At 36.6% G+C, this 144,179-nt stretch overlaps 1 pseudogene; it reads left to right on the top strand.

The window, feature by feature from the left end:
• The first annotated feature begins 111,563 nt into the window (after positions 1-111,563).
• Positions 111,564-113,383, top strand: LOC132493882 (protein phosphatase 1D-like; annotated as a pseudogene).
• Positions 113,384-144,179: the final 30,796 nt, after the last annotated feature.

The raw sequence follows: 144,179 nt of genomic DNA, 5'->3' as shown, positions 1-144,179 counted from the left end.
TTTAATTTTAATAATTGTTTAAAAAATTATGCCACAGAGAACAGGATAGCCATGGGAAGTAGTGAGCCCCACTATCCACAGAACCAATTTTCAGACTCTGAATAAAGTTGGAATGTTATTAGTTATATATAATAATAGTTGGAATTATTGAAAAAGGGTAGCATAATTTATCACTTGCACACACTGGCACTGAGTAACCATAATGATGAATTTTATAACACCTCCTTGGAGGAGTCTTACTCTTTGTCAGTTCGAAATTATTCTTCCTTTAAAGTCCCTTTCCCTATAGAGAATCCCTAGGAGCATACATAGAGAATCACAACTGTTCCCATAGAAAGAATAATAACATTTTATTCTTTCCAGTAAGATGAAATCCAATTATTTTTAATTGCAGGAAGATGATACATTTTGGATACATCTCTGCCATCCTTGCAATTAATGTTGCCACAGTCCATTATTGCTTTGAGATACCTTTGAGCACTATGTCCCTCTCTGGCTTAAAAATTCACTAAACCGTTTTTATTATGGGATAGAATTTCTCTGCATTTTGGCACTTGCCCACCTCTTGCAATACAATACCCTTGCTCATAGCCATCTTTGTCATGTATTTATCCTCTACCTATTCTCAAAAACAAAACAAGACCAAAAAAACAAACAAAACAAAACAAAACAAAACTATTTGTTCACATATCTCCAAAAATGTTGCATTGGTCCTAGGGCTTGGAACACTCTTCACACACACTTTTGACCTTGTGAATTTCTCCATCAAAAGCAAGGTCAATAGTTGCAACTTTTGTGCAACCTTCTTCCAGCAGAATGGATACTTACTGCCATAGTACTGCCATAGTATCTTAGTTAGTTCTAAGACCCGCCATACTTTTTCCAAGTATTTTGTCACTTGTTCAAGCTCCTAAGTTTAGGAACCATGCTGTAGTCTTCTCTATAGCCCTAGCATCCCTTGCAGGATTGGAAAACACATGTCTATGTCATGTGCTCTACAGAATAAAGAATTATATGAAACACAATGGGAAATAAGAAAACACAAAACTCTGGAAGTTATGAGATGTTTTTTAAATTATTGAGATGAAAACAGAAGAAAATTATCTTAACACTTAGAAAGTACTTACTATGTGTCAAGCACCACTCTAAGTGCTTTATATACCCATGTGGACCCATTTAATCTGGAAGACACTATTGTCCCATTTTTACAAATCAGTAAACTGACCCACACACAGAGGTTAGGTAACTTAATTAAGATCACCCAGTTGGAACATAGAAACATGATATGAACCACGTTTTTGAAATCAAACACCACACTCTACTACCTCTCATGGGCCCTAGGAAAAAAAGTCTAGGGGTAGTTTAGAAGTATGCATTCACTTAGCTGCACTTGCTATAGTATGAGCTAAAAAATTGTGTGCTGGGGACAGATCAAAGGATAAAGGAAAATCTAGATTCTGGTCCTAAATATCTCATCAATTATCAATGAAGCTAAGGTATCCTGGTTAGAATTTCTGTGACCTTTTCACAACTTCCCAGGGTCTCAATTTCCTCACCTCTGAGAGGCAAATAATCATAGACCTCATCTCCTGGGATTGGTTTGAAGATGAAAATAGACAACACTCATGAAATGCTAAACACAGAACCCACCATAAAAAGGTAAAGTTGAAACCAAACAACCAAAAACACCGGCCCTCCCTCTGTTGATTTCTGCCTGCACTGACACATTTGACTGGTCAGGAGTTCACATGGCAAACCATGGTGACAGAGGAGAGATGCAGTGAACTGGAAAGAAAATGGAAGGTGAGGCATTGTGCTCTTTATTCTTACAGAAATTTTTAAAAGAAAAAGTAACTTGAGTATCAAGATTGTGTGAGGCAGTCTTACGTGTTCCTTGTAGACTCTCTACATTACCTCTCTCGAGGCTGTCTTTCAGATGTCATATTAGCTCAGTGCTTCACATCTTGTGACTCAGGATGTGTGTGAGCACTTTATTCTGACCATCTGTAATACATCTGAATTCTGACCCTGATCTCAATTTCTTCTCAATTTCTTCCTGCAGGGAAGACAATTCAGGTACTGAGCTCTGAATCACAATCTTAGTTTCATTCTCTAAACTTCGGTTTTGCTTTTTTTTTTTTTAAAACTCTATTTAATGTTTTTTTCTCTACAAAAGCTTAGCCAAGCAAGAGCTTTAAATTACGCACAACCTAGAGACATGAAAATGAAAGAAAGTGAAAGACATTTCCCTGACACACTCACCCTCTGCTCCTATGAAACAGGCCTTATGTTGGAATCATGCAGACCATTTGTGCCTTTTCTCTTTGCCTTCCCTAAATAAAGGCTCCTAACTAGGATTCTCTTATAAGATTAAGGGAAACAAATATGTCTGTGGCCACCAAAGTCAGGGTATCAATGGCCTTTCAACATTCCCTAAAGAGTGTATTTAATATAAGCCAAAGTTATCATACCCTTCCCACAGTTTATGAAAACATGTTAAGCTGATGGTTTTACTATGTTGCTTTGAGTTGCATTTTCCAAGAAGAAAACCCTGATACTAGGAGACAGATTTAGAGAAAACTGTTTTTACACAGGCAAAATAATATTCAAGCTCTTAGTCTATGTAACAGTTACTCATACTCCCTTGATCCCTCCCTACTACATTCTGAGTCTTCCCTCCATATAGCAAACTGAAAGTACAACTGAAAACAAATCAAATATTTATCAACCTAAAAAAGATTTCCTCACCTGTCCCCAAGGAATAGCCACAGGGAGAAATGAAATAATATAATTTTTAGAAACTACTCAATCTACTGGTATTGACCATAAAATTCACCTGCTGTATGTAATTTTTATATTTCTGGAATCCTGTAATTCATAACTAGTGTTCCTTGGCTGCTCTTTTTTAAACAAATCTAAATACCAGCTACCTCTCACTCAGATGATTTTACTTAAAAAAAAAAACTCACAAAAATGTAATTTTTTCCTATTGGCAATATATTGTGATTTTTATTTTTTTGTGAACGATTATGATTTCACCTTTTAACACTTGTTTTTCTGACTAATTCTGATTATGTCTCAAGATGTCTTTGTAAATGCACTCCCGAATGCAAAATGTCAGAGGCAAAAAGGAGTTAAGTTTTGAACTTACGCTCTAAGAGTGTTATAATGTCCCCAAATTTGCATAAAATAATATTACATTCATCAAACATAGTATTCATATCAAGGCTTCTTAAAGCTATTTATTCCTTGGTCTTGACTGTCAGAGCAAATGCTTGAAGAATTTATGATATGGCATAAGTCCAGGTTTTTAGCACTCATGCAGATCTAGGGATTAAAAGAACATTTAAATAGATAAAATTACCTACATAAATTTTTTCATCAAGGCTAAAATCTAGACTGCACTGAAATCTCTAAAAAGCTAAAAATAAATTTTTAAAAGCTACTTTAGGCATGTTTATAATATAAACAAGTATATAGAAGGATGAGTTAACTTCCTTTGGCCAATGATGTAATTTTCAATAAAAACTGACAAAAACCAAATTACCCGACACATTTTTGATTTCAAGGAAAAAGAAAGTATCCATTCATACTATAAACAGTAACACAATTGTAGTCCAGCCTGGATATAAACCAGCAGTCCCAAACCTTTTTGGCACCAGGGAATGGTTTCGTGGAAGACAATTTTTCCACAGACAGTGGGGGGGGGATGGTTCAGGGGGTAATGCGGGCAATGGTTCAGGAGGTGATGCCAGTGATGGGGAGCGATGGGGAGCAGCAGGTGAAGCTCTGCTTGCTCGTCCACCACTCACCTCCTTCTGTGTGGCCTGGTTCCTAACAGGCCGCGGACCCCTACTGGTCTGTGGCCTGGGGGTTGGGGACCCCTGATAAACACCAATAAGATGTAGAGATGTAGTTACAGAACACATATTAAGCATGGTGCTCATCAGATGTGACAATAAAACCCTCTTGGTAATTATTCAAAAATCTCAGAGAACAAGAGAGTTTCCTGAAGACTGATGATGAGGAGAAGTGAAATTGTAAGTTTATCACCAACCCTACAAAAAAATTCTATAATGGATTATTATGCAGAGTTTGTAAAGATTCCAAAAAAGAAGTAGTGAGCATTAGAAGCCTACATGGGTTTATAAGAAATTGTGTGAACAAAATTTTTTTTTCAGATCACCTTACTTAGGAGTTATTTTAAGAGATAGTAATTTCAGTAATGATTTGATAAAGTCTCAATTGACACAGATCCTTACTAACAGAATGAATGCATGTAGAATAGAGGATGCATTGTTAGATAGCTTTGTAGTTTAAGCACTGACAACAATTAACATGAATTATTGCTTCACTGCCAAACTAGAGGGAGACTCCCAGCAGGCTGTTGAATTCCACCCTGTTCAACATCATAGATAAAAATGCAGATGACATAGAAGACTCACTTATTAAATTCACTGCTGACACAGGGCAGAGTGGCTGAACTAATTAGTTTGGATCACTGATTCAAGGTTTAAAAAGATATCATCAGGAAAGGTCTAATAAGGTATAATTTAGTTAATTTTTTACAGTGCCTACTATGTGCAAGGCACAGTGGAACACACAAAAGCCTCTCTCAATGTTTGCCAATCTTTCATGATTGTGATTATACAAATTATTAGATAAAAATACTAATTCTGGTACACCATTCTGAAACCCTAAATGAGAAAAATTTAAATGGGCAGTTACTGGAAAGCTACTATTTTTTAAAAGTATGTCAGGTAATTTTTATCATTGTAAAGATTTTTGGTAACACTGATCTATGTGAAACAGCTGTTAACCTCAAGAAATTTGCAGAAGGGAAGAGACATAACCTATAGAACACTTGTGACAGTTTTGTATGCATTAAATGGCTATACACAGGAGAATGTTATTCTTATTCTTCTCTAAATTATAAGGCAGAAAATATAGAAAGGATTCTAAATGTTGAAAAGTGATTTTTCTCAGGGATGTTAACAAAGGCAAAATTGCAATTGCTACTTATATCTTTGTAGTTTGTTTGTTTTACCTCCATATCTATTTTAAAGGTAAATGAGAGTGGTTGATGTACCACTTTAGGTGGGAGAGTGTGTTCTTTTAATCTTCATCTCAGTAGTTTTTTTGTTTGTTTGTTTGTTTGTTTGTTTTGCCTAAATCTGTGGTTGAAGGATACACTCATTTGTTGAACAAAAACCAAAAGAAAGGGTAGTCCAGAAGATCTGAGACACGTCAGTCACACATTTACTACAAATGTGAAATCCGTGGTGAGCATAAGAAAATCTGGATAAGGAGCCCAAGTGGTCAATGAGATCAGATAGAATGATGTGAAATTCTCATCCCTGTGCACAAGATAACTCTCTTCTGGAGTCTTAAAATAGAGACACACCCAAACTGGTGGGTCTGTAAACTGGTATAGCATTTCCTGTTCTCCTTGGCTGATTAACTTTATTTCTCAAGACCCGAGCTAAAGGCTTGGTACTTCCTTAGGTACCCTATATTGTCCATGAATCAAGGATGATATCAGTTTACCATTTAGCAGGCGTGACTGAGCTTGCTAAGAGAGCTGTTAACACAAAATCCCCTACCCCTGGAGTCAAGACTGTTATTTGGATTTACCAAGCAACTATTTTCTACCTAATCCCTGTAAACCAAAAGCCCAAGAATGTGAAGTAGCATTGGGCATATTATTTTCAATTTTATATTGGAAATATTGTTTTTACATTGTTGATACATTCAAAGAGAATGACAAGGGACGCAGAAAATAGTGATAATGGTGGAGGACCAAATTTTTAAAAGTAGTCATTATGAGGAACAAAATGGATTGGAAATTTTTCGGCCTAAAATTAAGGAAAACCATGAGTTTAGGATATAGTCACTGTTGCTGGGTATTTGAAAAGAAAATAGGAAAAATGATCTGACAGTCTTTTTAACCACAGTTATAAGACAGTTGAGTTGTCCTAAATGACAGACTTTATTTAGAATTATTAAGCACTTTCTTATTACTTGAGTTTTCAGTAAGACAATTTACAGTCACTTTAAGAATGCTGCATACGCATTTAAGAATACATTTTGGATCACTGAATAGATAGAAGAGTGGGATGGTTTTCTAAATTATTGTTACTAATTAAATAATAATGATACTAGTAAATATTATTATAAAAGCAAATACATAAACCTATTCATAAATAAACATTACCTTGGAAAACCAGCCTAGAGAAGAAGAGAGTTTACATTGCCACACCTGCTCATTCACAGCTTCAACTGACACAGTAGGAATATAATAAATTTCCTTTAAAGTCAGGAGTAAACAGAACAATATGTTCTCTGAAGTGTGCAGGCCGCCTGCCCCTGAGGGCATATACTGGAGGGCAGCAGCACTGAGACGTCCTCAGTCTCTGAAGCAAATGAGGAAGGTCCAAAAATAGCTTACTGCTAAAACAGGTTGATTTTTTTAACCTGGTGTGATTTATGCAGAGAATCTGTAAAATATTCCATTTCATCAAAAGTCTAATTTACATACGTTTAAAGGACATTGTGGAAAATAATTAACCAAATGCATCACAATGTAGAGAGTGAATGTTGACTGAGGATTTTTAGATCTTTAAATGGAAAACTAGGAGGTTAAATAAGTATATTGGATTGGTAGGAGAAAATAGAAAAAAGGAAAGAAGAAAGGAGGGAGGTATGGGAGGAAAATGGGAGGGAGCAAGAGAGACAGAAAGAGAGAGTGTTGGGATGGGGGGTGAGGGGAGTTGCTTTCATTGCAATGCTTCATATCCTAAAGTCATGTGAAATAAAGGATTCTTTATTCCTTTTTTCCCTATGTTTTATGCGTGAATACTCGTGATGCTTACTATCCATCATCTTGAAATATATTAAAATGATTACAGTACTGTCTGCATGTAGTAACACACATCACCGAGTTCTAGTTTAGAGACAAGGAGAGGAATGTTGGGCTGAGAAAAATCACACAAATTCCCATCAAGATTGCACTTCCCACCACTGATGCACACGGGAAAAACCTCAAGTGAAAAGTCACAGATAAATCATAAACTTTTAAGTAATTTTCAGGAACACCTAACTTAGTGGAAATTTTCTAAAGGTTGGAATATTCAAGGTTATTACCTGTTATATTGAAACTATTTTAATGTGCTCTTTATATTTCCTCACAATGACTTAGGAGTTGGCCCCTGATGAATAGAACAATTTTATTCTACCTGATTCTACTTTAAGAACAATAAATCGAATAAGATATATGAATTTAAGTCTCAAACAAGTGGAGCATTACATAACTTCTTGAAATTAAATCAGGAATCATTAATTTATGTTTGTATTCTTATTTCAAGCTATAGATAACTTCCTTGGAAGGAAAACTTTCACAACGATGTCTTTCTGCTATTTGTGTTAAAAGAATGCACACAGAGACTTATTAGTTTTTTTTGGCTGAGTGCCCCAATAAATGAGTGAGTTGAAGAACAGCATGGATAAGACGGGGGCTGCCTAGGAGACTGGATTTAAGACCTAGAAAGCAAATTGACACCCTTGATCGTAGTCAGGATGTTCTCTAAATAGCGCCATTGCTAAATTGTGATTGAAAGATTTAACCCAATTACCTGCCATTGGACTTCTTAAATTTGTTTTTCTTTTTGCTCAGAGTAAAATGCAATTAGAACAAATTCTGGTTTAACAAGATCTCCTCCGCCACCTACTCCCAATTCTTCTAAACTGAAAATAATCACCTAGAATAATCATGTTATTTATTTGCACAGTACTTCACACTTCTGTATGTATTTGGAGAATTCCATTTCACAAAGGCATACCCTCAGTCACAACCTTTCCAAAGAGTTGTTTCCATCCAACATATAAGTCTCCTATACTAATGCAAGTCCTGATCTGAAGTACAGAGAGAGCTAATCTGAAAAGGAATAAGGAAATAAGGCATGGGCTGTTGTAGACTTGACAACCGATTAGCTAGGTCAGTCTTAAGAAGTAGAAAATGAAACCTAATAACCTTATTTTGATATAAAACAAAGGCATACATTGATGTGTGTATATATACATTTTTCCCTTATCCTCTTCATATATTTATTTTCAAAGATATAAGAATATTTTCTCAAGCATAAACATGTAGATATATTAACCTATTTTTATATACTAGCTATTCAAAATGCAGTGTAAATACCCTGGGGAAACATGTCATTTTACTGCTTTCTTTATAAAGTATTTTCTTTATTGAAGTATCTTGATACTTTAATATGTATAACATATGTATAAAATATGTATTATTAAAGACATGAAAAATAACAAACTTTTTTTAAAATATATGCATATAAGAAGTAAAAATTTGAGGTAAAAGAGATAGGTCATATCAGGTTATGAAGCATAAAGTGAAGAACTTTGTATTGTAACCAAACAATTGATTTGAAAGCAGAAAATACCATTAAAGGAAGCTTTCACAAAACCAACACGCTTTTGCAGTATAACAGAATTAGCCATGCCCTGTCCATCAACTTGGAAGGCTCCGCTAAGAATATCAGAATTACTTTTCATCACCACTAGGTGGCTCACTCTCTATATTTATGCCTGAGTAGAGATGTCTCCGTGGTCCCAGAGATTGGAGGCAATGAGATTCTCACCAGAGAGAACAGAAAGGGGAAAAAAGGATTCCTTCAAAGCAAAATTAAAGTCTTGACAAGGTAATAACTGTGCTAGTCCCCATCAACTCTCATGAGAATTGTCTTTACAGAGACAGGGTAATTAGAAGAGTTGTCCTTAGACTAGAGACATTTAGAAAGCCAGATGGAAACTTAATAACTATTCTACATCCATGTCCAAACATCCTCATATACTTTTCAAATACACTCATAATATGAGAAAGATACCCAGCGGGAAAAAGAAGTGAGAGAGAGAAAGGAAAGTACCACTTTAAAATTAAAAAAACAATCACAGTATTTTTTATTGTATTTGGAATTTGAGCAGAAGAAAAGTTAAGAATTAGGGAAATAAAAATAAGCCATCAAAGATGGGAACTTTTAAATGGAGAGGAAATTCACTTTCCTAGGTTTGCAAGATGGCTCTTTGCAATCAATTTCTCCACCAAACTGCATTTTAGCAGAGAGAATATAATAGAACAGTAGCCACAGAAGCTTGTAACACCATCCAATGTATTGCTATAAAAAGCTTTACCATCTGGATCCTAATTCTCTTCAATATTGAAACTGTAGAGCATTTTCTTCTCTTCATTCTAATTTACAGCTATCACTCAGTGCGGCCCTGAAGGGTGCATACAATATGCCATTGTTAGAGCTAGTGTATAATCCAAGGTAATTTGGGGAAAATCAACTTGTGAGTATAACTACATGGCTTTCTCTCTATTCAGCATCTGTTTGCATTTCATGAAAGTTTATAAGTTTTGCTTGTACTTTTTTCCTTCTCTTCCTTTTACCTTGGTCAGCATAGGTCTGCAAAGTCATCATGCATGTTTAGAAATGCCTGTGGACAGCACCACCAACCTTACCCCATTGACTGCTGAGAATTGAAATGTATGGGATATAACAGTCCTGAACATTAACCCACTTCTTTGAATTAATCTCTACTGTTCATCTGGGCTTTACTTTTTAAAATTCCCCAAGACACTAATTCACCAAGCTATCCAGGAAAGGCTGTCAGATATAGAGGAGGAAAAAAAAAGTGTTTTAAAATTAAGAAGGCTGGTGACCAGGAGCCAACAGTGACAGAGAATCATCACCTCTGGCTTCAAATAAAATGAAATTGATTCCCTCTCAGCAAAGACAGCTCTGAATGGTGATCCATAATGTGCAAGCAACTGGCTAACCCTTTACCTGATTCACAATCTACATGAGAAAAAAGGTGGACTGAGGGAAACCAAGAATGAAAAAAATAGCTCAACAACTGAAGTAAATTACCTTTCACCTCCTCAGAAGGCCTGGCTAAGATCACATCTTTGGATCTCTCACGTTGCTTGCTGAATTGGGCATCACTGGCAAAAGAAAAACAAAAAGAGAGTGTTCTCTCCCCAACTCCAAGATTCCATTCCAAGTACACACCACCCACCAGACATGAAAAAGAAAAAAAGAATTATGTGCCCTTAGCCCCCTTGCTGCTTCTGATCTCCTGACTTTACTAGGAATAATATCAATACCTTGGGTTGAGCCATCAGCTGTCACAAGCAACATGGAAAAAGTAATATGAGCAGGTTTATCCCAAGTTTGAATATGAATCCAAGTGTGAAGTAGCAAAAAGTAAAGTTGTGCTTTCTTGGTGTGTTTGTTGCTAGATAGCAGACGTAGAATCTATTTTGCCAAATAACTTTAAGAGTAGCCAGTGTAAAAACCATAGATATGGGAGCCAAAAGCAATGACAGGAAATATATGTTAAATATTTGTCAAGGACTGAAAATCTCTATTGAGCACTTCAGAGGGATCAGTTGCATTAAACATTAATGACAAGTGAAGGAGGCCACTCTTCTTTCTTTCCTCTACCTTCCAAAGAGGCAGCAGATAGCTTCACACACGTTTTTTTGGTATGTGTGTGTTTTGTTTGGTTGCTTTTTGTGTGTGTGTGATTTTTTTTTCTCAAAGGGTCCTTAGAGTTATCAGAGGAGACAGTATCTGGCTGTCCAAGCTTGAAAATTCCTGAGCCCATGGATTATCTTTACTTTCAAGCATAACCCTAGATCTGCCTAAAATCGTGCCATGCTCCCACATAAGAAGCGAGGTCATCCACATCAAGACAGACATGACATCAAGACATGCGGTAGCTTAGAGGCACTTCCCAGAAGGGTAATGAAAAAAAGACACTAACTTTTACAAGTGCAGCAGAATGCAAAGCTGGCCTGTAAAAACAGTCACAAAAACCCACATCCTCTGATTAATTTGCTGCTTATACACAAACTCCTTTAAAACCTCACTTTTGAACTCAATGAAAATTCAGAGGTACTGTGAGCCTGACATATAGGATGCCTGTCTCCTAAAAAACATTTTCCTTATGATTATTTCAACTCAGATGCCTAAATGATAGCTATTATTCTCTCAAAACTTCCTGTGGGATGATATGCATGAAACGGTTACAATAAATATTAAGGGATGGAGGTGATAAAATGTTGAAAATTTTTCTCTATTAAATTTTTTTATTTAGAATTTTGGCTAACAAAACAAGTCAAGAAATGTTAGGGGCAATAACATGCAGATTAACATCACTAAGGCAAGGATACTCAAATCAAGAAACCATACTTTTGTTTGGAGTTTTATGATGATAGATCTGTTAGCTAAGAATGCGATCCTAGAACCTAGCTCATTTTAGAAGAAATCCCCTCCAGCGAATTCTTTACCTTGTCAAATAATTAATTTACCCACCTTATCACAACAGACAGACTTATCTCACTGCAAAACTTCCCCGCTTCAAAGCCACATTATACTGATATGTATAAGAGCTCAGAAAGATGAAAAGATATTTGCTTCCTGGCTTTCTCTCACAAATACAGCAATTTGCATGAATATTAAACTTCTGTGATTCAGCAACTTTCACTCCTGTCTACATCACTGAATGTTAAATGCTGAGGAAGAGTTTGAATCACTTGTTTTTTATTTTTGAAGACAAGTATGTTTTTCACCGCTGGAGAAGAAAATATTTAAAGGTCTTTAAATTACACACCCAGAGTTGCATAACAATTGTCAACCAACTCAAAAGCTGAGAAATGCACACGTTGCTCAATGTAGAAGCCGAGTTCCATATTTGCACAAGATTTGTAAAGGTGAGGAGAGAGTAGAGTTCCCATCTGCATCTAAACTTTAATCAGAAAAATCATTCCTTAATTATCAAGACCTTATTGTGCTGCTTCCCATAGTGAAAAAGTCTTTGTTAAAGTAAATGCTGTGATTGAGAAGGTTTTCCCTTACCTAAAACAAGAAATTGCAAGCGCCTACCTGAAAGCGGATGGTGAGGTCGCAGGCACCACGTTAGGAGAGAGCGACTAGGAAGCGCTCTCAGCACGGAGCAGCTTCTTCTTCGGGCTGCCTGGCTTTTGAAAAGAGGGTGCCCTCTTGCCAGGGGCTAGGGAAGCAGCGGGGAAGAAGTAGCTGTCTGCGTCTGCCACTAGCTGTGACAGCAGCGTGTCACTGGGTCCCTCAGAAACTGGGCTCCAGCGCTCCTCCAACAAATCAGCCAGTGGCCGCTGGTCGTTCAGCCTAGGATTCTGGGACTGCAGTTACTAACGCTGCCGCCTCACTTGAGGGGAAAGCGCTGCGCTGTGTGTGTGTGTTTGTGTGTGTGTGTGTGTGTGTGCGCGCGCGCGCGCGCTTGCGCGCGTATATGTGTGTGTGTGTGTGTACGCACTAACTGCCAGCTTCAGCCTGAGCTGATGTGTTCTGCATACTTGAAGTGCTCATGCAGGAAGGAGGCTCTTCTACCGGGACCCCATCCTCCCCGCTGAAGAATCAGTCCACTGACCTTGTTGCTGGGGATGCTGGCTGAACAACCCACTCATCAATAGTATTAACAATCAATCAAATAAAGGAGATGGGATCAAGCCTGAGATAGTGACAAGTGCTTTCCTCATAAGCACTGAAATTAATAAACCACAACAAAAAAAAGATATCTCTACTCAACATTTTATATTTAGAATTGATGTTTTCCCTTTAAGCTCCCATGTCTTGAGCATAAAGTCTAACGGATGAGTCCCTAAGTTAAAAAACTTTTTTAAAAAAAAGCAAAAAAAAAAAAAAAAAACCCAAACCAAAACAAACAAACAAACAAAAAACTTTCCACATTATTTTCCTAAGCAGGGTAGGCTCTTAACATTTATCCCATAGAAATCTATCAGATGCAGACTTGGATTTATAACAATCAAATTATGATGGTTTAAACTAATGAAGTACTTTCAAAATCAGGGATTCCATGTCACAGGTGTAAATGTTTGGGACTAGAGGCAGAATCCAACTCAGGTTTTTATTAATCATTAATCCAATGCCAAGTATGAGGAAAGCCCTGTGCTATGAGTGAATTATTAAAGTGCACATGAAAATGCTTTGTAAGCTATGAAGGGTTAACCATAAATTACGGATTTAAAAAATACTGCCAAAAAATTGTGCAAGGTTCTATGAGACACAAAGGAGCCTTTTCAGGGTCTGTACCTTAAATGATATTAGCAAGTTGCATTGCTGAACTTGGAGCTTTTCCCTTTTGTTTCAGATTCTAGAACCAACACATCTGTACAGCCAGAGCAGAAGTTGTCCTTGAACATATATTGCTTACCATGTCCTATATCTGCCAAAAGGAATTAAAGGCTGGAATTATGTTCCTTCAAATCAGGGTTTGCCACTAGCAATATTAGACCAAACTCAAATCAAGAAATGTCACACAGTAGAAAAGAGCAGAATGAGAATCAAGGTACTAGGTGTCAGTCTGATCTCTTGATCCCTAAGCTTTGGTTTCTAACAATGATAATGGTACTAACCATCACTACCACCACCACCACCACAGCAAGCACACAATGAAAGCTAGTATTTATTGAGTGCTTACTACCTACCAGGCACTTTCTAAGCATCTTTTGCATTTATTAATATTTTTAACCTTCACAACATCATGAGGTGGATAATAATATTATCCCCATTTTTCAGATTAGGACAGCAAGAGAGAGAACAGGAAAGTCAATGGCTAACAATTTTTCAGGGCTCAGTTTTATTAATTTATGCAACTATGGAAAGTATTTAATTGAAAAAAACTTTTTTAAATTTGGGAATAACTTCAAACATGCAGGAAAGTCACAAGAAAAAGGATAACACAAAATACCTGTATGTCCTCTGCTTAGATTTATTTATCATTAACATTTAGTCTATCTGCTTTATAATTTGTTCTACAGACAGAAAGAGAGAGACAGAGAAAGACAGAAGCCATTTGAGGATAATATAGATATATCATGTCCCTTTAGTGGTTATTTCACTATACATTTTATGAGTAGTGATATTTCTCTGTATAATCAAGTACTTTTATCAACCTCAGTAAATTTAACACTAATATAGGCTTAATCTAATATATTATCCATTTTCCAATTTGCCACTTGAACTAAGCATGTTCTTTATAGCATTTCTCCCTCTAGGAGAGTATCCAACCTAGGGTCAGCTGTTGCATTTGACTGTCAAATATTTTTGGTTTCCTTTTATCTGGAAATTCCATAGCTGTTCTTTGGCTTTTATGACAATTTTGAAGAATTCACTTCTCTCTTTTTTCTTAATAAACCAATTTCCAATTTTGGAAAAATTTCCAATTTTGCATTTGCCTTATGTTTCCTAATGATTAGGTTCATGTTATATCTTATTGGATTGACCTTTTATGTAATGCCCTTTTTGTCTTTTGTTGCAGTCTTCATTTTAAAGTATGCTTTCTGATATAGGTATAGCTACCCCAGCTTTCTTCTGATTTCTTTTTGCATGCACTTTTTTCCATTCCTTCACTTTCAGTCTGTGTGTATCCTTATAACTGAAGTCTCCTATAGGCAGCATACAGATGGGTTTTGTTTTTTAATCCATTCAGCTACTTTATATTTTTTGATTGAATCATTAAGTTCATTTTCATTTAAAGTAATTATAGATAAGTATATACTTACTGTCATTTTGTTAACTGTTTTCTGGCTGTTTTGTAGTTATTCTCTCTTCCTTTCTCCTCTTGCTTTCTTTCCTTGTGGTTTGATGACTTTCTTTAGTGTTATAGTTAGATTCCAGTCTCATTATTTTTGTGTATTTACTATAGATTTTTGCTTTGTGGTTACCATCAGGCTTACTTATATCAGCCTTATACATAAAAAGGTCTATTTTAAGTTGATAGCAAGTTAAGTTTGAACACATTCCAGAACTATACAATTTTACTCCCCTTCTCCCACATTTTATGCTTTGATGTCACATTTTATATCTTTTTTTATTTTGTGTATACCTTTATTAATTGTTGTAGTTATAGTTACTTTTAGCCACTTTTGTCTTTAACCTTCATATTAGCTTTGTAAGTGATTAATAGCTACCATATGACACAGTTATTGAACTCCCAGATATCCCAGAAAAACAAAGACTTGTGTACACAGAAAGGCCTGTACATGAGTGCTTACAGAAGCTTGATTTATAATAATCAAAAGTTGAAACACCTCTGATGTATATTAATAGAAGCATAGTTAAATCGTGGCCTGTTAGTGTATTACTCAGCAATAGAAATGAATAAAATTGATATATGAAATATTTTAATGGAATACCCATAGAATTATGATTTGTTTGAAGCTTACATTTGGGTATAGTGTGAGAAATGGATCTAATTGTATTTTTTTCCAAATGGCTATTCAGTTGTCCTAACAACGATTAAAATTATATTTTTACCCAGTGATCGAGATATCAGATTTGTCACGTACTATATTTCTAAATATGGTTGTATCTATTTCTGGACTTGCCATTTTATTCCATTAGTCTGACTGTCTAATCAAGTACCCATACTATATAACTTACTTACAAAGGCATTGTAATATGTTTTAATAACTTACACTTTCTTTTTACCCAAGAATTGTTCAGAAGAATGATTTTAATTTCCAGGTGGGCTCATTTTTTTACATTTTTTAAACATTTTTATAGCCATAATGATTTATAATTCACTTTTAATAAATTACATTTAAAGTATAAAATCTGAAAAAAATTGACATCACCAGTGGAAACCATCACCTCAACCAAGAAGATAAATGTATCACACACCCCTCCCTGCAAAGTTTCTTGTGTCCCTTTGTATTTCCTGCAACCTGCTTTCCTCTGTCCACCATTTCTTCCATCACCAGGCAAACAGTAATCTGTTTTCTTTCACTATAGATGAGTTTGTATTTTCCAGAATTTTATATAAATAACTTCATATAGCATGTATTCATTTTTCTGACTTCTTTTACTGACCTAAATGATTTTGAGACTTAAGCACATTATTGCATGTATCAACGGTTCATTTATTTTTATTGCTAAGTAGCTTTGTATTATATGAATATACCATAAATTATGTTTCTATTCACTTGTTGATGAACATTTGGGTTGTTTTGGTTCTCTCTCATCCTTTCTATTTAACATAATATGGAGGGGACAGAAAACAGAAAAAATAATAAAAGTATATAGATGAGAAAGGATGTGTTAAAACAATCCTTAATCTCAGACATGATTGTTTATGTAGAAAGTCCTAAAAATTAACAAAGAAATTCCTAAAATTAATAAGCAAATTTACAAAGTTCTGGAATAAAAGTTCGCTTTTAAAAGATCAATTGTATTCTAGATACCAGAAACAACAAACAGTTGGAAAATATTTTTAAAATTCCATTTAAGATAGCTTCAAAATGTTTAAAGTACAATGAAATAAATTTAACAAATATTGGGAAAATTATTACACTGAAAAATACAAAATATTGCTTAGTTAAATTAGACCCAAGTAAAAGGACAGAGATAAAATGTTCATGGAGCAGAAAGCAAAATATCGTTAATATGAAAAATCACACCTAATTAATCTATAGACTTGATGCAATCTCAATAATAATCACTGCTGGATTTTTAATAGGAATTGTTAATCTAAATCTAAAATGAATAGGGAAATGCAAATAACATAGAATTGACCAAAAAGGTGAAAAAGAATGATGAAGTTGTAGCACAAACACTAGTTGACTTCAGCCCTTTCTATAAAGCTACAGAAATCAACATAGTTTTGTATTTGTACAAGTAGAAAATAAAATTGGAACCAAATAGAGAACCCATAAATTAATCCACATTTATAATTTCCTCAAAGGCACCAATCAATTCAAATTGAAAGTAAAATATTTTTGGTAATTGATGCTAAACAATAGGTTATCAGTATGAAAAGAAAAAACAAAACTACATACTTTTCTCACAGGTATACAAAATTAATTTAAGATGGATCAGATATCTAAATGAAAATGCTAGAATTATAAAAATTTTAGTAGAAAACATAACAGAATATCTGCATAACCTGGAGCAAAGCAAAGATGTTCTAGGCAAACCACAGAAAGCAATAACAAACAGAAAGCAAATGGAGTTTTTGTAACTCTAAGAACAAATATCTTCCTTAAGATAGACTTTTAGAAGTGGAATATGGTTCAGAATATGATGCATATTTTAAATGAATATGCTATTTCAGTACCTTGGAAATTCTCCCCATAAATACCCAGGGGGTTAGGAACTTAGGAATTTGCCTTGCCTCATGACTATGAATGAGGGATTTAAAGAAGCAAAATTAATGACGATTATCCCTGGCCAGAGAGCTAGTAGGCATGGCAACAGTGAACAGTGGAATTGATTACAATTACCAAATTTATAATCAAAATATATTGATCAACTTACATTAAATAATAAAGTGGCACAGGATGGAAATGAGGTGTCTGTAGCATAAGAAAGAATAAGAGCTAAACTAGTGAGATACAAGACAAGTTGAATAGTAGGTGCTTGGGAAAAGAAATACTACAATAAAGGACACCAAAAAAAAAAAAAAAAAAAAAAAAAGGAAAGGGTTGTTGGCTGCGGGCATAAAGGAGAAGAGAAGAATATAAACTTAATAAGTACAGGGTAAAGGGATGTTCTTTGTTCTATTCATTGATGTATCTACAGAAATTAGCTAGACTCTATCACATAGTGGGCACTCAATAAACATTTGCTAAATAAAAAAGAAAATGAATGAATGGAAAGAAAACAAACAGACCTTGAGCACCTACTATGTTGAACTCTACTATGTATTTTCTAATTAAGAAACAATCATGCATATGTGTATATGTATAGTTAATTCACTTTGTTATAAAGCAGAACACATCATTGTAAAGCAATTATACTCCAATAAAAATGTTAAAAAAATCATGCAAATGGTTAAGAACAAGTCTTTTTGCTTCAAACCCGATAATATTATCATCAATGTGACCTTGATTAAGATAATTTCTGTGAGCTTCTATTTGTAATCTGGAAAACTGAAGACAATAGTTAACTACATGGTAGTGTTACTGCAATGGTTTAAAAGAGTATCTATATAAAGCATATAGCCCAGTTGTTATATAGAATAAGTGATGATAAATAAAACTGGTAACTATTAATATTATTAAAATATTCTACCTCACTTAATTAACCAGTTGGTATTTATTGAATATCTACTGTGTGCCAAACACTATGATACAGATGCGAGGAATGAAAAAGTAAGGCTCCCTCTTTAAGGATTTGACTCTAGATTAGTAAAATTAGACTCTCTAAGTCAGTGAATGTTTCCCTTTAAGACTTCTGTGTCATGAATATATTCTTTAATTGTTCAGTATCTGTAACATTTTACCTACCCAGCAAATATTTACTCTTAAAATACATATATAATAATTTGCTTTTATCTCCTAAGATGTGAACAACTCAAAGTCAACAGTTGTGTCTGATTCAGCACTGTTATTCTCAATGCCCAGTACAGTGCCTGCCACATGGAAAAACCTCAATGTCTGTGAAGGAAGCTGAAATCTCACACATACAAAAGTGTGACCTGGATACGTGACTTCCAGATGAGTTCAACAGAGATCAGAAAATAAAGTTGTCATAGGTGTCCAAGCCAAGGAGAGGTAAGATGTTTGAAGGAGATACAGTAACAGAGGAGTTAAATGTGTGACCTCTGAAGTCAGACTACGTGGGTTTGAACTACAGTTCTACCAGTAACACACTTTGTGACCTGGGTAAGACTCTATATTTTAGTCTTTCTACCTATAAAATGAAGATAATAACTGTATCTATATCATAGAGTTGCTGTAAAGATCAAATTAATTAACATAAATAATGTAGAAGAATGTCTCACACATACTGTATTATCATTATCATCATCAGCCTCCGCTTAAAAATAAGTTCTCCATACTCAGAACTTCGTATTGCTCCAGCATACAGGATCCTAAGTCAAGCATTAGATTGCTGTCTGATTTTCCTAAGCGCTACCTGCCTATAAATAAAAGATATAATCAAAACAGTATTTGAAGAAAATGTGCAATCAAATAAGGCAGGTAGAAATTACTAGGCAGAAAGAGAGAAATTAGACCAAAGTCAACAAGAAAACCAAACAAGAGGGAATTTTCACAGCGAAAGGTAGAGCCTAGAGAGATGAATTCCATGATCTCAAGGATGGTGTATATTTTCCAGTGTTATATTTTCAGAGTAGACATTCAAAGAACATTGTGAATGAATTAATTCCCTGCTTAGTAAAAGGGGGCTTCCAGAGAGGTGTGGGAACTTAGAAAGACGTTAGGGACAAGAAATGCAAAAAATAAAGGTGTAATCTGGTGCTTACAAAGTTTGATCTATTCAGAAAAGCTTTGACTCCATAATTCTAAAACTACAAATTTTATTACCACATTTGGACCCATGAGCTCTGCCCTTTTTCTTACATTATCTCGCACTTGGACTTTGTATCACTTGGTGAACTCTGGCCTAGTTTGATTCACCTGACCCCATTGTCTCCCTTGTTGGTACCAGAGGACTCTACCCTTCAACCCTCACCACTCAGGACTCAAGCACAATGAGGACCCTCAGCTTCCATCCAGCTGGATCAACCCTGGTGCTTTAAGAGGAGAAAGAAGGATTCAGATTGTTACCAAGTTACAAAGTCAGCTTCCAAATCCTGCTCTTCTAACACCAAATCAGTGTCATTTTCTTAAAGAAAATGCACTGCACACACAGATACACACAGAGTAACATGCAAAAACATATACATTTATATATTAAATGTTATATATATATAAGCATGTATATATTTGTATATATATAAATTAATGGACATATTTATAAAATACTATAAACCCATAAACATTATAAGCCACCAGCCATGGGAAAACCACTATAATTTAAATATATTTTTTTCTGTCATTTCCCCCTCTCTCATACAAACATACACACACAGACATATACAATCTCTTCCCACATAATTGGAATTTTTCAGTTCATGCAGGTTTGTAACCAGCATTTTCACATAATTTATTATGAATGTCTTTCCATGGCATTAAATATTAATGCATTGCATTTTTATTAGTAGTATTGTATTCTATTATATGGATGTGCCATAGTTAATCCGTCTTTTACTTTTATGTAATTGGGTCATGACCAATTTATTCTGTAATATAAATAAATGTGCAGTGAAAATCCTTACATTAAGTCATTCTCTTCAACCTGTTATTTCCTTAAGATGTGCTGCTGAAACTGAAATTACTAGCAAGAGCATAAACATGTTTAGACTCCACATACATGCTGCTAAATTGTTTTCCAAGAGATTACACCCATTTATGTTTTCAGGAGCATCATCTGCTACCACTTCCGATTCTCTTCCCACTGTAACACATCTGCCTCTAGGAGACCCGAAGAAGATAGCAAAGAGATTAGGCACATGGAAAAACTTCTGTCTCTTTCAATAGTAACAGTGTGTAATATAACTAAAAAATGGGAATTGCCAACAGATATTAGCATATTTTATTCAGCATAAAATATTTTTTTATTTCCTTCGGAAAGGCAGTAGATATAAGACTCACAGGAAATAATAAAGGCATAACAGAATCCTTGCATGAAGAATGAGATTTTTAACCTTGAACAAATTTTCTTCTTTGTCTCACAGATATGTTGTAGTGAATATACTTGCATGGTAATAAATGTGTCATAATCATTTTTCCTTATTTCCAATAAGATTTTCAAACTCTCCTACTGACCTTTTAAAATAAATATTTAAGCTCAGATATTATCTTACCTAGAAAAGAAGTAAAAATGTGTAAATTACAGTTCTATTATCAACATGACAATTACACAATGTCTTCTCTATCCTGCAGTGACTTCTGTGGTAATATGTATAGCCGACATTGTTAGTTCTATCCTACAGCTATTTTTTCCATCTTCTATTCTAGCACAGTTCAGATTTTGACTGAGTATCCATTCTTCCAAAGGACTAGCTCAAGCCAGTATTGATATTCTCATTCCCTTTCTCAGTGATCTGTTCTGAGCTTGGCATGAGATACAACTGCTGCCAATGAGCTGTGAAGAAAAGTGTGTTGGGTTGTTTCTGGGAAAGATATTATCACCATGCAAAAGGACTGGATTTTTTCAGGTAAGGAAAGAGGGAAAGACATTTTTAGAAATAAAATTACAATAAGCAGGTGTATAGATTGTGTATTCAGAGTAGTAAATTTGTAGATGAATTTGTAAAAGAAGAGACTCAATATATAAAGGTCTTATCTGCAATGCTAAAATAAGTTTGAATTTTCATTCTCTCAAATATATTTATTAAGCATCTGCTATATGCCAAGATTTTTCTGAGTTGGGGGCAAAAATAAAAATATAAGCAAACAATAAAATTTTCTATAGTTAAGTGCTATGAAGACACTAAAATAGGATAAAATATAAAAGATTGACAAGAGGATGATAGTTGTCACATACTGAGATTGGATGACCAAAGTGAGAAACTTTAAAGATATTTGAGTGAGATCTCATTAATAAAATGAAGTTGACCATGAGGAGTTATGAAGGATGGAAATTCAAGGAAGGAAAAAATTGCAAGCTCAAAGGCTTGGGGGCATAAGAGTTTTGTTACTAAAAAGTAGAGAGTAATGTGTATATGCACAGGCTGTAACATTGAGGGCATTAGAATTCATGATGAAAAGTTAATATTAATTCTAAGTGAAGTAAGAAATAAACAGAGAATTTTAAACAGGAGAGTAATACAGTCTAATTAATTTTTAAAAGCTCTCCCTCTGTTGAGTGGAGATTAAACTGTAGGATAGAATAGAAAGCTGGGAGACCAAGGTGGAATAATAGTGACATTGTCCAGATTAGAAATAATGGTATCATGGGCTGGGGGGTGTAGTGGATGAATAGGAATACTGAAATTACATTATGAAGAGCAATTGACAAAGCTTGCTCATGTTTTTAGTACAAGGTGAAGCACAGGGAAGAATAACTCAGGTTTTTCAGCTGAGTAATTGTGAGGGCTGTGATACCATATAGTGAGATATAAGAAGATTGGGGAAAGAACCATTGGAGATGGATAGTAAACCAGTAATTATTTGTTGGACATCCTACATTTGAGATATATTCTTCTTCCAGTTTCTGGTAGCTGCCAGCATCCCTTGGCTTATAGCTGAATCTCTCTACTCTGTCTCTGTGGTCACGTTGGCTTCTCCTATCCTGTCTCTGTGTCATCAACTCTCCATCTTCCTCTCTCTTACAAAAACACATCTGGTTGTATTTATGACACACTTGGATAACCCAAGATAATCTCCTCATCTCAATATCCTTTAGTCACTTACATCTGCAAAGACAAGTCCCAGGGATTAGGTGAATATCTTCTAGAAGGCCATTTTCCACCTACCATAAATAGGAATTGAAAAATTAGAGAGCCACAGAAAATAATAAACATTTAAAAGGGTTTTGTGGGTTTCTTTAGTGAAATATAATAGAAAAAAATAGAAGTAGTAGCTGAGAGGGAGGTGCAGGCATGTGGGTTATTTGTTTGTTTGTATGTTTACGTATTAAGACAACAGATGCTAGAAGGTGTTTTTGTGCTGATGGAAAGAGACATTGGAGAAAGAGAAATGGTAATGTAGGAGGAGAATTTGGCTTACACATGATGAGTCTGTTTTGAAGTTTTAAGCATGGCTATGATATGGACGTGTTAGTATTTTATACAGACTGCATTTGGAAGAGTGAGGACAGATCAAACATTGTATTGTTATCTATTTTTATTTTCCTTTATAATTTTTGATATAAAATTTTCAATTGGTACTGTGTTTCTAAAGAGTATATCTCAATAATTGTAGGATAGGATATAAGCCATTAAGATAGAATAACTGCTAAGCTCTCCAACTTTATAACCTACTATACTTCCAAAAAATTATGTTAAGTTGTTTAGAACTCCTAAACACATTCAGCTATTTCACACTGTATGATTTTGTACATGTTTTCTCACCTGTGAAAAAATTTGTCTTTTTACAACTTCCTTACTTTTCTGACAAATTAATGTTTAACTATCAAATCCCACTTCAAATATCATAAAATCTATAGTACCTACTTTGTGTAACCACATCTCATGTATTTATCTATTCTCTTTAGTGTATTAACTCTGAACCTTTTGCATAACTCCATTGTTGTATTTGTAAAAATATGATATGACTGATTTCCTTAAAGAATCATGAGCCCAACGAAGTCAAGTCCAATGTCTTGCCTTATACATACTCTATTGCCTTGTATGGAGCCATGCTCACAGTAGGTGCTCAATAAACATTCAAACATTTGTATGAATAAGCTGAATTTGTTTCAGTTTAAATATCCTATTTTACTAGGATGCAGAAAATCTTCACTATTCCATTAAATAATTATTTATTTACCCTCTTTCTTATCTATCTATCTAAATTGGGCAAGCTTATTTGGTATGCTGAATATCCTTAAATTTGTATAATTTTTATATTTTGGTAATTTCCCTCAGCCCTTCCTAGGCGAGATATTGCTGAAAATATTCTTCCCTGGAAGAAGGCATCAATTTTGGACAAGTACTGAAGATTTGTCTGGCCCAAGAGAAGGACTATTTGGGGGAAAAGGGAAACCAGCAGAGCTTTTGGTAATCACAAGGGCTAGCACTAAGTATTGGAATCTGGAGAATCCCCAAATATACAGCCAGATTTCTCCATGGGAAATATGCTGAGACTCGGAGCTTCATGTAGGAAATGGTGTGAGCGAAATCTCCTGAAGTCTCACAGTGTTTAGGAGATGATGCTCAGTGAGAAGAAGAGGACTTCTCTCAAACACAAGACCAGTTTTCCTCTGAAGACAGTTGACATATTTTGAGTCTCTATGGGATGAGACTAAAGAATGAAATGCTTATTATATATAGAATGGATAGACAACAAGGTCCTACTGTATAGCACAAGGAACTATATTCAATATCCTGTGATAAACCATAATGGAAAAGAATATAAAAAAGAATGTATATATATATATATGTATAACTGAATCACTTTGCTGTATAGCAGAAATTTACACAACATTGTAAAGCACCTATACTTCAATTTAAAAAAAATTAAATTTAAAAAAAGAATGAAATGCCAAAACATTGAAAGGGTAGATCTGAACCCCCACCCCCATCAGTCTTCTAGGTCTGAGAAGAGAAATACTGCTATGTTCTCAAACGAAAATTTGTGAGATCCTCATCTGAGGATTTAGAGCTATAATCACTCTTTACAAAATCGTAACCCAGCTTAGATGCAACAAAATCCTCTGTGGGAATCAGCCACTTACTTTAATTGATTGAAAAAGCAAAGTGGAATCCTTCCCTGGTGAAAAATAGCAACACAACAAACACCATAGTCCTGTCATACAAAATATCAGGTATATAATTCTTTCAAAATAAGCTGCACATAAAAGGGAAAGAAAATGTGACCAATTCCAAAGAGAAATACAAAAACAAAACAAGAAGCATAACACCAATTTGTCAGATAATGTAAACATTATGAAAGGACTTTAAACATTAAAACTGTAAAGTAAAAAAGTTTAAAATACAGAGCATTATGGATTAAAATGTATAAAAATAGAAAATGTCAAAAGAAAAACATAAAATAATCTAATGGAACATCGAGAACTGAAACATACAACATTTGAAATTAAGAACTCAATGGACAGAATTTTGCAGGACTGCATTAGAAAACTCAAAGACCATTATTAGTTTTCCAAAATGAACACAAAGAAAAATAGAATGAGAGAAAAGAAAAGACCCTGAGAAATATGTGCTACCCAGTCCAACAGCCTAACATAAAAGAAATGTCATTCCCAAAAGAAGTTAAAATTACATGATATTTTAAATCAATGAATGGCTGAAAATTTCTGAAACTGAAGAAAAATATCAACCACCAGATTCAAGAAACTCAAAAAACTACACAGATGCATCCTCCTTGCCTCTCAGGCCCGCCCTGTCTTTGCTCTGGCTAATCAGAACCAAAATCAAAGTTAATGCTGCAGTTCTCACAGTATCCTGAGGGCTTGGCTGACACAGAGGGGTCCTGCAGCAGCGAGCTTTCTGATTCTAAGAGGGTATCCTTAGTCCAGCTCCTCTCTGATGGTCTGGGAACAACCTGCTGCCTGCAGAGGCAACTGGCCTCCAAGGTTTCACCTGTGTCCCAGTTTCACCTCCGACCCTTGACTCTCCATTTCTCTTTACTGCCTTCTGGTGGGGTCAGAAATTTTAGACCAGGGGTGAGCCGTCTCAGAGAGCTCCTCTCCCTGCTCTCAGCCCAAACCACCCACCAACTAAACTGGGAAAGAGGCTCAGGGCCTGTCTGAGCACAGGCTCTCCCGCTGCCTCCGAGCAAGACCAGCCGATCTGGGGAGTCCTTACCAGTTAGAAAACCCCTGTGCTGTCCAGTCCACCCGGGAGCGCACGGAGCTTATCTTGTACCCCATATATGCGTGAATGTGTGGCACACACATGCACACACTCACACACACTATCCCATACACACATACTCTATCATGTACACACACATACACGCTCTTACACAAAGACCCACTCACAAACACACACAGTCATGCATATATACTCAAATATACTTACACACCACGCTATCACTCTTACATACACACACTCACTCACAAAAAAGAAAAAAAAGAAGGACAAGAGATAACAAGTGCTGGCAAAAATATGGAGAAAAGGGAACACTTGTGCGCTAAAAATCAGTACAGCCACTCTGGAAAATATTCCGGTGGTTCCTCAAAAAATTAAAAATAGAACTACTGTATGATCCAGCAATCCCACTTCTGGGTATATATTCAAAAGAAATGAAAACTGGATCTCAAAGAGATACCCACATTCCCATATTTATTGCAGCATTATTCACAATTGCCAAGCTGCGGAAACAACCTAAGTGTCTGTCAATGGATGAATGGATACAAGAAGATGTGTGTATATATATGTCTTGGAAATCAACAATGTGAATTTAAAGTTTATATGAGAATGCAAATGACTTGGAATGTTCTAGACTCTCATATCTTGAAAATAAATGAATTTGAAAAACTTGTTAACACCAAATTTTAAAATGTTCTATAAAGCTACAGTAATTAAGACAGTGAAGCAACAATTAAACCAAAAAGGAAATGCAGAAAACACCCATAATTAAACATCCAGTTGACTTATGGTGAAGATTTCACAGCAATTTAGTGAGGAAATGTAGAGTTTGTCTAATAAGTATGCTGGAAAACTGGATATATTTATGACAAATAGTGAACCATATTATCTACCTCATAAATTAAGTTGAAATAGATCATACATCTAAATGTGAAAGACAAAAGACCAAAACTTCTAGGAGAAAACATAAAAAATATTGTCTGACCTTTGAGTACACATCAATTTCAGAAAGAGAACACAAAATTTACTAAATATCAGAAAAGATTTATAAAGTGGCTTTTATTAAAAGTAAGAACATCTGTTTACCATATGGCACCAGTTAGTACATGAAAAATCAAGCCAAAGACTGGGAGAAGGTAGTATCAATGCAAATATCTGACAAAGGACTAAAATTGATAATATACAAAGAATTATTAAATATCACTAAAAAAGACCAACAACTTAATAAAAATATTGGGCACAATAGATGAAGGAAGTCCTTCCTAAAAGAGGATGTATAGGGACTACTGTATGAAAAAGTGTACAACATAATTAACCTTCATGGAAATGTAAAGTAAAGCCAAAATGATATGCAAATACACCACTTTAAGAATGGTTATAATTAAAAAGACTCACACTATCAAGTGTGGGCAAAGATATGAAGCAAAGGGAAGTATCATCCATTGAGTGTACATTGATACAACTATTTTTGAAATCAGTTTCATTCAAGCTTAACACATGCCTACTCTATGATTCCAATATTTAGGTCTATATTTTAGAAAAATGAGATTCTAAGTCCGCAGTCCACAAAAGACGTTCAGAGCAGATTCATTCATAAAAGTTCCCAAATGGAAACAACCTAAATTCCCATCAACAGTAGAATGGCTAAACAAAATGCATAGTTATACAATGGAATATTACGCATTAACAAAAAGAACCACTGAAATACTTAATAAAATTGATGAACCTCACAAACAAAATGTTAAGTGAATGAATCCAGACACAAAAGTATATATATTGTATGAATTTATGTGAATATATGCATGTGTGTATGTGTGTATATATATATATTTTTCAAAGAAGTTAGAACAATGGTTACCCCTGTGCAGATAAAGAGGGAGTATTGACTGGGAAGTGGCACCTGAGTGTTGTGTCTTGTACATGTTCCAAATCTTATTTTAGGTCGTGGTTAAATGTCAATAAACATATACAAAAATTCATGTCTTTACACTTAAGACTTATGCACTGTATGTACTGTCTGTATGTTATACATCAACACGAAGTTTACAAAAATAGAGAATTTTGAAATTTACAGAGGTTATGAAATCAGCTTAAATTCGCACTGTTCATAGTTGGCAGAGCTTGGCTGCCACACCTGGTTGGCCTGCCTCCAAAGCTCATGTTTTTTATATTTATTCTTCCTTTCATACAGACTCTTCCAGATCACTGACCTTCTCTTTTTTCCTTTTTCTCCTCTTAAAGCCTAAAGTAACTTAATTTGAGGCCCCAAATGAAAAGCATAGCCATTGAAATGATAGTGAATATGATTTATAGTTCTTAATAGCTTCTATTTTAACAGCTATTAACAGTTTTCCCTGAAGGGATTTCATGCATAGCCTTTCACCTGGAAATACCTAATGACACCAATCACACTGAGAATACTAACCTGGTTTTTAAAAAGTAGAAGCAGGGATCTTTTTGTCCTGATTATTTAATTTGGCCACCTCCATAAATAAAATCATCAACTTAAACATGTGACAGCTTTTTAAAATCAACCAGTTATCAGAAGCACAGTAAGTTTATGCTGCTAAACTTCAAACACACAAACATGCGCATCTTGTTTTTACAAAGAGGTTAGTTAGTAATAAGAAATATATATGAATGGATATAAATATAAAACACACACAGGAGTAGAAAATTGGTGTCCAATAGAGGTAAATGTTAACATGGGCCAACCATAAGGATCAACATAATTTCAGTGATGACCTTTATATTTGTTTTTGAGCTTCCTCATAGCCAAAGCAAAACAGTAAATGAATCAGAAGGAAAATATCTCCATTAGTCAAAGAAATAACACCTTTTATATGTCTGAATTCCAAAAGATTTCTTATCTATGACTTCATAGTGAGAATCTAACAGCTCTTAAAATAGAGCATTTATATTACTCATTTTGGTAGTGACTTTCAATAAAATCCAAGGGCATAATTTTAACATACAACTTAGTGAAGTAAACTACCTTAGTTTAAAAGTAAAACATCTTGAAAAATTAGAATGTTTGATAGATAAAATTCCTGGAAGAGCCACTGTACATATTTTTCCTTAAATATATATTTTGCCTAAATAGCACTCCTAAGGGCCATGCCCCTTATAAATGATTTCTCCAGTAGCCCAAGTCTCTGAATGAGAAGACACATGGAACAGAGATACAACCTTGAGTAAGTTGGATCCTGCAACAGAATCACCACTGACCAACCACCTAGATGTTAAATAAGAGATAAATAAGTCTTTGTTTATATAAGGCCTTAAAATTTAGGGGTTGTTTGCCCTTGAACAAAACTAACAAATACAGAAATCACATTGACAAAATGCTTTAGAAAAAAGAAGTGGACATTAGGGTTGGTATTTTATTAAAATTTAGAAACAAAATTATTTTTCTCATCCAGATGAAATACCAACTCATCTCCATAGAAAGATGAGGAACACAAATACTTAAAGAGGAAGAAGACTAGTTTGTTGCAGATTATATGCTACGGATTCTCCTAGACATTTTAAACATATTCTTTGGATTAAAGTGCTAAAGAAATCTCTGAAGGAGTTATCTCTTTTTACAGAAAAGGGATATAGGGAATTCCCTGGCAGTCCAGTGGTTAGGGCTCTGCACTTCCACTGCAGGGGGTATGCGCTTGATCCCTAGTCGGGGTCCCCTGGTCAGGGAACTAAGATCCTGCAGCCAACCAGTGCAGCAAAAAAAAAAAAAAAAAAGGGATACAGACAAAAGTTCATATAGTTCACACAGTGAAGTGGCAGATATGAAATGTGAACCCATTTCTCCCTGATTTAAAAAATTCAAGTTCTATTTATTATTTTGTGTCACTTCTTAAAGGCATGCCTTTTCTCAGTAAACAATATTAAGTTGATGTCAATACACAAACAAGTGATAAACTAAGTTTGAAGATTTCTACTTAAAAAACTTGGCCAAAATAATTTTACCAGAAAAGTGTCTACTACAAAAGATTTAATCACCTGCCATAAATTTACATTTTCTCATTGGACTCAACCTGGAATGACTGAAAAAAATCATGACAAGTATGTGCAAAGTAGATTTACCATGTTGGCATCCTTTTTTCTAATTTAGCCTACTTGTCTAACAGAAAATATAAAGTTACAGTGAGGACATGGAATTTTGTGTTCAGAATACTTGAGCAAAATTCCTCCAGTCTTGATCCTGTTTCTTTATCTCAGGAAACTTGGGCAAATCTCTTGACTTTCAAAACTTTCAGTTTTGTCTTCTCTTAATTAAAAATAATAACTACATGCCAGGTATGTTCTGAGCATTAAATATTTCATTTTAAAAAATAAAACCAAAAACCAAACAAGTTGCTCTCTTAATATGTTGCTAAATTAAGATTTTTATTAAAGTCTAATGTATTTGCTTTACCGTATTCCAGTATCTGAATTTCATATTAGAATATATAAGGTAAATTATAAGATTGGGCTTTCATGTTATTGAGAAAAATATTGCTCATTTTAGGTTGAAAATTTAAAGTTAATTTATAGGATGACATTCATTTCATAAATATACATATTTATGAAATGAATGTCATTCCATACAACACATTAATATTAAAAAATCATTCTGGTAAAATTTTAATGTTCTTAGTTGGGGATCATAAATTCCAGAAAATTGGGGTTCAACATTGTTTGCGGGTCAGAAAATCAGGGGCCAACCCTGGACAACATCACTGAAAGTTCCTACCTAATATCAGTGCCAGAAAAATTAGAGTTCAAACAGTTCAATTATATTTTGTCTGTTAAGATACTCCTCTTTTGCTGCTAAAAGGTCACTTGATAATTTTTTGTCTTTCCTTTTTTGCCCTTGCATTTGGCCTTTCTTGCCCTTTTCAAGTGATCTTAGTTTCCAAACTTGGCCTCAATACTTTCTAATCATTTTGGTTTAGCCTCAGCTCTCTAATTCATGCGTGTTTGTTTCAAGTAGTATATCTCCAATAGAGATCTAACTATCCTTATCCTTAACAATAGTAATAATAATTAATGAAAAAATAGTAATATTAGGTGTCTACTATGTGCCAGGAAGGAAATTAAACATATTATGCATATTATTTCATGTAAACTTCACACCCTGAAAGATAGGTGTGATTACCTTCACCACTATGCAAATGATAAAACTAAAATTTAAAATTTTAATAACCATGATCAAAGCATGTATAGTAAGTGGTAAAGCTGAGATTGGAAACCAGATACAATATCAAAACTCATTAGTTTTCCACTGAAAACATAGTTGCCTCTGGTCTTTGTATGGATAAGTCACTTAAATTCTGAGTTTTTACCTGGGTATAGAAAGAGAGAGTGAGAAGGATTATCTATGCACCCTACCCTTTGTAACAGCCTATGAAGTTTAGTTCTGGCATAGTTGAAGCCAAATAGTCACCCAACAGTAAACACCTATTTTCAAAAGTATGTGGATGGAAGTGGATGTTTATTGCCAAAGAGAAATCTGAGTCCTGTATAAAAAACTACCCTTACCCACAGGGTGATATCACCCACTCCTCCACTATACATAACTTGTCAGCCAGGGTCTTGAGCTTGTAGCTGTGTACCTGTGATGTAACAGAAGCTGGGAAAACCTACACTTTTTCACCTGGGTACATAGACACATTTCCATCAACTTACGTGAATGAGTTACATTCTATTTTTTTTAATTTTAGGGAACGATCTAATCCCAGTGTAATTAAATAATGATAAATTATCATAGAAACAATATACAATTTTTTTCTCAAAAATAAGCATAAATAAAAATTAAATTAATCAAGCATTCATTGTATCTATCGTTGGTAGTAATATATTTCAATCTTCTAATCAAGTCACTGTCCTAGAAAATAAACATGAATCATGTTTATTTACCTTCCCATTCAGCTGATGCGGACATCATCTACAAAGGAAGTAGGGTCAAAACCAGCTACTTTGACTTGCTTGAATTCCTGCATGATTTTCCTATTTGATCATTTTTGATGCAGTGTTGCCCCAGTTTAATCAATTCTCCACATCGAAGTCAAAGAAACTTTTTCAAATGTTTAAGTGCTTCATTTAAAATTCTTCAAATAACTCACTATTGTAATTATAGTAAAGCCAAAACATCTTAATATGCCATTTAAGAGCTGTCAAGATGTCCTCTGATTACTGTGGCATTCCCATCTATCACCAGTTCTCTCCATCATATTCTACACTTCATTCATGGTGAACAACCACCCCTGAAACATGTTAGTGGACATACCCAGGTCTGAGAAAATAACGTTCAGAAAAGTAACAATTTTTGTCAAATGTGAGCTCTCACCCAGTAGATAACCTTAACTTAGAGGCCAGTTACTGTTGATGGCCCACCTTTGTATATTGTTCACTGATAATTGAAGCAAATATCTCTCTAAAGGTTAAGTGACATATATCCTTCATGTCAATGAGCAGGCATAGAGCTTGGGAATAATAAAGAATGTGTGTGTGTATCTTGTGTACAAAGTATCTATGTAATTTAGAATCTTTGATGTCTTGCATTAGATAATAAAGATTTTAGCCATAGTCTATTTGAAATACAAAAAGTAAGAAAATGCCACTGGATAGTATTAGACATTCCTCATGCTTCATGGGTAATATTATTTAAAATCTTGCACTTCAAAAATTCATGGGCAGAATTCCAGTTTCAGCTCCAACATGTAAGAAATCATAAGTCCTATCTTTGCAACAAGAAAAAAGCTGAGAAAACTGAAAAGCAATGCTTTTTCTTGGGCCTATAAAAGAACACAGATTGCAGAGTACTGCTACCTTAGAACCTGGAGAGACAGGTGAATACAGAGAATCAAAGTCAAGATCTATTTACCTAGAACAGAAAGTGGTAATTTTGTTGAATTGTTAGAAACTAAGTGTGGAGCAGTGTGAAAATTAGAAACTCCTCTGGGCTTCAGTCTTGGGAACATTTTCATTAGTTTTTGCATTCAGGAACTCCATCAGGCTCTCACTGTGAAGATCTGAGAACCATCCCTCTGTGATTCAGGCAGGGGGCAGGAAACAGGAATCATTGTGAAATAAGCCCAGAATAAACTCCATAGCAAACACCTATTCTCCCTACCAAGGAAAAAGACTTTGCCAGAGTCTTATACAAACTGGCACAAGGACATTCTTCTTACTTCAGCCCCCACTAGCATTCCTGTTTCTAAAGGGAGAGAGACAGAAAGAAAGAGTAAAATACAACACTGGGTAAATACTTGGGAATGTCATAGTCCCAAGTCTCAAGGCCACTAAAAGAATGAGAGTTAATCATAAGGTTATAGAATTCTTCCCCTCCTCCAAACCTTCCCACCACACCAACAGAGCTCAAGTATAATAACATAAATCACACCTGAAAGAGCTAAGAGCTACATAGGGCAGATTCTATTTAAGGAGGAGTACATAGGGAAGTCCAAAGTGAACAGAGAAGAAAAAAGTCAGTGATATTAGGGGAATTTGAAACCTTTGATATCTACAGCTACAACAAGCATTAAATATAGCCCAGCCTAATCAAATTAACATAAATCTCAGTAAATGTTTATTTACCTCAGTTCCTAGTATCTAATACAACATGTATGGCTTTCAACAAAAGATTATTAACATGCCAAGAGACAAAAAAACAACATTGACAACAACAAAAAATCAGTCTAAAGGGACAAGGAAGCAAGAAGCAGCATAACCAGGCATATATAATGCAGATGTTGGAATTATCAGACAGGAAATTTCAAATAAATATTGATAAACTGAAATAGCATACTAATATATGTTAATAGCTTTAATGAAAAAAGAAGTTAAAAAAACACATAAGAATGAATGGATAATACCATCAGAGTGATGGGAACTCTAAGAAAGAATCAAAATAAAATGCTAGAAATAAAACAGCATTATAACAGAAAGGGAAAATGCCTTTATATGCGCATTGGCAGACTTGACACAGCCAAAGAAACAATCAGTAAACTTGTACATATCTCAACAGAAACTTCCAAAACAAAAGTACAAAAAAGAATAAAAGAAAAAAGAAAACATAGCATTTATAGACTGTAGAACAGTTTCAGAAGATATACGCATAATTGGAAAATTCCAAATAGAGAAAGAAAAAATGAAACAGAAGACATATTTGAAGAAATAATGGCTAATTCCCAAAATTAATAACAGATAACAAATGAAAGATTCAGGAACACAGAGAACAAGAAGGACAAATATAAAATATTTTTAAAATATTTATATTCACAGTAACTTTGATCTCTAAAAGTGAAGGAGATATAAAGACATTATCTTGCAAACAAAATTTGAAAGAATTCATTAATAGCAGACTTGCTCCACAAGAGATATATAGAGAAGTTTTTTCAAAGAGAAGGAAAATAATATAGGTCTGAAACTTCAGTCTACATAAAGGAAGGAAGAGTATAGGAGAAGCAATAAGTGAAGGTAAAATAAAATACTTTTATTTTTCTTATTCTAAAGTTACCTAAAAGATAACTTTATAAAGTAATAATAGTAACAAGTATTGATGATTACAACATAGATAGATGAAATAAATGAGAAAATTCATAGAGAGTGGAAAAGAAAAATTGAAAATACTCTGCTATACACATGAAAGTTGTGGTGTTATTTGAAGGTAGATTAATTAGTTAAAAGTGTTGGAAACTCTAATGTAACCACTAAAAATAAAGTATAATTAATACATGAGAGGGGATAAAATTTAATTGTATAAAATGTTCAGTAAAAACCAGAGATGTCAATAAAAGAAGGGAGGCAGACAAAGAAAAAGTACAATGACTAGAAAACAGTTATGCATAGAGTAGGTACTAATTCAACTTGATCAATAATCACTTTAGATGTGAATGGCTTAAATATACCAATTTAAAGACAGAGATTGTCATAGTGGAAAACAAATGAGTCCCAATACTTTAACTATTCAGATAAGTTTAAAGTAAAGGATTGGAGAAAGATATACAAAATGATACTAATAAAACAAAATCTGGAGTAGGTAAATTAATTTCAAGAAAAGCAGACTTCAAAATGATAAAGATTATTAATGAAAAAGAGGGGAATTACATAATGATAAAGTATTCAATTCTCCAAGAAGATACAACAACTCTAAACATATATGCACCTAGCAATAGAATATTATGAGTCAAACATATAAGAGGCAAAATTGATAGAATTTAAAAAAAAAAACAACAGACAAATCCACTTCTGTAAGTTAAAAAACCTCAACATTCCTCTTTCAATGATTAATCGATCATGTAGTCCCCCAAATCATTAAGGATATAGCTGACCTGAATACCATTATCAATCGGCTTGATCTAATTGACATTTATAGAATTTCCCATCTTACAATAGCAGAATGTATATTCCCTTCATGCTAATACAGAACATTCATCAAGATGGACCAAATTCTGGGCCATAACATGCCTCAACTAGTTTAAAAGAACAGAAATCCTTCAAGATATGTTTTCAGGTCAAAATTGAATTAAATTAGGAATCAATAACAAGATAAATAGATGGAAAATCACTGAATATTTGGAAACTAAACACCACACTTCCAGCTGACATGGTTCAAAAAAAGACTCAAGAATTGTAAAATGTTTTAAATCACAATAAAACCACAACTTATCAAAATCATTAGGATACAGCAAAAGCAGTAGTTAGAGGGAAATTTATAGGATAAAATTCATTTATTTAAAAAAGGAATGATCTAAAATCAATACCTGAATCTTTCTTGTTAGGAAACTAAAGAAACAAAGAGCAATTTAAGCCTAAAGCAAGCAGAATAAAATGAATAATGAAAATTAGAACAGAAACAAATGACACTGAAGAGAAAAACAGAGAAAGCAATAAAACCAAAAACTGGACTTTGAAAAGAGCACAGAAATTGATAAACCACTATGTAGTCTTACTAAGAAAAAAAAAAGAAGACATACTTTACAAATGATAGAAATGAAAGAGGAGTCATCAGTACTGACTAATGTATATCAAATGTTAATAAATGAATATCACAACCAAGTTTATGCCACACACTTGATAACTTAGATGAAATGGAATGACACTTTGAAATACACAATCTACCTAAATTTATGCAAGAAGAAATAGGTCATCATAATTGACCTGTATCTATCCTAAAAATTGAACTGATAATGAAAAGACCTTCTCACAGTGAAAGCACAATCCCAAATGGCAAAACTAGTAAATTACACCAAAAATTTACAGAATAAATGTACCATGTCTCCACAATCTCTTTCTGAATATGGAAACAGAAAATATTTCCTAATTCTTTGAGGCAAACATTACCCTAATATCAAAAGCAGATACACATAACCGGAACTGATTTAACAGACTAATATCTCTCATGAATAAAAATGAAACAACCAATAAGATATTAGCAAATCAAAACTGACAAAGAATAAAAATATTTCAGTTTCTTTGTTGATTTAAATTGAATAATGAGACGAGAATAATATGTATTAGGAGCAATGAGTAACCACGTCTTATTTACAAATATATTGGAGATGCTTCTATTATTTACTTAATGGTTCTGTTGTATGATTTGAGGTATGTGTTACACGCTCCTATATTCCTGTATACAAACACACATATACATGCATTTAATTAAGTTGAGAAATAAACCATGTATTCCTATTCTCATAAAGATTTTTATTCAGAAAATAAGTATATTATGGTAGCACATGTAAGGTTGTATGTTTTATAATATTGAATAGTTCTTGATTACTGGACTAAAACCTACTAATTTTTGCTTTATTTTTCTTTTGGCGAAACATTGTATTATACTTGTTGTAATTTTTAGGATTTTTTTCTGGTCATGCAAAATCCTTTTCTCAGTTCTTTTCTGCTCTCTCCATTACATGGTTCACATCTTTTCCTCAATAATATTTATTTATTCCTAGCCACAATCTTGAGAAATGCAGCCACTTCCAGCACGGAACTCCCTCTTTTATCCAGAGCAGCTATAAGGTGCGGTTTCTTACGTCTCTAACATCAAGTGTGAACTGTAATCCCTTATCTACAGAAGACACATTCCAAGCTCCCCAAGTGGTACCCTTGAGCCCTTTTGCTTAGGCTTGCAGTAAGGGAAAGCTTCTCCATGAGCCCACGTACATAGTAACAAGGTAAACTTCATTTACAGATACATGTAAATAATTCATATTTACATATAACAGAATAATTTTTAAAAGGCAAGAATCCAATGGAAAATGGATAACAAATAGAAATATAGAAAGCTGAAGGTAAAAAGTTGTTCATTATTGTACTGTCTATAATAGAGAAAAGTAGTATCTACATGCATCAATCAAAATTGTTTAATGAAATTGTGCCATATATCCATACAGAATCAACATTCATTTTGATAAAGCATTTGTTTACAAATGTTTCTTTACATCCTGTCCTTACAGTGATGTGCCTGGGTCACCTGTTTTGCTTTCTCCAATGATCTCTTTAGAGGCATAAAGCCTCTAAAGGCATGTGTAGTTAGGCAAACTCTTGCATTCCTGCTGTGCACATTGAGGACATTCCCCAAGGATTCTCCTTTCTTTCAGCCTAGGTCACAGAGTAGGAAACACAGAAGCTATCTGACCTCAAAATCAGTGGATCTGTAAACTCAAGGATGAGACCTAAGTAATTGAAATTATAAGCTACTGAATATATTTCTTGTTGTTCTGTGGCACTATCACATCAGTATTTGTTCTGATTGGTCAGACAGCCATTCTGATTGGACATGCTTGTACTGATTATTAACTATTTTTAATAAAAACCCTGCATGTCTACAATAAAATACAACTGAATATCATGGAGGAAGGAGGTTTACATGTACTTAATTAAATATTCTCAGCATTTATTTTTAGGTGATAAGATATATGTGTATGCCATTATTTATGATGTGAATTTGTATGTACATATATGAGTATGTGTCTTTGCAAAGAAAAATTCTGAAAATGTACATACAATAATGCTTACAACTACTTCTTCTGAAGTGTTTAACTTGAGTAATTGTTGAAAGAGATGTGTATTGTTTACTCTTTTTTAATACTTTTCAAAACATTTTAAACTTGTGCATATATTATTTCTTCAATAAAATATGTAATGTTTTAATGCTAAAAATAAAGATGCAAGAAATAATTATTTGGTCTAGCTAAGAACATTACAAAGTATGGTATAATTTTAATAAGATGATTAAAAATAATTTGTGACTATCTTAGCTATATGATCTAAATTTCAATTTATAAAATAACTTATTCTGAAAGAACTCAGCTGAGATCCTGCCCTGACTTTCCTTATTATGTAATCATAGTTGACATTTATTGAGTCATTAACATAAGCCAGGAAATTCGCAGAGTACTTAACGTGCATTATCTTATTTAATACAATACCTTTTGAAGTAGTTGTATGACTGGTTATGGTTTACAGATGATTTTTAATATCAAAGTATTTTTTTTCAGAAATGCTCATTAAACTTCAAGGCACCTACTTGCGTTCTGAATCAGAGATACTATGTCTTACCTTAGTGATTATAATAACTGCCATTGTGGTTTATTTTATTTTGAAACAATTTAAAATACACAGAAAGACACAAAAAACAGAGAAAAGAACACCTGTGTATCATTTGCCCAGCAAATGTTTTGCTCACTTTCCAAAAAAATCCTTTAGAGCAAAAGGATCCAATCATGCATTCCAGCCAGTTGTCAGGTATTTCTGTTTTCCTATGATTAGACAGAGGTCATGCATTTTGGTCCTGCATATCACAGAAGTGATGCCGAGTTCTTCACTGCATCTTGCTGAATGACACACATGTGGAAATGTCCCATTAATGGTGCTTTCATCATATTGATGAAATTTCATCATAATGATGCCTTCAAGATTCTCCAAGTAAATGTACATTTTTATCTCATTTGAAATAAATGCATATTTTGTGGAAGTATGCTTTGAGACTATGTAAAATCTTGTTCCTATTCCACATTCACACACAAGTTTTAGCATCATACCATTGCGTTGTTACTATGATGATTATCTAATAGGGATTTTTTTAATGAGAGTGAAATTTACATAACATAAAAAATAATTATTTGAAAGGAAACAATTTAGTGGCATTTAGAACATTCACAATGTTGTAAAAGCAATACCTCTGTCTAGTTCCAAAATATTTTCATCACCTCAATATCAAAACTCCACACCCATTAAACAGTTACTGTCCATATTCTGCTCCTCCCAGCCCTTGGCAACCACTGGTGTGTTTTCTGTCTCTGTGAATTTGCCTATTCTGGATATTTCACATAGATAGAATCATACAATATTTAACCTTTTGTGTCTGACTTCTTTCACTTAGTATGTTTTCAAGGTGTATTGACGTTGCAGCATTTACCAGTATTTCATTCATTTTTAATGCTGAATAATATTCCACTACATATATATTCCACATTTTTTTAATCCATTAATCTATTGATGCACATTTCTGTTTTTTTCCTCCTTTTGGCTATTGAGAATATTCCTGCTATGAGCATTCATGTAAAAATACCTGTTTTAGTCTATTTTCAACTCTTTTGGGTATTATCTTCTCACAGTTCTTGAAGATAAAGTCCAAGATTAAGGTGAAATGGAAGCTCCAGATACCAGGAAGAATTAGATGGATGCTGGAAGAAAGAACAATCTTCAACAAAGAAAGGAAAATAAGAGAGCGCATGGCACACTCAGGGAACTTTTAACAGTGTGGGATGTTTATGGTGGGATTATTAAAGGGTATGTATAGGAGTTGGAGGAGAAATATGTGATCTGGTGGGTATCAGTATTGGAAGACTGTATGACGAACAAAGTAATTTAGGTTTATCTTCAAGGCAGTGAAGAAACACTGAAAAACTTGAAGGAAAAGAGTGAAATCATCCAATTTACGTTTGGAAGATTGCTCACAGACAGTGTGGAGGATGAATTAGAGGACATGAGATTAAAGACAGAAGGTTAATGAAGTTCCACAGATATAATAGACTCACTCACAGTGATATCAGAGTGGCATATTTTTTAACCTTGTACAACATTTTATATAAATTCACAGTATGGGAAAATATAAGTTGTGCTTATAGAAAAAAGTGACATTTTTAACAAATAAATAGACTTACACATCCAAATAAATAGATCTTTCCATATAGTAATCTATACAAGCATGCACTTATTTTAACAACACTATCACCACTTAAAAAATATTTCTATCTCTTCTTTTAAACTTGCCTTCAAAGGTGGTTTATGTCATACTAAAAATATGTTTATTGCTTTATAAATTATTGTCTTAAAGTTGTTACCAGCAGATATTTGAAAAAATGCCATTGCCTTACCAAATCTGATATCTTGTTTACAAGTACCCTTGCCTATTCCCTAAGTTGAAGGGAAGCAATCTGGGTGCATTTAGAAGACAAAAGAAATATGTAGGGCTTAAAAAGTCACAATCCATTGTAGGTCCTTTGTAAAAGCTGCCTCTTTTATAAAGAACATATATTCTTTCTCTGATTCTGTATATTTTTACTACTCCCTCCTCCACTCATTCAATTTATTTGCCTGAACTGAAATCTTAAAGTATTTGATTTTCTTAGTAGTGCTACTTACAGACCTCAGTTTCTCTTCTGGCAAAAAGATAATGAAATCTATCTTTCAGATTTGCTGCGAGGATTCTTGTGAGATTAAAAACAAGGTATGCAGAGTACTCAGCTTTGTGTCATTTTAAATATCTTTTTTTTTTTTTCCGGTACATGGGCCTCTCACTGTTGTGGCCTCTCCCATTGTGGAGCACAGGCTCCGGATGCGCAGGCTCAGCGGCCATGGCTCACGGGCCCAGCCACTCCGTGGCATGTGGGATCTTCCCGGACCAGGGCACGAACCCATGTCCCCTGCATCGGCAAGCGGACTCTCAACCACTGCGCCACCAGGGAAGCCCTAAATATCATTTTTTAAAAGTAATTATTAACCCAAGTGGGAGAAATGAAAAATCTGATTTAATTACCCAGGTTCCTAGATGACCCAGGTTGCTAATGTAAAAAAAAAAATTGCACAGATGGATATTATAACATTAATACTATACCGGACAGAACTTTATATTTGGATGGTTTATTCATAACATAGTTTGGCAGGACCATTAGATCTTTATTATGGGCATAATCATTATTTTATTATGTTTTTGTTTATTTACTTGTTTGCTTGTTTAGGCTGCGTTGGGTCTTCGTTGCCGCTCATGGGCTTTCTCTAATTGCGGTGAGCGGGGGCTACTGTTTGTTGTGGTGCGCGGGCTTCTCATTGCAGTGGCTTCTCTTGTTGTGGATCATGGGCTCTAGGTTTGTGGGCTTCAGTAGCTGTGGCACGCGAGCTCTAGAGCGCAGGCTCAGTAGTCGTGGTGCACGGGCTTCGTTTTTCCACGGCATGTGGTATCTTCCCAGACCAGGGATTGAACCCATGTCCCCTGCACTGGCATGAGGATTCTTAACCACTGTGCCACCAGGGAAGCCCTATTTTATTATATTTCACTTTTGATGAGAAATGGAAGTACTAGTATGTGAGACAATGTATCTTTAGTTTGTATGTTTCTACTAAAGAAGAATTCTTTCCAAAAACTGTATAAAATACAAATTAAAGCAAGTTTTATTATCCCGGCTTGTTTAGGGCAAACCTTTTTTTAAATTTTACTTTCTACTTGAGAAAAGTCAGATTCATCTTCACAGTCTGTGTTAGAATTAACCAGTGAGTTGTGTTGAACAATTGTCTATCCTCATGACCTTCCCTGTTTTCCCATGCTTTTATCCTCTCCTTACAACTCTGAATCTACTATTTTTTTTCTTAACAGCTGTGGCTTATTCCACAGACATTTACATAATATGACTTTCAGAATGACTTTAACCCAAGAATACTCTTTCCCCTTCATTGTAGATACTTCATCAACTTACATCAGTATATTCAATTTACATCAATATATTCAATTTGTGAACTAGGGAAACTTCAAATTAAAAGAGGCTTACAGAATAGACATGAAATCCAACTGGTAGAAATATCAAGATATGAAGACTTCTCTATTTTATAAGAATGCCCTTTATACTTTTGTATACTTCAACTCTTAGAAATATTATTTATACTTAAATTTTTCTTCCCTGATTTCCAACTATTAATTTATTCAATTAATAATTCATCTCTTAAATCTTACTAGGCTCTGAAGAGACTGAAATATACTAGACAGGTTTATTCCTTATCTTCAAAGATTACACAAACTAGAAGGAAAGAAAATGAATAAGTTTATAAGGATAGTGGATATCATGAAGGAAATGAAATGAAGGGCTGTTGGAACACATACAATAATTAAGACTTAACCTAGTCTGAGTTAACAGAAAATATTTACTTAATATTTTGCCTCTTTCATTCATCTAAAGATTTTTTAAGAAGAGGGACTCTCTTATTCATGACTGCATTTTTGTATCAGGATAACATCTGACTCAGTTATATTTTTATTTTTATGTGTTGTTTCCACTGTTCCATTTTGTCTTCATCTTTTAACCATTTTTATCAAAAATCTCATTTAGTTTTGTATTATCTAGAAATGTATCAGAAATTTAAGCATAACAATATCACAAAATTCAAACAAAAATAATGAATGGTACCGATTCTACTCAAAAGTCAATTTTAATTCTTGGTGTGAGTCCATTGCTGAGCTAGGCTCTATGGAATATTTTTATTATATAATATTAGGCATTCCATGTATGTAATGCTATGCTTACTAAAAAAAGGGAATTTGATAGCTTGTGGCCACAGCTGGTAGCAGAAGTTTTAATATCTTGTTGCTAAAAGATAGTTTCTCATGAGGCACTTATTTGTTCTCAGGGGAGGAAGTCAATCACTTCAAGTATGATTTCCCTCACCTAGTTGGAGTCTAATTGGGTTTCCAAAATGAGCTAACTTACATGTGAAAATCTGGTAGATAACAGTTAAGAGACTGAACATTTTACATGTTCTAATCATGAAGACAACAACTCTAAACTTGCAGATCCATTTAGTACATATTTGAAGTATATGTTGCATGTGCAGGCACTGTACTCAACCCTGGAAATAGAAAGATTAAGAAAGGACTCCCATGCTTATATATTCTTCAAGGGTACACAGAATCACAAGTAGAAAAAGATACTGAAATGAGCTAAGTGCTATAGAAGTAGTCACAAAGATTTAAACACTGGGTTTAAATCTCAATTCTTCTGCTTATTAGCTGTGTTATATTGATCAATTTACTTAAACTATGAGAGAGTAATTTTGGAATACTGTTAATAAAATCTATATTTGGGAGACTTAAACTGGAAAATTGCATATGAAAACAGTCATACCAGCACATCATAAATATTCACAATAGTGTATATTTTTATGGACCTCTGCTTCTGTAGTCAAATGGTTAAGTGTTTGTGAAAAAAAGGTATAGATTATTTTTTGGTGATCCTACTCAAAGGTTAGGCTGCTCCATGGTATGATGATGTAAGCAACTCAAGTAAAAATTTATTGAAAATAGAATATACGCACTAGGAGTATTTAAAATTTCTCCTTTGTTCTCCAGAAACAGATTATTTGATTTCATATGAAAGGCTAGCAGCAGGATGCACAGTATAATAGATTCACAACTCTCAGTATTCTGATCAGATGCTATTTTTGAGGAATGCAGAACAGTCTCAATCATATCCCACAGCTTTGCCTCACCTCCCAACCAAATATCTTTACTGAAGTTGTGCAAACTATTTCATGTGGAAAACAAAAAGACTCAAAAAGTTCATTAATAAAAATTAATTAATTAAAAAAAGTTCATTCATTAATATTTGGGTTCATTAAAGCTTGTAGGTAATAATAGAAAACCTGAGCAAAGCAGCTTAAAGAAATATAGGTTTATTATCTCACAAAACAATAAGTCTGGATGTAGGCAGTACATCCAGTGGCTCACAGGTGCTATCTGGTACCCAAACTCTTAGCTGTTACTCTGCCAGTCTTAGCACTTAAGTCTATCCTTGAGTTAGTGAATTCTTAGTCCATAAGTGGTCTTTGAGTTTTATATCTGAGTTACACAGAATGGAAGGAAATGGTGAAGAAGAAAAAGTGAGACTGCATCTTCTAATTCATGTGATTTTGTCCTCATAGGTCAGAAGTCAATGAAATGACATCTTACAAATGCAAGGGAAAAGTGAAAACCAAGTATTTTGATTTTGAGCAGCTGTAGTGGAGGGGGTGGGCAAGGGAGATAAATATTGAGTCAACAGCTTTCACATCCTATTAAAGGTATCTAAGAAATGTTTCTTGCATATAGAAATACACTATTTTAACTTAACATTTGCTATATGATTTCTTCATGAAAGGATGTTATGTTGCTGTCTCTTAGCTTCAAACTCCTCTCTATTCTTCTCTCTGTAGTACTAGAGCTGAGATTCTGCACATCACATTTTCTTTTTGCCAGCTGGTTCCCTGTTTGGCTTTGTCAATGGGGCAGTACTAGAGGGAGAATGGGAGGTCAGCAGAGGGATTCCCTGCTTTCTGTTTTGTTTTCTATTATCATCAATCAGTTGTCCTTTACTCTGGCAGCAACACCTGGATCCATTCTGCAGAATTTTTTTTCTCCGTATTTTGGAACTAGCTTCATCACACTGCTGTAAGGATGCCAGCATCATCTGTCTGATGCCCAGCTTGGCAAGGGCTCTTGTACAAGATGCTGTGGCCCTAGCACAAGTAGGACAACAACCCTCCTCTAGATTGGAATCCCAGCTCTGCAGGAACCCTCCTGTAAATCTCTAATTCTAATAATCCTAGTCTTTTCCTTCCATTCCCTGATTCTGAAGACAAAACTGCTTTCTGCAGTTACCACTTCTGCGTTAACTTAATGTTCGCTTTTTGCTCTTCCAGTTCTCCAATCTTGGTAAACAATTATTTGTATTAAATTCTCTTTTGTATTAAATTTCTATCTCCTAACAGAAATACTAACTGATATAAAAATTGATACCAGGAGGGTCCCAGAACCCAGACAATAAATGATGGGCTTTTTGTGATTGGTTTGATTGTGTCCTTGGACTTAACAGGAATTGAGCTTTGTGAAAATGAGAAAGAGGATGAGAAGGATCTGTGTCATGCAATGGCATCATAATTAATTAAATTATCATCTCTGGTTGATGGTGATAATGTCCTTACTGAAACAAGTTTCTTGAGGGACCAAGAAGCTATTATGCTATTAACTACCTTGTAGACAGAAATGACTACAAGGACAGCAGAATGAGATATTCTCTTGACTGCACTAAAACTCTAAGGGAGAAAAATAAAGAGTAAGCTCAAGTCTTTAAACTCTTAAGTCTAGTCAGGAAGATAGAAAGTTTCCATGGTGGCCTTAAGAGGATCTCTTAGTTTGGGAGCTTTAAGGCTGATCTCATCAAAATTGTAATTGTGTGTGTTATATAAGTTGATTTCTTTGGTAGATGCTGTGATGTACCACCCAAATCTCCCTTGAGGAATGAAGAACTGAGTCTCCCAGCTGCTCTGAGTGCTTGAGGGACCTCAGCTGTAGCATCCTCTTAGAGAATACCCTGACTGAAGAAAAATGCCTTTCCTAAGGCCTTGCCTCATTCCAGAGACATTCTACATCTCCAGTGACTGATGCTGTTATATAAAGATCAGGTCCTCTGATTTCTACTTTGTATAATACTGAAGAGGTGTTTCAGCTTCAAAGCTTCTCATAGGTTAACTGTGTCCCAGTCTTGCTTCTTCCCACTACTTCCCACAAATGTTGATGCCAAAAGCATTCTCTAGTAACTACTGCATGGTGATCTCCATCTGAAACTCTGCTTCCCATGGAATCCAACATGTTACCAATTCACAGCCTCACAATCCCCTAATGTGAAAAACAGGCAAAAAGAATTGACTGGGAAAGTACTGAAACTATGATATTTTGAATAAGAACATCCAGATGAACTTAGATAAAATTGATAATCTTGAACTTCCAGGCCCTGAGACTCCCTTCTAAGTAGAACTGTACCACCCTCTTGGGTCTGAGTATATTAGTCTTCTCTTCCTTGGATACTGTGCAGTAACCCAACCTGGGGTGGTTATCTTGTAAGGAAGTGCCTATTCTCTTCAAGACTCAACACAATTAATTCCTGCCACTAGATTCTTATCTGGAGTCAGATTTAAGTATGTTCCAGGGGAAAAAAATATACAACGTCTGACTCTAGAAGAAGTAGTTTATACTCAAAAAATAATTAAAATATTTCTTCTAAGGTATATTGTCACAAAATATATGGTACAAAGCACATTGACTATATGTGGAGATAGAGACTAAGAGTCCAAGAAAAATACAATATTTACATATAATTTGACCAAATTTGCTCATGATTGCACTTAACCAGAGATTCTGGGTTTTGTGTGTTAGATTATAGAGATGGAAGTTTAAAAATGTATACAGTTGATTAACTGAAATTAGAGCTCGATAGTGACTGGCCTTCATTTAATGAAGTTGAGATGCTAGAACTCCCTGTCATAATGTAGAGGATAGAATATAACAGCTTTGTAAGATAGGAATATTTGAGTTCATTCATTGTAGATGAACTATATAGCCCCAACCCCCTGCCATTTACATGTTCCAAGAGGGTCTAGAGAATATTTCCTTCACTAAGGCATTGACAAATAACTAGCGAGGGAGCATCAATATCCCAGAAAAGGACATTGAGAGCTACCTCTGTAGGCTGGGTAGAACAGCAGGAGATGCCACCATAGAGAAGTTATCCTTGATGCCAATGGTGCTAGTGAGACTGTGAAACAGCAGAGATTGAGTGTCAATGAGTGCATCAGTACCATTGACACAGTTGTCACATTTATCATCATGGGCAGCAGAGACAAAGTGGTAATCAGAATGTCTCGACCCCTGAGATGTTTAGCAATAACTAACCAATTACAGAGTCCCTAGGAATGAACAATGGGCAGTATTTTTAAGTATTACTTGATGTATGTATTAATTTCTCACTGCTGCTTTAACAAATTATCACAAACTTAGTGACTTTAAGGAACACAAATGTATTACATTACAGTCAAGGAGGTGAGAAGTCCTAAAATCAGGGTTTGGCAGGGCTGCATTTCTTATAGGGGCTCTAGAGAAGAATCTGTTCCTTGGCTTTTCCAATTTCTACAGTCCACCTATAATGTGGCTCATGGCCCCTTTCTCCATCTTCAAGGCCAGTAGCATAGATTCTTTATCTCTCTCTCTTCCTTTCTCTCTACCTCTATTCTGACCTCTGCTTCCATCATCACATCTTATCTCTCTCTGCTTCCATGGTCACATGTCCTTCTCTGACTCTATTCCATCTCCTTTCCTTATAAGGACCCTATGATTACACTGGATTTGCCTGGATAATACAGAATAATTTGCCCATCTCCACAGTCTTAATCTAATCACATATACAAAGTCCCTTTTGCCATGTAAGGTAGCATATTCACAGGTTCAAGGGATTAGGACACAAAAATTTTGTAGGGAGGGTGTTATTTAGTTAACCAGAGTCAATACACAGACTATGTCTGTCCCACATGTCAAATACATTCATTCACCTCATCCCAATATTTCCACAAGTTTCAACTTCAAGCCTAACAGCATCAACTCAAAGTTCAAAATCTCATCTACATATCATTAACTCAGATGTCTCAAATTTCATCAACTAAATCATTAAAATCAGGTAAGGGTGAGACTGAGTATGCTCCAACCTCAGGCAAAATTCTTCTCCATCTGCAGAGCTGTAAAACTAGAAAATTTATCTGTTTCAAACAAAAAGGCTAGACAGACATAAGATAAAAATTATAAACATTTCTGTTAAAAAGGGGGAAAGTGGAAGGCCAAAAGTAGTCATCATTCTCAAGCAATTTTGAAATCCAGCTGGGCAAACTTCATTAGGTTTCAAGGTCTGAGAATAATCTTTTTTGGATCAGGGCTCCTCCATCTGAGTCTGTGGCTCCAATTTCAGAGTCGTCATTCCTATTTAATGAAGGATAGTACATGTCTGAAGCTGAGTAGTTTTATCAGCCTGTTTACTACCTGTAAAATTTTGTGAGTCTTGCATCCTTCCATTTTGTTTTCTCTTTATCCCTTTCAGTTTAAGCTGGCAGTGTTACTGATTAGATGATTCTTAAGAACTCTGCAAGTCTCCCATATATGTCATGGGATTCATTCCATTAGACACAAGGCTCCTCCACAGATCGTTCCTGGATAATTTTATCTCTATTCCTGACTTCTGCTGAGATAGCTTTAGGGATCCCTGAATCACATGCCTAATCTCTTTAAAAAGCCCTCTGTGATAGAATGCTTTGACCTATTGATTCTTCTGAGGCACTAGCAAGGGATTTTTCATCTACACACTTGGCTTTCTCTGTAGAATACACTTTTCTAACAGTGAATCTTTTAATTTTCATATCTTTGGCAATCTGTATAGGCTAAGAATTTCCCAAATCATCAAGTTCTGGTTCTTTATCACTTAACAGTTCTTCCCTCAATTTATCTCTTATTTTACTATAAGCAACAAGAATAATCCAGAACATTTCTTCAGCATTTTACATATAAATCTTCTTAGCTAAATATCCAAGGTAATCACTGGCATGTTTTGTTTTTCACATAACTGTAGGATGCAATTCTGCTAAGCTTCCTGCTACTATATAGCAAGAAACTTCATTCCTCCAGTTCTAATGACATGGTCTCCATTTACTGCTGAATTTCTATACTTCAACCAACAGTCTATTTATGATGATTTAAACCTACCACAGTGTATATAGCAGCAACTATCAGCCTGATGGCCAAAATGGAGATTTCTAGCTTTTAACTCAGATCACAGTCCACAATACCTAGCTTGAAGGTTGGATCCACTGAGAAAAGCTCCTCAAAAGTGTTGCAGCTTTGTACTTTAAATCTTCCCCCAATAATTATCCAAAGGGAACTGCAGCCATTTACTAAGGTGATGTGACAATGCACTGAAGAACTTAAACTGATACTAAATTGACAAATCCTTGCAAACCCAAGATGCCATGATGGTCCACTAGTCAACATGTAGTCTTCTGGCAGCCAGGTGATATAGTTTCATGCCTACATTTAAGTCACAGTGGGTCCACAGATTCATCCTGTAGTTATTTCCTCAGTTGCTAAATGCATAATTGAATTTTCATGTACCCTAGACTTTCCTCCCACTACAAGATGAAAATCTAGTAACAGGTCCCAGTTCTACTTGATATAATGAAGTCATAAGTCAGAGAGGTGTTCAACCGCAATAATAATGATAAAGAATTGATTTTTTCAACACTATCAGTAACTTAATTTGGATATGAAATGAGATAGCTCTTTAAAAAGCACAATGAAAGCCATAAATGCTGGTAGGAAGAAACAGAGCTTCTATATCAACGGCCTTTTCACCGACCTTCAGTAAAACAAAGAATATCACAGCAATAAAAGACTATAGAGAATCCTCAGGAAAACCTTTCAGTTTTCAACTGAGGCAACTGTTGCTGGGAGAGGAAAAGGAATTTGTCTAAGATAAAATACCATGTACACTGTAAAGCAGGGGTTAAAATATCATATTTTGATCTAACACATTATTGTCTCCCCAGCACTCAATTAGTCTGTGGAAGAAAGTAGTAAATTAGCTTGAATCAAGTATCCACATCTCAATTCTCTTCCATCATATTATATTGTCCTTTATCTTTATATTGGAATAATTATTCCTTTTTCTTCCCTTTTCCTTTCTTAACAATTCAGCCCCAAAACCATTAGGGGGGCTGAATAAGATAAGTGTTCAAACCAAGGTGGAGGTTGGAGAGCTATGGTTGTGCAGAGCAAAGTATTGGAACACGATCAAGTGTGGAGGGTATCCACAAGTAGAGATGAAGGCATGGGGCAAAGTACTGGTGAACAGGGCAGGTTGAGGAATGCTTTTGTGCAGGAGAAAAACCAGCATGGGATGTTAGAGAAAAAAATCTGATAAGAAGTAGGATACTTAGCTACTTTAGGAACTCTATCAAAAAATGCTTATTAATTACAAAAAGTAATTTTAAAGTGGAGAAGCCTGGCAGACAGCCCCTTCATCAAGTGATCAAAGTGAAAATCAACTGTAATGAGAAAAAACAAAATCATGTGCAATCTTACAGAATGTAATGAGAATATAGAACATTAGTTAAGAGGTCTTCCTCCAAAAGACAAATAAACTAAACCTTATGAGACAATATCAAACCTAAACTGATAAATTTTCTATAAAATAAGTGATCTGTAATCACTTAATCACAAAATAAGGAATGAGGAAGTGTCCTGTATTGAAGGAGATGAGGGAGGCATGACAACTCAATGCAAGGTTACTCAGAACTGGATTATTTTCCTATAAAGGACATAATTTGAACACTTGACAAAACTTTAATGGAGAGTTATTATGTATCCTACTGCATAATGTTCTAGTAAGGATTCAATGAGAAAATTAGCATTTAGGACAGAGACTAACCCTACTATCAGTGTAAAATACATGCAGTCTAGTTTTGTTCACTTGTTTATATGTGGTATACACTAAATATTTGTGCCCCCCAAATTCATATGTTGAAACATACTCTCCAGTGTGTTGGTATTTGGAGGCAGAGACTTTTGGAGGTAATTAGGTCATAAAGTGAAGCCTTCATGAATGAGATTAGTGCCCTTATACAAGAGACCCCAGAGAGTTTCCTTTCCCCTTCTACCATGTGAGGTAACAGCAAGAAGGAAACCATCTCTGAACAAGGAAGCAGGCTCTCACCAGACACTAAATATGTTGATGCCTTAATCTTGGACCCCTTAACCTTTAGAACTGTGAGAAATAAATTTATTTTGTTTATAAGACACCCAGGTTATGGTAATTTTGTTATAGCAACCTGAATACACTAAGTCAGTATGTGTTTTTTTTTTATTCTGGTTGTTTATTTTATTCAATAAAAAACCAAAAGATATTGAAGTTTCTGGAGCAGATCTGATCTCAGTAATCTTAGACTTTCTTATGAAGGCCTTTGAATTTGATGTGTTGTTGCAGATATCACTGTGCTTGGTGTTGGTATCCATGCAACTTTGTTCAATGACAACATACAAGCAAACCTTGTATGCTTTGTACTTGTATTACTTTGCTAGGGCTGCCAAAACAAAGTACCACAAACTGGGTGGCTTAAACAACATAAATTTATTGTCTCACATTTTTGCAGGTGAGAAATCTGAGGTCAACAGATTGATGAGGTTGGTTCCTCTTGAGGGCTGTGAGGAAGAATCTGTTCATTGCCTCTCCCCTAGCTTCTAGTGGGTTGCTGATAATCTTTATCATTCTTTGACCTGCAGAAGCATCACCTCAATCTCTGCCTTCATTTTTATATAGTGTTATACATGTTTGTGTGTGTCTGTATCCAAATTTCTTCTTTTTATAAGAACACCAGTCATATTGCATTAGGGGCCCATCCTACTCCTATATGACTTAATCTTACTTTAACTATTTACATCTGCAATAACCCTATTTCCTAATAAAGTCACATTCTGAGGCACTGGAGCTTAGGACCTCAACATATGAATTGGGGGGTACAACTCAACCCATAACAGCACTATTTTGTCAAGAATTAGAAGGTTAAGCAAATCCTGATCACAGCTAGATATGAGTCCAGACTGTGGCTTCACCCCAGAATGATAATAGATTTTATTCATGATCAAGAATGGGGTCCTTATTATAAATGAAAAGGATACTTTCCAGGGTTTAGGTAGGGAAAGTTATTAAATTACTACAAAGGCTAAAATTGATATTTTAATGATAGATTTTTTTAAAAGCTTGTGCCTGAAACATTATTTCAAGTAATGTGGTTTGCTCACATAGTCAGCTCAAAGAGAACCCAAATTGGTTTTGTAAAGTAGTTAATTATTTTTCAACCAGTAACAAAATAGTACTGGAATAAGGAAAATTAAAAGAAGAGAGTCCTTTCTCACCTTCTGAGATGGCCCACACTCTGTCTGTGGAATGTGTTTCTCTCTAAATAAATCCACTTCTTACCTATCACTTGGTCTCTCATTGAATTCTTTCTGCGATGAGACATCAAGAGCCTGAGCTTCATTAAGTCCTGAAACCAGGTAATGCACACAAGAAGGAGTCATCCACTGAGTTATTTCCCCTCATTCACCTCCCTTCATTGAAGCAGAGGAAAAGAGACAGCCACCTGGCAAAGTTCTAGTACAAGGTGCCTCTGAAATGTTCTGCTGAAGCACTTCTGGTTCCCCAGCATTCCTGTTACAAGATAAGCCGTCTCCAGCCGTGTGGATGAAAGGCTCTTGGTACTGCAGCCAGGAGTCAGTGCTGTGCCTCTGAGATGAGAGAGCCAACATCAGGATGCTGGTCCACAAGAGACCTCCCAGCTCCACATAATATCAAACAGCGAAAATCTCCCAGAGATCTCCAGCTCAACACCAACACCCAGCTTCACTCAACGACCAGCAAGGTACAGTGCTGGATACCCTACGCCAAACACTAGCAAGACAGGAACACAACCCCACACACTAGCAGAGAGGCTGCCTAAAATCATAATAAGGTCACAGACACCCCCAAACACACCACCAGATGTAGACGTGCCCACGAGAAAGACAAGATCCAGCCTCATCCACCAGAACACAGGCACTAGTCCCCTCCACCAGGAAGCCTACACAACCCACTGAACTAACTTTATCCACTGGGGACTGACACCAAAAACAACGGGAACTACGAACCTGCAGCCTGCAAAAAGGAGACCCCAAACACAGTAAGATAAGCAAAATGAGAATACAGAAAAACACACAGCAGATGAAGAAGCAAGATAAAAAGCCACCAGACCTAACAAATGAAGAGGAAATAGGCAGTCTACCTGAAAAAGAATTCAGAATAATGATAGTAAAGATGATCTAAAATCTTGGAAATAGAAAAGAGGAAATGCAAGAAACATTTAACAAGGACCTAGAAGAACTAAAGATGAAACACGCAACGATGAACAACACAATAAATGAAATTAAAAATACTCTAGAAGGGATCAATAGCAGAATAACTGAGGCAGAACGGATAAGTGACCTGGAAGATAAAACACTTGAAATAACTACTGCAGAGCAGAATAGAGAAAAAAGAATGAAAAGAACTGAGGACAGTCTCAGAGCCTCCTGGGACAACATTAAACACACCAATATTCGAATTATAGGGGTCCCAGAAGAAGAAGAGAAAAAGAAAAGGACTGAGAAACTATTTGAAGAGATTACAGTTGAAAACTTTCCTAATATGGGAAAGGAAATAATCAAGTCCAGAAATCAAAGACAGTCCCATACAGGATAAATCAATGGAGAAACATGCCAAGAAACATATTACTCAAATTATCAAAAATTTAATAAAAGGAAAAAATATTAAAAGCAACAAGGGAAAAACAACAAATAACATACAAGGGAATCCCCATAAGGTTAACAGCTGACTTTTCGGCAGAAACTCTGCAAGCCAGAAGGGAGTGGCAGGACATATTTAAAGTGATGAAGGAGAAAAACCTACAACCAAGATTACTCTACCCAGCAAGGATCTAATTCAGATTTCATGGAGAAATTAAAACCTTTACATAAAAGGAAAAGCTGAGAGAGGTCAGCACCACCAAACCAGCTTTACAACAAATGCTAAAGGAACTTCTCTAGGCAAGAAACACAAGAGAAGGAAAAGACCTACAATAACAAACCCAAAGCAATTAAGAATATGGGAGGAGGAACATACATATCGATAATTACCTTAAATATAAATGGATTAAAGGCTCCCACCAAAAGACACAGACTGGCTGAATGCATACAAAAACAAACCCATATATATGCTGTCTACAAGAGATCCACTTCAAACCAAGGGACACATACAGACTGAAAGTGAGTGGATGGAAACAGATATTCCATGCAAATGGAAATCAAAAGAAAGCTGGGGACTTCCATGGTGGTGCAGTGGTTGGGGGTCCACCGGCCGATGCAAGGGACACGGGTTCATGCCCTGGTGGAGGAAAATCTCACATGCCATGGAACGGCTAGGCCTGTGAGCCATGGCCACTAAGCCTGTGCGTCCAGAGCCTGTGCTCCGCAGTAGGAGAGGCCACAGCAGTGAGAGGCCGATGTACCGCAAAAAAAAAAAAAAAAAAAAAAAAAAAAAAAAACAAAACAGCTGGTGTAGCAATTCCCATATCAGACAAAATAGACTTTAAAATAAAGACTATTACAAGAAATAATGAAGGAAACTACATAATGATCAAGGGATCGATCCAAGAAGATATAACAATTGTAAATATTTATGCACCCAACATAGGAGCACTTCAATACATAAGGCAAATACTAACAGGCATAAAAGGGGAAATCGACAGTAACACACTCATAGTAGGGGACTTTACCACCCCACTTTCACCAATGGACAAATCATCCAAAATGAAAATAAATAAGGAAACACAAGCATTAAATGATGCATTAAACAAGATGGACTTCATTGATATTTATAGGACATTCCATCCAAAAACAACGGAATACACATTTTTCTCAAGTGCTCATGGAACATTCTCCAGGATAGATCATATCTTGGGTCACAAATCAAGCCTTGGTAAATTTAAGAAAATTGAAATCGTATCAAGTGTCTTTTCAGACCGCAACGCTATGAGATTAGATATCAATTACAGGAAAAGATCTGTAAAAAATACAAACACATGGAGGATAAACAATACACTACTTAATAATGTAGTGATCACTGAAGAAATCAAAGAAGAAATCAAAAAATACCTAGAAACAAATGACAATGGAGACACGACGACCCAAAACCTATGGGATGCAGCAAAAGCAGTTCTAAGAGGGAAGTTTATAGCAATACAATCCTACATTAAGAAACAACAAACATCTGGAATAAACAACCTAAACTTGCACCTAAAGCAATTAGAGACAGAAGAACAAAAAACCACAAAGTTAGCAGAAGGAAAGAAATCATAAATATCAGATCAGAAATAAATGAAAAAGAAATGAAGGAAATGATAGCAAACATCAATAAAACTAAAAGCTGGTTCTTTGAGAAGATACACAAAATTGATAAACCATTAGCGAGACTCATCAAGAAGAAAAGGGAGAAGACTCAAATCAATAGAATTAGAACTGAAAAAGGAGAAGTAACAACTGATACTGCAGAAATACAAAAGATCATGAGAGATTACTACAAGCAACTCTATGCCAATAAAATGGACAACCTGGAAGAAATGGACAAATTTTTAGAAATGCACAACCTGCCAAGACTGAATCAGGAAGAAATAGAAAATATGAACAGACCAATCACAAGCACTGAAATTGAAACTGTGATGAAAAATCTTCCAACAAACAAAAGCCCAGGACCAAATGGCTTCACAGGTGAATTCTATCAACCATTTCGAGAAGAGCTAACACCCAACCTTCTCAAACTCTTCCAAAATATGGCACAAGAAGGAACAATCCCAAACTCATTCTATGAGGCCACCATCACCCTGATACCAAAACCAGACAAAGATGTCACAAAGAAAGAACACTACAGGCCAATATCACTGATGAACGTAAATGCAAAAATCCTCAACGAAATACTAGCAAACAGAATCCAACAGCACATTAAAAGGATCATACACCATGATCAAGTGGGGTTTACTCCAGGAATGCAAGGATTCTTCAATATATGCAAATCAATCAGTGTGATACACCATATTAACAAGTTGAAGGAGAAAAACCATATGATCATCTCAATAGATGCAGAGAAAGCTTTTGACAAAATTCAACACCCATTTATGATAAAAACCCTGCAGAAAGTGGGCATAGAGGAACTTTCCTCAACAAAATAAAGGCCATAAATGACAAACCCACAGCCAACATCGTACTCAGTGGTGAAAAACTGAAACCATTTACAATAAGATCAGTAACAAGACAAGGTTGCCCACTCTCACCACTACTATTCAACATAGTTTTGGAAGTTTTAGCCACAGCAATCAGAGAAGAAAAGGAAATAAAAGGAATCCAAATCAGAAAAGAAGAAGTAAAGCTGTCACTGTTTGCAGATCACATGATACTACACATAGAGAATCCTAAAGATGCTACCAGAAAACTACAAGAGCTAATCAATGAATTTGGTGAAGTAGCAGGATACAAAATTAATGCACAGAAATCTCTGGCATTCCTATACACTAATGATGAAAAATCCGAAAGTGAAATCAAGAAAACACTCCCATGTACCATTGCAACAAAAAGAATAAAATATGTAGGAATAAACCTACCTAAGGAGACAAAAGACCTGTATGCAGAAAATTATAAGACACTGATGAAAGAAATTAAAGATGATACAAATAGATGGAGAGATATTCCATGTTCTTGGATTGGAAGAATAAACATTGTGAAAATGACTCTACTACTCAAAGCAATCTACAGATTCAATGCAATCCCTATCAAACTACCACTGGCAGTTTTCACAGAAATAGAACAAAAAATTTCACAGTTTGTATGGAAACACAAAAGACCCCGAATAGCCAAAGCAATATTGAAAATGAAAAACGGAGCTGGAGGAATCAGGCTCCCTCACTTCAGACTATACTACAAAGCTACAGTCATCAAGACAGCATGGTTCTGGCACAGAAACAGAAATATAGATCAATGAAACAGGATAGAAAGCCCAGAGATAAACCGATGCACAAATGGTCACCTTATCTTTGATAAAGGAGGCAGGAATGTACAGTGGAGAAGGGACAGCCTGTTCAGTAAGTGGTGCTGGGAAAACTGGACAGGTACATGTAAAAGTATGAGATTAGAACACTCCCTAACACCATACACAAAAATAAGCTCAAAATGGATTAAAGACCTAAATGTAAGGCCAGAAACTATCAAACTCTTAGAGGAAAACATAAGCAGAACACTCTATGACATAAATGACAGCAAGATCCTTTTTGACCCACCTCCTAGAGAAATGGAAATAAAAACAAAAATAAACAAATGGGACCTAATAAAACTTAAAAGCTTTTGCACAGCAAACGAAATGATAAACAAGGCCAAAAGACAACCATCAGAATAGGAGAAAATATTTGCAAATGAAGCAACTGACAAAGGATTAATCTCCAAAATTTACAAGCAGCTCATGCAGCTCAATAACAAAAAAACAAAGAACCCCATCCAAACATGGGCAGAAGACCTAAATAGACATTTCTGCAAAGAAGATATACAGATTGCCAACAAACACATGAAAGAATGCTCAACATCATTAATCATTAGAGAAATGCAAATCAAAACTACAATGAGATATCATCTCACACCGGTCAGAATGGCCATCATCAAAAATTCTAGAAACAATAAATGCTGGAGAGTGTGTGGAGAAAAGGAAGCACTCTTGCACTGCTGGTGGGAATGTGAATTGGTACAGCCCCTATGGAGAACAGTATGGAGATTCCTTAAAAAACTACAAATAGACCTACCATATGACCCAGCAATCCCACTACTGGGCATATACCCTGAGAAAACCATAATTCAAAAAAAGTCATGTACCACAATGTTCATTGCAGTTCTATTTACAATAGCCAGGAGATGGAAGCAACCCAAGTGTCTATCATCGGATGCATGGATAAAGAAGATATGGCACATATATGCAATGGAATATTACTCAGCCATAAAAAGACACGAAACTGAGTTATTTGTAGTGAGGTGGATGAACCTAGAATCTGTCATACAGAGTGAAGTAAGTCATAAAGAGAAAGACAAATACTGTACGCTAACACATATATATGGAATCTAAGAAAAAAAATGTCATGAAGAACCTAGGGGTAAGATGGGAATAAAGACACAGACCTACTAGAGAATGGACTTGAGGATATGGGGAGGGAGAAGGGTAAGCTGGGACAAAGTGAGAGGGTGGCATGGAGATATATACACTACCAAATGTAAAACAGATAGCTAGTGGGAAGCAGCCTCATAGCACAAGGAGATCAGCTCGGTGCTGACCACCTAGAGGGGTGGGATAGAGAGGGTGGGAAGGAGGGAGACACAAGAGGGAAGAGATATGGGAACGTATGTATATGTATAACTGATTCACTATGTTGTAAAGCAGAAACACACCATTGTAAAGCAATTATACTCCAATAAAGATGTTAAAAAAAAAGAGAAGAGCACAGGCCTTTTATAATTATTATTAGTTTAAAATTTCTACTATAACAGATAACCATTAAACTTGGTGGCTTAACCCAACACAAATTTATTATCTTACAGTTCTGTAGGCCAGAAGTCTCACTGGCTCTCAGTGGACAAAATTCATAGTTTCAAGGGAGTGTTATTTGTTCCTGGAAACTGTAGTGACATCCGTTTCCTTACTTTTTCCAGTTTCTTGAGAACAATCCACATTCCTTGGCTCATGGCCCCCTTCCTCCATCTCAACCCCAACAATGTTACATCTTTCTCACCATCCTTTCATCACATCTCTCTCTGACTATGTTCTTCTGCCATACTCTTCTACCTTTAGAGACCCTTGTGATTACATTGGGCCCACATGGATAATCCAGGATAATCTCTCCATTATAAAATATGCTGATAGGTAACCTTAATTTTATCTGTCATGTAGCATAACATATTACTGAGAGCTAGAACTTCAATGTCTTTCTAGACTCTAGCTCTATATTTATATCTATATAGCCTCCCTGTGTTCCATATATATATATATATATCCTATTGGTTCTGTTTCTCTGGATAATCCTGATGAACACAGGCTCCTCATGCTGTCTTGCTGGAAGTGGAACTCACAAGGGATCCTTGCCTCACCATCCTATTGGGAAGTGTGAAGGGTGCTGTTATTCAGGGGATCTGGCTAAGTGAGGCATCCCAGGATAGTTTAAAAAGTAGAAATTCATAATCACCCAGTAAGTGGGCATGTGGGGAAGTTAACCTAGGATTCTTGAGACTCTCAATTCCTATATGGTGGATACTTGTTTGAAAGTGTACGGCTTGCCAAAGCATTCTCTGGGGGGAGCAAGTAGAGTAAAACCAAAACAAATTTGGGATGATCTTCCAGGACCTAATCCAAGGAAGATACAAATGACACAGCAACAAGTACCTTTGAGAGAAGATCTTGGGCCAAAACAGCAAGGGAGGTGTCCTCAACCTTTGAACAAGAGTCATCTGACAGTACAGAAGTTTCAGATGTTAGCAGAATATACCAAAGGAATTTCAGGATGGGACCAGTCATATCTTAGCAATCACTACCCAGTGTGCACCCAAGGAACTGTGCAGGGCCAGGTATTCCATTTCATGTAATTTGTTACAGTTGATTAGTTTAAAAGAGTCATAGACTATATTATGACCAGGGTATTAGAAAAAACAAACAATTTACATACAAAGATTTTTTAAAGCATAAAACTGTGATTTAAAACTGAGAAATTTTGCTAGATTTTGAATTAGAGATTGATTATAAATGCTTATTTAAGAGTAATATGCTCCTGAGATTTTTCCATCTGCAAAAGTCAACTTATCTGAGTCAGTTCCATCTTTAGATTAACTTGCACAAGTCTCAAAAAGCAATAGCCTAGGGTATACTGAACCTGAATCCATAGATAGTAAATAGTTCCCTTTTATTCCATTGCATCTTTCATTTTTTCTTTGTAAAATTAATCACTTCTGTGTACAGGGAATTTGGGTAAACGTGAACCTGTAAGCTATAAGGGTTGCCCAGAAGTTGTTAGGAGGGAGATGGGTAATGTGGACTCAAGCCTCTCTTGCTTCTTACTCAGGACAGAAAAGTGGAAGAAGTGATATTTGACATAGCCACACCATGATCGTTGAAAAAACAGACCGTTGTGAAAATAATGTAAGGATTTATTATAGGAGGATTTTTCGATACTGTCTCTTTCTGACTCATTCTGTTCATACAATTTTGTTAAAGTTTTCAATGTTTCCCTATACCTACCACACATCAAGAAAGATTTAGTGTAGTGACCATCAAATTAATTGGTCATGAGGACTGGTTCTTGAGGTGTATGAAGACCCAAGGAGCATTCAGAACTCGAGATAGTGAGATTTTCCTGGTAAATAAATTGGCCAAGGACCCACCCCTTAGAAATTACGAGTCCTGAGTATAGCAGGTGATTTCCCATGGAGGAGCAGATGGCCAAAACCTTTTTTTTGTTTGTTTGTTTGTGGGGTTTTTTTTCATTTTTTTTTTCTTAGTGAATGCTGTTATTATCTTGACCTAACTTCTAAGAAAATTTCCGGTTTTGTTTTTTTTTTTAAAGTAACAGTGTAGGGATTGGAGCTTTGAGGGTAAAGAGTGAGGGTCTTCTTTATGGGCATTCCTTTCTTTTGGTGGTTTCGCAAATGAATCTGTTAGATGAAAATGCCTGAGGCCACCTCTTAGAGACAACATTCCCCTCAAAACTTTGTAGATGATGAAGTAGGGATCAAAGTAGTATTCAGTAAAGCCATGAGCATGACTACTTAAATCTATTTGGGGTATATATAGAAAGAACGTAACCACTCAAGGATTTTTAGCCTACTAGATAAAAAAGTCTATGTAACGGTGGAGACAAAAACCCTAATTGATAGTAGACTGGATAATAGCTCCTCAGTTGGTGCAAGAGTTAGGGCTTTGACATTCTAGCTAAATGTTCTTTAGCCAAAAATACACATTTAGCAGAAAGATGTAAGGGAATGCCCTGGAAATCAAGAGCAGTACCCTCAGTAGAACAAAATGCCAGACATATGTTCCTTTAGAGTCAGGTATTCCGTGAAATAAGAAAGTGCACATCTGAATCCACTGGATAGACTAAAAAGTTTTAAAATGCCTTCCAGTTACATTTGCCACTTTGGGAAAAGTAGTTTTGAGAGATTCTTTACAGTATATATAGAAAGGTTATGTGCCTTTTTTTAAAAAGGAACTCAAGGTTAAAAGGCAAAGGGGGTGGCCCCTACTTGCCTAGGAAACCCAGGATGTGCTTTTACAGGACCAGAGGTTGAGAAAGAACATTTATCATGGCTCTCAAATGTAAATGGCACATGTAGTATCTGCCTTATTTTATCACCTTCTCCACATTTATAGACAGCAAATGAGTCTTAGAGCATCACTGCAGCTTATTCACTGGCACATGGATGTACTACAGGAGGCCAAATTTAAATACTTGTACTCTATCCAATATTTCAAAGCTCTCCTCAGTCCTTCTAAATAAGAGATAGCTGAGAGAAACTAGCTCAATCTTAGACACTTGGCCCATTCCATTATTCCAGATCATCTAATTTCATAGATCATAAAGAGTGCATGGAAAACCTCAACCCAACTGCATTTATGATGCCTCATCTCAGGATATTTGCTGTTTATAAAGTAGCCTATTTATTACCTTATAAGAAGAGTATAGTGAGTAGCAGGGGCTATCAATTTATGACCACTCATTAAAGAATCTCTGATTTTGAGGTCTTGAATCAAAGTCTTTTGCAGTTCCAGTTTCTTGGATGAACACACAGGTGGCCCTGGGGCACTAGGACATACTCCAGGGTTATCTGTGTGACTTTTCTGCCTAAAGTCAGAATTTATTTTTTTAAAAAAATCTACACTAAAACAAAAAACAGAGAGAGGTTGGAAGGTGTTGGCCATGTTGGGAACCGCTATTCAGTATGGCTGGAATGAATCTTCTTCACAAGAGGATTAGAGGAAGATAGGATGGATAAGATCATTTGGGGTAGCACTTAAGAGTTTGGAAGATTGGAAATTAAAATTGGAGTGCTTCTCCATGAAGATACAGAGCTGTTATTCCTAATCTTTTCTTCATCATCACACTGTCTACATTCACAATTTGTATATGGGGCTGTGTGACTGTAGGGAAGAATGCAAAGAGAGCATTTTCCAAATAAACATTAATAGAGCAGAATATGAGCCAGTACCCTTCTCTAGAGTGTATAGGTGATATACTCAAACTTGCTAAAATCTTCAAGTAATAAAATATAGCAATTTTGGAAGCTTCGTAAGCATCAGTTATACAGAAGGAAGGTTAAATTATAGCCCAGAAGCTACATCAGAGAAGCCAAGATAAATGTACAATGGCCTCAAGATGAATGGGATTTTAAAAGCAGCTTACACATTAAGAGACTATTAGTACATGATTCCATTTAAAGAAAAAACAAAAAATACAGCAAGAACACTGAACCAAAATGTCACATATAAAGAAAATGGGAAATTTAGATAAAGAGGTAGGGAGTACTTTTTTTGCAAAATCTCCAGACATTTTGTTGTTTGGAATAAATTGTGAAGGGACAAATCTATCTTACCAGAAAATATCTTTCTTGCCTTGTATTATCATATTAACAGTCTTAAAATCTTTCTCAGTCAATAAAATTATTCACTTAGCAAATTGAAGAAGCATGCCTATATACTGTAAAGTTACTCTCACTATAAGCAAGTAGGCCTTCTCTGTATACGTACTACAATTTTAGGGGTCTCTGTTTTACTTTTTCTTTTCATTTAAAAAATCTTGTTTTTGTAATTGGTTAGGTAATAAGAAAATGCAGATTCTTATGTTGAGGCCACTCTAATGTTGGACCTGTCATTTTAGTGATCCTGTGCCACATTTCTTCTGTTTCAAAAATGGTGGAAAATAGAAAAATGAATCAAATTGAATATTGATGTACATGCATTGCAAAACAGTGCATGATAAGGGACAGAAGATATGGAAAGGTGATCTCTGCTCTCTGCTTGGTCTCACTACTGCTCTCTAGTTATATACAAAGAAGAATATAACTTACCCTCAAAGATTAGAGGTGATAGTATATTATAAGGTTATGAAGATCAATCTAAAAAGAGAGAAGGATAGATTTAAACTGAAATACACTCATTCTTATAATTTGATCTTCATAATAACTGAAATCAAGCAAGCAAACAGCAATATCTACATTTATAAATGAGGTAACTGAATTAGGTAATTAGCAATGCTAAAAAGGGATGCAGTTTAGGATTAAGCTCCAGAGCCTTTTGTACACCCCACCATCTCCCCGGTATTTTGTGTGCACTGGAATATCAGGTCTGCCAGCCAACTTGCTGCCTGTTTGTGTAAATAAAATCTCACTGAGGCACAGCCACACCTATTTGTGTAAGTATCGGCTGTGGCTGCTTTTTCACTATAGCAATTGAAAGAGACCATAAAGCCTATAATATTTACTCTTGGGTCCTTTGGAAAAAAATTCCTGACCCCTGCTGTATTTCATCAGTAGTACAGGGGACTTGACTTTTTTCCTCCTAATGCTTGCCTAGGATTAGCTGGTTTTCAGTATATGCTTATTGAAGGAAGCCTGAAAGGAAGAAGGTAAGGAAGAATGGATGAAAGGAGGGTATAACAACTTGAGAGAATTTCTGGATTTGACAGTATCTAATCTCTTCAACACAGGCATTCTTATCAATGAACTAACTAGCTGTAGTTACTAACTCCCTCTCTGAAGGAGAGTAAGTAGGCAATTTAGTGAATGAAAGAATGAATGATCTGCCATTCGTTGGTCACCACTCAGAATTTTCTTTTTCTTTTTTTAACCTCAAGATCAGATGAAAAGTTACCTTAGCTAGATCACTTTAGGAAAAAGATGATAACTCCTAGGATTCACTTCCAACTTCTGTGTAAAGTAGAACGACAGCCTGGCTTCTACATTGGCAAATGTTGTGTGGATAAATCTTCTCAGTTCCTGTGGACAACTTTAATTATGAAACTACCCTCACTGATTTCTGCTGATTGTTTGGCAGACTAACAAAGTTTTATTTTTGGGAAAACTGAGTCACACACAAACTGCGCTTTAAAAACATCCAGATGGAGAACACCTACTGAACGCTGGCAGAGGACCCCGGACCTCCCAAAAGGCAAGAAACTCCCCACATACCTGGGTAGGGCAAAGCAGAGAGATTCCCGCACAGAGGAGTGGTGCCGAGCGGCACTCACCAGCCCGAGAGGCTTGTCTGCTCCCCCGCCAGGGCGGGCGGCGCTGGAGCTGAGGCTCGGGCTTCGGTCAGAGCGCAGGGAGAGGACTGGGACTGGCGGCGAGAACTCAGCCTGAAGGGGGCTAATGTGCCACGGCTAGCCGGGAGGGAGTCCGGGAAAACTCTGGAGCTGCCGAAGAGGCAGGAGACTTTTTCTTCCCTCTTGGTTTCCTGGTGCGCGAGGAGAGGGGATTAAGAGCGCCGCGTGGAGGAGCTCCAGAGACGGGCGCGAGTCGCGGCTGAAGGCGCGGAGCCCAGAGACGGGCGTGGGACGCTGGGGCTGCTGCTGCCGCCGCCAGGAAGCCTGTGTGCGAGCGCGGGACGCTGTCCACGCCGCCCTTCCGGGAGCCTGTGTAGCCTGCCACTGCCGGGGTCCCGGGATCCAGGGGCGGCTTCCCTGGGAGAACGCACGGCGCGCCTCGGGCTGGTGCAACGTCACGCCGACCTCTGCCGCTGCGGGCTCGCCCCGCACTCCGTGCCCCTCCCTCCCGCCCGGCCTGAGTGAGCCAGAGTCCCCGAAGAGGCTGCTCCTTTAACCCTGTCCTGTCTGAGCGAAGAACAGACGCCCTCCGGGGACCTACACGCAGAGGCGGGGCCAAATCCAAAGCTGAGACCCAGGAGCTGTGAGAACAAAGAAGAGAAAGGGAAACCTCTCCCAGCAGCCTCAGAAGCAGCGGATTAAAGCTCCACAATCAACTTCATGTACCCTGCATCTGTGGAATACATGAATAGACAACAAATCATCCCAAATTGAGGAGCCAGGAGTCAGTGCTGTGCCTCTGAGGTGGGAGAGCCAACTTCAGGACACTGGTCCACAAGAGACCTCCCAGCTCCACATAATATCAAACGGCGAAAATCTTCCAGAGATCTCCATCTCAACACCAGCACCCAGCTTCACTCAACGACCAGCAAGCTACAGTGCTGAATACCCTATGCCAAACAACTAGCAAGACAGGAACACAACACCACCCATTAGCAGAGAGGCTGCCTCAAATCATAAAAAGTCCGCAAACACCCCAAAACACACCACCAGACGTGGACCTGCCCACCAGAAAGACAAGATCCAGCCTCATCCACCAGAACACAGGCAGTAGTCCCCTCCACCAAGAAGCCTACACAACCCACTAAACCAACCTTAGCCACTGGGGACAGACACCAAAAACAACGGGAACTACGAACCTGCAGTCTGCAAAGAGGAGACCCCAAACACAGTAACATAAGCAAAATGAGAAGACAGAAAAACACACAGCAGGAGAAGGAGCAAGATAAAAACCCACCAGACCTAACAAATGAAGAGGTAATAGGCAGTCTATCTGAAAAAGAATTCAGAATAATGATGGTAAAGATGATCCAAAATCTTGGAAATAGAATAGACAAAATGCAAGAAACAGTTAACAAGGACCTAGAAGAACTAAAGATGAATCAAGCATCGATTAAAAACACAATAAATGAAATAAAAAATACTCTAGATGGGATCAATAGCAGAATAACTGAGGCAGAAGAACGGATAAGTGAGGTGGAAGATAAAATAGTGGAAATAACTGCTGCACAGCAAAATAAAGAAAAAAGAATGAAAAGAACAGAGGACAGTCTCAGAGACCTCTGGGACAACATTAAACGCACCAACATTCGAATTATAGGGGTTCCAGAAGAAGAAGAGAAAAAGAAAGGGACTGAGAAAATATTTGAAGAGATTAGAGTTGAAAACTTCTCTAATATGGGAAAGGAAATAGTTAATCAAGTCCAGGAGGCACAGAGAGTCCCATACAGAATAAATCCAAGGAGAAATACACCAAGACACATATTAATCAAACTGTCAAAAATTAAACACAAAGAAATCATATTAAAAGCAGCAAGGCAAAAACAACAAATAACACACAAGGGAATCCCCATCAGGATAACAGCTGATCTCTCAGCAGAAACTCTACAAGCCAGAAGGGAGTGGCAGGACATACTTAAAGTGATGAAGGAGAAAAACCTGCAACCAAGATTACTCTACCCAGCAAGGATCTCATTCAGATTTGATGGAGAAATTAAAACCTTTACAGACAAGCAAAAGCTGAGAGAGTTCAGCACCACCAAACCAGCTTTACAACAAATGCTAAAGGAACTTCTCTAGGCAAGAAACACAACAGAAGGAAAAGAACTACAATAACGAACCCAAAACAATTAAGAAAATGGGAATAGGAACATACATATCAATAATTACCTTAAATGTAAATGGACTAAATGCTCCCACCAAAAGACACAGACTGGCTGAATGGATACAAAAACAAGACCCATATATATGCTGTCTACAAGAGACCCACTTCAGACCTAGAGATACATACAGACTGAAAGTAAGGGGATGGAAAAAGATATTCCATGCAAATGGAAACCAAAAGAAAGCTGGAGTAGCAATTCTCATATCAGACAAAATAGACTTTAAAATAAAGACTACTAGAAGAGACAAAGAAGGACACTACATAATGATCAAGGGATCAATCCAAGAAGAAGATATAACAATTGTAAATATTTATGCACCAAACATAGGAGCACCTCAATACATAAGGGAAATATTAACAGCCATAAAAGGAGAAATCGACAGTAACACAATCATAGTAGGGGACTTTAACACCCCACTTTCACCAATGGACAGGTCATCCAAAATGAAAATAAATAAGGAAACACAAGCTTTAAATGATACATTCAACAAGATGGACTTAATGGATATTTATAGGACATTCCATCCAAAAACAACAGAATACACATTTTTCTCAAGTGCTCATGGAACATTCTCCAGGATAGATCATATCTTGGGTCACAAATCAAGCCTTGGTAAATTTAAGAAAATTGAAATTGTATCAAGTATCTTTTCCGACCACAATGCTATGAGACTAGATATCAATTACAGGAAAAAAAGCTGTAAAACATACAAACACATGGAGGCTAAACAATACACTACTTAATAACGAAGTGATCACTGAAGAAATCAAAGAGGAAATTAAAAAATACCTAGAAACAAATGACAATGGAGACACGACGACCCAAAACCTATGGGATGCAGCAAAAGCAGTTCTAAGAGGGAAGTTTATGGCAATACAATCCCACCTTAAGAAACAGGAAATATCTCGAATAAACAACCTAACCTTGCACCTAAAGCAGTTAGAGAAAGAAGAACAAAAACATCCCAAAGTTAGCAGAAGGAAAGAAATCATAAAAATCAGATCAGAAATAAATGAAAAAGAAATGAAGGAAACGGTAGCAAAGATCAATAAAACTAAAAGCTGGTTCTTTGAGAAGATAAACAAAATTGATAAACCATTAGCCAGACTCATCAAGAAAAAAAGGGAGAAGACTCAAATCAATAGAATTAGAAATGAAAAAGGAGAAGTAACAACTGACACTGCAGAAATACAAAAGATCATGAGAGATTACTATAAGCAACTCTATGCCAATAAAATGGACAACCTGGAAGAAATGGACAAATTCTTAGAAATGCACAACCTGCCAAGACTGAATCAGGAAGAAATAGAAAATATGAACAGACCAATCACAAGCACTGAAATTGAAACTGTGATTAAAAATCTTCCAACAAACAAAAGCCCAGGACCAGATGGCTTCACAGGCGAATTCTATCAAGCATTTAGAGAAGAGCTAACACCTATCCTTCTGAAACTCTTCCAAAATATAGCAGAGGGAGGAACACTCCCAAACTCATTCTACGAGGCCACCATCACCTTGATACCAAAACCAGACAAGGATGTCACAAAGAAAGAAAACTACAGGCCAATATCACTGATGAACATAGATGCAAAAATCCTCAACAAAATACTAGCAAACAGAATCCAACAGCACATTAAAAGGATCATACACCATGATCAAGTGGGGTTTATTCCAGGAATGCAAGGATTCTTCAATATACGCAAATCAATCAACGTGATACACCATATTAACAAACTGAAGGAGAAAAACCATATGATCATCTCAATAGATGCAGAGAAAGCTTTTGACAAAATTCAACACCCATTTATGATAAAAACCCTGCAGAAAGTAGGCATAGAGGGAACTTTCCTCAACATAATAAAGGCCATATATGACAAACCCACAGCCAGCATCGTCCTCAATGGTGAAAAACTGAAACCATTTCCACTAAGATCAGGAACAAGACAAGGTTGCCCACTCTCACCACTCTTATTCAACATAGTTTTGGAAGTTTTAGCCACAGCAATCAGAGAAGAAAAGGAAATAAAACGAATCCAAATGGGAAAAGAAGAAGTAAAGCTGTCACTGTTTGCAGATGACATGATACTATACATAGAGAATCCTAAAGATGCTACCAGAAAACTACTAGAGCTAATCAATGAATTTGGTAAAGTTGCAGGATACAAAATTAATGCACAGAAATCTCTGGCATTCCTATATACTAATGATGAAAAATCTGAAAGTGAAATCAAGGAAACACTCCCATTTACCATTGCAACAAAAAGAATAAAATATCTAGGAATAAACCTACCTAAGGAGACAAAAGACCTGTATGCAGAAAATTATAAGACACTGATGAAAGAAATTAAAGATGATACAAATAGATGGAGAGATGTACCATGTTCTTGGATTGGAAGAATCAACATTGTGAAAATGACTCTACTACCCAAAGCAATCTACAGATTCAATGCAATACCTATCAAACTACCAATGGCATTTTTCACAGAACTAGAACAAAAAATTTCACAATTTGTATGGAAACACAAAAGACCCCGAATAGCCAAAGCAATCTTGAGAACGAAAAATGGAGCTGGAGGAATCAGGCTCCCTGACTTCAGACTATACTACAAAGCTACAGTAATCAAGACAGTATGGTACTGGCACAAAAACAGAAAGATAGATCAATGGAACAGGATAGAAAGCCCAGAGATAAACCCACGGACATATGGTCACCTTATCTTTGATAAAGGAGGCAGGAATGTACAGTGGAGAAAGGACAGTCTCTTCAATAAGTGGTGCTGGGAAAACTGGACAGGGACATGTAAAAGTATGAGATTAGATCACTCCCTAACACCATACACAAAAATTAGCTCAAAATGGATTAAAGACCTAAATGTAAGGCCAGACACTATCAAACTCCTAGAGGAAAACATAGGCAGAACACTCTATGACATAAATCACAGCAAGATCCTTTTTGACCCACCTCCTAGAGAAATGGAAATAAAGACAAAAATAAACACATGGGACCTAATGAAACTTCAAAGCTTTTGCACAGCAAAGGAAACCATAAACAAGACCAAAAGACAACCCTCAGAATGGGAGAAAATATTTGCAAATGAAGCAACTGACAAAGGATTAATCTCCAAAATTTATAAGCAGCTCATGCAGCTCAATAGCAAAAAAAAAAACAACCCAATCCAAAAATGGGCAGAAGACCTAAATAGACATTTCTCCACAGAAGATATACAGACAGCCAACAAACACATGAAAGGATGCTCAACATCTTTACTCATTAGAGAAATGCAAATCAAAACTACAATGAGATATCATCTCACACCAGTCAGAATGGCCATCATCAAAAAATCTACAAACAATAAATGCTGGAGAGGGTGTGGAAAAAAGGGAACACTCTTGCACTGCTGGTGGGAATGTGAATTGGTACAGCCACTATGGAGAACAGTATGGAGGTTCCTTAAAAAACTACAAATAGAACTACCATATGACCCAGCAATCCCACTACTGGGCATATACCCTGAGAAAACCATAATTCAAAAAGAGACATGTACCAAGATGTTCATAGCAGCCCTATTTACAATAGCCCGGAGATGGAAACAACCTAAGTGTCCATCATCGGATGAATGGATAAAGAAGATGTGGCACATATATACAATGGAATATTACTCAGCCATAAAAAGAAATGAAATTGAGCTATTTGTAATGAGGTGGATGGACCTAGAGTCTGTCATACAGAGTGAAGTAAGTCAGAAAGAGAAAGACAAATACTGTATGCTGACACATATATATGGAATTTAAGAAAAAAATGTCATCAAGAACATAGGGGTAAGACAGGAATAAAGACACAGACCTACTAGAGCATGGACTTGAGGATATGGGGAGGGGGAAGGGTAAGCTGTGACAAAGTGAAAGAGCGGCATGGACATATATACACTACCAAATGTAAGGTAGATAGCTAGTGGGAAGCAGCCGCATAGCACAGGGAGATCAGCTCGGTTCTTTGTGACCGCCTGGAGGGGTGGGATAGGGAGGGTGGGAGGGAGATGCAAAAGGGAGGGGATATGGGAACATATGTATATGTATAACTGATTAAATTTGTAAAATAAAAAAAAATTAAAGTTTAAAAAAAAAAAAAAAAAAAAAAAAAAAAAAAAAACATCCAGATGTGTTCATTTTGGATTTCAAATGGTATCAACGAATAATTTTACCAAAGATTTTTGAGCATTTTTTAAAACTACCTGTTTCCAATTTGAAACTTCCTTCTCTGATCAGACTTACTTTTTAGCCCCAAATACATAGTGTTATCTTTCACATTATGCGTGTATTCAAAAACTGCAACAATTTCCCTGATCACTTTAGTGCTGGCATATCAGCATCTAAATTTACAATCGCCAGGACATGGAAGCAACCTAAGTGTCCATAGACAGATGAATGGATAAAGAAGATGTGGCACATATATACAATGGAACATTGCTCAGCCATAAAAAGAAATGAAATTGAGTTATTTTTAGTGAGGTGGATGGACCTAGAGTCTGTCATACAGAGTGAAGTAAGTCAGAAAGAGAAAAACAGATACCGTATACTAACACATATATATGGAATCTAAAAAAGAAAAAATGGTTCTGAAGAACCTAGGGGCAGGACAAGAATAAAGACGCAGATGTAGAGAATGCACTTGAGGACGCGGTGGCAGGGGGGGAGAAGGGTAAGCTGGGACGAAGTGAGAGAGTGGCATGGACATATATACACTACCAAATGTCAAATAGCTAATGGGAAGCAGCCACATACCACAAGGAGATCAGCTCAGTGCTTTGTGACCACCTAGAGGGGTGGGATAGGGAGGGTGGGAGGGAGACGCAAGAGGGAGGAGATATGGGGATATATGTATGTGTATAGCTGATTCACTTTGTTATAAAGCAGAAGCTAACACACAATTGTAAAGCAATTATACTCAAATAAAGATGTTAAAAAAAACAACATGTAAAACTAACTAAATAAATAAATTCAAGATTGAGACAATGAATGTGTTAAGGAAGCAATTTAACACCTTCCACCTTCTTTTTTTCCCTTCAGCTGTACATCTTGGAAAATCAGCAGTATTTGCACAAACATATGTTTCACTTGTTAAGCTTTAGTCCACAGGGTCTTGCTTTGACCTTCAATTAACATTATAACACCCAGTCCCCAAAAACCAGCCTTGAAAAAAAGAGTATGGGCCAGGACCCCATCAGAACAGCTTCACTTATCAAACTCTTTAAATTTTGAATTATTTGGTTTGTCTTTGTCTTTCTCTGAGCTTGGTACATAGAGGTAACCAATTTTTATGTATTGAATGAATGACCGCTGAAAATTGGAAATAAACCAACATGGTCACCAACAATGAAAGCTAAGAATAATGTAAATCCCCCTCATCTCCCTCCAACAATATGCACCCAGACCCAGAAACACTTCAATGTTATAGTGGTTTTTACTACTGCATGGTGATCTATTTAAAATTGCATCTTTAAAAAGCCCATATTTTTCTCTCTTTTCATATTCTGGGTGTGAATGAAGCATAAAACAGATTTTTCAGAGCTGTTATTACACTGACACTGAAGCTAAACAATACATAAAGCATGCCAGTTGGAAACCTTGGAGATTTTGTAGTTATTTTATGTTCTAATTTTCAATCCTCTATATACCCAAGTTATTTTCTAATAACTTGGTGAATGCTACTGCTGCTGTCTGTATAACTACCCACTACTGAATATTTTAAGTAAGTATATAAACTAATAAGGCATGGTGAACCATCACAGAATACAATAAATATAATCAAGGCTCTATCCAAATATTTTTCTTTTCCTAAATGTGTTTCATCCTTTGTAAGATACCCAGTATTAGTGTAAGTAGAGTGGGTGACCAGATGTCCACCATTTCCAACACCTTTTCTTTTTTTAAGCTGTAATGAGAAAACATACTTTTCTGCACATTCTCAGTTGCTGCCTTTCACAACCCCTGCCCTTTATCTCCCTTTAACCCAAGAGATGACTGGACTAGCTCCCATCCTGCCATTGCCTTTGGTCACAATATCCATCATTGGCCTTCAAACCAACTGCATCAGTGAAATAAAATAACTCTTAATATTACTTACAAAGCGCCAGAAATATTAAAGTTGCAGTAAGAAAGAAGCAGATAAAAGGGAAGCTAGCACAAAAACTAAAGCCTTAATAAAAAGCAGCAGAGCTTCCGTTGCTACTAAACAAGTAAAAACATGAATTCTGGCCCTCACCTTCTTCAATGCTCCTGAAAGTAGTTATCATAAAACACGGTCATTTGCCACAGTAACCTTTTCCAATTGATCCCATTCTATCAAGTGATTTTTTCCCCCAGACAGTTCAGCACCCATTGCCCCTTCCTACAGAAACTTCCAGGGAAGTTAACCACATTCACTCTACTCCCAAGGTGCTCTTGAGCAGGTTTAGATATCCTTTGCCTTCTTCTTTTTTTTTTTTTTTTTTTTGCATTACATGGGCTTCTCACTGCTGTGGCCTCTCCCGTTGCGGAGCACAGGCTCCGGACATGCAGGCCCAGCAGCCATGGCTCACGGGCCTAGCCGCTCCGCGGCATGTGGGATCCTCCCAGACCGGGGCACGAACCCGTGTCCCCCGCATCGGCAGGCGGACTCTCAACCACTGTGCCACCAGGGAAGCCCCTCCTTTGCCTTCTGAATGGGAGTGTTAATGGGTTGAATTCTGTCCCTCCAAAATGTATATGTTGAAGTTCTAACATCCAGTACTTCAGGACATGAATGTGTTTAGCACTACGGACATTGAAGAGGTAATTAAGCTTCAATGAGGGCATTGGGGTGGAACCTAAGCTAGTATGACTGGTGTCCTTATAAGGAGAGATTAAGACACAGACACGCACAGAAAAATGACAAGGTGAAGACGGAGGGAGAAGATGGCCATCTATAAGCCAAGAAGAGGGGCCTTAGAGGATGTCAACACTGATCTTAGACTTCTAGCCTTCAGAACTATGAGAAAATAAACTGCTGTTTAAGCCATTCAGTCTGTAGTATTTCATCATGGTAACTCTAACTAATTAATATGAGAATAAATAATTTTTTTGTTTATAAAACACTGTTTAAAATTTGTTAGTGAAATGGGTTTTGGCTATTTTATCTGGTTCCTTCTTGGTACAGTTGGCATACTTTCACAACTCCTACCCCTTTTTAAAATTTACAAACCAATCACAAACATGTTGCTGATAAATTGTTGGGTGCAATGTAAGAACAAAAACAAGTTCTTCAATCAGAAAATGTCAAGGATCTGCTTTCATCAGGGAAAGTACAAAGCAAAGAGATGATATGAGTACTTTGTATCAGGGTCAAAATCTAGAAGAGGAGGGGAAAAAATAGCAATATATTGTAAAGTTAAACTTGTTATGTGGTTCTTGTCCTGTTTTTGAGATTTGCAATATGATAGGTGACAGAAGGGAAGTGGGAACATAGGCTACTAAATTCTACACAGCCAATACTCTGCCAAATTCATTGCTGTAGAAAGACTTGTGTTTAGGAAACAGCTTAAGACCTTGCTTTAAAATGAGAAAGAAAAAAAAAAAGAAGAAGAGCAGGGGAGGGGGAGAGAGAGAGAATATATCTCCACGTTGCACATAAGGAAATTATAAAATTAGCAGGAAATTCAGGCTGTCTTCGCTTAATGACATTTTGACTTGGGGCCCTGAATGAACTAAATTTCCTATCAGTTCTCATTTGTCAAAATTCTTCTCATTCAACAACAAGATACTGTCCACATGGCCTCGCCTCTATAGAGCTTTCATAAATATATCAGAAGCTTGTCTCATCATCTCCTTTTCCATAGTACTTTGGACATACCTATCCTAGCATCTTCTAAACTACATTGCAATTAGTGGTTCACATGCTTTTCTCTCCCATTAGACTGTAAGCCTAAGGGTACAACTTTAAGTCTGAAATAATAATTCAGCCAATAAATGACAAGAATGACAAGTGAGGAATATAGAAAGCAGATATCTTTAGAGCTCAGGCAGAAGCAAAAGATAATTTTTTGAACACTTCCTGATGGAAGTGCATTTGGACTGAATTTTGAAATAATGTGAATAGACTTACACATTGGAGCATACATTCATTCAACAAATATACAGTGGGGGTCTATTATGTCAGTTAAGCATGGGGGATCATTTGGAAGTAAAATTATACAAGGTTGTTAAGAAAATTTTTTAAATTAGGAAACAAAAGTAATAGGAGGAAAATATATAAAAATGAATTTAAAGGAAATTTCTTTTATCATCATTGCCTTCAGTGCATAGTTATTGCCTCATTGTTTTCATGCTATGCTTCCAAAACAGGGAAATATTAAAACAATGCCAAACATAACACTTAAGTAATTCAGTGGAAGAACACTGTGGTTTAAACTGAGATATTTAAGATCTTCAATACTACTAAATTAATGTCCTTTAAGTTTTTTTTCTTAAACCTAAGTTATGCGTGTACACATTAAAATTTTATGATATGTGCATGTCCACCATAAATGTTTTATGGCTTATTAGAAAGCATGATTATAATAAACTTTGACCTAATAAATTTCCTAGGGAAGTGTTATATTATCATTGCATTCTTGTTTTTACATTATGAGTATTATGTTATATAAAATAAAAGAAATGCTGGATTAAAGTGCAGAATATTAAATATGTGCCTTTTTAGGGAGAATGTTACATCTTCAAAGCACAGACCTAAACTAACTCTTACATTGTTCCTGTCAAGGAGACACTATTATCTCAGTTTTACAGTTGGAAAAACCAAGACAGAAGTTTGGTGACTTTGACAAATTTGTAGAGCACTTCACCATTGCACTTGTCAGGACTCAGTGTGGTTCAATCTATATGTTTCGTTACTGCATTTTATTAAATGGATGAGTAATATTCCTTCTTTTACTGTTGTACATTCACCTTTTCCCCAGCTGTTCACTATAAGAGCACTGTTATTTTTAAAATACTAACAAATATTAATAACCTCAGTGTGACAGTTGGAGAAAAGTTGTGAAGGATCCAGTGCTTCTGATACATACTTCCCAGAGTGTCCCTCCATTTGTAGTTCTCTGGGGTTTGGGGATTTTTTTTTTAAATTGTCTCTCACACCTCAGTATTTATTTTATTTGTAATTCTTCTGAATAAACTTATTTTTAAAATCATGTCTTAGCATCTAATTTGAATTTCTTTGACTATTAAATATTTTTCAAGTGTATTGACCTTCTGTATTTCTTCTTTAAATGATTTACTTGCATATGGGCTTTGGAAAATTTTCTCTTTGCGTGTTTAGCTTTCAAAGTTTATTCAGTTTTTCACAAAATTAAAAACAATAATTCTCTGTCATATATTTTATCTAAAAGATTTTCTTAAGAGAAGAATACTGATCTTCTCCATGCCTTTGGGTGATATATACAAGCTAAACTCATTCTAATTCTCTGCATTTTAAAAAACAAATTTTTGTTAAAGGCATAGCTAAAATTCAGATATATGGAAGTCAACACAGTAAGATGGAATGTGCTATTGGATAATATTAGTTCCTTTATTCTTCTTATTCCAAATATTTAAATAAATCCATGTTAAAAATAAAATTATTTCATATTATTAATTCACATTTTCTCATTTTATTTTTCCTTATATTGTCAGTAATTCCACATTTTGAAAAATTCCTATTGTAAATTATTTTCTTGACATTTCTTAAGACTCAAGCACGTTCTTTGGGCTGACCTTTCCTCTCTGGGCTCCCCAATGTATTCTCCAAAGTCCTCAGTTAGTAAATTGAAAAATAATAACAATGTCTAAAGGTGGTTTTAAATAAAGCAAGGGCAAAAACTTTCTTATAACTTTCTCTTTCCAAAGAACTCTGTATGCTGTATATTATGTATTCATTCATTCATTCATTTATTCAGCAATTACTTATTGAACACTCTAGAGCATACACTTTCCCCATCCTTTATCCCATAAATAAGGCTAAGACAGGCTTGCTGTGAGAAGTGTACAATTTAATATAAAGTGAGAACAATGAAACTCTTAAAATGGGATGCTTGTCTTGGTAAACTTCTTCAGCAATTAGCCAAATCCTTCCTACATCTTGGCTTTGAATCTCACAGCATATATTCCTGACCAGAATTACAAATGAGCTTTATTTAAATGCATTTAGAAAAAACTGAACACTGTATCATTGCATACCAAGATTCAACAGCATTCTAATTCATAAAAAATGAATGAAAATATGCATACATCCTAACAAAAATCTTAACTTTTGAAGTAAAATGAAATAATGGAATAGGTGGCTAAGTATATGGTGTGACAGTTCTTCCCCAAGCTAAGACAAATTGCAGGACAAAACAGGATTTTTTTGAGCAATTCTTTCTGTTACTCATAAAATACAAACCCCTCATTAAATATTTAAGCCAAAGTTGCCTTTAGCTACATGAGATGTTCATTAGTTGCTAAAATTATATATTTAGCTTTGTCTTAATAAGGATCTAATATTTTTAGAAAACTCATCCTTATTTTAAGTAAACAGTAATGTTTTGCCCAGGAGTCTATGTTCAGCAAGGCTACTGAAGCTAAAAGGCATTGGCCTAAAGGTTGAAACTATACCATTGTACATAATATGGCTTATATTCAAAGATGACTCTACAGATAGAGAAAGCAGTCTCTATGGGCGTTAGGCTACGGGCAATGCTGAGGTTAGTTCCTAGTTTGTCCTCAGTGCTCTCAGTCTCCTTGGAGACAGCACAAACCACAACATCCTATGCTTGACTTTAGTGAAGAGCTGTGTTCCTGGATCACAGCTAGACCCTTGGCACTGCTCCCTGATACTTTTCATCTCCTCTGGTTGTTTTCATTTAACATTCCTAGAGCCTTAGTCTCTTGTGGACTTTTCACTTTCACAAGACCTAACTCCAACCTGTCCTTGCTCATATGTCAGATCAGTCTGATTTTCTCGCAGGAAACAGAATTTTTTCAACATTTATTGAGGCATAATATATACTAAGCACTGCACTAGACACTGGAGAAGCCAACATGAATAAAATGTTGCTCTGCCCTCAAAAAGTGCTGGGTGGAAAAGAGGGAAAAGATCACACATATAGAATGCATTATGTATTAGACATGATGCTCAGAGCTTCATGTAAGTAATTTTATTATCCAAAAGTACCTGTTAGGTTGAACTGAAAACCAACTTCACTGATCTCCCTTTTCCTAATCCAGCTATTTGTGAAATAAACCTCTTGGTCACCCATGAGCCTGTTCATTTCTTTGAAGGTGGTGAGTGGGATAGACTTTCCTGACTTGCTGAAACCTGTTTTAACGCACTGGCTTATGACTGAAGCAATGGCAACAACATCAACAGAAGACGAAGGAAGGAAGGAAGGAAGGAAGGGAGGGAGGGAGGGAGGAAAGGGAGAGGAAGGAAGGAGAAAGGCAACCCTGATGGAAGTATGTAATATGGCTAAGAGAGTGGACCAATCAGTCAAGGTGCCTCACATGATTTTTAGCATGGTCTTGAGGAATTAAATATTTTTTGAATGGCTACATGCCTATAAATATTATGCACATTATAAACATCTCACAGAAACTTTATAATCAATCTATGACCTAGGCAATATGATTCTCATCTTACAGAGGAAAACACAAAGAACTATAGAATAACACTTAAGTTCCTTGTACGTTAACACATATCAAGTAAATGCAGACCTATGTCTACCAACTCCAAATCAAAGATCCTTTAGATTTTTAATTGGAGCATTTGTAAACCTTACAAACTTAAGAGGATCTAAGATATCAAAGAACATTTGGAGCTGAAGGGAACTGATAAATCCCAAGAAGAACCTCACAGTATTTAAGGATGCCATCTGGAGCATAAGCATGGTTATACACACCACTGTAGGATTCTTCTTCCACTAAGGTGTTGCGGAGCAGTTATATAAATATTACACGTAACACTATATATATACACAATATAACATTATATATAACAATATGTTAGTTATTCAAGCAATGTTTTCTGAGCCATTTCTTCATAAAATTCTTTGTCTGTCTCTTCCTCTCTCCTTTCAAGACTTGTATTCTCTAGGTTAGAAATTTGGAATACCATCACCAACCCTATCCTAAAGCTTTAAGATCACCAGTAATTAAACCCATAGGAAGAGCAACAAACAGCCTGTCCTCTTTTTATAGAGCTTAATGGCTCACAAAGTGCCACTACATACATCATCTCCAGTTGGAGACCCTGGTGTATGTAATTTAACTTCATCCCTCAGAATCTTTCAGTAAGGGAGACTTGAAAAATGGATAGCAAGTCATATAATAGTGGCTATTTTAAAAAAATTCTTTCAAAACTTCAGTATTTATCTTCTCTAAAATCTGGTACCTCCAGGCTGTTTGAATTTTCTGATACACTTTATCATCTAAACCTTTCATTTTCTCTTTGTTTTATCAATTCAGAGCTTTTTCCAAGCTGTGAAACAAAAGCAGGGTAAAGCTTTTAAGGGGGAAAAATTACATATTTTTTTAAAGGCACTAAAAATCCAAACCGTAAATATCTGAGACTAAGAAATCTTTTAGGTCATCGATTCTGCAATCTTCCAAAGGTGGAGCAGTAACTGAACCAACAGAATCAGTTACTCAAGAATAGAATGCCTATTAATATCTATTTAATATCTTTGCCCTGAAAACACAATTTGCTTTTGAGTGCACAATGTGGTTGTTTCCACCGAAAAGTAAATAATCTCTCCTCTTTGGAAACATGCATTTAATAAAGAAGAATCCTTCCTGTGGTTGAACAAATGTGTCTCCCCACACATCCACAGTTCTATGGCTAATAAAAAGGATTATCAGGCAAATAGAAATATAGTTTACAGTTGCAATAGCTCACACCATTACTTTTTACCTCAGTAAGTAAATTAAGCATTTATGCCTGAAAACTACTTAAAAGCCAACTTTTCAGATTCTGTATTCCTCTGACAGCATATAATGAATATTTTGTCATAATAAGTAACAAATTTTATTACAGTTCTACTGCTTAAAATTCCATGTTTCCACAAACAGAACATGAACACAGGAAAGCAACCATTAATCTTAAAATGCACTAAAAAATCCTCCTAATAAAGGGCTTCTAAAAGGCATTTTAAAATATTCAAACCTGTTAATTATGGATGCTGTGTGTCTGACACCTCAGTTTCCATTCACAGGTTGCTCAGAGACCATCCATGTTAATTCTATAGATTTTTTTAAAGTCACTTTTAAAATAGGAAACTGCCTAATTTGGTGGTAGGATAAACAAGGTTCATTTGCTATTTCATCTATAGTTTTCCAAATGCAGGGCAGTAAACGAGGGAGTTGGGCCATGGAATTTCTTTCATCAAAATGCTTATTCACTCATATATCCTTCATACATTTTGTGAACACCTACTATGTTCGAACGCTCTACCCAGAAAATTTAAAAATGAAAGGCATAGGCTCTGTCCTCAAGTAGTTCATAGTTAAGTGGATATTGGCAATGCAATAAATAGGGTACTCTCTAATCAGAACGAAATCAAGGAATATTTCTCCAAACAGATAGCGTGTGGGGAGAGTTTTAAATAATGAGTAGGCTTTAACTAGACAAAAAAGAAGAATTATGTTCATGTTCCAGCTTAACTCATATATTCCCTACCATTTAAAAATGAGAATAAAAAATCTGAGAAAAGTTAAGTGACTTAAACTGGGTCATTCTGTGAAACAACCTACAATAGGTAAGAATTATCCCACTGTTAGCACCTTCCGTGTTTTTCACATATATATACGCCCATAGATTACTAATTAATAATAACTGTTATTTGTTTATAAGTTTCTTAACCAAATAATTAAATTATTGGAGTTATGATTCTATATTTTTGGGATTCTTTTTTATTTTATTCTTAATTCTTCATTATAATTAAGAATCCCACGTGGCAGAGATATAACATCTGGAAACGTTACTATTTGTGTGTTTATTTCAGAATTAAACAAATAAATAATTAGCCAATGGAATGGGAGAGTATGAACTTTTTAAGGATGGTGTCCATTTGTGCTATATCTCCTGGTTAAATATCAGAGGCATGAAAAGATAAATGCAAGTGAAGGGTAGGGGCTTTTCCAAGTCATAATCATCTCAACTCTCCTGTAGCAGACGAACCCCTGGACTACTTACACGCATCTATATCTACTTAGAACTCTCTGAGAAGATACCGATAAGACGTTAGTAGTGAAGATATAAAATATGCATCCAGAGTATACAGGTATATGTTTAACAAGTCACTCCCAGGGGCAAAATGCTCTGATTTGTAGCATTTCTCAAGTTTGTGATATAAATACAGTGATTGGTTTTAAGCCACCAACATGACATCACTGAATTCAGAACTGGAAAACGATACACACAATTGGCTTTCTAAAGCCAGTGTAACTCAAATTTAGCCTACCAGTGGAAACATCCAAAGCATATTTTCAGAATTACCCAAAGCAAAAAAGAAGCATCAAATTGAACTTTAACAAAATCAGAGGATATCACAATTCAGAAAGGCTTAAGGTCAGTGCTCTAAGATAACAGATCTCAAACTGAGTTCCACCAAAATTTGGGGGTCCCCAGCTCCCTTACAATGGGTCAATGAGGCGGAACTACATCAATAATAATTTTGCAATGCTATTTGTTTTACTGTGTAGACATCTGTAGTAATGGTATAATTTTTTTCTATCTGACAGTATTTTTTAAATTAAATTACAAATATTACTTCATATACATGAAATGAAACTTTCCATTTGGAAATGGAATTCCACTTGAACACAGGAAAGATTAATGTTATACATCCCAGGCACATTTATCCCTCATGGGCTATTTAATTCAAGGAACTATCCCTCAAGATGTGAACTAACTACATGATTCTTTTCAAAGACAATCTTGACAGCAGAGCCAGTGTCCAAACTACAAATCTTTTCTATTCAGGACCAAGTCCTAAGCCAGACACACCCCATTTTGTTATTTTCCTTCCACCCACTCCCACCTCAATTATATCAAAGTTTCAAAACACTAACTAATTCAGGTTGAAGATCTTTGCACCACTCTCTGATAGGACTTCACTGATATGAAATGAAATACACTTTGATATTCTGGAACAAGGGAAGCATGGCTGATAGTATATCCTCTGATGGACTTCATAAAGGAGCTAATTTGTCCATTGATTTTCTTTACACATATATTCATAATATGTGGAGTTTTCACTAAGTGGCACTGCTCCTTTCTGGGTACCATTTTAGACCACACTCTAGTAAAATTCTTGAACATCTGCTTGATAAATCTTAAACCTTTCTTAATTTGGACTATAATATCCATTAACTTCATCACTGCCCAGACATTTACAGACAGTAAAACAACTGGTGCTCTAACATCACTCAAGGCACTGGCACCAAACGATCAGTTTGTGTTCTTTAATGCCAGTAATTTCCAGTAATAGTCACTTTTATTCACAGAAGCCTTCACCTGAAAGCACAACTTACAAACTATGGTTATTCACACTGAAAAAATTGGCAGAAACTTTCTCAAAAAATGTGTGAAGTGAGCCTACCATTTCTGTTAAAGCAAGTAACATAATTTGTTGCCAATGATAAAATTTGAGCTTTCAAAAAAAAGTAGAATATTAGAAAATTTGTGTATACCACCATGAACTTGACAGCTTTCCCAATACTCAAAACTTTTCTAATGAGATTGGTGGCAAAATTATTTAATGAAAATTTTATATATTATAATGAAATATGTCAATATTTGGAAGATCAGTATAACTCAGGGAACCATTGTTTTCCAAATGACAGATGAATATTGTTATAAAATAATACACAGGTAAGAGATCCATTCAAAATGTAAGATAGATTAATAAATTTTAATGCAACAGAGGAAAAAAGTTTACTAACATGGAATCAGATTCCACATTGGAACTAATCTTTACGAAATTTCTACTGGTTAAGTTTTGGTGTAGTATCTAAAAAGAATACCCACAATTATCTGAATATTTTTATTTTTTGGCCGAAAAGTACAAGCCACAATTTGAATGCAGAACAGCAATAAGAATTTAACTGTCTTCTATTTTTGTTTCCAGTTTTGAGATGTAATTGACATACAGCACTATACAGGTTTAAGGTGGACAGTATAATTATTTGACTTACCTCATGAAATGATTGCCACGATTAGTTTAGTGAACATCCATCACTGTACATAGAAACATTAAAGAAATAGAATTTTTTTTCCTTGTGATGAGAACTTTTAGGATTTACTCTTTAACACTTTCATATATAACGTAGAGCAGTGTTAGTTACATTTATTATGTTGTGCATTACATCCCTAGTACTTATTTATCTTATAACTGGAAGTTTGTACCTTTTGACTGCCTTCATCCAATCTACCTTCCCACCACCTCCCACGTCTGGAGACCTGATCTCTTTTTCTATGAATTTGTCAGTTTGTTTGTTTTTGAAGTATAATAGACTTACAACTCTATGTTAGTTCCTAGTACATAATTATTCAGTATTCCTGTACATTTCAATATGATCACCATGATAAGTCTAGTTACCATCTGTCACCATACAAAAGTATTACATAATTATTGACCATATTCCCCACACTGTATGTTTCATATCTGTGATTTCACTTATTTTGTAACTGAAAGTTTGACCTCAATCTCCCTCATTTATTCCTCCTCTTCCCCTACTCTCCTCCTCTTTGGCAACCACCTGCTTCTTCTCTGTATCCATGAATGTTTTTCTGTTTAGTTATGTTTGTTCATTTGTTCTGCTTTTTAAATTACACATACAAGTGAAATCATAAGGTATTTGTCTTTGACCTATTTCACTTAGGTTCATCCATGTTCTTATATTTGGCAAGATTTCATTCTTTTTTATGGCTGAGCAATACTCCATTATATATATATATATATATACCACATCTTCTTTAATCATTCATCTTTCAATGGGCACTTAGGTTGCTTCCCTATCTCGGCTATTGTAAATAATGCTGCAATAAACTTAGGGGCACATATATCTTTTCATATTAGTGTTTTTGTTTTCTTCGGATAAACACTCAGGAGTGGAATTGATGGGTCATACAATACTTTGATTTTTAATTTTTTTTGAGGAATCTTCACACTGTCTTCTGTAGTGGCTGTATGAATTTACATTCATACCAGTAGTGCACGAGTGTTCCTTTTTCTCCACATCCTTGCCAACACTTGTTATTTGCTGTTTTTTTTGATAATAGCCATTCTGACAGGTGTGACGTGATAGATCATTGTGGCTTTGATTTGCATTTCCCTAATAATTAGTGATGCTGAACATCTTTTCAAGTGCCTGTTGGACAACTCTATGTCTTCTTTGGAAAAATGCCTATTTTCAGGTCCTCTGCTTATTTTTTATTTTTTATTTTGGATATTGAGTTGTATGAGTTTTTTTGTATATTTTAGACATTTACCCTCTTATCAAATATATGGTTTGAAAATATTTTCTTCCATTCAGTGGGTAGCCTTTTTGTTTTTGTTTCCTTCACTGCACAAATGCTTTTTAGTTTGATGTAGCCACATGTGTTAATTTTTGCTTATGCTGCCCTTGCCTGAGGAGATAAATCCAAAAAATTGTTACTAAGACCAATGTCAAAGAGCATGCTGCCTCTGGTATCTTCTAGAAGTTTTATGATTTCAGGTCTTACATTTAAGTCTTCAAGCCATTTTGAGTTTATTTTTGTATATGGTATGAGATAGTAACTGTCTTCTATTAAGTCACCCATTAGAACAATTTACAAAAATATAAAACAATGCAAATATTTGTAGTATTTTTTTGTTTTGAAAATATAATTTTTTATTAAAAATGAGTTAACATGTAGTGGGTTTATTTTTGCTACTTTCAAATGAAATATTAAATATTTTAAAGTTTTTCAGTGTTAATTTTAGCTATATATATACACATATATATAGTATATACATGTATATCACCTATACAAAAGCACTTTGTAGCTCTCAATAATTTTTAAAAGTGTAATTGTGCTCTGAGACCAAAATGTTTGAGAACCATTGCTCTAAGTAAATAATACACCAGAAGTATGTATTATTTTTTTAACATCTTTATTGGAGTATAATTGCTTTACCATTGTTGTGTTAGTTGCTGCTGTATAACAAAGTGAATCAGCTATATGTATACATATATCCCCACATCCCCTCCCTCTTGTGTCTCCCTCCCACCCTCCCTATCCCACCCCTCTAGGTGGTCACAAAGCACTGAGCTGATCTCCTTGTGCTATGTGGCTGCTTCCCACTAGCTATCTATTTTACATTTGGTAGTGTATACATGTCCATGCCACTCTCTCACTTCATGCCAGCTTACCATTCCCCCTCCCCATGTCCTCAAGGCCATTATCTACATCTGCGTCTTTATTCCTATCCTGCCCCTAGGCTCTTCAGAACCATTTTTTTTTTTTTTAGATTCCATATATATGTTAGCATACAGTATTTGTTTTTCTCTTTCTGACTTACTTCACTCTGTATGACAGACTCTAGGTCCAGTCACCTCACCACAAATAACTCAATTTTATTTCTTTTTATGGCTGAGTAATATTCCATTGTATATATGCGCCTCATCTTCTTTATCCACTCTTCTGTCGACGGACACTTAGGTTGTTTCCCTGTCCTGGCTATTGTAAATAGTGCTACAATGAACACTGATGTACATGTCTCTTTTTGAATTATGGTTTTCCCAGGGTATATGTCCAGTAGTGGGATTGCTGGGTCATATGGTAGTTCTGTTTTTAGTTTTTTAAGGAACCTCCATACAGTTCTCCACAGTGGCTCTATCAATTTACATTCCCACCAACAGTGCAAGAGTGTTCCCTTTTCTCCACACCCTCTCCAGCATTTATTGTTTCTGAAACTTTTGATGATGGCCATTCTGACTGGTGTGAGGTGATACCTCATTGTGGCTTTGATTTGTATTTCTCTAATGATTAGTGACGTTGAGCATCTTTTCATATGTTTGTTGGCAATCTGTATATCTTCTTTGGAGAAATGTCTTTTAGGTCTTCTGCCCTTTTTTGGATTGGGGTTTTTGTTTTTGTGATATTGAGCTGCATGAGCTGCTTGTGTATCTTGGAGATTAATCCTTTGTCAGGTGCTTCGTTAGCAAATATTCTCTCCCATTCTAAGGATTGTCTTTTTGTCTTGTTTATGGTTTCCTTTGCTGTGCAAAATATTTTAAGTTTCATTAGGTCCCATTTGTTTATTTTTGTATTTATTTCCATTTCTCTAGGAGGTGCTATGTGATTTATGTCATAGAGTGTTCTACCTATGTTTTCCTCTAAGAGTTTTATAGTGTCTGGCCTTACATTTAGGTTGTTAATCCATTTTGAGTTTATTTTTGGGTATGGTGTTAGGGAGTGTTCTAATTTCATTCTTTTACATGTACCTTTCCAGTTTTACTGACACCACTTATTGAAGAGGCTGTCTTTTATCACTTACAGTTTATGTTGTCATTGGTAAACCACTAAATGTCAGTTACTTCATCTATGAAATGGGGATAATAATACTTTTTCTTTTCAGGGTTATACTGAAATATAGAAGAAACAATGTAGGTTAACCACATAATGATGCATGCTCATTCATTCAATTACAATGTCTAGTGCAAGCTTTATATTGAGAATTTCTTAGGAGTTAAATGGGCAATTTTGAAAGAGACATACGCATGCCTGGCACTCATAGAACTTTGAGTCCAGTGGGGCCACTTAACACATTATATTAGTTGGGAAGAATCCTATGTGCTTTTGCTTACAGCTTTCCAACTGAGTGCAAGTACTGGGAAAAATCATTCATGCATTTTACATTGAGTCACTTGCTGCTTCTCATATTATGCTAATACAGTGATAATCCACATTTCCTTGCTTTTCTTGGTGATTGCTTTTACCAACCACTTTTCTCCTCCTGATATTCTTGCTATCAGTCACCTATACTGCAAAAAGTATGACCAACAGAAGAATCTGCTCTTGTATAGAAGAATTTTGCTTCCTGAAAAAACAGATGTTTTTCCTGCTGTAGTATGCAGGTCAAAGACATTGCAACTAGAAGTGCCAATCGTCTTTCATTAGACATGCAAGCAATCAATTCAAAGAAAGTTTTTAAATCCTAATCCTATCCCCAAGAGTTTGCTGCCACTGGCATACACTGATACACAACGGCTTTAAAGAGGTAATTAACATATAATTAAATATTTACACTATGTACAAGCAAGGGCCTAAGTGCTTTGGTGGGAGGGTGGATTCAGGATTGACTGATTTAGTTTGCATAGAGATGCAACTGACGTGATGAAAGAGTCGAGAGTAACTAACAGGATCCTGTCTCCAGATTTTGGTCCCTAATTCTAAAGAACTACAACTATTTTTACCTTCTCCTCTCCATTTAAGGAAAATAATGTGTTGGCTGCCTGTTTTATGTTTTTGTGGGACATAAAAGATGAGTTAATAAATAATCTCATTTTCAGGAGCTTGCACTCTAATGGGATAAGAGAAAATATTTCTTGATGCAAAAATTATATAAACTTAAAATTAAAGTATCCACTAATTTTATTGAAACAGTCATATTCATTTGCTTATGCACTGTCTATGGCTGCTTTCACACTACAGCTACTGAGTTGAATAGTTGCAGTAAAGACCATATGGACTGCAAATCCTAAATATAAAAATATTTAGTATCTGGCCCTTTACAGTGAAAGTTTGCTGACCTCTGCTTTAAAGAGATTATGCAAATATTAAATTTTTCTTAAAACACTGAGATAATGAGAATTGTGATAATGATGATGCAGAAGAGAAGGAGCATCAGGATCATGATCATATTACTTTGATTTTTTTTTGCCTGTCTCCAGGCTTGGACCATTTCTTGGGTGGACCACTTCAGTAAAAGCTACATCCAATCAATTAGATAGTGATTTCTATTCATTCCATTTCTAGAAATGCAACCTTTCGTCATTTATAGCCATCTCTAATGTTTTAAGATGCTATGTATTAGTTGGGTAAGTCTGGCAGACATTGTTGCTCACCTAGCCAACACCCTACTTTCCCACCCTTCCTTTGTTTCTTACTATGAGAATACTGATTTTGTTCAAGTTTGAGCATTGTACAACCTCAGGTACAGAATAGGATTACTCTCTCTCTAATTTAAGCTAATCAGCCTACTTCTATTCCTCTTATCAACTGGTAGGCTTAGGTATAGCATGTGACAATCCTGTGCAAATATACATGAAATAATGTCTCCTAGGGTGAGATATTTCCATATTTTTGACTAATGTTTTTGAAACAAAAGGCAACTAACTAAAAACACTACAACTGTTTATGAAATATGCTACTGCCCACATTAGTGTGCTCTGGGGTGCCACATAGAATCGAGTAGGAGAGAAGATGTTTAAGAAAAAAGGTAAATTGTTTAAAGTGACAAATCCTTCTCAAATAATACGAATGCTACAGATTCCTACATTTAAAAAAGTATAATTTCAGAGTAGTGTCAAAGACCCACTTTCTAGTTTTTCTTTGTGCCCTAATTTGTGGTTCTGGAAATATACAAAAATTAAGAGTGGTATTCACAGTGGTAGTACATGGAAGCTGAAGATCACTGCACAATGTTAAACAATTCATATATCATCCTAAAACATATATATATGCAAATCTATACATACCATACCTGAAGTGTGATATTCATATTGGCAAATGAATGTTAATTGGATGCTAGAAGTGTGAAGATTTTAATTTTGTAAGTATTAATAAATTTTAATTAAAATGTTAAAAATTGAATAAAACAGCATTATTGCAATCATTTATGTTTTAAAATATTATATTTTTAAATGTTATTTTTATTTAGCCTTTTCATTTCACTAGATTTTTTGAAAGTTTAGAAGATAATAACTTTTCATAAAATACACATAAAAAGCACTTTTAATATTTTATTCTTATATTTATTGTCATTTATATTTATAATATATATTCACATTTGATATGTTGAGTATGGTTACAATTGATGGGTATATTTTATAAGTCTCTATAAATTTTGTTTCTCTCTCTCTTTTGCTGTTGCCCTCCCTCACTCTCTTGACTCTCTCTTCTTCACTCTCTTATTGTTGAAGAAACTGATATTGGTCCTGTAGTGTTTTGCACAGTTTAGAGCAGCACTTTTCAACAGAATTTTCTGAGATGATATAAATGTTCTAGGCTCTTCAATATGATAGCCACTAGCCACATATGGTTAATGAACTCTTGAAAGAAATGTGGACAGTGTGGCCCGGGAACTGAAATAAGTTTTCATTTGTTTTCATGTTTAATGTTAAATTTAAATTTAAATAGTTATGTGTGCTAGTGCCTTGTGGCTGCCACATGGGATAGCACAGCTCTAGATTTTGTTGCATCACTGTGGTATAATTTAACAAGGCTCTCTGCTCTTCTCAATTCCTATAAATTGGTGGTTGGATCCAAAATAGAGGCTTCAATTCAATAATCTTTCCACTACACCAAGAATAAGAATTTAGCATTTTAATCCATCTCTACTGCAAATCACTTAAGTGAAAGTTCAGATTTCATCAAGAATATCTTTAATTCTAAGCAAGGCATTTTAAAAATAAAAATATAAGTATAGAACTTTTAGGTAAAATCATTTTTTCCCCAAACTATAAATCAATCAATTTCTATCATCTCTCTGAACTATTTTACTATCTTCAGAATTTTACAAAGATTTTTTTTTCTTTTCTTGACAAATATGTGGTGCTACATTATCTTTTCACAGTTAAGGAGGAACACTTTTGAGAGGGGATTGACAAAAGCAATAAATACTGAATTTCAGATCTTTATGGATTCTGTGAAATCTGTTTTTTGGCTTAAGGTACACCATATATCCTCATCTCTTTTCTAAGTCAGTCTTTTATCTTCCTAAGAGAAAGTAAAACTCAAAAAGATGAAACCATTTCATCTGGGTTTTGCCCAGATGTGGGATTTGCATCATTCAGAGTTGCACATGCTAGGTGACATCAAAAGTTCAATTTGGAAACTTATCCCCTAGGAATTACCTCTAGAAATCCAGTGCTTGTGCCTCACAAGGCCTTATTCTGGCCAGAGTAATGCCCATAATCATAATAATGAAGTGATATGAAACATTTTCAACACCTTCTTTGTTTCAGGCTCTTTTCATATATATGCAGAACAATTTAATAAAGGGATTAGTGTATGTAAGTCTTTGTTGCTACTTAAGAATAATAAAGAATAAATAAAATGTCTTTCTCTGTCTTTTCTTACTTGTCTACCATCCATCTCCCATTCAGAAAAGTTTGGATCCTGCAATATCAGGCTTAACTTTCCTCCACTGAAAAATAAATACCAATATACTGAAATTCATAACATCAGAACACTAGATGTTTTTGTTGGAGGAATGGCTAATGATGGTGAGGAGAGGAAAGAAACAGTATCTTAGACATTATGAGTGGAGAGGCAGAAATGGCTGAGCTAGAGACAGTTCTTTTACATGTAAAAACCACATTTCTGAGAGACATCTCAGTAAATAATATTGACCCGTATCCCACTTCCACTGCATTGTAAATGGTGAATAGACCCTCTGCTTGGAGGCAAGTCTGGGTTAAGAGTTCTGCCCCTTCTAGTTACGACCTGGGGAGCTGCTGGACAGTAACAACGTTTTTTACCTCCATGAAGAGAGAATTTTACCCTAAATACACACCCACTGAAGAGACTCTTCTCACTAATTCTCCTCTTTTGGGGGAGTGTACTGCCCTGAGATAAGGTTTTGCTAATTCCCTAGGAGCTCTTTGCGGTGTACAGCACACTTCAGGAGTGCTAACGCCACGTGCTCCAAGTTGGTTTCCTTCTAGAAATAAAGGTAACATTTTGGTTTTATATTTTGTTTTTTAATGTTATTGCTAAAATTGTGCAGGAATCCTGGCACAGAAAAGGGCTCTAATTCATTAGCCTCCCTGAAACCACCAACAGTATTCATTCACTTATATAATATTTTTTATTTATTAAGTTACTACTATGTACAAAGGATTTCTCTAAGTGCTAATACTACAGTTTCCGACATGTACCTTTAAAAGGACTATGTGGGGTTCTTATCATGATAAATAAGCCAGATTGCAAAGGATAAGGGCTGGTATATATATATTTACAATGTTTTCCTCACCCATTACTTTATTAATAGTATGTTTTTTTTAACCATTAATTGAAGAAGGTATTATAAAAATATGTGGGGGCTTCCCTGGAGGTGCAGTGGTTAAGAATCCACCTGCCAATGCATGGGACACGGGTTCGATCGCTGGTCCGGGAAGATCCCACATGCCACGGAGCAACTAGGCCCACACGCCACAACTACTAAGCCTATGCTCTAGAGCCCGTGTGCCACAATGACTGAGCCTGCGCTCTAGAGCCTGTGAGCCACAACTACTGAAGCCCGCGTGCTTAGAGGCTGTGCTCCACAACAAGACAAGCCACTGCCAATAGAAGCCCATGCACTGCAACGAAGAGTAGCTGTCACTTGCTGCAACTAGAGAAAGCTCGCGCACAGCAACGAAGACACAACACAGCCAAAAAAAAAAAAAAAAAATGTATATATGTGTTGAATGAATGAATAAATTAATAAGTGTTTGGAGTGGAGCACAAATGTATGACACAGTTATACAGCTTTCCCCACTTATCTGCAGGATATGTACTCCAAAACCCCTGGTGGATGACTGAAACTACAAATACTATCAAACCCTACATATACTATGCTTTTTCTTGTTTTTTCCTATACGAACAGAAGATTAGGGTATACAGCAAGGATATGCTGGACAGAGAGATGATTCACGTCCAGGGTGAGACGGAGCTGAGGGCGCAGGCCAGCTGAAATTTCATCACGCTACTCAAAATGGCCACAATTTAAAACTTACGAGTTGTTTCTTTCTGGAATTCACCACTTAATATTTTCAGACCACAGTTGACTGAATAACTGAAACCATGGAAAGCAAAACCACAGATAAGCAGAGACTACTCTGGTTGTACTTTTTCCATAGGTGAGTCTTGAGTCCTCTCTGTGGAGGCAGACAGACAAAATTCAAAGCCTCAGCTGTGTCACTTACCAGTAATTGGAACTTTGCACAAGTATGCAGCCTCTGTAAGCCTCAGCTGCAATATTTGTAACATGGGGAAAACAGTATGTAGCTGTAGCATTAATTTTTATAAATAACATGAAGGTTTTGGTGCATAGCAGGCACTGGGGCACTAAAACAGAGCTATCTGATAGAAAGCCTGTTTCTGAGTTAAGCTCAAACCAAATACATTCATTTGGTTCAATACAACATGCCTCTTATTTGAAACCTCATGCTGTGAAGACACAAGGGAAAGAGAGAGTAAATGTAATATTTATCACTCACATCAGTAGTCTTGGACCGATCAAAGGAAATACATTTACCAGATGACTAAAAAGCAGAGTTTCATCCCAGTTCCTTGAGAATGCAACCTGAAAGGAGGAAAACGTCTTAAGCCTGAATCCAATCAGAGCTCATTAATTTTGTGACAACTGAACTGTTTACTTTGAAGCAAGAGCAAATGAAAATATTGACACAGGGAGACAAATAGGTATTTGAGAAAGAATTAATTTATCTCAGAAAAGAATATGGGTGATTTAGCAATTACACCTCCGTAAAAGTTCAGCAGTCTTTATGCAATGACACCACTAAAATGAACTTGGCTTTCATTGTACTTCTACAGTATAAGCAGTTACACAAAATGAATAACCATGGGCCAAATATAATAGTGGGGGTGGGGAGTTTGCAGAAAGATTCTTCAGCTGATGCAATGCATCAGAAAGCATGTAAGCATTTAATCTGGCCCCACTTAATCTAGCTTGCTGGGACAGAGTCAATGGAAAGTGGGGTTGAGATGCATCAATCAACCCTATTTAGAGACAGGAATCCCAGAAGACCTATTAACTATATAGGAATGGGAGGAAAGATTCTCTAAAAGGGGAAGAAAAGTTACAGCAAGCAAAGTAAGCAAAAGAGCAGAGAGCACAAAGAGATGTGGGGTTCACCCAATAGATAACGGAACAGTTAAGAAATTAGATAAACAAAGCAAAGCTTGGTTTACAGGGATTCAAAGGGAAGATGGAAGTATGGATAAATATATTTCAAGACTAATTTCCCTAACTCATCCTATACTTCTCTATTCTTTTCCTCTGATCTGGATTTTGGCAGGGTTGACTGAGCCAGGGACATATCTCTAAAGCAGCAGAATAACTTCCAGAACATGGAATCTGAGAAGGAGCTGCTGTGGTTTCAAAAGGGCCTGTAGGGAGAGGGGGTGGCTGGCCTAAATCACCATCTGCTGTTTGTTTTGTCCCCCCTCCCCTTTTTTTGGCTCTTTCCTTGTGCTTCAGAAACTGATTCATTCCTAGTCAACAGCAAGGGTTGTTTGAAATTTAAAAACTTAATGTAAGTTTTTACACAATGCATTGGCTTTAACGCTTTACCATCTAACCTCTTTTTAATGAAATATATGGTTTTTTTCCATCAGGGGTTGTTGCAAATACACTATAATCCTAATTCAATTTAATCAATGTTTATTGAATTTATTCCATATGTCAGTTTAATATCATTCCTGTGCTCCAGGCTAGGAATAATATAAGACTCCAGGTCTCTACTAGTCTAGGGGGAAGGATACTGTGCATGTATGTAACCACTGACTTACCTGTTAGAGATGTGTAGGAGAGGATTAACGCATCAGATACATTGGTCTAAACTGGTGGTCTTAAACTGGACAGATGCACCTTGTATTGGAGGAACCTGATTTCCAGTCCGTCAGTGGATCTGCCTGAGAACTTATCTGTGGTTCTCTTTTCTATGTTCTTTTTCATAATTGTCTTTCTCTCACATTACAACAGAGAAGTATATAACACTGAAACACCTAAAATTACCATAGTGTACTGCCAGAAATGACAGAAAACAAACAAGTAAACAAAATCTCTAGAATGTCACAGAAAATTAAAAATATTGGTGCTAGAAAAGTCTCCTTTAATCAAAGCTCTATAATTCACCCACCATATCTATACAAGATACATTTCCAATAAAATTAAAATTATTATGTTAATAAGTACCAGAATTCTAAGTTGTTTGTTTCAACTGTGTACTATTAATAACCATAATGCAGTCTAAAATATTTGTTATACAAATTTTCAGGAAATAAAAATATATATTTGATTACATACTTTTGTTGTAAAATATGATAATGTGACCCATAAAAGATATAAATATTCGGGTGTAAAAATGTAATACATTGGGATAAAATTCTGAGGGACAAGTGAAATGATGATATAATATCAAGGAACAAAAGAAGTTAAAAAACTTGTCCTTACATTTTTAAAATGGATTTTCCTGGTTATCAATTAACTGTCATATTTGGATTGAATTAGATACATTTAAACATCCCATGATTATTTATTGAATGATCCTATCTACTTCTTGTAGCACTTGTTCTCTTAAAGTCTACTTTATCTAATAATGATTGAGTTGCACTGTTGTTCGTTTGGTTGGTTTTTATTTATATTGGAGTGTTTATTTCTCCATCCTGTACTTTCAGACTCTATATACACTTATTTTTAGATGTGTTTATTTCTTATATGTGTTTGTTTAAAATCAATTTGGCAAGGATTATCTTTTACTTGGAGCAGATAGGTAGGCAATTATATTTAATGTGATTATTGATATACATTGATTTTAAACTATATTTTAGCATATTTTGTCTATCCTATCTAACATTTGACCTTTTTTTCTCTTTCCTTGACTTCTTTTAGATTCTTTTTTTAAATATTCAATTTTTCTTCTTTGTTTAGAAGATAAACACTCATTTGTTAATCTTTTACTGGTTATCCTGACAGTTTCAACATGCTTCTTTTCTTATCAGGATAGTTTCTTTAAACTTCTTCCTAGGCAATATCAAAGAACTTCTGGCGGGAAATCTCCACTTACCTGGATTCATCAAACTAGCTCCTTTTCCTCACTTTGGCTTTTAGTGCTAACCCACTTCTTCAGAGTAGCCTGTCCTAATACACCTTCCCTCTAACCTAAAAGTGCAATTAAAAAAAAAAAAGTCAACCCTGCACTAATTTCCAATTGCACTATATGCTTTTCTCCAAGTATCTTATCATAATAAGTAATATATTTCATTTGGATGACATTTAAGTCCTAGTTCCTCCATTTGAGGGTACACTTCATGAGATTACGGACATTTTAATTGTGTATGTGTTATATCTCTGCACCTGGATCTTTGCAGACAATAAAGTGCTTATTCACAACATAATATAAGTGCTCCTACCATGAATGATTTTAAACTATGAACTAGATATCACTAAATGCATATTTGGGAACATGTATACAGTTGGCTTCAGCAAATGACTGAAAGTAGGATTTTTGGTCACTTGCATTAGAAATTGCTAGAAACTTACTAAACTGAACCCAAATTCCCCTTTTTATGGCCTAAATTCATACTTGAAAAAAAATGTTTGACACATGGAATATTTTAAGGTAAGTCATCTTGGAATATATGTAGTTTTGGTTATTATGTATATTTATTTTTTCCAAACCATTTGAGCATTCTTTTTATGTTAATATCTGTATTTTTGCTAAATACAGACAACTCAAATAACCAATTATTTGTTTCTTGATCCATTTGAATGAAAGTTGTTTTAACTAATAACCTCAGCCTATTTGGGTTCACCAAATGAATAAAATACATATACTCCATATACACACACACACACACACACACACACACACACACACACACACACACACACATATATATATATATATAAGTATATATACATACATACATATATATCCTTTGGTGAAGAGAGTGGTCTGGCTACATTTAGTTAACCATATAGCTCACCCTGCACAAGACTAGATAGACACAAGCTTTCGTAATGCATTTTTATAAGTGCAACCCAACTGCAAATCTCCCGTTTAAAATAAGACAAGGAGAAATAGAAAATAAACACAGATCATTGATATGTAACTAAGCTAAAGGATTTCCTGCTAAGAAAGCCAAGGACTGATCTACATTAAAAATGTGATTTATTCCAGAAAGAGAATAATTAAGCATTAGTCAATAACTAAGGCATTTTAATAGTATCTTTCTAACAGCCGAAAGTGCATTAAAAGACTAAAATCTGGACCTGAGAAAAGCTTCATTAATTAAACAAAAATCCTTTTTCTTCACACTGGGAAACGGTCAAAATGCTTCCTAAAGTGGATATCAGATGAAACAGATACACAGTTACACATAGAAAAACTTTGAGTTCGTATGGGTCCTAGAATCTGAAAGCGTTAGCCATCTGATGAAATCAAACTGGGAGAAGAATTCAGATTATATCACTGACATATATTATCAAAATGAATTAATTAAGCATAGCCTGTGTGGAGGGCTCCCTCTGTACCCAGCTAAGCCCTGTGGACAATATTATGGACTCCTGAAGTATACTCCCTGACTTTAAGGTTCTTCAACCTGGACTTGGGGAACAGAACAAAGACAGGTGAAATAATAAAAATGTAAGTACATCCTGCTTGGATAATACTACATAACTAGCATATAGAGGAAGGAATGAGTGTGGGCTACGATATTCAGAGAATGCTGCCTGGAAAAAACTGTGTGTGTGTGTTTGTGTGTGTGTATTGAGTAGGGTATCCACTATTTTTCAAGATTTTAAGAGTGGATAGAATTGGGAGATTCTAGGGGAGGGTCATAGTTCTTTTGGAGGGAAATAGCCTAAACGAGGATTAAGAAAAAAATTATCAGATGTACACTAAGACTAGTGAGGTATTTAGAATGCCAGCCTGATTTCCTTGACTCATGTGGGCCAATGGGGCTGAAAACTCCATCAGTGCCTAATGACCTTTGTAATACTAATAGAAAAATAATGATAAAAAATAATAGGTGATTTAATTTCAAAGCTACACAGATGATTTAATTTTTTTATTTTATTTTATTTTTTTTTTATTTTACAAATTTAATCAGTTATACATATACATATGTTCCCATATCCCCTCCCTTTTGCGTCTCCCTCCCACCCTCCCTATCCCACCCCTCCAGGCGGTCACAAAGCACCGAGCTGATCTCCCTGTGCTATGCGGCTGCTTCCCACTAGCTATCTACCTTACGTTTGGTAGTGTATATATGTCCATGCCGCTCTTTCACTTTGTCACAGCTTACCCTTCCCCCTCCCCATATCCTCAAGTCCATGCTCTAGTAGGTCTGTGTCTTTATTCCTGTCTTACCCCTATGTTCTTGATGACATTTTTTTTAAATTCCATATATATGTGTCAGCATACAGTATTTGTCTTTCTCTTTCTGACTTACTTCACTCTGTATGACAGACTCTAGGTCCATCCACCTCATTACAAATAGCTCAATTTCATTTCTTTTTATGGCTGAGTAATATTCCATTGTATATATGTGCCACATCTTCTTTATCCATTCATCCGATGATGGACACTTAGGTTGTTTCCATCTCCGGGCTATTGTAAATAGGGCTGCTATGAACATTTTGGTACATGTCTCTTTTTGAATTATGGTCTTCTCAGGGTATATGCCCAGTAGTGGGATTGCTGGGTCATATGGTAGTTCTATTTGTAGTTTTTTAAGGAACCTCCATACTGTTCTCCATAGTGGCTGTACCAATTCACATTCCCACCAGCAGTGCAAGAGTGTTCCCTTTTTTCCACACCCTCTCCAGCATTTATTGTTTCTAGATTTTTTGATGATGGCCATTCTGACTGGTGTGAGATGATATCTCATTGTAGTTTTGATTTGCATTTCTCTAATGAGTAAAGATGTTGAGCATCCTTTCATGTGTTTGTTGGCTGTCTGTATATCTTCTGTGGAGAAATGTCTATTTAGGTCTTCTGCCCATTTTTGGATTGGGTTGTTTGTTTTTTTGCTATTGAGCTGCATGAGCTGCTTATAAATTTTGGAGATTAATCCTTTGTCAGTTGCTTCATTTGCAAATATTTTCTCCCATTCTGAGGGTTGTCTTTTGGTCTTGTTTATGGTTTCCTTTGCTGTGCAAAAGCTTTGAAGTTTCATTAGGTCCCATGTGTTTATTTTTGTCTTTATTTCCATTTCTCTAGGAGATGGGTCAAAAAGGATCTTGCTGTGATTTATGTCATAGAGTGTTCTGCCTATGTTTTCCTCTAGGAGTTTGATAGTGTCTGGCCTTACATTTAGGTCTTTAATCCATTTTGAGCTAATTTTTGTGTATGGTGTTAGGGAGTGATCTAATCTCATACTTTTACATGTCCCTGTCCAGTTTTCCCAGCACCACTTATTGAAGAGACTGTCCTTTCTCCATTGTACATTCCTGCCTCCTTTATCAAAGATAAGGTGACCATATGTCCGTGGGTTTATCTCTGGGCTTTCTATCCTGTTCCATTGATCTATCTTTCTGTTTTTGTGCCAGTACCATACTGTCTTGATTACTGTAGCTTTGTAGTATAGTCTGAAGTCAGGGAGCCTGATTCCTCCAGCTCCATTTTTCGTTCTCAAGATTGCTTTGGCTATTCGGGGTCTTTTGTGTTTCCATACAAATTGTGAAATTTTTTGTTCTAGTTCTGTGAAAAATGCCATTGGTAGTTTGATAGGTATTGCATTGAATCTGTAGATTGCTTTGGGTAGTAGAGTCATTTTCACAATGTTGATTCTTCCAATCCAAGAACATGGTACATCTCTCCATCTATTTGTATCATCTTTAATTTCTTTCATCAGTGTCTTATAATTTTCTGCATACAGGTCTTTTGTCTCCTTAGGTAGGTTTATTCCTAGATATTTTATTCTTTTTGTTGCAATGGTAAATGGGAGTGTTTCCTTGATTTCACTTTCAGATTTTTCATCATTAGTATATAGGAATGCCAGAGATTTCTGTGCATTAATTTTGTATCCTGCAACTTTACCAAATTCATTGATTAGCTCTAGTAGTTTTCTGGTAGCATCTTTAGGATTCTCTATGTATAGTATCATGTCATCTGCAAACAGTGACAGCTTTACTTCTTCTTTTCCCATTTGGATTCGTTTTATTTCCTTTTCTTCTCTGATTGCTGTGGCTAAAACTTCCAAAACTATGTTGAATAAGAGTGGTGAGAGTGGGCAACCTTGTCTTGTTCCTGATCTTAGTGGAAATGGTTTCAGTTTTTCACCATTGAGGACGATGCTGGCTGTGGGTTTGTCATATATGGCCTTTATTATGTTGAGGAAAGTTCCCTCTATGCCTACTTTCTGCAGGGTTTTTATCATAAATGGGTGTTGAATTTTGTCAAAAGCTTTCTCTGCATCTATTGAGATGATCATATGGTTTTTCTCCTTCAGCTTGTTAATATGGTGTATCACATTGATTGATTTGCGTATATTGAAGAATCCTTGCATTCCTGGAATAAACCCCACTTGATCATGGTGTATGATCCTTTTAATGTGCTGTTGGATTCTGTTTGCTAGTATTTTGTTGAGGATTTTTGCATCTATGTTCATCAGTGATATTGGCCTGTAGTTTTCTTTCTTTGTGACATCCTTGTCTGGTTTTGGTATCAAGGTGATGGTGGCCTCGTAGAATGAGTTTGGGAGTGTTCCTCCCTCTGCTATATTTTGGAAGAGTTTGAGAAGGATAGGTGTTAGCTCTTCTCTAAATGCTTGATAGAATTCGCCTGTGAAGCCATCTGGTCCTGGGCTTTTGTTTGTTGGAAGATTTTTAATCACAGTTTCAATTTCAGTGCTTGTGATTGGTCTATTCATATTTTCTATTTCTTCCTGAGTCAGTCTTGGCAGGCTGTGCATTTGTAAGAATTTGTCCATTTCTTCCAGGTTGTCCATTTTATTGGCATAGAGTTGCTTATAGTAATCTCTCATGATCTTTTGTATTTCTGCAGTGTCAGTTGTTACTTCTCCTTTTTCATTTCTAATTCTATTGATTTGAGTCTTCTCCCTTTTTTTCTTGATGATTCTGGCTAATGGTTTATCAATTTTGTTTATCTTCTCAAAGAACCAGCTTTTAGTTTTATTGATCTTTGCTATCGTTTCCTTCATTTCTTTTTCATTTATTTCTGATCTGATTTTTATGATTTCTTTCCTTCTGCTAACTTTGGGATGTTTTTGTTCTTCTTTCTCTAATTGCTTTAGGTGCAAGGTTAGGTTGTTTATTCGAGATATTTCCTGTTTCTTAAGGTGTGATTGTATTGCCATAAACTTCCCTCTTAGAACTGCTTTTGCTGCATCCCATAAGTTTTGGGTCGTCGTGTCTCCATTGTCATTTGTTTCTAGGTATTTTTTAATTTCCTCTTTGATTTCTTCAGTGATCACTTCGTTATTAAGTAGTGTATTGTTTAGCCTCCATGTGTTTGTATGTTTTACAGCTTTTTTTCCTGTAATTGATATCTAGTCTCATAGCATTGTGGTCGGAAAAGATACTTGATACAATTTCAATTTTCTTAAATTTACCAAGGCTTGATTTGTGACCCAAGATATGATCTATCCTGGAGAATGTTCCATGAGCACTTGAGAAAAATGTGTATTCTGTTGTTTTTGGATGGAATGTCCTATAAATATCAATTAAGTCCATCTTGTTTAATGTATCATTTAAAGCTTGTGTTTCCTTATTTATTTTCATTTTGGATGACCTGTCCATTGGTGAAAGTGGGGTGTTAAAGTCCCCTACTATGATTGTGTTACTGTCGATTTCTCCTTTTATGGCTGTTAATATTTCCCTTATGTATTGAGGTGCTCCTATGTTTGGTGCATAAATATTTACAATTGTTATATCTTCTTCTTGGATTGATCCCTTGATCATTATGTAGTGTCCTTCTTTGTCTCTTCTAGTAGTCTTTATTTTAAAGTCTATTTTGTCTGATATGAGAATTGCTACTCCAGCTTTCTTTTGGTTTCCATTTGCATGGAATATCTTTTTCCATCCCCTTACTTTCAGTCTGTATGTATCTCTAGGTCTGAAGTGGGTCTCTTGTAGACAGCATATATATGGGTCTTGTTTTTGTATCCATTCAGCCAGTCTGTGTCTTTTGGTGGGAGCATTTAGTCCATTTACATTTAAGGTAATTATTGATATGTATGTTCCTATTCCCATTTTCTTAATTGTTTTGGGTTCGTTATTGTAGTTCTTTTCCTTCTGTTGTGTTTCTTGCCTAGAGAAGTTCCTTTAGCATTTGTTGTAAAGCTGGTTTGGTGGTGCTGAACTCTCTCAGCTTTTGCTTGTCTGTAAACGTTTTAATTTCTCCATCAAATCTGAATGAGATCCTTGCTGGGTAGAGTAATCTTGGTTGCAGGTTTTTCTCCTTCATCACTTTAAGTATGTCCTGCCACTCCCTTCTGGCTTGTAGAGTTTCTGCTGAGAGATCAGCTGTTATCCTGATGGGGATTCCCTTGTGTGTTATTTGTTGTTTTTGCCTTGCTGCTTTTAATATGATTTCTTTGTGTTTAATTTTTGACAGTTTGATTAATATGTGTCTTGGTGTATTTCTCCTTGGATTTATTCTGTATGGGACTCTCTGTGCCTCCTGGACTTGATTAACTATTTCCTTTCCCATATTAGGGAAGTTTTCAACTATAATCTCTTCAAATATTTTCTCAGTCCCTTTCTTTTTCTCTTCTTCTTCTGGAACCCCTATAATTCGAATGTTGGTGCGTTTAATGTTGTCCCAGAGGTCTCTGAGACTGTCCTCTGTTCTTTTCATTCTTTTTTCTTTATTTTGCTGTGCAGCAGTTATTTCCACTATTTTATCTTCCACCTCACTTATCCGTTCTTCTGCCTCAGTTATTCTGCTATTGATCCCATCTAGAGTATTTTTTATTTCATTTATTGTGTTTTTAATCGATGCTTGATTCGTCTTTAGTTCTTCTAGGTCCTTGTTAACTGTTTCTTGCATTTTGTCTATTCTATTTCCAAGATTTTGGATCATCTTTACCATCATTATTCTGAATTCTTTTTCAGATAGACTGCCTATTACCTCTTCATTTGTTAGGTCTGGTGGGTTTTTATCTTGCTCCTTCTCCTGCTGTGTGTTTTTCTGTCTTCTCATTTTGCTTATGTTACTGTGTTTGGGGTCTCCTCTTTGCAGGCTGCAGGTTCGTAGTTCCCGTTGTTTTTGGTGTCTGTCCCCAGTGGCTAAGGTTGGTTTAGTGGGTTGTGTAGGCTTCTTGGTGGAGGGGACTACTGCCTGTGTTCTGGTGGATGAGGCTGGATCTTGTCTTTCTGGTGGGCAGGTCCACGTCTGGTGGTGTGTTTTGGGGTGTTTGCGGACTTTTTATGATTTGAGGCAGCCTCTCTGCTAATGGGTGGTGTTGTGTTCCTGTCTTGCTAGTTGTTTGGCATAGGGTGTCCAGCACTGTAGCTTGCTGGTCGTTGAGTGAAGCTGGGTGCTGGTGTTGAGATGGAGATCTCTGGAAGATTTTCGCCGTTTGATATTATGTGGAGCTGGGAGGTCTCTTGTGGACCAGTGTCCTGAAGTTGGCTCTCCCACCTCAGAGGCACAGCACTGACTCCTGGCTCCTCAATTTGGGATGATTTGTTGTCTATTCATGTATTCCACAGATGCAGGGTACATGAAGTTGATTGTGGAGCTTTAATCCGCTGCTTCTGAGGCTGCTGGGAGAGGTTTCCCTTTCTCTTCTTTGTTCTCACAGCTCCTGGGTCTCAGCTTTGGATTTGGCCCCGCCTCTGCGTGTAGGTCCCCGGAGGGCGTCTGTTCTTCGCTCAGACAGGACAGGGTTAAAGGAGCAGCCTCTTCGGGGACTCTGGCTCACTCAGGCCGGGCGGGAGGGAGGGGCACGGAGTGCGGGGCGTGCCTGCAGCGGCAGAGGTCGGCGTGATGTTGCACCAGCCCGGGGCGCGCCGTGCGTTCTCCCAGGGAAGCAGCCCCTGGATCCCGGGACCCCGGCAGTGGCAGGCTGCACAGGCTCCCGGAAGGGCGGTGTGGACAGTGTCCTGCGCTCGCACACAGGCTTCTTGGCGGCGGCAGCAGCAGCCCCAGCGTCCCACGCCCGTCTCTGGGCTCCGCGCTTTCAGCCGCGACTCGCGCCCGTCTCTGGAGCTCCTTTACGCGGCGCTCTTAATCCCCTCTCCTCGCGCACCAGGAAACCAAGAGGGAAGAAAAAGTCTCCTGCCTCTTCGGCAGCTCCAGAGTTTTCCCGGACTCCCTCCCGGCTAGCTGTGGCACATTAGCCCCGTTCAGGCTGAGTTCTCGCCGCCAGTCCCAGTCCTCTCCCTGCGCTCTGACCGAAGCCCGAGCCTCAGCTCCAGCGCCGCCCGCCCTGGCGGGGGAGCAGACAAGCCTCTCGGGCTGGTGAGTGCCGCTCGGCACCGCTCCTCTCTGCGGGAATCTCTCTGCTTTGCCCTACCCAGGTATGTGGGGAGTTTCTTGCCTTTTGGGAGGTCTGGGGTCTTCTGCGAGCGTTCAGTAGGTGTTCTGTAGGAGTTGTTGCACGTGTAGCTGTATTTCTGGTGTATCTGTGGGGAGGAAGGTGATCTCCGCGTCTTACTCTTCCGCCATCTTACCCGGAAGTCTCTGATTTAATTTTTATAACAGCTTGATGTATGTTTTATTTCACTTTACAGATGGGAAACTGATTCTTAGGAAGGATAAGTAGGCAGCCCAGATCACACACTAACATATGACAGAATTGAGCTTCAATTGACTCCAAAGCTGATATTCCACACTGCCTGTGCCACCACTGGCAGAGTTAAAGGGAGGTTACAAAAAATGCTTTAATCCCTGCTCTCTAGGAGGGAGAAGAGGACCAACCTTAATTGTACATTTAAAACTCTTAAGCTGGGAGGAGATCAAGATGAAAGAGTAGGTGGACTTGAAACTCACCTCCCCACCATGAACACATCAAAAATACATCTACGTGAGGAACAATTCTCACTGAAAACAAACTCGAAACTGGCAGAAAGACTCCTGTACAACCAAGGCGGTAATAAAGATCCACACAGAATGAGGTAGTAAAGGAAGAGAAGGGATCAGGTTGGGGCCTGTGCCCAAGGAAGGGGACCAGAGGAAAAGGGAGATTACACACGGGCAAAGATCCTCCCTGGGGAGTGAGAGTTCTAGCCACACATTAGGTGCCATATTCCTGGGGTCTGATACAAGAAAGACAAACCTCCTTGGCTGGTTGGAAGGCCAGTGGTAATAACAGGAGGGCTGTGGGAAGCGTAGACTCCCCTCCTAAGGAGCATGCATGCGTACTTGCTTACTCCTGAAACAGGGTGGAGAAGGCAGATTGCACAGGTGGTTGACTGTATCCTGTGACTGCCCTAGCAGGTGCCACAGCCTGAGCCAAGTGAACTCTCCAGCCCTGCCTGCTTCACATTGGAGCTCAATTATGGAATGAGGGCTACCATGACTGAGGAAAGAACTTGGCCATCAGACACAGAGGTGGCTCCAACTCAGAATGGTGTCTGAGCATGGTGGAGACAGTCATTAGTGGCACTTACCCTGGTGATTATATCCAATCCCTATAAAACACTCATGACATTTTCCCCAGAATTAGAACAAATAATCCTAAATTTATATGGGACCACAAAAGACCTCAAATTACCAAAGCAATCTTGAGAAAAAGAAAAAAACAAAGCTGGATGTGTCATGCTTCCTGACTTCAGACTATACTACAGATCTACAGTAATCAAAATAATATGGTTCTGTCCCCAAAACAGAAACATAAATCAATGGAATAGAATAGAGAGCCCAAAAATAAACAAACACACCCGTGATCAATTAGTCTATGACAAACGAGGGAAGAATAGACAGTGGAGAAAAGAGTCTCTTCAATAAGTGGTGCTGGGAAAATTGGACAGCTACATGTAAAAGAATGAAATTAGAACATTTCCTCACACCATATATAAAAATAAACTCAAAATGAGCTAAGGACCTAAATGTAAGACCCGAAACCCTGAAACTCCTAGAAAACACATAAGCAGAACACTCTTTGACATAAATTGTAGCAATATTTTTTTGAATCTTCCTCCTAAGGCAAAAGAAATAAAAGCAAAAATAAACAGGTGGGACTTAATTAAACTCAAAAGCTTTTGCACAGCAAAGGAAAAAACTGACAAATCAAAAAGACAACCTAATAAATGGGAGAATCATGCAAATGATATGACTGGTAAGGGGTTAATATCCAAAATATACAAACAGCTCTTCCAACTCAATATCAAAAAAAAACAAACAACCCAATTAAAAAATGGACAGAAGACATGAATAATTTTTCTAAAGAAGAGATACAGATGGCCAACCAGTACATGAAAAAATGCTCAACATCACTAACAATTAGAGAAATGCAAATCAAAACCACAATGAAATATCACCTTACACTTGTCAGAATGGGTATCATCAAAATGTCTACAAATAATAAATGTTGGTGAGGATGTGGAGAAAAGGGAACCCTGTACCCTGTTGGTGGGAATGTATATTGGTGCAGCCACTATGGAGAACAGTATGGTGGTTCCTCAAAAACTAAAAATAGAACTACCATAAGATCCAATAATTCCACCCCGGGTATATATCTGAAGAAAATAAATACACTAGTTTGAAAAGATACATGCACCCCAATGTTCATAGCAGCTAAGATATGGAAGCAACCTAAGTATCCATCAACAGATGAATGGATAAAAAAGATGTGAGATACATATATACACACACATATATATGCACAATGGAATACTACTCAACCACAAAAAAAAAGAATGAAAGTTTGCCATTTGCAACAACGTGATTGGACCTGTAGAGTATTATGCTTAGTGAAATAAAGCAGAGAAAGACAAATATTGTATGTTATCACTTATATGTGGAATCTAAAATATAAAATGAATGTATATAACAAAACAGAAACAGGCTCACAGATATAGAGAACAAACTAGTGGTTACCAGTGGGGAGAGGGAAGGAGGAGGGGCAAGATAGGGATATGGAATAAAGAGATACAAACTACTATGTGTAAAATAGATAAGCCAACAGAGACATATTTTACAGCTCAAGGAGATACAGCCATTGTTTTGTAATAACTTTGAATGGAGTAAAATCTATAAAGATATTGAATCACTATGTTGCACACTTGAAACTAATACAGTACTGCAAATAAACTATGCTTCAATTTAAAAATAAATAAAAATAAATAAATAAAACTTACACATGCAGAGTTGGAAATAGATCCTGACCCATACAATTTCTTATGTGCCCTTCAATTCTTTCATGTGGGTTTGCTTCTAAACCCAGTAGAGTCATGGGTAGGAGTATGACATGGAAGAACAAGTGTGGGTTTGGAAATCAATAGGCTCTCATTCCAGGCCTTGCTCTATACTTTATAACTTTGATCATCTAACTTTCAGTCTCAGCTTCCTGAGACTATGCTCCTCTATTGGTGATGTAAAACCAACCTTGCCTGATTGCTGAGAGGGTGAAGTGTGATGATGTGTGTTTCCTACCTAGCACAGGATATATGGCCCTAATTATTGTAATTCCTTTGTTTACCATACAGACAAAAGTCTACCTCAAATTCAGTTATAGGTCCTTAACAATAGAGCCTCAGCCAGAATTTGTTGCATTCTGTTTTTATAATCATACACGTTCATGTTGCTCTCATCAAGGGACCTATGTCTCAGAGAACAAAGATGGTTGTTCATTTGCTTCCATACCCCTTCCACCTCGTGACATAGAAAGTGTCTAGCATTTTTTCAGACACAATCACGAAGTACCTTCTGTTAAAATTGAGAAAGGCACATCTAGGGAAGGCAGGAAAACATGCCCAGATGATATTTTTATTATTGTCCCTATTTTGTAGCTATAGAAACTGAGGGACAAAGATGTTACCAACCAACTTTCACAACTCATAAGAAACAGCAGGTAGGTAAATAAGCAAATAAATAAATAAATAAATTTAGCTAGACATGATTACTATGTAAAGTATAATATTACAAAGAATTATGAAGCATGCAAGGTGATGGGGATATAATCTCCTAGAGCTTAGTGAGTAAAAAGTGAATAATAAGAGATGAAGTCTGAGTGTTAGGTTGGGCTACATCATGAGTGTCTTGTAGGTCATAGTCAAGTTTTAATTTTTTTTCTGGATGTAATTGAGAAGTTTTAGGGAAATGCTATCATCTGATTTAGCTTTTAATAGATTATATTGGAGGGGGCAGAAGGAAAGTAGGTATATCATCTATTATGTCATTCAGACAACAAGACAGTGACTTGAACTAAGGTAACAGCAGTAGCTATAAATACCTTATAATTCCAGAAGTTTCTTTTTCCTTAGAACTTTCAAGGACAGAGGCTAGCCACTTTCTGGCTCTAACAAAGTCATTCCATCAAAGTCTGTTGCCAACTTCTGATTCATTAGCTGAGCATAAAGGGACATGAGTGTCCCTGGGCAGCCTTTGTTTGGTCTGTTCCCTCCTGACAGCTCTCTTCAATCCCACTCACATGTAGGGAAGATGGGCTTCTCTCTGTGTCCCCCAAGGAAGTTCTTTTACTTTTTTATATCTTTGCCTGCCCTAATTTCTGAGGTATTTACATTTTTCTTTTTAATTAATTAATTTATTTATTTATTTTTGGCTGTGTTGGGTCTTCGTTTCTGTGGGAGGGCTTTCTCTAGTTCTCTAGTTGCGGCGAGCGGGGTCCACTCTTCATTGTGGTGCGCGGGCCTCTCACTGTCGCAGCCTCTCTTTTATTTTTTTATTTTTATTTTTTTTGCAGTACATGGGCCTCACTGTTGTGGCCTCTCCCGTTGCGGAGCACAGGCTCCGGACGCGCAGGCTCAGCAGCCATGACTCATGGCCCTAGCCGCTCCGCGGCATGTGGGATCCCCCCGGACCAGGGCACAAACCCGTGTCCCCTGCATCAGCAGGCAGACTCTCAACCACTGCGCCACCAGGGAAGCCCATCGCGGCCTCTCTTGTTGTGGAACATGGGCTCCAGACGCGCAGGCTCAGTAGCTGTGGCGCATGGGCTTAGTTGCTCCGCGGCACGTGGGATCTTCCCAGACCAGGGCTCGAACCCGTGTCCCCTACATTGGCAGGCAGATTCTCAACCACTGCGCCACCAGGGAAGCCCGAGGTATTTACTTTTAAGCTCCGACAGATTCAGAGAGGGAAAGATGAGAGCCACACATTGTAATGGTAAAAATGAAAGGGAGCTGAAAATGCATAACGCAGTCGTAGATCAGAAGAGAGCTCGGCAGAGTGGTCAAGACTACTCAAGCATTCCTACTGCCTTTTGTTTTCTTTGATTCAAATACAATTTTCTGGCCCTCAAATTGCAGCGGACCAGGACACTGGGGAAAATGCCATACATAGGAGATCTCAACAGTCATCAATGTTTGACCATGGGGTCAACAACTGAGAACAGAATTGCATAACTTCAAATGAAAACAAAGCATGGCCACAGAACCAGAAGAGACGGAGTGCTGGCAGTTTACTGGGACAAATGCTTAACTTGACATGTAGCTTGACCCTATATGGAGTGCTGCATGCCCATTAACACACAATTCCAAAATCCAGTGATTATGGATATCATCCCGGACCTACCTAGCTTATTTCAGATCTGCTTCAGTATTTAATATCTCTATTCTGTTTATATTACTTTGAGTTAATTCCTCAATCCTCTCCAATGACTCTGGATTTAATTTATCATTGGCTTTCCCTACCTTGAAGTATCTCAGTCCATATACTTGCCATAGCAGAGTCTCTCTGGATCAAACTCCGTATATCTATAGCTGGTCAGCACCCTTGTTTGCCCTTCTAATATTCTATGCAGGGAGAAAGGGGAGATTCTGATATTAGGACATAGGCACACTCACAAAAAGAAGCATACCCTGTTTTTTGAACTGACTCCGGGAAGGGTTCTTCTCAAGGAGCACATCATGAGTCTAATCATTAAAGTTGAGGCATAAGATCAGAAAATGACTCTTCTTCAGGCTAAACTAGTTCTCCAGAGTTATCTGTTTCGTGGACAGAGTGGAGAATTGGTCATAAAACTAAAAGTGGGGCTAAATCTGTTTCAGGAATCACCTGGCAGCAGCTATATAGAGTTGAACAATTTAGAAGGCTGGACACACACACAAGTTCACCTATATCTGTGTGTAGCTGCCTCACATTCTCCACAGGAGGACGTATAGTCTTAGGAAGACAGCACACACCCTCATCAAAGGTACTGGTTTAAGAAAACCTTTCTTTTCATATTTTTATTATCTATACTTTATACTAATGTTTAAATTTATAATAAAGGGACAATACAACATTAAATTAATAATTTCAAATAATCATTTTAAAACCCCCAATTCTAGAACTTAAACACATTTTTTTTCCTTTCATAGTTGTTTTTCTATATTTTATTTAGTTAGAGAATGGTCTGTGTATAGATCTGTGTATTGTTTTTTTTGTGTGTGTGTGCATATATGTAAGAGAGAGTGTTTGTGAGTGTTAGTGTTCTGCTCTTTCATGAAGCATACTGGCATGGTTACTTTATATTTTTCTACATAATCTTCATATTATGTTTGTTTCCTGTTATAGCTGTAACAAATTACTGTAAATTTCGGGCTTCACACAACATAAATTTATCATCTTACAGTTCTGTAGGTCAGAAGTCCAAGGCTGGGTTGATTCCTCAGCCCCAGGTCTTATAGGGTCTAAATCAAGGTGATGGCAGGGCTTATTCCTTACTGGAGACTGTGGAAGGATCTGCTTCCAACTTCATTCAGATTGTTAGCTGAATTCAGCACCTTGTGGTTTTAAGACTGTCATATGCATGTCCTTACTGACTGCTAGTGGGAGGGCATCCTTAGTTCCTACAGTATTCTCTCTGGTCCTTGCCTGGAGCCCCATGTATCTTAGAACCAGCAATGCCATGTCAAATCCTTCTCACATTCGGAATCTCTCTGATTTCCATTTCTGTCACCTATATTCTACTTCTGCTGCCATCTCTCACTTCAGCTAGAGAGTTTTCTCTGATTTTGAAGGCTTATGTGATTAGATTGGACCCACCTAGATAATGCCAAATTATCTCCCTTCTTAAGGGTTGTGACCTTACTTATATATGCAAAACATGTTTTGTCATGTAGAGTAACATATTCACAGGTGTACATCTTTCTTTTGTTTCTTTGGTTGGGACAGTTATTCATCCTATCACAGTAGTCATCATCTTTAACAACTTCATAATTTTTTTTTAAATAGTTGTCTTTTTGTTTTTTATCTTTTGTTTTGGCCGTGCTGTAAGGTTTGCAGGATATTAATTCCCCCTAACCAGGGATCAAACCCATGCCCACTGCAGTGGAAGCGTGGAGTCCTAACCACTGGATCCCCAAGAAATTCTCAGAAACTCCATAATTTTGATATAACATAATATTAAAGAATATTTCTTAGGATATATATTTGTTTTCATTTTTGTGTTTTGCAATTATAAATGGTATCTTCTTACCTAGAGCTTTTGAATCATTTCCTTAATCAAATACCAATTTCAGCTTATTGCTATATTGAGTTACAATAGGTTTATACCAGTTAATAAAGTTCAGCCCTAAAAGTTTACTGTTTTATAACTACCTCTCCAGCACTGAGTGTAAATATTTTTAGATGCATATTTCAATTCTAAAATTGCTAGAGTATTAACATTTATATATTAAATATATAAATCTTATATTATGATTTCTGTGACCTCCTATGTGAAGTACCTTCAGTATTATTTCCTTAATTATCTTTTGGCATCTTGATGCTTTATATAAGCTACTTAAAATTATAGAAATTATCCACTCATGTGTCATACACAGAGAAAATATTTTTCCATGTAAGTTGTTACTCTACTTTAGCTTAATACCTTTCAATGTAGTTTTATCCTTTTAAACTATTCAAATTTATCTTTTCCTTTGATCTTGTACTTTTTGATTCAAATCTGGAAAAGTTATCAATTCTTCACAGATCCTATCCATTTTTTTTCAGCTCTTCAAATCATCTCTTACTAGTGTAGGTGTAATTTTTTGATCTACCTTCCAAGGATTGATTTGCATACTGGGCATTTTTCAACAGAGGGCAGTATTTTGCAGTTGTTCTGCTTTGTGGGGGCACATTTCAACCTCAGAACACCAAATGTTCTGAAATCTTGCTCAAGCACATACAGTGAACAGCATATACAAGAGCATTTCTATGGAAACAAATGATGTATTTTCTTATCACAGAGCTTCTGGAAGGTTCTTAAATCTTCTTTGAAATGCAATAAATGCTCTTTAAATCAATAACTGTGGTGAAAACAATAAAGAAATAGTGCATGTTAGAAAAAAAAACTGAGTCAGCTTTAGAAGAAGGCAGCAATGACAGAAGGTTTTATCCAAAACTTTAATACAATTGATTATGATTGAATGACTAAGCCAATAAGGCTTGACTCTGTTGCAGATAATGTAACCAATTTGTGCAAGAATTGCAACTAAAGCTTTATTCTCTATATGATTTAATTTTTAAAAATCTGCATTGTTAGTGGTTCAGAGTCCGCCTGCCGATGCAGGGGATACGGGTTCGTGCCCCGGTCTGGGAGGATCCCATATGCCGCGGAGCGGCTGGGCCCGTGAGCCATGGCCGCTGGGCCTGCGCATCCGGAGCCTGTGCTCCGCAACGGGAGAGGCCACAACAGTGAGAGGCCCGCATACCGCAAAAAGAAAAAAAAAAAAAAAAAAAAAAAAAAAAAAAAAAAAAAATCTGCATTGTTTTTAATTATCTTCATGATAAATTTGGATTGTTCATGGCTCACGAGGTCCTAGCCCCAGGCCTCAAGATTCAAGCAAGTGTTCTCTATTCTAGCTTTCAGGCAGAGTCAGTGTTTCCCACCCTTGTGTCCTTATTCTGTTTTCTGTATGTGTGTTACTTTCTTGTTATACCCCAGGCTCTACCAGGACCTATCTTTACCTTATTATCTCTCCACACCAGAATTTGAGCACACTAGATAGCACATAATAGGCACTCATTAAATAAGGAATGGAAAGATACTGAGATTTAAAATGTTCTGCTTATTAGCTTGGTAATCCTTTTTTTCCCCCTAACATTTCTAATACTGCCTAATTTATATATATGTACATAATCCTGACTTTGTCTCATTTCAATAAAGTTTATATTAGTAAATAATGTGCCTTTTCCTTTGGTGGATTTTATGGAACTTAGATGTTTTTGTAAGATATTTTGAAATTGTTGATTACAATAGATTAATGGAACTAGGAACTACAATTCCATTAGATGCCTGGGGTTTAAGGTACATCCACTCCTGATTTTTAAATGCATCACAATTTTAGGGCCACTAAGCTTGGAGGCCATGAAAGAGGTTAGGATCTTTATATTTTAGTAAGTCTGATTGCCTGGATTGATATGAAAAGAAAGATAATGTACCTTGCACTTTTGCAAGGTGGCACAAGCAGAATTCATAATCTTTTCGAAATGGCCCATGGAGTGACAAGAGATCTGACATTTGTCCAGCGTCCATAAAGCAAGGATAAGGAAATTATAGAATCACTCTTGAAGCTCCTATACAGGGCAAACATTCCAACTGTGGTTCCTCAGGGCTGAAATACTTCAAGAGTGAGCACAAAGTCCTTTCCCCCTGGCTCTTCTGCCCAGCTCTGGCGGACAAGTCTCGACATCGTGCGCCCCCCGCCCCACCGCGAGACCGCTCCCTCCCCCTTCTCGGCGTAGTCGAAGATAAACAATAGTTGGCCGGGGAGCGCCGAGTGTGTATCCCGCCGCCGCATTCGGCGGGCTGCGTGGGACCGGCGGGATCTCGGCCAACCTGCCATGGCGGGGCTGTACTCTCTGGGAGTGAGCGTCTTCTCAGACCAGGGCGGGAGGAAGTACATGGAGGACGTTACTCAGATCGTGGTGGAGCCCGAGCCCACGGCTGAAGAAGAGCCCTCGCCGCGGCGGTCTCTCTCTCAGCCGTTGCCTCCGCAGCAGTCACCGCTGGCTTTTCCTGGAGACGAAATCTCGGGGAAAGGCCCGGCGGTGGCAGCCCGAGAGGCTTGCGACGCGCCGCCGGACGCCAGGGCCTCGCCGGCTCCCAGCTGCTCCTGCCGCCGTCGTTCCTCAGTGGCCTTTTTCGCCATGTGCGACGGGCACGGCGGGCGGGAGGCGGCACAGTTTGCCCGGGAGCACTTGTGGGGTTTCATCAAGAAGCAGAAGGGCTTCACCTCTTCCGAGCCGGCGAAGGTGTGCGCTGCCATCCGCAAAGGCTTCCTCGCTTGTCATCTCGCCATGTGGAAGAAACTGGCAGAATGGCCAAAGACTATGACAGGTTTTCCCAGCACGTCAGGGACAACTGCCAGTGTGGTCATCATACGGGGCCTGAAGATGTATGTGGCTCATGTGGGTGACTCAGGGGTGGTTCTTGGGATTCAGGATGACCCAAAGGATGATTTTGTCAGAGCTGTGGAGGTGACACAGGACCATAAGCCAGAACTTCCCAAGGAAAGAGAACGAATTGAAGGACTTGGTGGGAGCGTGATGAACAAGTCTGGGGTGAATCGTGTAGTTTGGAAACGACCTCGGCTCACTCACAATGGACCTGTGAGAAGGAGCACAGTCATTGACCAGATTCCATTTCTGGCAGTAGCAAGAGCACTTGGTGATTTGTGGAGCTATGATTTCTTCAGTGGTGAGTTTGTGGTGTCACCTGAACCAGACACAAGTGTCCACACTCTTGATCCCCAGAAGCACAAGTGTATTATCTTGGGGAGTGATGGTCTTTGGAATATGATTCCACCTCAAGATGCCATCTCAATGTGCCAGGACCAAGAGGAGAAAAAATACTTAATGGGTGAGCATGGACAGTCTTGTGCCAAAATGCTTGTGAATCGAGCTCTAGGCCGCTGGAGGCAGCGTATGCTTCGAGCGGATAATACTAGCGCCATAGTAATCTGCATCTCTCCAGGAGTGGGCACTCAGGGAGATTTCACCAATGAAGATGAGCTCTATCTGAACCTGAATGATAGCCCTTCCTATAATAGTCAAGAAACCTGCGTGATGACTCCTTCTCCATGTTCTACACCACCAGTCAAGTCACTGGAGGAGGACCCATGGCCAAGGCTGAACTCTAAGGACCACATACCTGCCCTTGTTCGTAGTAATGCCTTCTCAGAGAATTATTTAGAAGTCCCAGCTGAGATAGCTCGAGGGAATGTCCAGGCTGCAGTCATATCCTCAAAAGATCCAGAGCCACTTGAAGAAAATTGCACTAAAGCCCTGACTTTAAGGATACATGATTCTTTGAATAATAGCCTGTCAGTTGGCCTTGTGCCTACCAATTCAACAAACACCATCATGGACCAAAAAAATTTACAGATGTCGATCCCAGGTCAAATGAAAGCTCAAGAAGTTGAAAGAACCCCTCCAACAAACTTCAAAAGGACATTAGAAGAATCCAACTCTGACCCTCTTGTGAAGAAGCATAGACGAAATGGTTTAAGTTGAAGCAGCGGTGCTCAGCCTGCAAGCCTCCCTACAAACTCACAGCGAAAGAACTCTGTTAAACTTACCATGCGACGCAGACTTAGGGGCCAGAAGAAAATTGGAAATCCTTTACTTCACCAGCACAGAAAAACTGTTTGTGTTTGCTGAAATATATCTGGAATTTTTTTTTTTTCCAAACTTCTAAGAGGGCTTTATGAATTTGGTGCCGAAGCTGAACTTTCTTTAAGGGGACAAAATAAAAATAGTATACAGTTTGACTTTTTGGAATTCAACAGTTTTATCCTGGCCTTGTACTTGCTTGTATTATAAATGTGAATTTTGTAGATGTTAGGGTATAAGTTGCTATAAAATGTGTGTAAATTTGTATCCTTCACACAAACTCTGTCTCTTACTCTGATACACAGTACATGTAACAACAGGGCTAAAGGTTTAAAAAAAAAATCAAAAGAATCTATTCGATTTTAGAAATACATTTAAACTTTTAAAAATGCTTATTAAGAAATTTGTATGTCACTTGTGATGAAAGCTACACAACTTTTTAAAGTAAATTATGAAGCAAACTGGAAAAGTGATGTATTTTCATAGTGACCTGTGTTCCACTTAATGTTTCTTAGAGACAACTAGTGTCTTTTAAAAATTATTCTTTATTTCTGATTTCATAATTCAGAACTAAATTTTTCATAGAAGCAGAAGTGTTGAGCCATGCAAAAGCAGCTGGGTTTTAGTCTCCTTGTCCTAATTAAAATACTATGCAGTATCTCTTATTTCTTTCAGTAGCATTTTTTCTAAACATTAATCATCAGATTTGCTCACCAAATCTTTGAAGTAGAAGGAGGTAGGTTTGCCTAAAAAGATGCCCTTCTCATCATCCCAGACATTCAGTGGCATTAGTGGGTCTTAAAAGTAGTTATATCCTCTTCTAGTGTTTGCATAAAACATGTGAAGTTTTTCTTGCTATGTCAATAACGGATGGTGCTGCTAATTCCCAACATTTCTTAAATTATTTTATATATCCTATGGTGTTCATTGATTATATGGACATGTTTGTTCATCTAATAAAATCAGTGAACTGTTAAAAAAAAAAAAAGAGTGAGCACAAAGTGCTTGAACTCAGCTAATTGAATATTTCTTGAAAGCTTCCCACAAGCCAAGGACTCTGCCAGGTACATGCAATACAATAATAGATGAGATAGTATATCTGTACAGGGGGCCCAGAGTCCTAGAATAAAGTTGTGCATCATAAAGTTCCTTCCTTTTAGATGATTAGAGATCTAAACAAGTTGTGTCTATAAATGCTCTTCCCTCACTTTCATTGTCAAATCTCTACAAATCTCATTTCCAGAATCATCTTTCTTATCTAAATTACCTCTAGTAAATTGCATACTTCAAATATTTCCTCTGGACTCCAGTGTGAACTTGCAGAATTATAGTGCTGTGAACCACCTAGAGGAGACTGCCTAGAGGGGAGACTCTGTCTCTTACTCATCATTTGTGCCTGGCACCAGGCCTGGCACTAAGTGTAGAGTTGTAAAATGAATACATGAGTGGATACATGATTGAATAAATGCATGAATGAATGAAGAGTAATTTGTTAACATACATTTGCTTTTTTATTATAAAATATTTTAAACTGTTGGAGAATAAAAATGTGTTCCCACTCCCCCAGACTAAAAAATGTAAATATTTTCCACATCATCTTTAAATGTTTTTTAAAAGAGAAGTAAATTATTACAGATGGAGCTTCCTTACTATCTTTCCCTGACCTAATATCTCCTTCTCCATCCTCAAAGGAAAAATATTCTTGAAGCTGGTGTTTAATTTTCTCTTCCATGTTTTTATATTTTAACTTTGAATGTAGAGTTCCATAAACAACATATAACGTTATTTTTATCTTATTAAACATAAATGTTAATACTGTGTATGAATTTTATTACAATTTAATTATTTTATCCTACCCTATGCTTTCAAAATGTATGTTAATGACTAAACACTATTCTAAGTGCTATGTAATATTTATGAATAAAACACAAGTTATTCACTCTACTACTAATGGACATTTTAGAACAATCTGATCTGCTGCTGTGATTAAAAACGCTGAGTGGTCTTTTTGTGTCTCCCTGTGAACAAGTTCCAGAATGTCTTTAGGACCTGCACCCAGAACTGTAATCTCTGGTTCATTCAATATACACTTCCTCAACTTTCCTATATTTCTACATTGTTCAACAAAGTGTAAATATGTGCATTCTCATAAGCAGGGTATAAGTTTTCCTTTTTACTTAAATTTTCATCAAACCTCAATTGTATTCTGTTCATCCATGTTAATCCTCTAAGCAATTCTATACTTTTTAAATTACTTTAGACTTATACCACATTAATATCATGTTAGTGCATCTCTCACTTCTTATGTCTCTCAAAATTATCTTTGCTATTCCTGCCCCTATACTCACCAATATTAATTTCAGGATCAACTTATCAAGTTCTATGGGAAATTCTATGGCGAATTGTATCCAGAATTGTACTGAATTTGTAGATTAATCTGGGGACAATTGGTATCTTTATGATATTGACTCATAATCCACTGATATGATTTATAGTATTTTGTAATTATGTCTACAAAGCCCTTGAAAATATTTGATACATTTATTCCTGGATATCTTCATGTTTTCTTACAATTGTAAATGTTATTTTTGGTGGCTTTTTTTTTTTTTTGTCTGCCTTGCTATCAAGTTTTACTAGCTTCATAAAATTAGCAGGGTAGCAGTTCTGTTTTCTATTTTCTAAAATAAATCTTTAAACATCACAGAGATTTTCTTTTGGGAGCAGCAGACTCATTACTTATTCAATTCATTAAAAGATCCTTGGGTCAGCTTTTACATTCATTATACAGCAGTTATGATGTTCTTTATATTTTTATGGAAATTAAGAAATTCAACTGAGTTTAAAATGTTTTGTCTTATGATTTTAAATTCTCTTTTAAATATACTTATAGTTTTCTTTTATTTTGATATTATTGACTTTTTTTTCTTAGACCCGTCCACCATTTTCTAGAAATAAGAAATACTGGATTTGTTAACTTTATTTCTTCATTTTATATTAAGTAATTTTACTTAGTATTTCTGTATTTAATTCATTTTATTTATCAGGATTTGTTATTTTACTAACTTCTTTCTTTTTCTCTCTACTTGTCCAGGGAAATTTACTGCCCAGCATTTTGTTTTTGAAAAAAACTTACTCATAGCAGGAGTTGCATATTCAACAAAGAATGAGAGAAGGGAGGGATAGCAGAAGCAGTTCTTGTATTATATTTTAGTATGACTTCTTTGAAAAAGAACAGGTCCTGTCTTTAAGATATTCTGGCCAAGGAAAACTGAGCCAATCCCTTGCATGGAAATCCACAGGATACCTGCAGTAGCAAATGCACCTCTCCTCTACCACCTCAGCTAGCACAGTCTGGAGGCTGACAGCTCCCACACCCGGGGGCTCTGCTCTGGAAGCCACTGCCCTCCCCAGAGGGCACTTGCCTCTTTCTTTCAAAGCTACCCGGACTTCCAGAAAACTGGCTTTTCACCTCATCCTTCTATGCAACTGAACTGTCCATCTTCCCCAGGGTTGGTCCTGAGAGCCCGGATGGGTGTCTCTGAAGTCATTTTCCATATGGTGTCAGCCTTTTAAAGGAGCCCATCCTGGGAATCTCTGCACTTTTTACCATAATTTAAAATAATCCTGGAGACTTAGGGGCAAACTGACTCACAGACTCTGGTTGAGCCTCAGGGGCATCTCTGGGCTGATGGCTAGCCTGCCTGTTAACCTAACCCAACTCCAGCCTTTCCTAAGGGGGCCTCCAGGTCTGAAGACTCAGCCTCTAGGATAACTTGGAAAGCAGGAATATGTCTGTCTCCTGAGGACTTATCATCATATGGCAGGAGACTCAGCCCTACAGGGTGCTGGCACCAGTTGGGCCAATTGGACTCTTGCATCCAGGCTCTCTCTTCCCTCAGAGGGCAAAAAGACCCAGAGCATCCCTGGATTTTAACCTGGCTCCCATTCAGGTTAACCTTCCTCCTCATCCAGCCACTAGGCTTGGGGCTTAGGGACAAGGGTTCCCAAAGACCTGAACAGATTTGGTTCTCCCAAAATTCCTTCTGCAGTTCAACAAATCACCCCCAGCCCCTGTTTCCATCACCATTTTTATTTATTTATTTTTTAGTTTTATCAAGATAATTGTATTTTCTTTCCTCTACTGATTGGAAGGTATAGATTTTAGTTAGTTTTCAGTGGTTTTCCTTAAGTTTTGAAGATATAAATTGGCCTCTAAACTTTTCTAACAAAATTAAGAAACGCATTGTCTCTATCACACTACCAAATATGTGAGCTGTTTACATGTTTAATTACACATTTAACAGACCCTCTTCTGTGTCATAAATGTGATAGGAAGTCTCTTCTCATCGTTCCTGTTAAAAATCCCTACTTTTAGGTATACAGCAGTTGACTTTACTAGCATATTATCAAATTTTGTGCTTATCGTTTTCCCCCACAACTTATTTCTGCATTTATTTTTCTTATCAATGTGTATTACTTACTCTTTTTTTTCTTTTTAATTCTGGTTCTGCGGCGGTTGGGCCAGGGCCGGCGTGAGGGCTGCGGGTCTCGGCCGGCGTGAAGGCTGCGGGTCCCGGCCGGCATGAGGGCTGCGGGGTCCCGGCCGACGTGAGGGGTGTGGGTCCCGGCGCGAAAATCAGCTGGCAGCGCGCCACTGGAGGCCGCACCGCGCACCAGCGTTGTCACGGGACCCCCTTGGATCTCGCGAGAGTGCAGGAGCTCAGGCTTCCTCCCTGCGCCCAGGTGCTCAACTAGTTACTCTCTTTAGTGAGGGAGTTGGAGTGCTAAAGTCAGCTAGCTTTGGTAAATAGGAAAACGTTTTCATTTTCTTTCACCCCTATTTGGCAGGTTATAGAATTCTAAGTTGAGTTTATCTTCAGCATTTTGGATATTATTCTGTGCTTCTTTTATCTTAGAGATTCACCTCGTTTCTTTATATGGTTCCCTCCCTTTCCTCTTCTATTATCCCTTCCATTGGATGACAAACTCCCTCATCTTTCAGGAAGCCACAGAGAATAAAAAAGGTCTGAAGAAACAGATAAAGGTAAGGAAGGTGTTGAAGGCGCTGCAGCTCGTCAGTTTATAGTGTCGAGAGAGAAACAGAGAGAGCAGTTTGTTTCCTACTTGGGCGTTTTCAGGCTGGTGTGGCAAAAGGACGAGTCAATTAGTGAGCTGAAGATTCTGCCCATGAAGGGTTAGATCACCAGATTCTGATTCAGGAGGGACAAAAGTAAACTCAGAAGGGCTTCCCTGGTGGCGCAGTGGTTGAGAGTCCGCCTACCATGCGGGGACACCGGTTTGTGCCCCTGTCCGGGAAGATCCCACATGCCGCGGAGCGGCTGGGCCCGTGAGCCATGGCCGCTGAGCCTGCGCGTCCGGAGCCTGTGCTCCACAATGGGAGAGGCCCGCGTACCGCAAAAAAAAAAAAAAGTAAACTCAGAAAAGGAGTGATTTTTACAGATGTATGTATTTTACTTATGTAACCGAACTGAACTTGGGTCTGCTTGCCCCTGTGCAGTGAAGTCAGTCTACTGACACCAGGCTTGGTGAAGGAAAGTGCAGTGTTTATTGCAGGGCACCAAGCAAAGAGCCCAGACAGCTAGTGTTTAAAAGGCCTGAATTCTCCGAAGACTTTCAGGGAAAGGTTTTCAAACACAGGGTAAGGATGGGGGTTGTGGGGTGCGTGATCAGCTCGTGGACATTCTGATTGGTTGGTGGTGAGGTAATCAGTAGTCAGCGGCATCGACCTGGTTCCAACTGGTGTGGGGTCTACATGCTTGTGGGCAGCATCCAGTTAACTTCTTCCACCTGGTGGGGGTTTCTGTATCTGCAAAGCAGCTCAAAGGGCATGGCTCAGAATATTATCTATAGCCCTTGAGGAGGAACTAAAGGTCCTTGACTTTGTTTAATGGCTAAACTATTATTATTTTGTCTTGCTTGACTGTTTTCCTTTCTTTCTGCATTTTCTCACTTCTCTGATTAAATTTACTCTTTGGAACTCGGGGAAGCCCTAGGCAGCTAAAGTTTCTCTTCAGACAAGAGGCAGGAGGAGGACACGGAGGGAGGGGGTTCTCTCCTAGGAAGGCCCCAAGGGTCCTGCTCAGTTACACTTAGAGCAGCTTCTGGTTGACTCCACATTAAGAAAATCCAGTGCTGAGGAATTTTTAATCCCTTCAATTATCTGGAAACTTTCATTTTCATCTTTAGCCCTGGCTCAGCACTTTTTTCCCCGTGTAAACTGCTCACTGCAGGGATGGTCTGTCCATTCTCTATGGGCTGTCTTGTTTCCCCACCCATTGGATCAAGTTGGAAACACAGACCTTTTGACTAATTTCCTCAAAGAATCTTGATGTCACCTATCCCAAGGTGAAATAGATGTGACTGGATTGAGGGAAGACAGAGGATCGCATTCTCCACAGTAAAAATTTAATTTTGATTATTAGATAATTATATTCCTATTTTTAAAGACAAACATATAAAACTCAAAAAAGAAAAGAAACTATTTCTTCAGCTCTGACTCCAATATATCCAGTATCTGAAGTCCTGGGATTTAGTCAGTCTTTCTCCCTCTCTGTCTCTCTGTTTCTATCTATCTCTCAGTTTATTCTCTCCTCTCTATTATTTTTTTAATTAATTTTTAATTAGAGTATAGTTGACTTACAATGTTTTGTTAGTTATACATGTACAGCTAAGTGATTCAGTTATACATATACATATATCCACTCTTTTTTAGATTCTATTCCCATATAGGGCATTACAGAGTATTTAATAGAGTTCCCTGTGCTATACAGTAGGTTCTTATTAGTTATCTATTTTATATGTAGTAGTGTGTATATGTCAATCCCAATCTCCCAATTTATCCCCTCCTCCTTTCCCCTTGGTAACCATAAGTTTGTTTTCTATCTGTGACTCAATTTCTGTTTTGTAAATAGGTTCATTTGTACCATTTTTTTAGATTACACGTATAAGCAATATCATATAATATTTGTCTTTCACTGTCTGACTTATTTCACTCCATATGACAATCTCTAGGTCCATCCATGTTACTGCAAATGGCATTATTTAGTTCTTTTATTATGGCTGAGTAATATTCCATTGTATATATGTACCACATCTTCTTTATCCATTTCTCTGATGGACATTTAGGTTGCTTCCATGTGCTGGCTATAGTGAACAGTGCTGCAGTGAACATTGGGGTGCATGTATCCTTTCAAGTTATGGTTTCCTCCAGATATATGCCCAGGAGTGGGATTGCTGGGTCATATGGTAGCTCTGTTTTTGGTTTTCTAAGGAATCTCCATACTCTTCTCCATAGTGGCTGTACCAATTTACATTCCCACAAACAGTGTAGGAGGGTTCCCTTTTCTCCACACCCTCTCCAGAATTTATTGTTTGTAGATTTTTTGATGATGGTCTCCTCTCTATTCTTACCCTATTCTCTAATCTTTGTGCCTTAGGAAGAAAGAGACAGTTTCACCCATATTCTTTTGCAATGGAATCTCCAGACCCTACTGCCAAATAATTAAAGCCCTCCCTTTAGTTTACCAAGGATGTGACCAATGCTTTGCAATTACCCATTGTGAGGTAGCCCTAAATAGTGTCCAACTGAGGCTGCTTTCTCCAGATTCTCTTTACTTGCTAGAGCTGGGAGCAACACATGTAGTTACACTGAAGTTGTTTTTAATTTGTGTACCAGAATTATATTTTCCTTTATAACATGATTAATAAAAATGTAATTGAGTCCCTTTACATCCATTTATAGATAAAACAAACAAACTAACACTAGCCAGGGAGACTGGAGTGCCATGAAATCAATATATTTTACACTCAAAGTACTGATTGATGAGTAACTATGAGAAAGAAGAATAATATCTGACATAAAACTCAAACCATAGATCAATTTGCACAAATACTGAATTACAATGGATTTATGTAGAGAAAACAGTGAGACATACTTTTATCACATTCATTAACATAAAATAATTACATAGAATAAAAATGTACTCTCTTTTACACCACTGACCTTAGAGAAATTTAACTTTTCAATGCATCTGAAGACACATGAGATATGAGAACACAGAGATAACAATTGTCTTAGAAGTTCCTTTGGGCCAGATGAAGGAATTCAGATTCTATCCTTTAATGAATATGATTCTATAAATGACTAAACCTTTTCCAAATCTCACATTTTTCTGTAAAATGGGAACTAATATATAATTTCTAAGGCTATTAGGGAAATGCAAGAAAATGGTATTTGTGAGGGTGTTTCTACAAATATAGAAAAAGTAATTCTAGTTCTTAAATTCTATTCTTTCCTTAAAAAGAGTAGCTTATAAATGTAATTTACAAATATAAAAAAAGTTAAAACAAAACTGGAAATATCATATTTAAATAAAATAGTTACAAAGATTGGAATTTATTTTCCCCTAAGACTCTTTGTTTTTGTTTTCCCTCCCCAAAGTTTTTACTGTTCTCATACAACTGCTTTTGGCTCTAAACTAACATCTTTCAAATGATGTAAAGCATGTGATGTGGAAATTCCTAGAAAGCAAAAGGAGTCAAGCACACAGGAACAATCTTTATTCCTTTGAGAGAAGCAATTGCATAACTACAGATGGAAATTACAGGAAGTCTTATTTACAAAGCCATTTTCCCCTGTTCTTTCAATATTGGAAATGAAATCACTGTTAAGAGATCTGTCAGACCTTATATATTTATTTATTTATTTATTTATTATTATTATTTTTTTTTTTTTTGCTGTACGCGGGCCTCTCACTGTTGTGGCCTCTCCCGTTGCGGAGCACAGGCTCTGGACGTGCAGGGGCACGAATCTGTGTCCCCTGCACCGGCAGGCGGACTTTCAACCACTGCATCACCAGGGAAGCCCCCTTATATATTTCAAATGATCCAATCACTCTCATTCTCAATCTTCTTGCCCAGATATAATGCATTTTACATTGTTTCTAATTCAATTAATGAGGAAAAAGACATGCAAGTAAATGCCTGTTATAAAAATAATAATCTTATTAGTGTCACAAATGGGCTGAAGGTAAAATATGATTCAAAACAAACCATTTTCAGAAGATTTAAAGGACTTCATCTGTAAAGTGAATTACCAGAACAATAACAACTTCATTGTCTGATGAAAATTAACTGAATTAAATGCACATATATATCATAAGGAACTAATTCAAGTTATATTGTGTAACGTACTTCTCATTTTAAGTTATTATTTTACAGTCTAGGTTTAGATGACTCCAGGCAGGCATGAAGTTTAGTTCTTCCTGAGATAATCAGATACTGGCCCCCATAATAATTGCTCAGAAAGGTTTTGGGAATAGCTCATATTATCTCCACAGCTGGTGAGAGTGACAGAGATAGTAATACCTGCTGAGTAAGAGCTCAGATTCTAGAGCTGAATTGCCTATGTTCAATCCATGTGACTCTGGGCAAGTCATTTACATTTCTATGCCTCAGTTTCCTCATCTGTATAATGGAGAATAACAATGTCCCCTATCTTGTAGGATTTTCATAAGGATTAAATAAGTTACACATATAAATAACTTAGAATAATGTCTGGCACAAATAAGCACTTAGAAACGTTAGCTATGGTTACTCCTAGGCCATAATGACCTTGTACCTTAAGATCTTCAGTTTATATTTTGCCCCTAGCTATTCCAGATTAGCAGGTTATTTCATAGACATACTGGCTGTATGTCTCCCAGAACAGTTAAGAATGACTGTGAGGGCATAAGACCCTCACCCCTGAAACATGACCAGCCTGAGCTTCTGGGCCCTTGGGGAGGAATTGACATGAGTTTCCTCCACTCAACAGCTGGTTGCCATCTATAGTCCTCTTTTCACACAATTAAGTTGTAACTTTTACAGACAAAGGGGACCTGTATCATTTATATCTTTTTTTTTTTAATTAGTGCTATCTTTCCATTAATCGCAATCATCTCATATTTATTTCTTTCAGTTAGGCAAAAACCCAATACAAACTAACAACAAATGTAAACTGTAAAAGACACAACTGGGTCAGAGTTCAATTGATGTCACCTGGACTCTTGAACTTTCTATTGGCTCTGCTTTGCTCAGTTAGGCTCAGGCAAATGTGACCATGCACAACTCCAGGTTTATATCTTCACAGCCAGCAATAGCAAAGATGCCATTTCTCTCCTGCTCTCCAGGAGAGTCTGAGGCCTGAGCAGCTCTGCATGGGACAAATACTATACCAGGAACAATCTAAAGGAAGTGCTTGGGAAATATGTTCTCTGATTTTCAAAGCATGGCAAAGGATGGGTGGCTCTGCTCTATCCAAACCACAGGGAAACAGAGGCTGTGTTGCCCTGGTAATGGAGAAAGATACTGAACAGGGAAAAAGCAGCATATCTGTCACATTCCACCTTTCTCTTGCTAACTTCTTTCAATTGTACTATCCCATCAAACATGGCTTCTCTGAAGTTTGGCATAGCATAATTTTTAAATAGTTTTTAAAAAATAATTTTTGTGGGCTTCCATGGTGACGCAGTGGTTTAGAGTCTGCCTGCCGATGCAGGGGACACGGGTTCGTGCCCCGGTTAGGGAAGATCCCACATGCCGTGGAGTGGCTGGGCCCTTGAGCCATGGCCGCTGAGCCTGCGCGTCCCTGCACATCCGGAGCCTGCGCATCCAGAGCCTGTGCTCTGCAACGGGAGAGGCCACAACAGTGAGAGGCCTGCATACCACAAAAAATAATAATAATAATAATAATAATTTTTGTATGCCAAATTGAACATATAATAGTGTTAAGTAGAAGGTCAAACTTCTGGATTCATTAATCTTAACTCTGTAAAACATTTAGGACAATGTTTCCTAGTAGTCATAGTAAATATTTGTAGTTTGCCCCTCATATGCCTTTAAGTACTATAATTCCTTCACACTTACTTTCAAAGTTTTTAAGTTTCCTAAGTTTTTAAAAGATTTTATTGGCTCATTACTAGTAGTTTATTCATTTATTTACTATTTATTGAGCATTTACTTTATGCGTATCACTGTGATCATTATTGGTGCTCTTATATGTATAAATGATATATCTATATATCTACATATATTCCTTAGTCCTTACAACATCCTAAATCATTATCATGCTCTCACATAGAATTAAATATAGATTGCCTTGTATTGTAGCTATTACTGTATATATTTTATGCATACTTATTAGGAAATACATTTATTAAGAATTGTGTTGCCTTCATTAGATAAATTTTATTTTGAAATAGTTTTAAATTTACTGAAAAATGGCAGAGATACTAGTACATTACTTTTTTCATCTATATATCTACCACATTACCTGTCGTAATGCCTTATGGTCAATAAATATTTCTATTATATCAAGACCCACCAATTTTGTTGGTCACTTTCATGAGGTAAAAAATTTAGAACTGTGTTTGACAATTGTCCCGTTTAATTATATCCTTTTTATTATTGTGATATTATTATTAACTGTAATACTAGGAAATACTCATCCATTTTGCCCTTAGAGAAAGGATAGTGGAAATAGAAAATAAATAATCATCACCAAGACATTAGCTTTGGTCTGTTATGGGTGTCTGGATCAGAAACTGACAACAAGAAGGAGAATATTATTGGTTTTAGCTAAATGAAAGATATTTATCAGAAACAAAAAATCATCTGGGAATTTGATATGATACAGTCATAAAGTTGGAATGGACCCTAGATATTATTCAGTCCAACTCCCATACTTTGCATATGAGGAAAAAGGTTCAGATGTGTTCAGTGACTTATAAAAAGGGAAATGCACCTATTAAGAAACAATGTTGGAAATAAACCATAGTCTCTGATTCTAAATCCAGAACTTTTTCGCCTATACCAAAATGAACGGTATATTACTAACCACTTAGGCAGTTCTTCTATACTAATTATTCTTTTGCTAAGAATGTAGATTTCACCTCTTTTAATGTACCACTGAATGTTATGAGACTCTACCATTGTGAGTGGCAACATCATGGCCTTGTTTGCATCCAGGTTTTAATGCTTGACATTGCTAGATTTGAATTCTGCCTCTGCCACTCCTTTTAGTGATGTGGTAATCATCAAATTAATCTAACAAAGTTTTAGTTTTCCAAGGTATATATAATAACAATCTAAGTTTACTCTGAGGATCAAACTGGGTCTTGGCTTAAAGAACCTTCTTTAGAGCCTGGCGTATAATAGGCAGTCAATTAGTACTGCTTCCTTTCTCCACCACTCCTGTGGAAAGGGATAATTTTTCTAGGAGACAAGGTGGTTTAGAAAAAAGCCTGGATGTGGGAGTATGACTAGGTACTAATGCAAGTCTTCCATTGTTTTATGTGCAACTAATGTCTCTGACATATGGGTTCTTCATCTGTTAAGCAGAGATAATATCTGTTTCATGTGATGTTATGAGGATTGAATGCCTAGCTTACAGTAAGCACTCAGAAATTGTTCTGTAAGTTCTTCCATTTCCTGTATTAGCTACCATTTGAAGCAAAATGAGATTTTGCTGATATTTTACATTTTTTAAATGAGTTAAAAATTTGTTATAAAAATATTTTAAAATTATCAACCTTGTTTATAATTCACTCCAGAGAATAAAGACAATGCAATAGAAAATGTCTATCTATAGCTCTTTATACACCTGTTTCCAAAAAAAAACTACAATTAAAAAGTCCTAATAAGAATATTTGCCAGAAAAAAATGCTTTATAAGAAATCTAGGTAATGTCTCTTAGAATGTAACAACAATGACCTATGTTCCTATTTATATGTGATATAGGTAATATATTCAGTAGAAGGAGGAAGATAACAATAGCTAAACCTGCATTAGGTGCTTTATATAGTATCTTAAAATTTCAAAATAACCCTCTGTATTATTATATTAACTTCACAGATGGGGAAACAAGGTTTCTAGAAAGTTAAATTATAACATGCCCAGCCTGACACCTTAGTAAGGTATTGACTCTAGATCTGAATCCAGATATGGTTGCCATCAAAGACCTTTCTCCTTTCAGAAATTTTACTGTTCTTTACTGCTATTTTCCTGTGATGAAGATAAGATGTAATAAAAAATTAAGACAGAAAAGTCTAGGAAAATTGAGAATACAAAAAGAGCAATACTGCACCTGGCTCTTCCTTCCCTAATTACTGGCTTCCTATTCAAAAGACAATAACATGTACAAATACCTACACACCCATAGTTGATCATTTTGGTTGGCATCAGTAGAAATTAAAATAGACCATGAGTAACCTCTCCTTTCCTGGATACCAGTCTTGTAATTAATGACCCCACTCTTTCTACTAGAACTAATTAGATTTTGTTAATTAGAAATTGAAACAAAAAGTGGTAACTTAAGAATAATTTGCTTATGCTGTGGTAGAATTTATAAACATCACATCAATGGTTACATTCTGCATAACTTTATAATGCATAATTCATCAGGTCACTGGCTACATTCTGCATAATTTTTTAGTGCAAAAACTAAAAATTGTGGATATTTTCTGAAGGCTGAAGTTTTGAATAAAATATCAATTTCCCTTCACAGTTTATGAAAAGATCAGGCCCACTTTTACATCCTCTGTGTCTGGGACACTGTTCTCTTCAAGCCTCTATGCACTTTCCTCCTGTGGAATTTGGAATCATGGCTCCATGGACAGCAGTGTGAGGGTTGAGCCTCGAGGCTGAGTTTGAGTGTAAGCTTCACCTCTTACTCACTACACAAATTTCAGAAAAATACTCATATCCTAATCTTCAGATTTTCCCTTATTTGTAAAACGAGAATACTCTTTCAGCCCCATTTTGAGATTTGTTGGAAGGTCCAAATGAGAAAACATTTTTGGGAATAGTGCTTGTGTGCAAATTGTAAATGGCAAATGGAAAGACCCTGATATTCAGAGTGTGCAAGTGTGTGTGCACCAAACTTTACCATTGCTACAAATCCTTACAACCTGCTCTTTTGCTTAAAATCTTTTTTTTCTTGAAAGGCTTTGCTTTGCTTTCCTTTCAGTGGTGAATATTCTCCTCTCTGGAGTTCCTGCCTTGCTCTCTCTCCCTCTTTGCTTCTCTTTTGCCTTCTGTATACATAACCTTCCACATAACTCTGTCTTTTCTAATCATAATCATAACAATAACAACACTGAAGATAAAGTCAATACCTAGTGTTTACTAAATACTTACTATGTGTCAGGCATTGTTCACTAAATACTTACTATGTGTCAGGCATTGTTCATAGCACTTTGTGTGCTTTATGTCAATCAATATTCACAACATCCTCATTAAGAAAATATCACTACCATACTCATCATGGAGACTTCCCCCTCCATCCATCCCATCCACTGCTTGTGGATTTTTCTCAAAATAAATTTCTCTCTCTCTCTCCCTCCCCTTTCTTTTCTTTCTCCTTCACTCTCTGCCTTTTCTCTCCATCCCATCTCCTGTTGCTCCAACAACAAATCTGCTACATCTAAGCATTACTTCTTATGCTGCTATAAAAGTGACACAGATTATACTAGAGTTGCTGCTCTAAAATTCACTTCATTCCTAATTCTTGCCGGTTATAAGCTAGAAACAGCTATTTTTCTTTAGAAGGATTATCATTAATGCAGGTGTGGAATCACTTCCTGCAAAACTCCTCTGTAGGATCAGTTCTTTCAGGGAAAAGCAAAAACAAAAACAGAAAAAACGACCAAGACACTGCTAAGTTGTTTGACATCAATTCCTTGTGACATGTTAATGTTTTTTTCCAATGGTAAGAGCATGAGAGTTGAATCAGAAAGACCTGAATTCCAGAACTACACAATCATCACTCAGACCTCACCACTGCCACCATGAAACAATTGTCATGTACACATCATTTTATTGTTTAGTGTTTTCTCATGTAAGCTCATCTTACTCTGACTTAGCCAGTTTGGAAATCCAGATGAATAGCTTTTTCCCTATATACTGCGGACTGGAAATGCTAAGGGAAAATATCATCCTACTTGTGATGTTGAGCTACTACAGTGTTTGGCAAGAGGTAGAACAAAAAGGAAACTAATATTGGTTGTGTGTTTTGCTTTGCTCCAGGCAAAGTCCTACATACTTCACATATAGCTGAATAGCAGAAAGCCCATTTTCAGTGAAGTTCGTTAGTCAGGGTTGGTGAGGTTTAGTAATTTGCCCATGGGTCAAGGGCACAGCCAGAATTAGAGCACAGGCCTGTTGGCTTTCAAGACCAACATGTTCTCTGTTCAGTTAGCTGCTTCACTTCTTTCTGGGAAGGAAGGTTATGCTGTGTACATTTAAAGTTGTATTCTTATCATTCACAAGTAATTCCTTGGTTTTCTTGGGCAAGTTTGGACGTAGTTCTGACTCTTGGAACATTAGTTGCCTGCCATTTAGGATATTAAAAGGATAATTTATTGAATTATATCTTAGCTATACCAAAGTTAATATAACTTTTAAAACTTTTTCTAAGTTTTAATCAAGAAATGATTTTAGCCTCTGAGAAAATCTTATTCAATAATAACAGCCAAAATGGTAATAATATATGTAATTTCACCATCTTAGATATGAAGACATTAATGGGACTTTTCAATTGATTCAAGCCTTTTCTCAAAATTTGGGTGCTGTGAAAACATCCCTTAAATCAGTTGAGCCATTTATTTCCTGGTGTTCTCATCTTTCTCTTATACTTGATGATCCTGCCTCTCTTGAATAACTGCAGATTGCAAATCATTTTAATGTTTATTTCTCCAATTGACTTTCCTCTCAGATGTGAATAATTCATCTACACTTCTTTCCATGAGTCTCAAGTGCCAAATCCAATTGTATGTAATGTAATGTAATCTTGATGATTTTTGTGAGGAAAAGAAGAGAGAGTAAAGTAAATTCATCTTTTGAAAAATATATGGCCTTCATTGAATTTTATATGTAAAAGAGAAAAGAAATTAGTTGAAAAAGACAACTGATTTGTGTTTATTAAATATTACATATAAAAATTCTGTGGCATAATATTTGGTATTTATGTTGTGTTATGGGCTAAAGTGTAAACAGAAATTACTTTTATGTTCCAGACAAAATGGTACCTTTCCAATGATTATATCATGAAATAAAATAGTTTGAGTTAGAAGGCATTCAAAGACTTAAGGATAATAATGAAAAAGTCTTGGCTCAGTAAAAGTTGAAAGATAATGAATTTGTTATTAGTTTTTCTTTTGAAATAGGTCCCCCAATTCTGGTGTTTCTTCATATTTTGAAAAAAATCTGGTTCGTAAACATCAACATTTTGGTACTGACAAAAGAGAAGAATACCAAAATTAGAATACAAGACTAAGGTAGATGATGTATTTCTAAATGGCTGCATGTCATGATTTACGAAGATGGCATGATCCCCTTCCCAAAGCCTAATGTATTCTTTCTTTATACCTGATGAAACAGTGGCATTTAGGGGGTCATAGTGTAACTGGACATCAGCAAGACCATTGAAGGAGCCTGTTTCAATCACCCTATATAAGAGAAAAAGAAATATGTGGAACAGAACCTAGAATGATAAGTCTGATTAGGAGCTAAGGGAATCATGAAAACAAGTTTTTACTGGCTAATCAACTTCCTCTACGATGAGATTTCTAGTGATTTAGCTGAGAACTTTGTCCATGGACCACTTTCCTTCATTTAAAAGTTGTATCTATGACTTGGTAATGACACCAAAGAAATACATGCCTGATTGATTAGTTATTATGAAGATGGGACAAACCAAGCATGTGTAGGATAGGTATACTAAGAAGAACTAACATGTATTGAGCACTGTGCTTTGGACTTTATGTCATCTCTCCTAATCTTCACAGCAACCCTACAAAACAGTGTCATTACTAACTTTTACACCTAAGGAAACTGAGCATTAGATAAAGACACACTTGCCTAACCAGCACCTAATTCAAAAAGGGCTAAAATTCAAATCATGAGTCTACATTCCTCACAGCATACTACTTTTATGCCTGAGCTCAGTATTCCCTATGCTTTTGACATCATGGTACAGTTTTAAAAAAGAAAGAAAGAAAGAAAAGACTTAGTTTGGATCCAGAAATTTTGAATTATTAGAAATAAAATATCTTTCAGATATGTCTAAAATTACTAATCTAAAATGATCTTCCTTTCTATGAGCTACCTTTGAAAACCCTACTCATCTTCCTAGACGTAGCTAAAAAGTCACTTCCTCTATGAAGGCCTCTCTGACAACCTAGATGTTACAGATAACCATTTTTTTTTCAGCTCTTGTTTTCCATAATGACTTCGGCATTCATACTTTTCATTCATACTTTTTTATGCCTTCCTTGCTTTAATTATTGTAATAATTTTAAAATGTTTAATTATAAACTTATTGTTTTATTCTAATGAATGATGAGTCACTTGAAGGAAAGTACAGTCTGATTTATCTTTTAATTTCCACAAAATATAAAATATAATAGACATTCAACAAGTACTTGAATGAAAATATAAAGCACATAAAGAGCGCAACTGATCTATTTACATGAATATGCAAAATTATCTATGTAGCTTGGATAGCCAGTGTGTCTAAAGTTACTAGGAGGAAGTATCTCCAGAGAAGCAGATTTCAAAGAATTGCATAATATTAATATTAATATACATAAGTTTAAAATCTTTTTCAAGGCCTCAGTGGTATCCTTTATCTATAACCTACTTCCAAATCATATCAATTTGTCACAATACTTCTTGTCCCCATGACATTGATGGAAATACCACCTCTCCCTAAAATGACCCAACCCATCTTTTTTTCCACTCATACTTGTAAGACCCAGGTCAAACTTTACCTTCTCAAAGCAACCTTTCTTAATACAACTCCAGTCCTCCAGCCCTTTTGTTAGGGGAGGTGGTTTAGATGTCAGTTTTTATAAGTGTATTCTGGGAATGACAACTGCCAATTATCTGGAGATCTGGTAGCTGTGAGAAGCTGAGTTTGGTGTAACTCCTCCTCCTGGAAGAAGTGAGGGAGCCCCAGGTTCCAGCTATTGCTTATCCAGGAAGCCCAGAGGTTGAGGTACTCAGTGTTGACTTTGAACAATCTTACTGTTGCACCACAGTACCTAAGTGACTGTGGTAAATCAGCGTATAAATTTGATTCTGAAGGGGTGAGTACTGGGTACATTCTTTGCAAGAAGTAATATACACTGGGTAAGATATTATCAAAAATGCGTTATACAACTGCAACTCAATAATTTTATTAAAGTACAAATTCCATTTTACTCCCTTCTTAACTCTCCATGATTGTTCCCTGCTCCCTGAATGTTCAAACTCCTTAACATGATCCTGCCTTGGTTCCAAACTTCAAGTTCTTAGTGTTTCCTTTATATTTTCTGTGCTTCAGTTCATATTCTAAAGGATATGCTACCAGTTCCATGAATGTGTTGTCGTTCTTCATGGCTCAAGCTATTCCTTCTATTTTGACTTTCCTTATCCTTTCTTCTTCAGTTTGAAGGCTCCAAGGCTCAGCTCAAATCTCAACATCTTTTTTTAAATTAATTTATTAATTTATTTTTATTTTTGAATGTGTTGGGTCTTCGTTTCTGTGCGAGGGCTTTCTCTAGTTGCGGCAAGTGGGGGCTACTCTTCGTTGCAGTACACTGGCCTCTCACTATCGCGGCCTCTCTTGTTGCGGAGCACAGGCTCCAGACGCGCAGGCTCAGTAGTTGTGGCTCACGGGCCTAGTTGCTCCACGGCATGTGGGATCTTCCCAGACCAAGGCTCGAACCCATGTCCCCTGCATTGGCAGGCAGATTCTCAACCACTGTGCCACCAGGGAAGCCCCAAATCTCAACATCTTGATGAGGTCTTTACTCCCTCCTCTGAGCCCCACAGTGCCTGGTACTAGAAACTTCCTTAAAGTGTCACTATAGTGATTGTGTTTTATTTATTTTCCTAACTGTTAGCTCTGGAGGATGAGACACTTCTCTTAGATTTCAAAAAATCCCTAGCTCCTATCACAGCATTCAGATTTCAGTAATTTTTTGTTGAGTGATTGTTAACAACAACAACAAAAACCTAACTCATATGTAAAAGCAATAGAAAAATAGAATTGTTTCTTTATGGCCAACTATAAAGCAGATAATTTTGATTTTTTAATATTTTCAGATATTGAAATACAATGTTATAGGGCAGAACATTATATTTTAAAAGATAATAAATTCATGCCAGGAGGTTTTATGAAAGCTTTATTCTGGATATGAAGCAAAGACTGTCCAACTCAGAGTATCTTGGCATGCATCTTATAAAAGGCTTACTTCAAAAGCTTAATGTATATACTAGGGTGCCTTTGCTCAGTCATTTTTATTACAACCTGCTGATAATTAAATAGAAATGCTTATTTGTGCTCAAGCTTAGAGACAGAGGTAACTGGTATGGGAAATCAAGGCAGATTAAAATGAGATTCAGTCTTAGGGAAATAGGTTTGTGCTTTCAGTGCTACCAAATGGGCTAAGAGCACCTGTCCTCAGTCTGGTGGACTGGCTCTTGAAAGGTGATAAGCAAGCTCTGCTCTTTTCATGTGTCTGAGCCTTAAGAAAGGATCCCCAGCCTGCAAAGCATTTTTTTGTATAAATTTATTTATTTATTTATCTGTTTATTTTTGGCTGTGTTGGATCTTCTTTGCTGCGCATGGGCTTTTTCTAGTTGCAGCGAGCAGGGGCTACTCTTTGTTGCGGTGCCTTCTTTTGTTGCAGAGCACAGGCTCTAGGCAAGCGGGCTTCAGTAGTTGTGGCACGTGGGCTCAGTAGTTGTGGCTCACAGGCTCTAGAGCGCAGGCTCAGTAATTGTGGCGCATTGGCTTGATCTTCCCGGACCAGGGCTCAAATCCGTTTCCCCTGCATTGGCAGGTGGATTCTTAACCACTGCGCCACCAGGGAAGTCCCCTGCAAAGCATTTTGAAATAAATATCTAAACCCAGAGTGTTCTAAACTAAAGAAAAAGCTTAAACAATAGCTTTGAAGATTCATGTTTCTCTTTTGTAGGTTTAAAAAATAGTGTTAGAATTGCCACATTGATCACTTAAAAGCTAGACATTAAAATGAAGACCCAATTATAAGGGATGAAAAACCTGGGTGAGGTAAGAGAGATAGAAGAAGCTAGGGAGAAAAACAGATAAAATTAATATAGTTTAACAGATATGTAATTTGTTTCAGAAAACTGGACAGTTTAGGATTGTGGGAAGAGCAATGGCTTAAATCTTGGCTCTATCCCTTAGTCGCTACATGGCCTTAATTGAATGACTTAGCTACCTTAACCTCCAATTAGTCATGCATGAAATTAAATTGATAATAATACCACTTTTGGGGAGATTTTGAAGATTAAATAAAATAGTATATGCAAAGTGCTTAGCAAATAGACATTTCAATAACTAGCAGATTATTTTAATGAAAATTTGATCCTGTTATTCACTTGCTAAAAACCCTTCTCTCTGGTTTCCTACTGTGCTCAAAAACAAATCCAGACTTATACTTGGCGCTCAGGTTTCCTGGATTTCCATGCCCCCTGTGATCTCTCCAGTCTGACTCTATGCCTCTTTTTTCTTGCACACAGTGTTTCACTCTGACCCACTTTCAGTCCTTCCAACAGGTAATTTCAGAACCTTGTATTTTCTATCTGACAGGGACATTCCTCTTCCGGTAAATTTCATACATAGCTAACCTCTCTTAGTCCTTAGGTCTTTTACTAAATGTTACTTCTACAGAGAGCTTTGCCTGATCACCCTACTTATGTGGAATCTGCCCTCTTAACTACAAAAGCACTCATAATTCTCTATGATTGCACTGTGATTCCTTCCATCAGTGTACTTTCAAAACTTTAATTATATTTGTTCATTTACTTCTGCCTCCTTAGCTACATTTTAATCACCTTGAAAGTAACGACCAGGCATGCTTCCTTTAGGTGCCCCCAAAATGTTTGTTGTATGAAGTAGGGGAGAGGAAGAAAGAATAGTGATATTTTTCTAAGCGTTCAATGGAGAAGCAGAACATTTTTAGGTAACAAGTCAGTCATAGGAATACTATGTACCTAACTGTGAAAGACCCTATACTTGAAGTACAAATTTTGAGCAATTATAGCAAAAACACTTAGAATAATTTTCTCTTACTACAGAGCAATAAAAAATAGATGAAGAACTCTGTGGCACATATAAAAAGACAAGACAGTGACAAATAATGGACACCAAACAGCACCAACCCAAGGAAAATATCCTTATGTAAACTTTGATAAGACCTTCACAAATTTTATTGTAAAGACAGGAATGAAATTTGTAGCAGAACTCCACTCCATGCTATTTGCAAGTCGTGACAATTTGAAGAGGACTAGTTAATTTAGGTGAACATGTAATTACTTTAGGCAAGATCTCAGTTGCTACTTATGCATTTTTGGTGGGAATACAAAGGTTACAGTCATTTCAAAAACTGTTATTTATTGATAGCTGCAAAATGCCCATGCCATTAAACCTAACAATTCTACCTCTAGGGCTTTGTCCTTAAATAAGAATACAAAATACAAACTAAGCTTTATGCACAAAAATGTTAATGTTATTTACATCAATGAAACAGAATAATCATCCTAAAGGCATTCACATAATAACTATCATGTAGTACTTAATATTCTGTTTCCAGAGAGTTTGTAATGTTATGGGACAATGCATATGTTATATTTTTTGTGAAAACAGATGAATTTAAATATTTAAAATGATAATTTCTATCTACCATTTAGAATTTTAGGAAATTTTTGAAAATGAACATATGTTCCTATATCAGGTGCAGTTCAACCACGTAAACAAAACCGGTAAAATATATATCTATATATGGCATAAGCCAATTGTATTAAATATATTTAAAGTCTTATACTGAAAGCCTGAAGTCCTTAGGACAGGGAACAGGAAGGGAAGACCACGAGCAGCCTGTAACACCACGGGCATGAGCTGAAGCTTGTTATCCACAGGCGGGCAAGCAGGAACAAAAATCCAGGAAGGGGGAAGAGAAGGTTATGGCAGATCCAGCTCTTTGATGTCCATCAGCTCAGGGAAGGCCTATGCACTCTTATAAAGGGTTCCCAACTGATTAAAGCAGACCCACCCCAAACAGTTTCCCTTTTGATTAACTTAAAATGTATTGATTAAGGGCTTTAATTATATCTGCACATCCCTTCACAGCAACATCTGAATTAGCGTTTGATTGAATAACTGGAGAAGGTGTGTGTGTTTGCTACAAAACGGCTGCTGTCTCCCTTTCATCTCCTAGCTCGCTGAAAGAATGTCGCTGTAGCCAACTCTAAGTGGAAACATGCTAGAAAAGGAAAGTTGAGGACTGTAGTTCAGAACAACCAAGTAGACACATCACAAAGCCATCACATTCCTTTTATAAATAGAAAAAGAAAAATAAACTGATTAAAATATTAATACCTGTATTAGCAATGGAAATAAAAAGGAACATACTATTTATTGAAACCTGCTATGTGCCAGTTTCTTGACATATGTGATATCATTTATCTAATATTATCAAATATTTATAATTACTTTGTCTCACTCATCAACTAGAATGAAAGTTACACGAAAGAAGAACTTGATTTGTCATGTAAAGTTCTCTATTTCGAGTACCTGGAAGAGGTTCTGGAACTTAATAATTACTTTCTAAATAAATAAATAAACCAACCAACAAAGAAATAACTGTCTACAGCAAGATAATAAAGTAATTATCCCCATTTTACAAATAATAAAATAAAAATTTAAATAACCTTTCCTAGCTATGAAACAGATAAATGGTAGAAACAGTTTGCAAATCCCTAAAACTTTGGTTCTAGAGTCTGAGTTCTTTGTGTACTGCTACTGTACCCACTAAACGTACTTATTCTCTCATAAGGGCCCTTTATGAACTGTAAAATGTCATCCGAATTAAGGAATCATCATCATTATTTTATTGTCTGAGATAAAAGGAGAGGGGAAGAGAGGGAGGAAAGCATGAGTAGGTACATTCGCATCCACAGAAAAGGAGCTGGGAAAGCAGAGATCCTGGGCTGTGGCAGGTGAGGTCAGTGGAAGGCCATTTGGTCTGGAAAGAGCCCCTGCGGAGGCAGCCAGGCTCTAAGACAGACAAGATCAATATGAAAATCAAAAGCATTATCTTTGTTTACATCCCAGGTGCTGGAGTGTGAGAGTCTTTGGCAAGTGAAGGAGTAGGCTGTAAGTGATGGATGTCCCACTTAAATGAAGCTTTGCAAAGCCTTCATCATGTACTGGCAGAAAAGTCACAAGAGAATAAATGACTTTCTTTTAAGTTCCAAGAGCAGGACAGAGGAGACAGACAGTGTGAATGTCACAGTCCCCATTCAATTGATTTCTCAGCTGCTCATGCTAAGAGTAGTGTCCCGAGGGAAGAGAAGGCTCACAAACACAGAAACCCAGGCAAGTTTGAGTTGTCTGTAATGAAGCCCAATAAATTTCTTTTACTTATTTCTAAAGAAAATTCTTTACCCATTATACAGAAATGTAACAAAATGCCAAAAAAAAGAAAGAAGAAAAATGAATCATTATTTCACCACTCCTACAGTTTCTTTTTTCAAGTTTTCCATTTTAACTTTAATAGAAATGAGTTTCAGGCTTAAATTTACACACTGCAAACACACTTGCAAATCATATAGTTGAGCTGCACATTAATAAAACCGAATATATTAAAAGGAAAATTAATAAACCACAAAATATAGTGAGAAACTGTTTGGAATTTGCAAGCATTGCTCACTTGTTCATCCTATGCTTCCTGTAAAAGTATTTTCCTTATGCATACAAGGATTCATTTACTGACTATAACATTTAGAGAAATGTATGGAGTAGGGGATAATAGCAGTAACATTTCAACTAAAATATAAAAACTTTTTGGTGATTTTTGAACAATCTGAAATGAAGGTAATTACATCATAGATCTTGGGGAAACTAGAATCCAAATTTTAAAAATTAAAATAAACCTTAACAGGAACACATCTAGACTATAAAATGAGCAGTGCCTGCCCCTATGAGAGTCTATCACTGGTTTACAAAGAGGGTGAGTCCCGTGGTAGGAAGTGGAAAATGTCACCCACAATAGGTAGTGAAAGCCGGTTGCTTAAAATAGGATGTTTTCTAGAGTAGAGTCCTCCATTCATCTTTTCATCTCTTCCAATATTTTAATATTTGTTGAGCATCTGTTCTGAGCCAGATACTGTCCTAGGAGTTGGAGATTCATTGGTTAGAGGATTAAGGTTTCCGGTTTCAAGTAGTTGATAGACTGAAGAAGCCATGTGAATAAGGATTCTCAATTCCATACAAATAACTTGGGTTATAAAATAATTGATAAGACGTGCATGGAACCATTGGAGAAACACCTCAACTCTTCTCAAGATTTTATATGTTTTTCAGAGGAGGTGATGCCTAAGGTGAGACTTGAACAAAAAAAGCAGGAATTAACAGGATGAAGAGGACACAGCGGAGGTAGCAAAGAGGGAACAACAAACAGGAAGACAGAGACAGAAGAGAGCATGGCTCAATGTAAGAAAGTAAAAATACTGTGATTAGAACACACCAATGAAGAGGAAATTAGTTTTAGGTGAGGCTTAAGTGATAAGCAGGGACTAGATCATGAAGAAATTTGTAATTCAAGATAAGGCATTTCATCTTTTGTCCCAAGAGCAATGGGAAAGTCATTGAATTATTTTAATCAGAGGGATTAGGTCTCTCAATTCTGGAGGGATGTAGTAGTTTCAGAGTGTCAGGCTATCAGCTCAGACATTATCAGGACATGGGAGGGGTGGGTGGGGAAGCTTCCCTAAATAAATGCATTCCTCTCCCTAACCCTGGGGCTCTCCTCTGAGCGCCTAAATAAATGAACTCTGATTCACCATTTGAGGAAACCCACTAGAACAACAACCAAAAAGCCTCCAGAATATACTCTCATTAAGATTACACAAATACAGATCTATTACCAGCCTGGCAAAAGAAAATTATAGCCATAGGTCAGTGTCCTAAGGATTTCAGTGAAGCTACTTGTAACACCTTTAGCCAAATGGCTTTGGAATTCTAGTACAACACAGTCAAATTTTTAAACTGAACTAACAGACTGGACAACACCCTGAGGGCATTTGTCTATATTGTAATAAGAGCCTACTCAGCAACATGTGAAGCCACATTCTCCTGACGGCATCTCTGTTTTGTGATTCCTATATTGAGGTGGATGTGCAAGGTCTAAGTAGTCTATATCCAATGAGTCCTTGAGCTGCACTTTGAAATCAAATGGTCCTTAACTCTGAATATTCTTGTCCCTTACAGCAGCTTACCTGATCTATTGCTTTCTGTGACTGATGCTGCCTAAACCCTCCTTCCTCTTTAGACTCAGTCCAGACCTCTATTAGAGATCATTCCACATTGCACTAAAATCATCACCTCTTTTGACACCAGCCACCCCCACTGGACCATGCGCTAATGGAGGGCAAGGGCTGAGTCTTGTTCAGAGTAGAGGCTCTGTAAGTAGGAATTTAATGTCTCATCAAAGAGCATGATGCTGGAGAGGGTGTGGAAAAAAGGGAACACTCTTGCACTGCTGGTGGGAATGTGAATTGGTACAGCCACTATGGAGAACAGTATGGAGGTTCCTTAAAAAACTACAAATAGAACTACCATATGACCCAGCAATCCCACTACTGGGCATATACCCTGAGAAAACCATAATTCAAAAAGAGTCATGTACCAAAATGTTCATAGGAGCCCTATTTACAATAGCCCAGAGATGGAAACAACCTAAGTGTCCATCATCAGATGAATGGATAAAGAAGATGTGGCACATATATACAATGGAATATTACTCAGCCATAAAAAGAAACGAAATTGAGCTATTTGTAATGAGGTGGATAGACCTAGAGTCTGTCATACAGAGTGAAGTAAGTCAGAAAGAGAAAGACAAATACCGTATGCTAACACATATATATGGAATTTAAGAAGAAAACAAAATGTCATGAAGAACCTAGGGGTAAGACAGGAATAAAGACACAGACCTACTAGAGAATGGACTTGAGGATATGGGGAAGGGGAAGGGGAAGCTGTGACAAAAGAGAGACATGGACATATATACACTACCAAACGTAAGGTAGATAGCTAGTGGGAAGCAGCCGCATAGCACAGGGAGATCACCTCTGTGCTTTGTGACCGCCTGGAGGAGTGGGATAGGGAGGGTGGGAGGGAGACGCAAGAGGGAGGGGATATGGGAACATATGTATATGTATAACTGATTCATTTTGTTAATAAAGCAGAAACTAACACACCATTGTTAAGCAATTATACTCAAATAAAGATGTAAAAAAAAAAAGCATGAAGAGTGGGAAGTCAGACTATCCAAGTAAGGTGAGACCCATCACGGTGGCAGAGACCCTGTACCCGATTTAGCCTCAACATCTCTGGTGCCCCAAGTCTCTTTATTTCTTGTCTATTCCTCTCTGCAGGCAATTTATGATACCCCTCACCACTACCACCACTACCCCCAACCCCCAAACAGTTCTCTTTCTGTCCTCCGCCCACCTGCCTCTCCCTCTGTGTTTTCGATTCTGGTTCAAGTGTGACCGCCTGGAGGGGTGGGAGGGAGGGAGATGCAAGAGGGAAGGGATATGGGAACAAATGTATATGTATAACTGATTCACTTTGTTATAAAGCAGAGACTAATAAAAAAATTTTTTTAATTAAAAAAGAAAGGAACTAAAGCCTCAACAGCCTCCAGGCATTCCTCTGGGATTTTATCATCTGACAACTTCAGATGATATGAACATTGGGCAACTTATAGTTAGGGAAAAGAAATTTGAAAAGAAATATCTGACAAAGCAGGGTTTTTACATTTTTATATATAGAACTACACAGCTCAATGCTAAAAGACAAGCCATAAAAAGGGATAGGGGTAAATGACTGAAAGAGGGTATGACTTCTGGGTTGCTGGTGATTTTCTGTTTCTTTACTTGGGTGCTTGTTATGTTGGGAATATTCCTTTGTGAAAATTAATTGAACTGTTCACATGTAATTTGTGCATTTGGGATTTGTTTGGTTAACTTTGACAGAACGGTATAAAATAAAAGGGAATTGAAAATATTTTCAGATAGAAAATTGCCTTAAGAGTTTCTGGCCTATAGTAGGCATTTGAAAAACTTTCTGAATGGAAAAGGCAGATAATCGATCAATAATAATTACTTAATAAATAAGTCCCCTTCAAAGCTCCAAAGATACACCCATGGAAATCACACCTCTGTTACGAAGACTTGCACTGAAATTACTCTCTTTATAAGGAGTCAGTACACAAAGATGCAAGAAAAAATTTATTTCTTTTTGGTTCTAGTTAATTTATAAGCACTACCTTAAATGTTATTTTTTTAAGTTGATACTTGTATTGATTGGTTTAATATAGTTGCTGGGCTTAATCTTCAAAATCAGCAAACAGATATGAACACCAATTAATGGGCTAAAGATTTTTCTATTTGAAGCCTCAATTCTACTTAATTCTAAGAGCACATTTTTAAGGTGTTATTTCTTATCCTTTTAGAATAAGGAAATGGAGGCTAGTTGTATTTAAGAACTCACTATTAAATTCAGGTTTCCCAATTCCAACGACAACTAGTCTTAATGCTACTTTAAAAAAATGAGGAAAGGAGTGGTAGTGGAAGATTCCTGTTTATCTGCTCTAGTTAGTTTCTAAGTCAATTTGTTTTTTCAGGGCCCCAAAGCGGGGCTTGTGACCTCTTACCACGGGTGTCCATGACATGTGTGGCTGATCACATTTAAAGAAGCTGACACAAATTGCCAGAAGAGTGCGAGACCTCTTTTGGGTTCAAGTATGGACCTGTGAGATTCTTTTGACAACAGTCTAGCAGCAATCTTCATCCCCCTTTTATTTTGTAAAATCTGCACTCTAAAAAATGACTAAAACGACTCTTTATGACCTAACCTCAATTTTTTTTCTACATCCCTATAGTTCACACTAAACACTCTTAAGGTATCTGTAGATCTATTTATTGAGTTTTAGGGGATTGGTGAAAAGGCATGTCAGGTTGACTTTTGGGTACAGGGTTTATGTAATCAGAAAACAGTGTATTAGAAGGAGCATAGATTTAGAAGAAAATAATAAAGGAACATTATTTAAGGAGTTCTTACCATGTGTCAGGTAATTTAAATACAGTATTGTGTTCTCACAATATGTTGAGTATTTCTGCCTTGCACACTGGTAACTAACTTTAGCAAATGCCTCACCAATTCATGGAATTAAGCCATTCACACCAAGCAAACCATTTCAGAAAGATTCTACTGACACCTCACCTGTCACATGAAATCTACCCCAGTGTCAAACTTTCTTCATTCTTCTTGCTTTTCCCTTCTGTTTCAAGGAACCCTGTCACTAGCTTAAGCCTGGGCAAGACTCGATGACTAAGAGAAAATTCTGTGTTATATACAAAGAATATTCTTTCTTCCTTTACTTGAAAAGCTCGCCTTCTCTTCTTCCTAAGCCAGAGCCATCTTTATCCTTCCTCCTCAAGTCTGGGTCACAGATTTTCTTGCTTTGACTTACTTGCTTCATTATACTGTATTTCTACCCTATTGTAATTAGTAAGGCCATGCAGAAGATTTATCTTTCAGGGAACAGGTGATCTAATTTACAAACAGCTCTTTCTCACACCTGTTTAGTCCAACTCTTGTTGTGACTTCTATCTGTTAGCAGTGAGTCTGATGGGTCCTTCTTTTTCTGGCTAGAGCCTCTGCTTCTTTTAGGCTTATTAACAGTTCTCCGTTTTCATTCAATTTAAATACATATACAGAGAATATAGATCTATACTTTTAGTAAAACTACACTCAACAGTGACAAGGTAACAATACTGAACCTTGACAGAAAAGTATAAATTATATATTCCCCATTTTACAAGGGAATTACATGATATTTGAATATGGAAAGGTTAAGAAAACTGAATAAAATCACATAATTACAAGTGGCAGACTCAGATTTCTAAATCAGGTCTCCACAGAGAACCCAAATCCTGGGCTTTCAACCCTGCCACTTTACTGACAAAAAGGTCCTGCCATTGTATGTGGACTTTGCCTTATTAGTCCCATTGAGCTTCAGTTGCATCATTTTAAAAATAATCTTAACATTATATATATAACTTGATGATTATGAAAACTAGTCTTAGATTTCTCATAGCAGAGTAACAGATAAAAGCAATATCCAAATATTATCTACTATTGTTATTCTAACTCTTTTTTAACTTTTGTTAACTTTCCTCTATATGGTTTAATTATTGTTTTTGCATGGTCTTTTTTTTTTGTAATCTGTATCAGAGTTTCTGCTCTCAAAGTCTGAACTGTTAGAGCAATTCCCAGAGACAAATATTTAAGAGACATGAAATAGATCTTCAACTGGAACTAGAGTCCCTGGGCATTTTACTTTTTTTTTTTTTTTTTTTTTCCTAAAGGATTTTCCCTCAGTTCTGTCATGTTAAAAGATGAATGGAGGGGCCTCCCTGGTGGCGCAAGTGGTTGAGAGTCCGCCTGCCGATGCAGGGGATACGGGTTCGTGCCCCGGTCTGGGAGGATCCCATATGCCGCGGAGCGGCTGGGCCCGTGAGCCATGGCCGCTGGGCCTGCGCGTCCGGAGCCTGCGCGTCCGGAGCCTGTGCTCCGCAACGGGGGAGGCCACAGCAGTGAGAGGCCCGCATACCGCAAAAAAAAAAAAAAAAAAAAAGATGAATGGATGGTTGATTAGTTAATGTGCTTTTCTTCTAAAAACCTCTTTAAAAATTACAACCTGAAAAAAAAAATCAATACCTTAAATCATTGTCAGTTATATATAATATCAAGTAGTAGGTAGCCAGAGTAATTGAAGAAATTATGCACGGATTTTTGTGTCTGTTGGTAAGCCATGTTGGATGTCTTGTAGTCAAAAGAGGCTGAATCTGAGACCATCAGCAGTGGGCCATTATAAATAAAAGGAATTTTGCTTTCTCTATATTGTGTTTAGTATTCTGTCATACTCATGCCTGGCAGAATAACTTATTATATTTTAATATCCTACTAAAGTCGAAAAGCACATAGAAGTACAAGAAATACATATGAGACAACCATTTTAGAATAGACATTTGTATTTAAACATCTTAAAAATTTTAATATTCTCTAATTCAATTTTTAAAGTTTCTTGATGAATACTATGTTGTGAAATAATATTTTATATGTGTGTGTGTGTGTGTGTGTGTGTGTGTGTGTGTATTTGTCTCTGCCCCTGCTACTAGTATTTGGTCCTTGATCCCAGTTCCTGACAGAGTTCCTAAAATCCTTCTAATTTCCTGAATGATAGGAGTGTCTGACACAGAGATCCTAAATCCCTTGGAATTTCCTGGATGATAGGACCATCTTTTGTTCTAATAGGTGATGACTCTTGGTGGGTTCCTGGATGGGGGCTGGTCACTAGAAAGACCAATCCATGATTAGAAACTTGGAACTTTCAGCCTCCATTCTTCAGAGAGAGGAGGGAACTGGAAAACAGAGTTAATAATTGATTTAATATGATGTTTTTCATATTTCTATTGTTTAAAAATCATCATACTCATTGTTTATAAGAAGGCAGGATAGAAACTGTTCGCAAGTTGTCAAGACGACAACGATGACTACTACTATCATTATCACTATATTTTCATTTAAAATAACCATTTTTAAACAAAAGGATTATGACAAACATCATATTAAATCCTGGAGGCATAATATGAATAGATGTGACATTTGTCATCCAAATGCTCGCTCAGGGTAAACTTGTGTGTCTG

This window comes from Mesoplodon densirostris, chromosome 7 (assembly GCF_025265405.1).
Source record: "Mesoplodon densirostris isolate mMesDen1 chromosome 7, mMesDen1 primary haplotype, whole genome shotgun sequence".
NCBI lineage: Eukaryota > Metazoa > Chordata > Mammalia > Artiodactyla > Ziphiidae > Mesoplodon > Mesoplodon densirostris.
The sequence above is the reverse complement of the archived record's forward strand: the minus strand, read 5'-3'. Positions and strand labels throughout refer to the sequence as shown.